A 144179-nucleotide genomic window follows, 5' to 3' on the forward strand; every position below is an offset into this window, starting at 1 on the left:
GCTGCACTTTACTTTCTAAATGCTGCGATCCGATTTCAGCAATCGAATCGCTATAAAAATTGAATACATACTATTAAGTACTATATTGTGAACTAGTATTGAATGGCTCTGAAACTGAATGACCTTATAGGTTGAAAATACATAGTGAACATAGAAGACAATAGCGTACAGTATAGGAAATATGTAAAACAGAAAGAAATTAGTGAGTGGAAATTATTAATGGAACATAATTCATAAATTGCACACCTGTTGTGCTTTTTGTTAATCCAGTCGCCCTACATTCCCTCTACCTTTGTGCAGTCAACTATCCTCGGAGAAATATTAATGGTTCTGGAGTTTTTTATATGATGAATTTTTTTAATTCCAGATGTTTAACGTTCTATTGAATTTTTTTTAAAGGCGAGTGTAATGGTAAATTTTTGCTTTAAATTGCAAAATAAAATTCTAGATGATAGCCTTCAATTAACTGGTCATTTACTTTATAATACTCCTCAAATACTCGCTACAGGACCAGTAATCTAATTTAGATTACCACACTGAAATATTGTGCAGCCAATCTTGTTGAATTCTGTAAAACAGCAGCAATCTCTAAAAATCGTTATTTGGAGACCAAACAACTGCTATTAATACAGGACCAAAGTGTTTGTTTGCATCCTCACCCTTTCCTATCATTTTATACACGTTGCGTGTCAAAATTCTGCATAATAATCCAGATAATAAGCTACTCAATGTCGGGAGAACAGCAGCTTTTGTAAATCTTTCGAGTACACAAAATCCCCTTCTAACTGTAAGCAAACCAAACAAAGTTAAGATGCGACTGTAACAAGAACGTTGCTTAAAGATGCCATCATTTTATTCCTTGCAAGCCGTCGGGCGTTCATCTTCCACTTGGAAAAATTTTTCAAAACATCATTTGAGAGTCACCTCCCGAAAGCCTGTCTTCACCGTGAGCGGGTCTCAATTTACCAACTTCTGGAAGGCAACTAAATTGATATCTGTCACATTCGAACAACTAATCATTTCCCCCGAGCATCCAGACTGCCTGCCGCGTTTCTAGCAGCGCTGTCGAGTACCTGACCCTCTCCCTCGGCATTGCTGAAGGCTCAACGGTCGTGTCAAGTGACCTTACCGGCCATTACATTTCGTTCTCCACCGCTGCATTCAGAAATCGATGTTCATGTCAAGGGTGTGGATGCGGAGCTTCTGAGACTGAGCGGACTACTTCTCGTGGATATGTCACCGTCTTTTCTCCACCCACACCGGGCTCGAATCGGTAATTGATTCTTACAAAATATGCTACCTCTGCGATACTACTATTTTCTTTACTCATAGCCGGGCAGGTTTTTTTTTTTATATTATTTTTTTTTTTGGCTCGCGCAGTTAGTTTATCCAACATGTCTACTGACAAAATTTTATTAACTTCGATCATGACAGCGGCATTATTCCAACGATGAATGCGCTAAAGTATGACGGCTGGAGATAGATATTAACACTTTGGTAACCATGGAAACTGCTCCCCTTTGTTGCAACAGGAAATCGAAATAACAAGTTGTGCTGTGGGAGAGGGAAGCATGAAATACATTATGATGTCAATGTGAGATAAGAGTTAATCAGGGGAGTGCAGAGACCTGTTCAGACTCTACAAATAATTGCGATTCTTGACTACCGCAAAGTTTGCTTAGTAACAAGAAAATAAAAAAAACTTTCTCGAAATCGTGGTATGGAGGAAGGAAGACCTACACCTTTATTCTGTTGACGAAATTGATGAAGGTGTTTAGGGATTAGAAGTCCACAAATTTATGCTGCTGTCTGTGACTTTATTCAAATGTCTGTAGCAGTAAAATACCTCAGTCTGTAAATGAATAACTTTGACCTTTACCACCCATGACGTAACAGTTATTTTCAGTTCAACCAGAAAAATCAAATACAGTCCTAAATCTTAATAGATGAGCCGTAAAACGTGCTGAACTAGCCATGGAAATAAACAAAATAAGCCCATCTTTGGTAGTCAAAGCAGACCGCATTGTACAGTGTGGATTTGGTATCTATGTTCAATTCTGATCAATATATGGCATACTTTTTATGGTTCTTGCTTTAGGATATGTGGTATATGCAGTAAACATGAATCCACGCGAATCTTATTCTGTGGTATCAGTTTAAAAATCTAAAATATTAAAATTCCCCCGAAGATAATTAATAATCACCAATAAATAAAATCGTGTGTGGAATGGGCATCATCCTTGTATGCTTGCACGTGCCTCGGCAGTCTCACGAGCACTCTAGTTCATGGCGTAACAATGACCTAAGGAAAACCAACAGTACGTCCTGTAGTTGTTAGGCCTTGTCATTAACCACTTCCTGCCTTTGAATTAAATTGGGGTTAATGGTGGGGTGAAGGAAATACTACGATTGCTGGCTGTTGTACTTCAGCATGACACATTAGACCAGAAAAGTCTTCCCGTGTAGCAAGTCCGAACAGTTCTTCTATAGAAACAAAAAAAATGGCCTTTATATTGCTTATTGAACAGCATTTCTATCAGTTTGTTTCAACCACTTAATAAATGATTGAAGCTTTAAACCAAATTTTGGATAAATCGTTTCTTGGGCCTTTAAACAAGAACCTTATTCACTTTCTTCACTTATGCGCAGTTACATTTAATTAAGTACTTAATTTCATATATGAATATCTCGGACAGCTCAACTTCTCTAAAATCAAAAAAGAAAGAAAGAAACATAAAATGAGGAAAGCTTTATCCACTTTAGTATTCAGAAATCTGAGTATTCAGTTATTATTCCATTATCTACTTGACTAAAATAATTGAAATGATTATAATGCACTAAAATAATTTGTGCAATGGGATACAAAGCCAACTCCAAAGCACAACTGTTAGGTGAGGCAATCGCGTAAATCCTATTTCCTTCCTCCGCAGCAGAGAACAACGCCAAAGCTTTGTATTGATGATCAATAGCTTTTCATCTCTTCTTGGATCGTTTTTCTGAATCTCTGTTGATCTATAAACTTCGTTACGGGTCATTTTAAGTAAGCTTCGTTTACCCAGCATAAAGATAAACCAGTGCCACGATAATCGCCTTCTGTGGACAGATCGCTGAAATAATCCCAACCATCCGTTTTTCTAGATCACGTTGCGGTTGTTTGAATAGGTCCAGGGATACGCCTACGATGTCGATTTCAAAGATTGTAATCCTCTGGCGCTCCGATTTGATTATTTGACGAATTGATTATTTAACTACAGTTCATTTGGCGTCTAAAGAGACTAGTTCTTAATACACGATCATAGACAATTTCAGGGATTGATTTAATTACCAGTTTTCCAAGATTGCTGACCACACGTCTATCTCCTAAACCTAACTGTGTAAACATAAATAAACTCATTCTTTTGCATGTCCCCTAGTCGAGTGCGTTCTAACATTTATTTATTACTACGAGTATATTATCAAACTGCACAGAATCCATGCATTAAGATTTACTGACTATTATCAGTCTGTATTAATTTAAAACTATACATTACAATGTTATCGGAAATGACAAAACTCAAGAATTAGGAGAGGAAGAATTCAAACAAACCCAAGGTATCTGTGAGAGTGACCATTTCTAATGCATCACTACAATATCGCATCTGAAAGAAAGTCATATCAGTTTAATCTAACTCTCATATAGCATTTTTATAAATGTCTATACTACATCTGGTTTTTTAAGAACGAAACTAGACACCTGACTTTAGATTTCCCTTCTATATTTCACTGGCTCTTTCTGTAACATACGCACTGGAAGTGGAATATTAATTATCCACTGTACAGATTTTTTAGCGAAATAAATAAATGAGAAGTCCCGGTTTTCGGGAGAAAAATCCTAGAACAGCTTCTGAGACTGACTAACTGGGCCGCTATATAAAAATTTCCTAATAGAGGGTCCTGTCGTCTCAATGGAATATACTCTACTGCCATCTGGAGATGTAAGTCAGATCTGGACCATACCACATGTCTGATAAGTAGCCCATAGTCATGGTTAAAACCTATAGTCATGGGTCATAAGCAGCACAAAGTCATAGTAGCTTAAAACCACATGCAGGTCGTATCAGGAGGGTAAATATCACAACACAGATCTCTAGAAATAGGGAAGGGTTTACTACCGAAATAAGCACCCCATTTCTCAATAGGATCTACAATAAAATGGGCCCAAAATGTGCGATTTAAAATTCTTATTGGGAATTTTTGTTTGGGGGATGGAGGGAAGTCAAACTTTTACCTCAGATGAACTGTTATTGCGTATTTTAAAACATTCGCTGCATTAAAGAAATAAGATTGGATTCATTTTTTGTTTTCAAAAAAACTATAGTATAAAATGTATCAAATAATGCTATATAAGATGTAGAAAATTATGTTAACAGAAAATGCTACAAAGTTAATTAAAATGTCGGCGAATATTACGAGTAAAAATATTGCTATATAAACATTACTGATACCAGGAAAAAAAAAAAAAAACAGATAAAATTGTCGAAAGGGAGCATATGTAGATACTTTGCGCAATATTTTGCGATTTAGAAAGGATTATATAAAACTGTTTCGTTTTGAAAACTTCCCCAACTTTTCCTAACCTGTTCGAATATGTTTGAGAAATTTCACACAATCTACAACGGTAATCCGAAAGATCCTGCTGGTAATTTACACGTAAGATGGGTCTTAGGAGGGCTGAAAATCTCATACGAGATGAAAGAGAAAGGAAATGCACGCAAGTTTATGAGTGTCGATTTGAAGCACGTAATACACATGTACCATAATAATGTACTGGTAATATCGACACCACAGTTCCGTGTTAGAAGTGGACTCGGAGAAAAACTTCCTTCACATTTAAAGAAATATCTCTAGATTTACGTTACGAATTTGTTCTTTAAAACGCTACTTTTCTTCGACATTCAAATTTTGCAATAAAAATAATACGAATAAACCAGAAAACACTTTCGGGAACGAAAAAGTATGCGTCATCCCTTGTCCTGTAAACTGCGATGCTGCGGCAATTGAATTCAGACATTCTCTTCAATATTCTCGCTCATAATTCAAAACTAAAATAAAGTTGTGCTGTGACTCTAATAACACCACATCAAATGATAAATCCATAAAAGTTCTGGACTTTGATTTGTTCAACCTTTTCATGCAATTCTGGTGTATCTCAAAACGGTTTCTTCTGCTGTAACTAGGGCTATCATCATCAAACGACGATTGTTTTTTCAGTTATATGAGAGCATCTGAACTAGGAATGCTTACGACCCGAGGGGTTTATGGATTTGATGAAAGTTTATAAAGTACGCCTTTCTCTCAGATGAAAATGTCTTTTCTATTTAAGAGTATCCTGAATGAAATGGCAATGAAAGTAAGCGCAGGATCGGCAGAATGGTTGGAGTGCTACTGAACGCCCATTCTTCTTTTGTTTTATTATTACTTTTAATCTCTAGGGAAAGCGTGTAACAAATATCGTGGTGAGTATTCCAAGAGTTTACAATTAATTTCGATTAGGCGCATGTTACTACAGTAGGGCTTATATCTGGCACTTGAATTATCAACAAAAATACCAAACAACTTGTGCAATTGTAAGCTCAGACACTATTTTAAGAGTTGTACTATTTACAACAGAATTATAATATACGCGTAAGCTCCAAAGGGGTCGGCATAAATCGCTATCTTTGTAGTGAAATCAACACGTTTCGTAAGGCCTATAGAGGTCTTGTGGTAATTTGCATCTGGTCATGCAAGTCAAAGTGATAAAGTAGCGGTTATGTGGACGTAGTAAAGACATTGCCGAGTTTCAAAAGGGCATGATTGTGGGAGCCTCGTGCATCGGATGCTTCTTTATCGGAAACAGCACGTCTTGTCGGTTGCTCACAGCAACCTCTCTTTAAGGTGTACAAAGAATGGTTTCGAACCTCCTCACGCCGATAGAACTATAAAGGGTTACGCAAGCTGGATGTTCATAGTGAGCGAAGAGTGCAACGCGTTGTACGGACTGAATAGTAAGTCACTGTGCGACATCACAATACAATATGGGAAAATGCAAGAACAATATCCCAAATGACTATGCGCTGGACACAAAGACGTATGGGGGGTTCCATAGCAGACGACCCAAGAGACATCCTCTCCTCACCGCTGATCATCATCGACGGTGAATGCTGTGATGCCAACAATACGCTGGTTGCCAACTGGAGGACTACAATCGAGTCTGCTGGTCGAATGAGTCTAAATTCCAGGTGAAACACGGCGATGGATGCCTTCATGTGTGGCGCAAGCAAAAACAAGAGTCCATGGACACATCGTGAATGGTGTCCACTGTTCAGGCAGGATGCAGTTTCTAGGGCCATATTAAGTAACTACTCTCCAGTAGTTGCTTAATATGGGGCAAGTTTAGCTGGAAAATATTAGGACCCTTGGTGCGTATGGATAATCGTTTCAATGGTGAGGTCTACCGGCAGCTCTTAGGAAACCATGGGCACCCTGCCCCGTTGCATTTTTTTCGTATAGAAACGAGATCTTCGAGAACGATAATGTGTCGTGTCGTCGGGCCTGCACTGTGTACGAGTGGTTCGAGGAATACAGAAAAGTTATCACCCGTCTTGATTATCCTCCAAATTTGCCTGACCTCAGTCCAATTGAACATCTGTGGGGTGTTTTGGAACGAGAAGTGAGGAGTATGGACACGCAACGGTCATCTATTCTACACTGTGGAACAGATGACTGTTGCGTTGCCCATCGATCCCTACAGACGTCTTCAGACATCTAGTAGAGTCATTACCTTGGCGAATAGCGGCTGTCAACCATTCAAACGGTGGCCCAATGCATCTTCAGTAGGTGGTCGTAATTAAGAGTTCACTGAATGTATATGAGAAAGATGTAATCATATCTGAAGTATGGAGGATTGAGTATATGGAGTATATTGGTCATTTCATCCGTTTCAACGAAGCTTAGCGAGTTTAGTGTGCAAGTGGAAATTATGCTGGCGAAAATAAATTTACAGTCGAGATTAATGTCAAGGCGTTTGTTCTGTACTGGAGTGTTAAGAAACATAGGCCGTATAGAAGATAGATTCCTTTTCACAAAACATATCACAATGGTAGGATTTTGAGAGTTGACTAATGGAGATAGCATCTGAAGATAGTAAATTATTTGTACGATGTCACTGTTGAGATTGTGGGTAGTTTGTTGGAGGTTTTCGCCAAAGCTTGTCAGAGTATAGGTATTTATATCATCAGCATATGAGACGAAATTCGTTTTAATGGAAGAAGTGAGTGCTGCAATGAAAAGAAGCCCGAAAGATAAACCTCCTTGTGGGTCACCCATGTAGTATATTTTTGAAGGGATACTCCTACTGCTTGGATTTAGAATTTCCTTTCGGTCAGTAGAATATAAAGGAAAGAAGCGTGAACACAGCCACGTATGGAACAGTACTCATTGCATAAATTTAGAAAAGCCTGGGGATTAATAGCATTAAATGTTGCACTTATGTCTAGAAAGTTGGTGTTTACCTCACTTGTATCATTGAATAAGTTAAGGATTATCTGTAATAGTGGGAGGTGATTAATAACTGTAAATCTCCTACGCGAGGCAAATTAGGTTTTAATATCTGTAGGCGAACTTTTCAGCAACATTCAGTGGGAATAAGAATGAAGAGACCTTCATTAAATTATAGGATTTTGCAACAGATACCACTTTGTGATATTCCAAGCTGGGGAAAAGAAATTTTGATTTAATAGGTTATTAATTATGGCAGTTAATGCATCTTCACAATTAGGAAGAATTCATTCCTGAGAATAAAGAGTAGAATGCCGTCAAAACCTAAGAAACTGGAACGTGGAAGTGAATTAATTACTCTTATGATCGTAGATAGTTGAAATTAATGCTACAAAGGACAGAATAGTTATACTTACAGTTCTTAAACTTCAGTGGTGAAGATAGTTTCGGAGTGAATATTGGTCTCTCCGGAGTGAATTCGGAGTGATCCATCTACTCCTGAGAAACTAAAGTAGGAAATCGATGACTATGTTTAGAATGGGGGTGTTCTATCTTTTTCCAGAATCTTCTGGAGGCGGTATTTAACAGCAACGGATATAGCTATGTTAAACAGATCCCTTGGCATGAAAGAGGGCAATCCCGTATTCACACGGAGATTAGTTTCCTTCTATTTTTGTGGAAAATAAATTTGAGATGGAATGCATGATTCATCTGTGGGCTCCAGAACTGTTTAGAGCATGGTGACTGCATTCATAGCTATTGAACTTAGCCATAAGCAAACAGTATTATATCAAGCTCTATATCACAGTTGACCAAAGAATTCCATGGGAAGGGTGAGACTTCCCATAGAATTCATTGAGATTTTACACCAAATCTCTTCCGACGAAAGCATTTTGAGGAGTTGAGAAAGGAGAGAGAAAACAGATAGGCTTCTTTTTGTCGGAAGTCTGATTTTCTGATGATTGCTTGATGGATACTGGAATCGAAATCCATTTCGAAGGTGACAGAACTCTGATTAAATTCAAAGGATAAATCATCAACAAGTTTCCTCTGAATTTGAGTTGAACCGAGGATGAGATATGAGAACTTCTGTTCTGCTGAAAGTCGTTGCAAAGAGAACATATGTCCAAGTAGTACGAGTTTGCGAGGTTGGAGATGTATATATGCGTTATGTTTGTAGAGCCGTGTGTTCACAAATAACTTTTCCTCTCATCATGGATGAAAAACCCTAGATCTATCAGGATGGGAGAAATATGCACCTATGTCTGAGGTCGAATAACTACAGTCCTGAGTGAAAGGATCTTCAAGAAATTCTTTCAGTGGTCGATAGCCTTTAAACTCAAAATTTTCCAAACGAGTAACACACAGTGAAACCCTCATACTATCCCTGAGGACAAAATCAAGAGTACGTATACGGGGTCAGCAGCCTATGGTGCTGGAGCTAAAGTAGGCATCCAAGGCTTTCCCGAACAGAGCCATGAAACAATTTCGTTTACCATTCCAATAAAGCGCTTTCCACGAATGACGCCAAAAATAAAATTACGCAGTTGCCCGTTTTTAAATTTTAAACAATCTAAAGACATTTCAAAAACCTTATTCATTCTGTGCATAGACGTATGTTTTTTTTTTTTTTTTTTTTTTGTTAATCTCAAGCAGTTTCTTTACACAGGCGTAACCTTTGTAAGAGAGACCTGATTTCAAAAATTCAGCACGGGCATCTGATATTACCAGACCACTCCACTCACACACACACTAGTGTGAAAGCCTCAACTCCATTCCCGAAGTAGGTACTTATCCCCCCCCCCCTTTTTTTTGTACTTTCAAATGGAAGTAAGAAATAATAGAAATACAGTGTTCGTTAATTATAATTAAAAATATTTAGTTCGCTTTCTGAATGTATTTTGTATGTTTTTATCTGAAGAAGGAGCAGAGTTCTCTCTTTTCATCTTGCATTCTCAGCTATGGACGAAAGGTACCAAATTATAATACATAATAAACTGTCTATCAATGAAAATTTCCAAAGAAAATATGTTATTTTTGGCATCGTTGCGGATAACATTTCAGACGGAAAAAATAATGTAAATTTTTCCACATTGAGAAAGAAGTCCAAATTTCACTCGCCTGCCAAAGGAAAATTAAAATATGTTAGTAGATAATAAAGATGAAAAAGTTGGACACCAGTAAACTATTATTATTTAATAAATTATAAGAAAAAGTGAAATTTTCCTGATAAAAAAAAAAAAAAAAAAAAAAAAAATCTCTATCCAGATAAGAAAATGGTGCAGAAGAATTTGAAGTTTGTACTTCCACTGCAGCACATCGCTCATAGCACCAATAGAACATTTGCTACGTTAGTTACATCCCTTCTCTCCTTTTCTCTGAATATTAACAACCATCTCGCACAAACACCACTGAATCAAATATCGATGGTTTCACTCTTGCAATGAAATGTGCAACCATTGAGCGAAGAACTCGGTCTAGGGCCATAATCTGGCAATTGTTCATAATAATTGGCAATGGTTCAAGAGGAGGTTCATCATCTAATAACCGTGGATTTATTTTGTCTCAATGGAAAACCATCAACGCAGGGTATTATGTTGTTTACTGCACATAAACTGCTGTCACCGCCTTGTGTTGTTGTTGTAGGGTTTTAGGAGCATTAGAGACTAAAGCCATATTGCTCCGTATGTATTGTCTGTAAATTGCACGTGTTCTGTGGTTGATTTTCTATTTGCTGGAAGAAAAACCCGAGTTTCCGGGAAAAAAATCGCGCTACTCTCGCCTGAGATCTACTAACGGTCTCGGGAGAAGTCCATTAAAATTCCTCACGTCATCGACAGGACTCGAACTCAGGTCTTTTCCACACGGTGTAGGGCAATCGGATATTCAATCAACTGTGCTACCCACGCTGGTTCACCGTCTTACGCTGAATATCTAAGATTTAAACCACCTAGAGGCCATCATATCCGTTTTGCAATTGTAATCAGTTGTGTACATATATCTCAACTGTTTACTCTGAAATTAATTTTATTTGCATGATTATTACAGCTCAAAACACAGCAACAAGTCTCTCTTTCTTCTGCTGCTTTAGGGTACACTGTTGCATTCTCTCTTGTGTGTTTTCATCCATTTTGGAGAGATTTCACGATGGGCGAAATTTGGTCTCTTTTTCCTCATTTTTCATGCTCGCAGGAGAAATAAGGGAATCATTCAATATTACAGCAATGATTTAAGCATGTTTTGAAGTAGAAACAATGTAATTCGTGTTTTGAAGTGTATACATATCATTTGTGCTACTTGTTTTTATATGGCCGGTTTGTGTACATTTTCGGGGGAAAAATTCTGGCGAAACTGCTGGAAACAGGTAATTAAAAAATGTTTAGATGCGTTAATATTCTTACAAGTTAGAATTAGAAAGATACCATCATTAGACTTAAGACTATTGAAAATCTATCTGACAATCTATTTGAAAATGGGGTGCTGGAAAGGAATCACGAGGATTTTCACATGTAACCCTTGAGCAAACACCGTATCTGCACTGAATAGATTAATTAAATGTATTTTTAAATATACTTTTCGTCTAATGTACAAATTACTGCTTTGAATCGAGTTAGAACGCTAAGCTTGAATTAAAATTTCTTTTTTCTTTAAAATTTCACGCAATGTTCCTCGTTTCCTCTAAATATATATATATATATTGGGACTACAGTAGGCTTACTGTAAAAGTGCTACTCATCTACTGTAGCCATATAATAGGAGGAAATGGTTCCAGCAGTATCCCACAGCATTTCATAGCATCCATCGTGTAACCATCAGGATTTGCTAGATTACCAGGAATTAAGTGATAAAAAGAATAACGCAGTTGTTTCCTTCCCACCGAACTTGTTTGACGTCTGAAATCCGGATATGGTCTGGAAACTTTAGGAGGGGAAATGGAAAGAGCAATATTTCCGGTAGGCCGTCTTATATTAGTTGAGAAATGCAAGATAAGAAAGAACCAAAACGTTAATACTAAATAATTATCGTCTGTAATCCGCACAGATGTCACACTTTAGTATAACATATTTTAAAGATGTCACATTTTAGTATGAATGTATCATCATTTTACATACCATGGTCAGAAAATCACGAGCTATGCCATTCTGTATTACAATAATAAATTGCTCAACACGTGTACGCAATTATGAACTGCAGTTTTGTAATCTATGGTAAATACCTCGAAATAAAGTACAACATTCCTATCTCACTTTGATTTTAACAGTAAATATATGAACAAATTTCCATCTCTTTTTAAACAAAAATAGAATTTACTTATAAGTAGTGACTTTGTCCAGATTTTGAGGAAATTTTTGTTCTGGAAACCAATAGCAACTGTAAATCTTAGAGCAACTTATCCGATATATATTTTTTTATTTTTTAGAAAACTTTTAACACTTGTATTAATTAAACTTTAATTAACTAAAACGAATGCACTTTTCTGCTTTAAATTCTAATACTGCTGGTCTGGCCTGTTCTGAAACAACAAATCCGTTCCACATGAGTATCAAACAGAATTCCTTAGTAAAGGAGGTTAACAAGTTTACACGAATGATGGATACCATTCATGTGAAACGAGCCAATCATTTTTAAAAAGAGTATTTTTAAATGAGTAAATTATACATTTTTAATTTATACTAAGCGACTACTGAAATATGACCATCTACTTATACTTGTTGGACTTCTTCGGGTTGAATCCTCTGATTCCACGAGATACAATACGGTATGCTGTCTTCAAAGCAACTCAAAATTGCAAGCAGTAAGTGATTGTGGATCAATACGTCATATAACATTCAACCTCACCCCACATATAATTCAATGGAACTGAGATCTGAAAAGTTTGTGGCCATAGGGGAGAGGGGTGAAGTTTTCGCAATGTTCTGTAAACTATAAAGTCACATATCCGTCAACTTGAAACCTGTTGAAAGATGCCATCTCATTGGGCACGGAAACAAGGAGTGGCTGATCCAGAACAATGTTCACATGATCTTCAGCTGTCAGATGCCGCACTTGTGCCAGCGAACACAAACACTTCCAACAAAATATTCTCCAAATTCACATGACCGGAACCAGCCTACATTTGTTGTGGGCAATCTTTCATGTTCGGGTCTCTACCATGTTCATGATACAGAAGCATACAGATCATATTCGAAATGTGCATAACAGCATCCGCGAACGTTACACAAGGACCAACTGTAAGAAATCACAGCGGTTTACCAAGTAGTTTAATACAGTTCAAGTTATTTGAGAATGGTACATAAGTTAGCGACGCTAACTTATGTACAGGAAGTGATATTTCAACACACCTTGCGTTATGCTGGAACAGTTTGAGGAGGGGATGCGGGTGTTCCTATTTTAGTGACAGCTGAGTGTATCAGTACTACTCTAATGCATCGTGTGCAGTTAAATAATGGAAATTAGCAATTAACACTGAATATGAAGAATTGCACATTTTATTATTAAGAATATTAGTATGATTCCTTTCGTAATGTCTCATTTATTTATCCGCTAATTGGGATTGTTTATTAATGTACAGTTTAATTTTCAACTTCCGAACTTGCGGATGTTTATTATGAACGCAGATGACGTAAACTTTTTTTAGCGAGTTTATTCTGTTTCGCATTTCATATTCAACTATTTGGTATTCTTTTCCTGATATTATTTGAAGCAACCAAGCAGAAGCGCATTTTTCAAAGTAAAATTACTGACCTAAGATTAGTAGTGATGGTGAAGTCTTATTTCGAATCATTATTTTACTACCCTAAATATGGGTAGAGATAAACCAATAAACCCTTTAACTAATATATTAATAAGTCAAACAAGGAGCGATACTAGTGATATTGCAGTCATGTGTGCCATTACAAAAAAGCTACTAGCGTATAAAATAATTATCGAGACTATTTTGCACACTCCTAAATTATGTTGAACATTTAGGTAACATAAGCTAATTAAGGTCGGAACCAGTTTAGCTTGCATATTTCAGTTCCAGCCAGTCGTACAACTCCCAGAAAGATCCTCTTTCGAATAACGAAATGCAAAAGAAACTAAGGAGCATGTGTCAGCACGAGGAACTTAATATTCATGTATCCAGGAAAATGAATTTGTGTTGCTTTACCTCAATGACTGCTTTCCATTGTCTCTCCACTTCCATTTGTGCCGGACAGAAATCGCTTGGTACAAGCTTGCCGATTCTAAGCGCGATCGTTAATTCCTTTAGGATTAGTTTCACTGATCGTGACAAGAATACGCGAAAACCTTTCAATCCCCCATGGGAACGTTCTTAATAAACACCGAACAGGAGTAGATTTGGTCGACAAAACGAAATGCTAATGTATCTCGGGGACTCTTTCTTTCTGTCTTTATTTTGCTTTCGCTCCGAAACCATAACAGAGATTACCTATGATAAGCAAGCTTCTTTCAATGGGCATACGGAGAGTTTGCGTTACTTAAGAAACATAAAAATGCTCACATTTATACGCTAACGATTAATTTCTGTCATCCTCAGATCTGAGCCACTTTAATCTCCAACTGTCTTAGCTAGATAAGTCTGTTTCTGTACGTAAGAAACTCCGTCGCACAAGGAACGCTGTGTCTGTAATAACGGAAAAAGATCATTAAGGAAAGATACATTACCTACACGTGAGCTGTGAAGGATTGATAGTCCATACGTGGGGACTGTTCCAAAGAATATTTTTTCTCACGACAACTCCGAAGATTCTGCTTACACAAGGTAATCGGATTACAGTGTGCTACGCTAACAAGAGACCAGGGCAAAGTTTCTGTTTAGAAAACAAGACTCCAAACATACCTTCTCAAAATATGGAGGAAATAAAACTTCAGATTGTTTTTCGTAACAACAAAGAACTTCAAAACATCGTACAAGTTCTCTCGAGTTGTTTAGTTCCAGACATTCTAGATGCCGCTTTCGATCTGCCTAAATCTGCTCACTTCAGCAATGGATTGTCACTTCAATTCGTGTTATATGTCCAGTTATAATTCGTTCCTTGAACTATGCGTGTATACCAATGTTCATAATATTATTAACCCTTTTACAGACGTACTGGTGTTGAGTTATAAGGATCTACTTTTTCATAACTGAATAAGAACAGACTTCTGTCGAAAGACTGTTAATGGTCAGGCATCGTGGCGAATACGTTTGAAAACGTACCCCTAAAACTGAGAAAAACGATAATCGTGAAGCGTTCGGGAAATTCAGTTCAGACTAATCACTAAAGCTTCGTGATTATAGTTTTTCTGTAGTTATAGGTTGGTGATACATCCAAGCTTTCCGTCGCATTTGTACCATAATTGGTAATCTCAATTTTTCTTGAATGATTCTGATCAGGCGGGCCCAAATGGCGTCCCAAAGAAACTTTTTTTATTCTGAATGCTGAGATAGAAAAGAGACAATCTGTGATTTACAAATAAAAAGTTAGTTTTTACGTTATGGTACATCATTTTGATATGAGCTCCGTTTTTAGCTCGATATATATGCAACTTGTAATTCTACTGTTGTCATTAGTTTATCAGTAGATCTTAGGTAAAGTCTATTTCGGCTTCCAATATTCTTCCTTTTGAGGAGTATACTTTGATCTTTATATAACCCCTCTCCTCAACATAAAAGAAAATCCAATGGCTTGAGATCGGGTGAAAGGGAAGACCAAGAAATCGATTTTCTTCTACCCATCCACCTTTGTAGAATCTGGTCATTCAATAATTGCCATATAACGCTACTATAATGTGTGAACAAACCATCAAGATGAAACTGACATTAGGTCCATTCTAACCTCATAGCATTATAACATGGCCAAATGCATATTACTGTTTATTTTGCGAAGAAGCATGGTCCTACCCCCTTTTGCGCTTTTGAGCGAACACCACACATTCAAATTAGGAGTATATCCTAATTTGAATGTGTGGTGGAGTATATATCTCCTTCATGTTCCTGGTATTCATTAAACGAATTAGACCTCCAGATTCGATAGTTATGTCCGTTTAAATGAGAATTTGCGCTCGTCGTCATTTTCCAATATCTCTGTTGATGTCAACTCAGCAATTTTAAACACCGACTTGCCATCATTTAAAGTAATACGTTGTATTATTTTCAGCTAATAAGGTTTGTGTCGGAATTTTTTCAGAAGCACTTTGAAAACATTAGATCAAAGAATATAAAACTTAATAAACGTGTTCCACTTGTTCGTTTGATATTTTTTACAAATCTAAATATTCAAGAAGCTAAATATTAAAGAATGTGCAACCAATGCAACCTTACAAAATTAAAAACGGTTGTCAAACTTCGCTTAAACTTCTTCATGGCTGTTTCAATGCAGTAATGTTATTTATATTTGAATATATTCCTTGGTTATAGTCCGGCAAACCATCCATAATTGTCACCCGTCCTCTCAAATGGATGTGCATCTTTTTTTTTTTTTTTTTTTCAGTAAACTGTAATCGGCCACTCAAATTGTAAATTAGAGCAATGCCAAGTTTACATTCTACAGCAGCATCATTGAGTTACAATCTATAATAGTGCGTCCATATGGCCATGAATTTGTACCATTTATTACCATATAATTTATTTGAAACCCCCTTAAAGGAAATAATATTTTACTGTCTGATCTCTATCTTATAATACCGATCAAATAATAATAATAATATGTACTACAGTACATTAAAAAAATATATATTGCGGTCCACGTGTAACCCACGTGTTCAACTTCAAGGTATCATGCTTTGTATAGGATCATCCAGATCCCTGGGGAGAGCAATATGTTTCTCTGTAAATTTAAAGTTTTAAGGGTTTTTTTTTTTTTTTTTTTTTTTCTTTTCAGAACTAAACGCTAACGGCTATTTTCCTTACAAGTACCTTCTTAGGATGATTTATCGCAGGTTTAAGATTCGCAATGAATACAAGTTCGGTTTCCAATCTAGATTGACAAACTTGAAGGAAATGAAGTGCTTATTATTAAAATCTTGACATCGTGAATGATGTTAAATAACCCTTAAAAGACGTACCAGCTCGCAATCTCTTGCGAAGTTTATGTGGGAAGAAAGAAATAAGTAGCATTTACATTATTCAAAAATATATAAAACTTTGTCCTGTAATTTACAAGAAAGAAACAAACTGTTTTTTTTTTTTTTTAATTTGGAAGGAAGCTGGCTTGTGGTTAAAGAAAATTAAAAGTTAGCCTGTAAAGAATTTAGAAAATTTAAGACTAAAACAGAGTGATAAAGTGGAAAAGATAAATCAAGAGAAAATATATATCAATTTACGAATAAATGATTATATTAATTAACAAGCTTATTTTCCATAATTTGTTATAAAATTAAATCATTTCAGAACCAAACCCTGGAAGCAAGAGAGAAACTTGTCCCGTGGGTTTCAAAACCAAAGCATAAACATATGGTTTAAAAATAAAATCATATACTCATTTTTTTCCCTTCGCCACGAGTTGCCTCGGTATTACACTACTCTAAATAAAACGCAATATACATTATATTCCAAATTATCCTCGGTGGGTAAGTAGGCACTATGAAGACCTGAACAACCCAGTAACAAGATATATCCACAATGTCTGAGATGCAAGATGGCAGAGCACATTAAAAACTTAAGGAAATGTACGGCATATAGCCTTATGCTACGAGTTGTATGAGGTTTTATGCCCTAAATTTATTTGAATGTATTTATTATTATTGTAACTTTTAAATGCTGAAAACAGAACAGAGTGAGTGTGACACGCATTTTGCATAGATACTTCATTATTTATTTATTCATTGTTAAATTCGTGTTTATATACTTAGTACAGTATTAGCCATATGGTACTAGGAAACCAGAGGTTTTGCTTGTCCTTTAAAGCCAGAAAAAAAAATTTAAAACGAATAAATAAATAAAATAAAATAGTAAAATAAATAATATAAATTAAAAATAAAATAAACTACCTATTTGACTCCCTCCTCACGCACGTACCTATCCAGCTGACCTTTGAATCTCATTCTCCCCAAGCCATCTGTCTGAAACCACCCATAGAGGCAACCAACTTGTTCCAATAATTACCAACTCGCTGGCTAAATCAAAATTTCCTGCAATCCAGTTTACACCTCTCCCCGTAATTTGAATTTATGGCCCTAGTTCTGGAATCATTTATAACAGCGAAAATTTCACCCTTCATTTCACTTCTACTTTTCAGAGCCTTATACACCTCAATCAAATCTTCTCTACGTTTTCTAGCTTCCAAGCTCTACAGCCCACCTATTTGAAGTCTTTCTTCATATGGATGTCATTTTTCCAATCTCACCAGGCGCGTTGTCCGTCTTTGGACTGTTTCAAGAAGCTCGATGTATTTTTATAGGTACTGGTTCCATATCTGGATACAGTATTCCAAGTGGTGTCTGACAATTGCTAATACAGTGGGATCAAGACCTCCCTATCTCTATAAGAAAATATTCGATAAACCATTGATATAACACTATGGGCCTTCCCTACCACCTCTCTTCACCTCTCCATGTCCGACCGAATCGTAACTCCCAAATCTCTTTCTTCCTCTATTGTTTCAGTTCAGCCCCACGAAGAATATGAGTTATTTTGGGTTTGCTGGTGTCCAAGTGTTAGACTCTGCATTTTGCTTCATTAAAAGGTAGCTGCCACTTTACTAACCATCCGTGAAGTCTATCTAAGTATCGCTGCTTGACACTGAGAATTAAGTACTCTACAGATCTTCACATCATCTGCAAACTTTGGTATCACTCCCATTTTGATATCTTATTCGTTCGTCGATGCAATTTATAAAAAAAAAGCAATAGTACCAGTACCAATCCATGGGAACCCCATTTCTTAAGTTAGTGCAATTTGAAGAGTAACTTTTAAATCAACCCTACCTACCCCACAGCCTATTTAAAGATTTTCTCTGTGATTTCCACATGGTCCAGCTAATAATGCAACCTCTAAAGCGAGGCTTAGTCAAATGCTATGCTGAAATTATTTCCTATATCCTGCTCTTGAGTGACTATATCAAATAGCTAACCAGGTTGGTTAAACATGATTTTCCCTCTACAAAACTATGCTGTATTTCTTCAGAATTCTATTTATATATATAAATAATACTGTACTGCATTCTTGATCATTACGCCTACGATTTTCCCTATCATGAAATTCAGACTGACTGGTCATAGTTATCCACTTCGCTCTTATAACCACCTTGATCTATTGGCGATGAGATTTTCAGTGTCAGTCGAGGGCTGGGTTGCATGGTTTTTCTCTAGAAAACCTACCGAATAATAAACGCAATTACAGATACTCATAGCGTCAGTTCCACACGCAAAATACAGACAGTTCAATCAAATCTTGTGTTAATAGATGAAACCTGCCAAGAAAATCGGTATTACTATATATAATGATATAACAGTTCATTTTCTTCTTGGTCCTTTGAAGTTAAATTAGTAACTGTTAGTTAATTTGTAGGATTCTACCTCATATTCCAAACTAACTATAAACTTTGTTCTATCCTCCCTCGATATTCGTGAAGATCCTTGAACTTTTCTTGTACTGATTTTAAAATTTCGTTTCTCCGTGAAACCATCGATGCCTGATTTAGATTAAGAGGAAATGTTGAAAATACACAATCACTGTATATCAAAACCAATGAATATACGCACTTGTGTAAATATTGTAAATAATTGTATTCGTGCATTTTTGTACACTCTTCTTATATTGTATATACTGTAAATAATTGTAATTTTTGCTTCTGTACACCCTTCATATTGTATATAATTGCAATTCTTGCATTTTGTACACGCTTCTAGCCGGTCGGCTGTGTATAAGGGGTGAAAGCAAACACTTGCTATTTTTAATAAACGGATTTAATAATAATAATAATAATAATGCAATGAGCCTTCAGGTCTATTAAGTAAAAATAAATTTACAATAAATCTGGAAGATTTATTCAGTAAAACAGGTGATAAACACTGCACAAAGAAAGCTTAGAATACGAAAATGAATATTCTCAGATTTCACCTTAATGCTAATAATTGCCTACTGTTTATGTTCTAATGTTAATCCCAACGAGTTAGTTGACCTTTTATGAAAAATTTCGAAAGTCAAAGTTAAATCAATCTGTCGTTTCGGTTTATCCAAGTGACTACAAAATCACTTTGCCGAGTCAGAAAAACTGTTTGTAGTCTCTGTTTTTATATGTTTTCATGGAAGATTTGACAAAGTAAAAACATTAGACGGGAGGTTGTTTTCGCTTTAAAACTCTGATGTTCCCTTCAGCATCTTTAACAGTAGATGAAAACCATGGCAAAATGCATTATCTCTTTTTCCATTCGTATTTGCCAAAACAATAGGAAGGTAAGTTGAACATCTCAGCTTTTTTCTTGTATATGTTTTGTAGTGAAAGTGCTCTATGGCTACACCCTACTTAATCTATCTCCGAAGAAGTTATTTATTCTCGTAAATTCTCGTTTCTCCGTGCAGCTAGCGGTACACTTACAGAGCCACATATGGGAGCCAATAAGATCAGAGCGACGTATCGCAACCCTGATGGTGGAAGAGCATGAGCGAAAACGCGCCAAGTTACAGGGAGCAGCCCAACACCCACCAGTAGCAAGAGCCGGAGACCAAATAGACGCATCCATCACTGGAAGAATGTGACGCCTCCAAAACTTAAGTATGGCTCTTGTTGCTATTATGTTGTTTTCTTGACTTGTTGTTTTGTATTATTTTCGATCTTCTTCTTTATTAGTGTGGTCACCTGCAAATACCGAGTTACGCTCTGACGGTATTTTCGTGACTTTGCTTCTTCTGCACGGAACATCTTTCCCCCCTTTTCACGATACATCCCTGTGAGCCCCAACTGCTACGAGAACACCCACCGAGGGCAATTTATTTACATATTTATCACAAAGAAACAACGTTCGTCTGAGGAAATGTACACAGGCCTGTGGTAAACGTACGAGGCGGTTGAACAGTGACACCAGTCCCTGGAATTGCACTGGTGGGTGACAATGCAGAAAAAAATGTCCAGACAGAAGTTCAAAAGATATATTTGTTACTTCCACCTAACCCCACGTAATTTCCGCTCGTAACCCTGAGTGAAGTCTTCTTTATGGAAAGAAAGCAGCAGTTGTGAATGAAATATCGTTTTTAGACCTCGCTGTTTGTTCTGAGGACGGCAGTTGAACGTGTCCAGGGAAGAGAAATTCAAGGGAAAAAAGAACAAATTGTCTCGATGTGTTTTTTAAATTAAACTTTTTGTGGCGAACCATACGCGTGGATGAAAGTAATTCCACATAGCTGAGAAATATCACTTCTGTACTGCTGAATAATTATGCAATTCACTCTTCCTCCTTTTTTTTTTTTTAATAATGTGGTTCTTTGGTATTTTTAGCTATAATAAATTTATAAATCTTTTAAATTCTCTAATCGCTGATTGCAATAAGATGTTGACAAAAATCGTGAGAGGCTGAAAATGCGGCTCATCCTGGTAATATTTTTCTCATTTAATTTCTTGGAGTTATACAGATGTATAGTCGTCTCGTTCTAAAAAATGAACTGATTTTTGTGGTGAGCATTCAAAGCAATCTCCCCCTTTTAATTTTATCTGTAATGTTCCAACCATCATATACTTTTACCCTGAAGTCACGATTGTTTTAATTTTAAACTAGGTAGTTTTGCTTGGCGACATCGGGGGATTAAAAATAAAAACATTCCCAAACAGTTCTGATAACAGCTTTGTTGATCTCACTCTCTCTCAAATGAATGTGGTGTTTTGCCTCCTTAAAGATGAGAATTTGCGCATTTTTTCTCATGACATTGTCCCAGTAAAACAGAAATTATGTTAAGGAAACCTCTTGTACTACTGAATTAATATAATAATTGAAATAATAATTGCAATAATCACCACGAGCGAAAATACCGGTTTGTTTTTTTTTAACAAAATGTCCTTCTATAACTAGATCGAACTCTTCTAGGGCAGGAGGAGGTTTTGGGCTGAATTTAAATTAATGGTAATTAATTTCTGGTAATTACTTTCGGGGATCATACGATCAAATTATTTTTTAAGTCTTGTCTTAAACATGCAACTTAAACTTTACTGAATAACGAAACTCAAATTTTTCTTAATTTAAATAGGTTTGCATAATTTATTTTATTATTTATTTATTCGCTTTTTATATACTTTTTAAGTTTTTACCCATAGTCAACCCTTACTGTATTTGAATTTGGTCCTGAGGGAAACCACGCGGTCACAAGAATGCGTGTTGTTGCTAGTTTGAATCCATACCTACAGCACCACAAAAACTATACGGCCCGTTGTTAATGAACGCTGTTGTGTTGTCTGCGGGGACCAATTAAGTTGAACACTAAGTTTTCTCTGAATGGCTTCCCAAACTTTAAAAAAGAAACGTGTTTACCATTTCTGGGAATAAAACAAACGTCAACCAAACTGTTCTTCAATTTTGTGCGATTTTTTGAAAACAGCGAAGCAAAATGAAAGATTCACACTACGTGATAAAAAGCTGTTTTTGTCAAAAGAAATTTCCATATATATAGAAAGTGAGGCTTATAAATATTAGTTTACAATGGAAATATTACATTATTGAACACAGAATGAATTTAGTATAAAATTAGTTTTACTACAATTATAATTAAAATATTGAGAATATATGTTTATACATTTATTCGAAGAAGTCAAGCCGTGTGCAGTGCGCTTCCCACATCATGCGATTTAAGGCGACTCTATCGTCCATAATTAGTTCTCACTTGGACGAAACATGAGGAATCTCGGTTACCAGAATGAGAGGTGTTAAAATTGATTAATTCAAGAAGTGGTGGACAACCTAATTTGGAGTTAAAAAGTTTATAAAGAAAATATAAGTCGTTATATTTTATCCTGTTGTAACACGAATTAAGTTCAAAAATCTTGCATAAGTCAGCATAATCTCCGGAGTGGTATGTGTTCTTGTTCCTGTAACAGAATTATTTGATGGATCTTCTTCTTTGAGACTTTGGTAACTCAAATACTTCTGCGACTTTGGTAACTCAAAGACTTTGAGTTACCAATCTTTACTCAATCATCTTTGAGTAAATTTGGACCCATCGGTTTAATAAAACCTGGCATTCTGTATGCTAAGTTGGTGATGCTTCCGATATGTTTATGGAATGACTCATTAGATTCTAAGGACTTTCCTTTGAAGCTAATCACCCATTATATTCTAAGGTAATTCCAAGGCCTTTGACACTGTCAGTTCTGGAAATGGATGTCTTCAAGTTTGTATATCTGCCTTTTATGCCTGTCCGCATAGAAAATAACACAGCATTTTGAATATTTAAGTTAAGCAACCACTGATTGCCCCATTTACCAAGGTTATTTATGGTCATTTTTAGATTTATGCAGTATTCATTATTAGCTATTGTTGAAAAAGAGTTTTATTATCAGACCTTCTCATTCATACATACTGATGGGATGTCATTCACATAAACTGTGAAAAGTAAAAGTACCGATATTAGATCCCTGAGGGACTCCCGAATGCAACATGGATGTGATAGCGGATTTTTAACTGTCGCATACTGTGGTCTATCCGTCAGATAAATTTCAATCCAAGATATTAGAGATCTTCCAACACCATAGGATCATAATTTATATACAAGTAGATCGTGATTCGCAGAGTCAAGGGTTTTGGAAAAAACCGTTACAAAAGTGACCATGACTTTAGTCATAGTAAAGCGCCCACTAGTGAATCCATCTGCTCAATGTAAATGACTGGTTTAAGGCTGCTATATAATTTGTCATGTATTATTTTTTCAAATATTTTGGCATAAGCACTTAAAATAGAAATTAGTCTGTGGTTACGAGTGTCAATGTGCATAAATTACTATAAATTTCTAATAATAAAAAAATATTATTAACAGGTACTGCGAAGTGCCCATTTTCATCGTTCAAACTGTTCTTATTCTTTAAATTTCCGTGTTTTTATTAAAAACACTGAAATGAAGAAACTGAAGTTGAAAGTCTAGTTATTAAAATCACAGACACGATTCGCTTGCTTAAATAAATTTATCCCTCCATAATTCTATTCTAATTTAATCTAATTTTTCCTCCATGTAAACTTAAGTTTTAACATATATGAAGCACCAGCGATAACTATAATTTGAGGACGTCTTCGGATTTCTTAATTCCTTCGGTATAAGAAATATCTAACTGAAAGACGCACAAATTTCTGGCACGATTTTTTTTCTCCACACCTTCCCCCACCCCACCCTCCTTCTCTTAGCAGAAAACATTAAATATATCTTTATAATTGTATTTTCAATAAAAATTGTAACAGTGATTGCAAAAAATTAATGCGTATAAAGTTACCTTTAAATATTCATCTGAAAGCAAAAATATTCCAAATCTGTAATTATAAATTCAACTAATTTATGTAATTTAAGCGCCATTAGTTTTAATATTTTTTTGCGAATACTGTACTTTCATTTTCTTTGGCTACACTAACGCAAAAAATTAAGTTAACGCACCATTTCTAACAATGATATTTCTAATTATAACTGTTAATTCGAACGTGAAAATGAGTTATAAGTGACTTTCCATACATAATGCAATATCAAGTCATCATTCAAAATGCAAAATTCAAGTTAATAATGCCTATAAAAAGAAGAAGACTGTAAACGTCACTTCACATCAAGGCTCTCTCTTGCGAAAGGGGACCTATCCACGATTCGGCGTTTACAACTGATTTTCAAATTGTGGGAAGAGTTGCAAAGGCATTTCATGCGACGCGCAGTATGATGAGAATCGCCATTCTAATGGTACAGATCGCCATTAGTAGAAATATTTCGGTAGAGTGTAGCCATTACTAGTAATGTTTGAGTGGGAAAATGCGTTAAAATTGTTTAAGAAACTTGTTCAGAATGTTTCATACGACACAACGTTGTGTCGACTTAACGCAGAACAGTCAACTAAAGTGGTAAGGTAACAGAGTGTCTGGAAACCTGAGGAAGACATCATTGAAACAATTTCAAATAGTTTACTGTTGCCAATTAACTCGGACAAGGCCATCTGTGATTTTCTTTAAACCAAAACGAAGAGTGTCCTGCTCTAATGCTATGATGGAATAAAAAGATGACATCGTGCCAGCTTTCTTTCTTTCTAGCTCTCTGCTGCCTCCAAAACTCTGCTTTTCAAAAGAATTTCTGTCTCTTGGCAGAGTTTTTAAAGCAAAACTCTGCAAAAAGGCATACATTTTTCTTATATCCTGTCCCACTTAATTCCTTCAACAGAGAATTCTATCAGAATTCTTGCCATCAACATAATACTTGGAGTTCGAAGCGATGGATCATTGCATCCTTCCGTAATGACTCTCGATTCAATGACCGGAATCCATAAATTATTAACATGATGGAACTGGACAGTATTCCTCCAATATCCGAAAAAGGATCTTTCCGATGGCGTGATGTGTGGAGATGGTACCTGCACTGCAGTGGCACTCTTATTTATACATTCATTACAGGCTCCTTTATCGTTCAAGAAGTGAAAACAACAGATCCTCTGTGTGTTTTATGGGTGCTGTTGGCCCTAATTACCCATTTATGGAAAATGTTTCCAATAAACTCATCTGGATGGAATGAAGTGGCATAGCCATCAAGGTCGCCAGATATAAATTTAGTTAAAAATGTATGGGAGCCCTATGGCGGTATGGTGCGAATCTTGATGATTACATTCCACCTGTGAGTTTAGACTAGTTCTCATGGAGGGACTGGATTTTTTTTGTTTCGTGATATAACTACCATAATCCTTTTATAACCAGTCCAAAGTTTCTCCTTTTTTACCAGAGTTCCTTGGGCAGAGGAGTGAACATCTTCGATTTTTTTATGGCAACCGATGTAATACAAACAGTTGGCATCGAACTATTCATTTTTTGTGGTAGCATACAGATCAGCCTTCACAACATCCGGTTTAGTAGTTATATGAGCTGCTCCAAGATCACAGCCAATCCTAACATATCGTCAAATAGCTTTTCATTCATATACCTCATGGCATGAAAATATTATACAACTTTTTATGATTGGTAGCAAGAGGTTTTTTTGTTCCTAGAATCTTTATAAATACCGTAAAATTTAAATTCAAACTGCAACTGTAATAAGAGAAACTGATAAGTTCTTGCTTCGTTTTCTGTCAGACTCCCTCCTGTGTACACTTAAAAATATTAGGTGAGATCGTTATGCAGCAGTTATTGAAATAAGAATTATTTCTATAACATATTGCACATTACAAAACAAATATTTTTTCACAGTGACTTTTATTCTTAAATGCTGCCTGGATTGGCAGTTATTTATAGCATAAATTGTCGAATAACTCAGAATGAATGTAGAAGTGCAGATTATTTTGTATCACTATAAGAGTAAATTACAGAATTCTAGAAACGTAATACTGGTACTAATTTCACGATACTGGATTGCCACCAGATTAGTGCGAGCGAACTTTTCTATTACAGCTGTCGCGTTTGTCAGACATAATAACAAAAAACCTTAGCTATTTGGTCAAAAAAAAAAGATGTCAATTTTATAAAGAAACGGGGCATTATTTCATCGCAAGTATTGAAATAGTTTCAGAAAATAATGTCGCATTACATTACTTTTATGTCGTGACTGTCTAGAGACACTACGGTCGCTCCAGTGAGAGAACATGGGTTTAAACTTTCTAGAAACGACTACTTTTATCCATGAATCGACCTAAAGTAATTAATATCGTTTTTATCGAATAACATCGCCCAGTAGGTAAATCCGGAATTCATTATTCGAAGGTACTGCTGCGAGAGAGAGAAACATAAAAATATAAAACACTGCAGCGTTGTTTTCTGAAACTAAAAGATTTTAAAGCAGGACTGCACATTTTTATTCGCATACAATTCCTTTCCAAAAAGTATGTGTATTCCCCAATCGCACTCAATAGCTAGCTTGTATTGTGCATCGTTCCAGTTAGTATGTTAGTTTGTTCTCCTTTTTATGCAGTTGGCGATAACACGTAGAGAAGTATTTTCTCCATCCAACATCTATACAAATTTCGTCTAAGATTCGCTGTTGAAGTTTTCAAGGAATAAGAATTTGCAACCAATGGAGATGTTCGATGAGCAAAACAATTGTGGAAATAACATTCTTCACTCACAGCGTTTACGCCGGACCAAAAGCTCCCCATGTTAGGGACTACCATCTAGTTCCTTAAAATTGTACACCAAGCGCCGACCCCCTAAAATGCTTCACAGAATAATCCAATCAGACTGATATCATGAAGACACTCTCATCAATCCACAACACGAAAGCCCATTGATGAACACTTAGAATTGTTCTGCCTCTGCAAAATATCAAGCAAGAGTATATGTCAACTGAAGGGACTGAGGAATGGTTTGTGTTTTCCAGACATATTCCAGACGCCCCCCCTGCATGTAAAGCATAGATCTGAGGGAGAAATTAGGCAAGGTCTTATGAGGAGAAAGGATGTGGTTGCATTTCTTATTGCCCTGCAGCCATATAGTTCCGTGGGAAGTGGATTGCAGATAACCAGTTATGGTTCCAGTTTCACGATTCTGTCCACATTATACATATACTCTTCTTTAACAACATCCCTTAACCTAAATTAAAATTTTGTGGATAAGGCTTGCTTCTTCTAAAGAAAAAGATGGAGATCAATACCTTTAACGTTTCAACATAATAAAATTACTCATTACGATAAAGAAAGCAAATAGCTTCTTGGCCTATACGCAGTGCACTATGCTATTGATACTCAAATATTTCAAGAGAAATTTGTTCAGAGAGACATGTGAATCATTTATCACACATCTAATTCTTGAATGTGTTATTCTTCTGCAAGGAATTGTCCACTTTCTCTTTCCCTTTCAAAATACGTACAGTTTATTCAAGGAATCTTTTATTATGGTGCTGCTTCTCACTTCAAAACAAACGTCAATGCTTCGGATTAGAGTAACAATAATACATTTTTGTTCCAGAAAGAGCACAGTTCATTTCTTTATACGAGGATAAGCCAGTATTATTTATTTGTTTATTTTTGTTCACATACTGTCCAATTTCTGTAATGCAGCTCATCATTCCTGTCATTTCTTAAAATACTTCTTAAAGACATATCCCCGAATTCTTGCTCGTTCATGGAGAGTGTATCCCTCTATTTCTTGCTGAAATAATAAATGAATACGAATAATGCTTTAACTGGCACGTCCAGTGTTTTGAAAATTAGAAACAACCTTCATTTAAAGGTTTCGCGCGCACCTTTTCTGTACCGTTTTCTTGGTAGTGCATAGTCACACTGTCGCTATCTTCAAATCTAACTGCAGTAGTATCACTTTAAACATCACATTCCGCAAATAATATAAATTGAAATCATTTAGTTTTCCTCACGTGCATCTTTAACTGTTAATTTTGTTTAGACTTATCTTTCATTCTTAGAAACTCCATATTTTAGTGAAACAATATTTAAATACTAATAAATAAATTGTATATATATATTTGTTTATTTATTTAAAAGAATTGTGATTTAGGCCTCAGTCCCCCTCCGTATTAAAATTAATAGAGGGAGGGGCGCTGAGGGCACGCGAAAACGCTTTATCACATTTCTAACCTGATTTTATGGAAAAACATGTTTAAAGTGACAAATGAACATTTCTGTTGATTTTATTTTCAGTATTTGCTTATATTTTTAGATTTATTTAATCGCCTAAATGCAGGTGAATCCGTTTAAAATCTAGACTAGGCTAAACAAAGTGGTCTTCTTCATTCGAAATATAATTTTGATAATTACGTTTCTGAGCCAACTGTTTTTTTTTTTTTTTTATTATTTCTGTTTCCGTTTGGATGTCAACACATTTCGTACTTAATTCGCTAATTAAATTTAACTAAAATCCTGCAATGAACAGAGTGTTCTCATTACTGAGATTTGCAATAGAAGTGATGGTGCCTGTACTTCAGATGTACAGATCCTGACTGGAGTTAAGCGCACATTATCAATCCCAGGTGGATTCTCTAAAGTGGCCTCCCAAAAGAGAAGCTGATTTCCGTTGATAATTTTGTAGCACGAGTCATTAACTAATGTCTTATCTCATATGCATTACTAGGAGCTCACCTAAGAGAGGGGGCTTCCGGGCTTTAGTAATTCCCAAAGAGATTCAGTTTAAAAAAACAAAACTAAGTAACTTTCTCTGAGTCAAACCACTGGCTCTGATCCTAAGCCTGTCCCAAAGAAAAATCCTAGGTGCGCTATTGTACACACGAACGACAGCTCCCAATGCAGCGAACCGCGCGAACGAAATACAGTATATACAAATCAGGAACAGATTTAAGAGAATGCAGACCACATATATACCAAATAAACAGAAATTAATCGTGGCAAGGTGCTTAGTCAGTATCAAAGAGGTTTCGTGTTAGTAATTTGTTGTACAAACTTCAATCAGAAATGCCGATCCATGAGGAAAATGAACTGAGCGACGTCTCTGAAAATTACATTGAGGCTATAAATATCCACAGGGGTGTCCATCAGTGTGTTAATGGTTCACAGAAAGTTGAAAACGGCATGGGCTTTATGGCGAAGCTGCTGTTCGCAATTCCCACATTACACCTACGAATGCAGACGTGGTTTACACTGGTACCTCTCCCTTGGACCATGGAACAGCGGAAACAGGTCCTGTAGAGCAACAAGTATTAGAGTTTCCAGACTAAACGATCGCGTGTGGGAGTGAAGAATATTCAAGAAAGATAATTTTTTCTGCTTCTTCCAAAAAATAATAATAATAAACAGATAATTCTCAGTCATTCATAAGATACATTTTCTACCAAAAATGTCACTATTCTATTTCGCTTTGAATGTCACCAAACTGTCTGCCTCGGTTTTCTTGGCAAGTCATTTATTACCATGAACCAGGTGACGCTGGTCAAAATACACCTCAGCCAGGTACATCCCTTCTTTAAACTCAATATCTTTCTCCATTTAAGGTCTCCAAACCTGAATACGGTATTCTAAGTCAGAAGCATTATAGTTTAGTAGCCATTTTCCAGACCATAGTTGAAAAAGGTCCAAATCCTTTAGAAGTAACAAAGACTGGCTCTAACACCAATCCCAAGGTACTCCAATTGGTAGGCTAGTCCACTCTGAAGAATGTCCATCTATGAGCACCTCTTTCCTATCTTGATCTGCGCTCCTTATTCACCTGATTTTATCTCTCCTGAAATTCTAATTTCCTCCAGTTTATCCTAAAAACGGGACTAAAAATACTCAGAAACTGCAGTCGATGCGCGAACCCGACTCAGAACATTCACACATTGGAATTCGCCCCCCCCCCCGAATATTTCCACAAACTTCCGTATCGCAAATTTAATTATCCATACCACATCGAAACTGTCTACAAAATTGCGCTCAGTAGTTCTGAACAACTCCGCTTTGAGATGAACACAAAGTTCATTTACTTCTTGTACTGCGCGTGCGCGCACATGGTTTTACAGACTGTCGACAGATAGCGACACCATACGCATAATAATTAATATTACGTTTAAATTTCGTGTCTCTACCACCTTTTATTCGGCGTTAACCGCATTTTCGTGGGTTATCATCAAGAGAATCACCTAACGCCCCAGGTAGATCTTTTGAGTAACGCATATCAAATAAATTTGGTCCTCAACCACAGTTAACAACATAACTTACAAGTGTAATACTATCAAACAAGAAATGGGTAGGTTGCAGCTGGAGAATTCCTCTTCAAGAGTAAATTAAATAAACATAACTGTGTTTATACTCCGAGATGTTATATAGGGTCAGAGATTTCACTCACTAATTCTCAGTTTTTTCCCCTATAAACCCCTCTTGTGATCCTCCTCCCCTTCCTCTTACTGTGTGATAAAATAAATTTATTTCGCAGCGTGATTCCATTTTGTGGCACTAAACAAAAAGAGCTCATCATCCCCAGGCGAGTCCCGACCCAGAATATGAGAACTTCTGATTTAGCTGTTAAATAAATTCAGATTTCTGTAATAGTGTATTTTTTCCCCTTTTTTTACATGGGCTTCAAAGATAATGACGGAAACATTGCCGTCTTGTACAGGTAATCTGCTTATAAATCTTCTACTGTTTCCTCTCTCACCATCACCGCCACGCAGATGATTGATTAATGACAAATCAGAAGAAGGTTGCTCAGATGCTTCCGTACCATTTTCAGAAAGCGCTGCTTAATCTACAAGCAACTCTGTACTTGATGAATATAGAGCTAAATTCGATCCATAAACTACCCATTTCTTCGGGACTCCCTGCTATCCAATAATTATGAATCTCAGCTGGATATGTTCATTATCTGTAAGATGGTTCTGCATCTAAAGACTCTCGTGATATCTTCTCGGTCCTTTAACGGCAGGAGATCCCTTCCTTGACACTTCTCCATTCCGTAGATTGGAGTTCCTCCATTACCCTTAGTTCCTAATGAGGGATCCGCAACCGTTTAGTGTTAATTACAAACAGTAAAGCAGTCATTGAATCTGGTCTGGGCGGAAGGATGAAGGACAAATCCAAAGAATAAACCCTTAAGTCACTGCAACTAAGTGCCGCAGGAAAATATGAAGACATCATAAATATTGGAAGCCATACAACACAAATGTAAACATTTTTCTCGGTTAATCCAATTAGAGTGAATAGCTTTCCCTGCAATAAATGATATGGGAGATGGAAATTCATTTCCCGATTATTCTTGAGACAGAACTACGTCTTGGGGGGTATCATAATATCTGTGGCCAGCATGAGTCGTGGAACAATGACTGCTACGAGCTAAAATTATTATCAAGTTGCTGGAAGTTACCATCTTCATTCGTTTGATCGTAATCAGTGCCAGTTTTAAATTCCACCTTTCAGGCTTTTCCGCTCGCCAGCTTAACGTGACAAGTTCAAGAAGCCCTTCAAATCTTCTATTCATCCTCTCGATCAAAGAAGTGGGTCAAGTGCTCTCGTCCACTTAACACCGATAATTAATTTCGATTATAACATCAGCTAAATTTGTTGTGGCACTTGGCCTAATGATCGGCTGAAGTGACAATCTTAACACTGGTTGACTCATAAATACTAACTTTCTGACTGCTGATATTTCCAGCATACAAGGCTACTGGGTAGGGGGAGGCGCTTTCTTACGAGGAAATCTTTTCTAATTTAAAGTTGGTCGACTCTGTAGACCCATTTTAGAGTTCAAGTGTAGTTTATAGCTAGGTTGGAAAGTTAAAAAAATCTCTTCCAAAGAATACTTTGAAACTACTAATAGAATGTGGTACCAGTATTCTCACAGACTTTTCGTGACACTTTTTGATAGAAGCACTACGCAATAGTTGCGGACTAAAGCAACATAAGGCACGTATTGTATAATCTGGATTGATGTGCTTGTAGGGGAAGACCATCAATCAGAATTTGTGAAACGTTCACTTCAGGCAGATCTGTTTAAGTAACAGGACAATGTTGTCGTCATATTCGCTTTTAGTACTAAATATTTCTCGTACTAAAGGCGATTATTTCTCATACATTTCTTTTAATAGAATAGGAGCAAAGGAAATACATTAATGTGAGTTAATAACTGGTGGCGTGATAAAACTGTTCATCATGAAAGAAACCCACAACCAATCCTCAGAAGTCAGAATATGAATAATTGGTCCATTTCGTACGCAATCGACTCCAGGTTTCTCGTTGTATTTTTCCAATCTCGCTTTCATTAACTAGTTAATGAAAGCGGCTTTATCAAGCTGGATTCCAAAAAACAAACAAAAAAAAAAAAAAAAAAAAAAAAAAAACACAGCCGGATTCCAAAAAAAACATAAAACAGCCAAAAATGATTACACGTTTTATTCACTAAGTAATGTTGAAGTTACAATTTGATTAATTTTAGTTTGGGTTAATAACGTAAACTGAGTTCTCTTCATAAGCTTTCAAATGATAGATCTTTGGAGATGTAGACCTCGACGGTAAGGTCTTGGACAAAGATATATTTTAGAACATATATTCAAGAAAGAAATATTGAAGACCGATATTTTTAATAAATTATATAAAGCACCGTATAATGAAGTATAGCATCAGTCCAAATTAAGTAATCCGCTTAATTAAATATGTCTGTAGGATAACTGAATAGCTTTATTTCAATATTAAGTAGTATTTTCTTTTTAATAATTTAAGATGAAAATGTGGTCTCTAGATCGAGTAATACCGTACAAATTTTCAGCCCACTTGTGCTGGGTTGCCAAGTAACCCCCCCCCCCCTTCTATGTATAAAATAACGCGTTGATCAAAATATGGTAGGATCACCATTCAATTGATTTTTCCCTCCGGTGCTGAGATATGGGCTTCTGCTCCCCAGTAACCTTGAAGCGGAAAGATTTCAGACTTTGAGACGGATCACTTAGAGAAGAATAAGCTGTTCCTCGAGCAGAAAAAACTACCCTGCCATCGCTGGTAAAACCTAAATTGTCTGCACTAGAATCTGAGGTTCAACCTATCTACTGTAAGAATGCTCCAAAAAGAAGTTCCCAGTTCCTAGAGTCAGCATTCATTCCCAATTACGTTAAATTCTTCATTTCATCCGTGAAGGGAAAAGGAAAATATCGCAGTCTGCATTTATTTAAATGAAGACTACAGAAAGAGAAAGACTACTTTATACTCTACCGAAAATCTTAAAAACCGAAAACGGAGCATCGGATTGATTTCTGCTCAATCCAATGCTTTCAACTTCTGCGAGAAGTGATACTGCAAGTTATTAGCGAGCATCCAGATAAGCTAAACACGACACGCTCACTGGAGAACACGATATTTTCTTAGAGAACCAAGAGATTACAATATAATAACAGGCCGAACTGCAAACCTAAAAACAATAAACATTCCGGCTTCCATCTCCACCTTCCTTCTAATTACGGGCAGCACCCGATTATTTGTTGCCCTATTGCGCCGTGTTGCCGTCGCGATTCTAATAACACTTCTTTGCTTCATAATCCACTTCCAAACTGAACTCAGTAGCCCCGAGGCAAGGTTAGCGAGCACGCTTAGTTTTACTCGACAATAAGCTGATTAAACAAAGCTCTTCTCGTATAACAAGGGCGCGACATCGTTCACTCTTGTCCTGTGGAATGACAGATGGAATTAGAGGATAAAATGATTATATAGATTTCACGTTTCAGATTCACGCCTCCCATTGCATGTGAACACGCCTAACTAGTGAAAGCTGTCGTTAATAGAAGGGCCGGTTAAGAATATTTCTTTTTGTTGAACCTACCGCTTGCTTTTTCTCTCCTCCACCATTTACGTTTTTCATTCTGGCCGGTCAATATTCGCGTTTCATTTGCTTTTTGCTGTTTACTCCCTAAGAGTGCAGCTGAAGTGGCACTGGCCTTTGACCAAGACGTCAGAAATTAGATGCTCGAAAGAATCTGTTAAGAAAACAATGCGACAATCATGAAAATAGATTTTGAGCAAATCCGGAATAAATTTATCGAATAAAATATGAACCGAACAAATTTCTTTAGTGGAATAGATTCCTAAAAAAAGAAAATGAACAGAACCATTTGGGTGAAGTTCGTAATTTCTTTATTTCCTCAAAGTTCGTGTTGCTAATTTAATGAGAAGATTGTTAAACGCATCAAAAAATAACTGGAACTGATGCTAATAACTCTGTTGTTCTGTTCTGTTTTTAAAAGTCAAATTCATTAACGACCGAATTGTTCAGAATTATTGCTATGATGAACTGCAATAATTACATTATTTAATTCAGCAAAGATTATAAAGTACATTGAGAGAAAATGCTAGTTCAAATAACTTAATATAATTAACGTTCAGTAGAAAAACTATAGACTGAAATGAGATTTGCTATTCGTTCATTGATTTTGTCGATATTCCTGAACTTTGTCCTTATTAGCTTAAGTATTTGAAATTAAGTGTTGCTTATTGTCAAATAAAAAGAATGAACGATGCACACACGAGTTGTGACAGGAGAAATTAGCAAAAGGACAGCGTCCTCGTCCTGCCGCGAGAATTGAGGCTAATCGAACAAACCACAAGCAACCAATTCCAGTGGCGTTAAGAAAAGCCAGAGATAACTTAACAAGGCCGTGTTCGGCAGTAACTCTATCGATCGGTAATCGCCTATTGGATTCTGTACTACTGGCCCCAGACGCTCATTTCAAGACAGACAAGCGGGAATTTGCTTATAGGGAAGCGAGCTCCTGCTGTTGGTGGCCGATAACAGACAGCGCCAAACAGTCAGCTTTTCAGTGTACACAACTTGAGCCCTGTTAAACAATCCGGACGTAAGGCCGCCAGCCGGAAGTAGCAAGATTTTCCATTTCCGGACAGATGGTTGTTGTAGTAGCTGTGAACTACGATGGCTAAGGGCATCTAGAAGAAGCTATTATTGTCGCTGCAAGTAGTCAGTACATATTAGGTCTAGCAATGCGACACATTTTAGTACTATGAGTGTTACAGACATTTACGTCTTGTTAGCCCATTCGGAGGACATAAAAATCTCACGGGGATCTCTCCAGGAAAGATTAATTGATCATAAAATCTTTTCTGTCGCACAGCAATAGACTGGCCATAGTGAGGATAGCTACACAGGTTTTATTTATGGTTTCAAGAGGTTTCCGTACCGAGTGAAGGTGTAGAGGGAGCTATATGCTAACCACAGACTCCCCTAATGAAACCCGATCCCCAGCTGTAGTTATAAGACACGAATACACACGATTATAAAATTATGTCGAAAAGGAATATTTTTGTGCTGATTTTACGTGAAATAGTATTTTGGATTCGCTTCTTTCGCTTTGAAGCCAAATATGGAGTTCGTGCGGTGGAATGGAAGAAAATTAAAAATAAATATCCCAATTATTCCATTAAAATCTAATCAATTGAAAATTTGATTGATAATATTTTGATTTTCCGTTCATCATCAGCCATTTTCAATCCACTGCAGGATAACGGCCTCTCCAGCAACTTTCCAGTTCCTTCTGATTTGTGCAATGGCCATCCAGTTACTGCCCACGAACTCTTGAATTCCATTAGTTCATCTCCGTTGCTGTTTTCCAGGTTTTCTTTTAGCTCCTCTTGAATACCATTCTGTTATTTTCTTAGCCCATCCGTCATCGAGCTGATTTTCCATTGAATAGGCTCAAATATTTTGAAGTTGGGTGAGATATATCTGTGGGGACTAAACTATGAAAAAAATTTTTATATCATGATTTTAAAATAATCATGTTTTATATAAAATGTAATTCGTCACATTTCTTTCTAAAAATGTTTCAATGAATGATTAATTTGTTAAAGTGTACAGAAATTATTTATGCATTTTCTTTCTCTTCCGGACACATCTCCTTTCTAGGTGGCTACATCGAAGGTTTCTGAATCTTACTCAAGAATTTATGCTTTCTAACAGAAAGTGGGATACTTCTGACGAACACGGAATTTTTTAATGTCGCTTTAGAAGTAATGGGTTAATGTTTTACCCAGGAACTCGCAGTTCGTGAACCGGGAAATATCAGGAATGTGTATAGGGTGCAGAACATCAATTTTTGTAGGTATTCGATGCACTCCAAAATATCCTGCGCACTCCACTGTTCAGAGAGAAGAAGAAGAAGAGAGAAGCATACTACATTAACGACTTGCCTGTATAGGTCACATATACGTTAAGATGTCCCTTACTGCATTTTGTCACGTTGTATAGAGTTGCCTTTCCTAGCGACTAACACCTCATTTATTCAGTATTAAAATATTTCACATTACGCAACCAGCCCCGAACTATATGTTAGTGTGTGTGTCTTTAGCATGCAGTCATTTGAAATCCGCATACGAGCGCTGAAATGTAGAAGATAGTGATAAAGGCATCAATACTGCTACGATGCTGAACCCTTGACTGATGTCCCCAGTCGGCACTTTTTTTTCCTTTATTATAAATATTGGTAGAGAAGGCAATAAGTCTCGTGCCCGTAGCGAATGCATCAAGGATATTATGCCTCTAAGCACTGTTTTCTGTGTGCCAAGTGTTGGGCCTTATTGATTTATCGATGGAAGCAAATATTTTTCGCCACCCTAAAGACAACGCTGTACGTTACATTCTTATGCATTGTCTGCCTTGATCTCTTTCTCTCTCTCTCTCTCACACACACACATACATACATACACACGCGTCTGCGCAGTATCTGGAACATCAATTAAGTTAATGGGACTGATTGAGGAAATCCGCAAAAAAAAAAAAAAAAGACCATCCTGATCTAAGGCCTGTCTTTGATTTCTGTGTAATTTGTCTAAAACAATCAGATCGAGGGATGTAGGGGAAAGCCTTTATTTCTACCGATAAATAGTCATGATTATGTCGCTTTGCTTTATATTATACACTTCATGTAACCTTTGTGAATGTTATGTAGCAATAAAACCATTCGTCACAAAAACAGGAAGCCGATTATCATATAAACAGAAAATTTATTTGAAGGCCGCCGTAGCCTAGTGGTCAGGCGCGCGGGTGCATAAGTACACATGCCTTGAGTGACCGGGGTTCAAGCCCGTGACTACTGAATACGGTGCTGTTTCTTGTATTCTGTGTATCTTGTAAACTCCTCTGACCGTTTGGTCGTCCCGGAGTATAAACAGAAAATTTATTTATTTATTTATTTATAATATGAAGTTATCGTACCAAAAGAGGTTATATAAAAGCAATGACGTTGGTTTTGGGTGATCACTGCATCTAAGGCTAATACAGGGACTGAATAATGCGGGAGCCAGGTTGGCAAGGAGGACAGAAATCCGACATGGCACCTTGGCTACTTAATATCTTATTTAAGTTTGATCTTTCAATGACTTAAATTATTTGCACGTTGGAAAAAAACAGTGTGAAACCAGCAAGTGTAGCAGGTGGGTTTTTGGTGTAACTTTCAGGCTAATCGAAGATTAAGTTCACATTTTTAATTAGAATCCATGAGCTTTTGCATTAAAGTGGAAGATCACTGTAGGTACACTTTCATGTTAAGAGTATATCAGTATTTCTAGAATAACTAGACAATATTTTAATTAATGTACTGCAGCAGTCACAAACCATGCAATAGCAAGACAGTTGGCAAATACCAGGTACAGTGGGGAAATCACTATTGAAACCTTATCCGTCCAGTCCTTTATTTTCCTCTTGCTTGTTGACTCTGGCTTAAGTGAACTAAGTGGCCAAATCTTTTCGCCCACTTGCTGTTTGACACTGATGAACCACTTGGCTGAAGTTGCTGTTTCTTTCGTGTCCGCAGCCATTACTGCTGTCACCTGGTTTGACTAAACGATTCAGTTCAGGAGGAATCTTATAGTAATTGCCAAAAGATATATTTTAGTCTAACTTATGGAAAAAGGTTACCAGCGAAAATTCATCTGAAAAATTTTATATTTAATTTAATAAACTTGAGTATTAAATTAGGACAGACAATTTTTATTTTTTATTTAATTTATTTATTATTGTTTAATTATTGTTATTGATAACAGTTTATAATTATTATTTTATTGAATGAGTGCCCATCGGTTTCTAATTTAAACCGAGTGAACTGTTCATTAAATTTCTGCAAATATATGCGGAGTGTTTAATTAAAAATTTCCAGCAGACAATTTTTTTCTGGACCTTTTTTTATTGTCTGAAACTTTGGGCTGAAACTTTTAAATTTGATGTTGAAATTGGACCGAGTATTACGTTTACATTTTACGATTTGCTCTTTTACAGTTAAACGAGTATATCGAAGAGCAAAAACATCACAAAATCTTTGGAGTATTTTTTTATTATTATTTTTTTAAACTGTATCGGTTCATGTTTGTTTCAGAATAAGACTGATGGTGTTTTCTGAATAAAGCGAGGACGGGGAATGATTTTCCCATTAATAAAACAGCAGTTGAATAGTTAAAATTTATATTTAGAAATTTTAAAAAGTAAATGATAATACTGAGCCCAATTTTAACATTAAATTCGGTCATTTCAGCCAGAATATAACAGATAAGGTCCAGACGACAGAAAGCTTAAAATTAAAAGCAGATTAGACCTGGGTGTCTTTTAAATGAAACGCCCTGTATATGCCACTGCAACGTTATCTAATTATGAATGGGGATTTTTGGATGCTAATAAACTGTACTAAGTTTTGAAAATGAACTGTGGGGCATTGGAAGTAATGAACACAGGATGCCTTTGTACTAGTCCTAATCATGAAACGAATTCTGCGTAAAAGGAAATTAAAAAACTCTATTTGTCCAGATACTGGGAAAGAAAAGAGATAGTATTCAGTGCTCTACCTACAAGAGCACTGAAGAAGCGAAAACAAATTCCTCGAGTGCTCTGTGAATGTAATTATTTTCTACAATTTTAAGTTTGGTGTACGTTCAAGTTGTCCTCCATAATCACCACGATTTCTAACCACAAAAGGCCTCTTTGCGGAATATTAAAAATTCTAATGAAATGTCCGCTGAATCTTAATGACAATCCCAATGAGAAGTGTCTCCACAAATATATAATAGCAGGCATCCGAACGAACAGTGCGCTGAACTGAGCATATGATTCATCACACCACCTAATTCCATGGACACTCTATGGGAGACTCGGTTTTTTTCCGAGAGCCAGTGGAAATTTTCAACCCTCTTATTCTCAAACCAGCTGTCTATAAATATTATCTTACTGATATAATACCAATATATAACATATTGAAATTATATTAGTAATTCCAATTCAAACCATGCGAAGCATATCCCTCCACCTTAATGAAATGAATTCAAAATTAGAGTGGGCATGCCTCGACGATAATTGAACTGTAGAAATGTAGTGAAAGTGTTCTTTGATGCGACGTCTCGCTTCACTGTCATACGATCCCAAGTCGTGTGCAAAATGGGTCGTGGAATTTAACCTTCCCTCTAGAATTTCCCACGAGATGCAGGGAAAAGCGAATAATCCTGAATGTACTTCTCATCGAGAGTTGACATCGAAACATCGTTGACATCGAAACTTGAACCAGTATATCGTCGACCATGTGGAAATTAATTACCTCTATTGTATATTATTTTCGGAATCTTTCGATTTTCCTCTTTATGAAGTCAGATCTTTGTAGGCAGCTATTGGTTTTAACTGCTACTTTCATCTGCCCTTCCAGTAAAATAGATATCAGGTTGAAAAAGAAAAAACGCTTGGAAAAGGGATGTTAAATTTTTCTAATTTTTAAATTGTTTTGAAGTATTACAAGCATTTCTTAAATTTGTTGTTTATGAAGTCCTCCATGGTTTATGAAGTCCTCCACAAATTTTCATGGTTTATGAAATCCTCCACTGCAAGAATTTCTTAAGTCCTCTTCAATCGAGACTGTAGTTAGCTGATCTCAGGCAGAGAGAGTAGGGTTCCCATAAATTATTCCGCTTTTTTTTAGCTCACACAACATACAATCGTCCCATGACCACACATTTCTACAGACGTACACTTAGGGTTATACCTGGGTTATGAGCGCATGCCTGGGATCCATTAACACTGGTACTACTACAACTATTCACTATTTATTAACGGATGTTTTATATTTTACAGTGTGAACACTAGTGGAAAGAGGGACATTATTAAAACTATTACTCCGGCCTAGCAAAATTATTACTGTTAGGCCTCCCACTCCCACCAAAAAAAAAGAAGCCAGCATATTCAATTTCGGAATTGATGATGTCTAAGAGCTCGAAGCAGCGCAGGCAATTTCTGAATTGCTAATTAAATGCACCTCATTTTAATGGACATTGAGGGTTGTTGTTGTTATTTGGTTTTTAGGAGCATTAGCAACTAAGGCCATATTGCTCCGGGATATGCGGTGGTCATTCCCTGAATGACCTTTCCGCATCCTCCGTATTTGGTGGTGACGGGCTCGAACCCCGGTCTAATCAAGAAGCGTGTGCTACGCACTGCTGCTCCTTCCCACCTGGCTACGGAGGCGCCGACATTGAGGGGAGTGCTGCCCTAAAGAAAATGCTGCCCATTTTGCAGCAAAAAAAAAATCTCTTCATCAAACCACTGCAGTCAACAGAAAGTGCTGCCGCAAACCTGCCATTTTACGAACAGTACTGAATAAACATTTTGCGGAACCAAGCGTCTTTATTCTATGAAATGCTTATTCAGTACCGCTGAGGTATTTGTTAGTATCAATTATATTTCTTTGTCTCTATTATAAGACTTTCATTCCGTTTTATTTATTGTTTTTTAATGCTGCATTAAATACAGTGAAACGGGCCTGTCCTTATTTTTATCACGATTTCATCAATTTTCAATACTCTTGTTTTGCCACACAAGAACTCTCTTCATCAAGCCACAGTTCCGAATATTTATCTGAGACTATAAACTAAACCGTTGTAAAATGAGCTTAATAACTTAACCTTTACAGCCCTATTAGCTATTCTTAGATGCTTTTTAAACTTAAACAAAATAACAATAAAAACTACTCTTCTTGTTCTTAAAAGAACAGATGGGGCAGTAATCGGAACGAATTCATTGAAATGGTGTCAGCTGATAAAATTTATTCCATATTACTGGAGAAACCATATATATCGTATTCGTAAAGCTATAACACATAAAATTATATATGTGGAACTTACTGGTAGTGAAGAAGCAACGAAATTAGTGTTTTTTACTTTTAAAATGATTAGAGTAGAAAGAATTTATCGTGAAAATCATTTCTGTTTTTAATTCCAATATGTCAGACACCAAGAATCTATATAGCCTTTCACGCTTCCCATAATGCAGTGAAATAAATTTGTGCCTCTGTGCCCTCCATTTCTGGAGGCATCTTCCCAATTGGATGGTCTCGGTGAATGATCCTGGCTATAATATACTTGTAACGGACCGAGACTCAAGATGTATAGCCTTCAGGTCTAGGTCGAACGCGACTCTGTAGTAGTTGCTGAAACCTTGCAGCCCACAGAACGCATTCATCACCATTTACAAAGGCCTTTCAAATGTATTAGCATTCACCCGAACAGCCGTCGCTACCTGCTACCGCAAGTCCTTACGGCAGCCTAGAGATTTTGCATCTGGGCCCTCTCCCTTACGAATGAAGTAGTAATGGATGTTCTGGCGGCTCTGGACGACTCGCCGTGGCGTAATTCCACCCACTTACCGCTGACTCTTTCGAGCTTCTTTCTACGTCCTTTTCTACTAGTTCGCTTAAAGGAGAAGGACATCGTGTGCTGGAAAAAAGGATATATCGAAGTGACAACGGGCATCAGACCAAATAATTCCAAGTACAAGCGATAAAGGAAGTTTTAGAATTGCCCATCCTCTCCAATTCGCTAACTACAGATTGTGTTTTTGCATATATGAACACGCTTAGATATAAATGCCATATATATCGGAAATATTTTAGACAAGTGTTTGACCTCCTAAACCTTCGGAGTTTTAGGAGGTCAGAAATGACTAATTCTGTTCATGGAAAAAGATAAATAAAATCAAGAATTCACCGCAAGCTGTCAGGATATTTTTGCTATTTCAGTTAAGGCGCAGAAAAAGGGTTAATCAAACAGTTTCCTCAATTGAGAAAAATTTAATGCCAAAAACGAATCAGGGAATTAGTTCGCATTGAACTAATTTCTTTTTGAATAACGGAAATGAAACACAGAATAAAATAATGAAGTCGTAATCAAGTTGCACTGCGTGTTATGACTGTTACATCAAAAGAATTTAAAAAATAACAAAAATGCTTTGTAAAGAACTCAGGGATGTGAAGACCCTTTTATATTTTTAAACAAATGGAAAATTTTTATACTTAAAGCATTCTGACTGCGTATTTTTTTTTCATAGATTGCCAGCATTGCTTTATTTTCAGCTTTTCTCAAGAATAGTAATCTTCTAATATCCCTTAATGAACCATTTCTTTTCATAAAGAATTACTCCAATTTTTTTTTTTAAGAACCATTCCTTTTCATAAAGGATTACTCCAACTATCCGAAAAATGGTTGACCTTTCAAGATTTAGTGAAGAAAATAATATTTTCAACCTCCCACGTATCAGAATTTTATATCCTGTGATTTGCAAATAAAAAACAAAGAATGAATAAAAGTTCTAATTGACAGTCGACTTTTTAATTCATTTCAGAAAACGAAGTTGTTCCAGCTACAAATAGAATTCCACATCCACTAAACAACCAAAAGTTATTTCCAGTGTTGTGTTTTAATACTAAAATTTCGATCAGAACGGCGAAATCTATTTGCAAAGCACACGATATAGCATAATGGGTGCGATTGATTACGACATATAGTGAAATTATGGAAATTGGCTTCGCATGTAATTGCTTGCAATATTACATAGGGCTGCTTTAAATATGTTGCGTACTAATAGTTAGAAATTGGCACACTTCCAGATTCACTAAATATGTGGATGTCTGAAAGCAAGACAATTAGCCCAACATGTTATGTGCTTTGGTGCAAAGAGGCGAAGTAGTGGTGGTAACAAATGTTTAATAGAATTGATAAGGAGAGAAACAAATACCTTAAGTTCATCTACCAACGGCGAACGGTTCTCAAAACAACCCACGATATCTGGAAATGTATTTTACGTTCCACAGTTCTCAATCATTTGTAAGTGATGAAGATAATTTATTTTGTTTTTTATGGAACTTTGATATTAGCAGAGAGAGAGAGATGAAACATACTTCGGAATCAGTTTTTAACGACTTTTTTTCACGCCTTATCCAAATAGTCCAAGTAGGGTTGCGTGGCGGCGCCAGTCCCCTGTCCCAGGATTTTAAGGTGTTTTCATCCAGTAAAACAAGCAATCCTGCCATAGCATGCATGCATGCAAATTATAGATCCAACACGCTGTCGCTTCATATCCTTCGATGCTTTGGTACAAAAACAACAATTCTTTCCAATATATTCTCCAACTTTCTTTGTACTTTTGGAAGGCACCGCCCACTTAGGATAGGGGATATGTTTATACCGCTGAAAAACCCAAATAATTTGTTCCATGAGAACGAATTCCCACCAGTTGTTCATTGAGATCTCCGAACAGTTTAACTCCCTAAAGAAAACAAGCTCTGATGGGCAGGGAGTACAATAGAAGAATTTAAGCGATTCGGGTTGAAAAATCTCGCAGCCATGTGTGATGGTTGACAAGTTGTATTGTCGATATAACAGTGGCGTAATCCTGATCGTATGAAGCATCCATTGAGCTTTCAGAAGCGGCGTTGGTGAAAATGCCATAGAAAATTCTGCAAAACTTTTGTTTTAGAGAATGTTTTGTTTATGTGAGACTTACAATTCGAGCACATGAGCCCACTAATTGGTCTTCGCTTGAAAAGGCCTCAGTTATTTGTTACTCTCGTCATTGATGCCATCCGAACTTGGATTTTCCGATATCGAATACAGAAAACTGATCGAATTCTGAAAAGATTATGCAAATTCTGAAAGGGATTGTACAGATAACGATGATATTAGAAGGAGGGGTAAGTTCCCCCAGCCTCAGATACTACCGAGAAAGCTATGTTACTTTCTTTGCCGATACTAATATCTTCCATTGCTGTTCTACAGAAAATATGAGATGTTTCTGATAACCAAATATAAAACCCAGAAATATATATTTTTTAGAACTTGTCTACTGGAAAGAATAGGGCCGGAGCTGAAGGATCTTGCAAAACCTTAATGCAAATTGTCATTGTATGCTATTTGTACACTAGTAGAATGTCTATTAATGCTCACTCATTAATAGATTTTAAAATGGTGATACAAAACTGGTGACAAATTTTAAGGGATGGGGCGTGTTTGTTTGAGAAGGGTTAAAGAGGGAAACTGCTGCTAAAATATTCTTCTAAATGGGGGAAAATTTTTGGTCGAATTCGATACCGTATGCTTTATATTTTCCAAAAAAAAGTAAGTGTATTGTGATTCTCCAACACGATATTACTTAGAAAAATCCAAGTGGTTTTACAAAACAGATACAAAGGATTTCAATCTGATTACATTTCACAAAAAAAAATCCCCCCACAAAAACTTTACCATACTTAGATGGCACTAAGAGAACCGCAGTCCCTCTTCGATCTCGGGGCATACTCAAAACATTCTCTAAAGCTGAAAGTACTTCGCATGGCTACATCCACTCTGTTCGTCAACTGCGCAAAAATCGAATGCAGTAACCCCAAGTCCTTTCAGGTGATTAAAATTTTCTCAACAACTCTCTCTTCGTTCTCTTAGTATTTCTGCTTGGCTTAATAATGAAACAGGTTTCCGCTGTTTACCGGGATCCCCGAGGAATAATCCTGACTCATCTATCTGATGAGTGCCTACTTTCTAATTCTCTTTATAGGGTTTTAGCCTGCTTTTTAATCTTCTTTTTATAGTCGTGCGGAGAAGTGGGACTTCCACTTACAGCCCTCTGAGAGTATCGCTCTGCGTAGTAAATAATAATCAATCGGCGTAATAATTACCATAAACCTCCGTTGACGCTGCTTGACAGATTAAGAAACAAACTGCAATTATCACTGATTATACTGTCTGCATGCAACTTACTTTTGCTTCATAAACACTGTTTTTTTTTAGATTATCTAACAGAAGTCAGCACTTGAGTAGCCTTACGTCCTGTGGTAGTAGTCTATCTAAAAATTAATAAGGGAAAGAATCAACAAAGTCTATCTTTCATTGCCTTTGAAGTTGTTTTTCTAGTTTTCCTGGTGAAGCCTACTTCGGGAAACTCCAAAATTATTAACAGGAGATATTCTAGAGGCTAAAAAGGGGAACGTTGAATCGATTTACAAGAAAGACTGAAGTTTATTTTGGATTCTAAAACATTTGTAAATGATTTCAAAGCATTTTATCATTAACTGTTATATCGCGAACTTATTTTTAAAAAAACAAAATTGTCCTTGCATTTGCAAAGCAAGAACAATTTTGCAAATCATTCCGGTCTTTACAAGCAAGAACTTCTTAAGAAAATAACAAACTTCTAACTTCAACGAAGGTGGAAATTTCTCCTGTGGACAAACGGGTAGAATTTCATGGTAAAGTAAATTGATTAATTCGAAGTATGACATTCCGACCTCTAGAACAAGCGATTCTGTCCTCAAAATTTCAGCATCTTTTACAAAACTCGTAAAGAATGAAAAGTTAAAAGTATTCCAGTTATCTTAAATATATATTCAGGTTTTGTTGGTTTCTTTCATCTGCAGTCTTCTAAAGAGAACAGCACTGATAAGAACCGAGATCACACATTGGTTGGAACAAAAGAAAAAAAAGAAGAACAAACGTTTGCGATAAGATGTTTCTTTACTTGAAAAACTGGAAGGTTTCTTGTCGTATAGTGATAGTTAAAAGGCTTTTTTGCAAAAGTTTTTCTCTACTTGTTTTTCTTCAACGGCCACCATTAAATAACATATCACGAAATAACACTTGCCCAACATCAGTGCGCTTATTCTTTAATTTATAACCGGAGAGAATTTTACAAACAGATGCGTGACAGTAGACACACTTCAGAGACAAGAAGGCCCGGAGGTTAACAGGAATCTTCCTGCTCGCTCTCACTGACTAACACGAGCAAGTCACCGATTTCTGAACATCGCTACTTATCTGTCGTTGACAGTTGTGCGGGGAGAGTAAATGCCTGATTTGACATGCAATACGTCCAAGTTGTACAGCGGGTGGAGTATATGCAAATATCGATCGCGACATTTGCCGAGATGCGTGTGTGTTCCTTTATTCATTTAATAGGCAGGCAAACTGTAGTTAAAAACAAAGAAAAATATATTAGTTCCCCGCACGCTGGCCTACTGGGAAAGGGAGAAAGAGAAAAACGGCAATTTGCATATTTAAAACTTTCTTTTAGAATTTTTCGTAGGTTTCGGGGGTGTGCTTCACATCTTATTTGAATAAAGAAATACCCCCTTCTCCATGCAGCCAGCATTAAGCGTTATCAGAAGAACCTGTGGCCATTAGAGCCATGTTCGCTAATCGAATTGCCAACAAGAAAAAAAAAATGTTGAATATAGTCCACATGTTTGAATTTTAAACTGGCATTTTGTGGTAAAAGAAAATAAGAACATCGCATTTATTGTGGAGGGATAGAAGTGTGCATTTTCCCAAGACGGACATTGGTCCATTTCGTCATAAAAGATCAAATAGACTGAGACACAGCATCTGCCCGAGGAGATGGCTCCTGCAAGCAGTCCTCTACAGTGGCGGCATAAGGTGATGAGGAATAATTTGCTATGTATCTAAATGGCCTTCGCTCTATAGGAACCGCTCTGTCTTAGGTAATGTATGGAGCGCCTCTGTTCTTTCAAATTTTCAAAGAGCCACAAATTCCTTATGGGAAAAACGTTACTTTACCTCTCTAGAAATTGTCTATGGACCCAGCAACCCCCTTATATTTTATGAAACGTATCGCATCAAGTTATTCTAGAAACTGGTGTTTTTTTACAGAAAGAAATGGCCCGGGTAATGCATGGGAAATATCAACTGTTGGTAATATTTTAGGGTAAGAGCAAACAGTGGACATAATGAACGCCAGAAAAAGTAATGGCTTGGGTTTGGAAGAGAGGTGGGATCGTTCGGCACGGGTAATAGCAACGCACTAACTATGCATACTTGAGCAGCTAGCAATATATTCGATCGCTCCCGAAAAGCAACCAGAAACGATTTAGTTTGTAATTAGCCAACCGTGTATGCACTATTTATAAGCTTAAGCTTAAGAATGATAGAAAAACCGCATTCGTATTGCTTCGCTTGTTCAGATGCTTACATGGCTGTGGATTTTTATTGCTGTAATTGCAAATACGGCTCACAGATCGATATCATAAAACCTCAGAACAAAATCTTGCATCTCAATACTCTTCTCTTTTAATATTGGTAGCTGAAGTGTCAAGAACGGTGAAATAATGTTTATTGGATCCACACCAAGTTCTGCGTTTTTAACAGCATTCAAAAAGGAGCCAAACTGTTCCAAATTTCATGCAAAGTGCGTATTACCATTTCAGTTTCGAAGAGGCGATTAGAGTGTACATTTTTCTCTTCAATTATACGCAAGCTAGATTATATAAAATTAGAACTTTTAACTTAATTCTCAAACAAAAATCCAAGTCTATGCCTACACCCAAATAGGTTTTAATTTGCAGTCATAAAATACACAGCTCTAAAAATCTTTGAACAATTCTGAAAGTAATTATAATTCGTATACAGTTTCTCTTCAACCTATAACAATTCCTCATAAAATTAACTGTGTCTAGTGGCAAATAGAACCCGGTAAATTATCTTAACACTGGTATATGAATAATGACTTATCTGAATATCTTTTAGTTAATTTTCACGCGAGTTTTAAATCTGTTTTAATCATCAACGCACGCGCAATCTGTTGTAGCGGGCCACAATTTTTGGAATGAAAAAAAAAAAAAAAAAAAAAAAATGGTGCTGTATAAAAATAACCATTGTTAAAACAAAATTTCATTAAATTTTACACCTAAGACTCTTAATCTGATCCTTAATGATAAAGAATTAAGCATCACTGAATTGGATCATGAGATTAATATGGTACCGAAGCATTTCGTGCCTGTAATTCTTAGCAAAAATTAAACATTAGCGATTATATTTGCTAAATATAGGCGGTTTAAGCGGACTTCATAAACAAGGATGCACCTATCAGAGTTAGTCTGCCCATATAAGTAATTGATGCATAAACATATTTCGATACAATTAAGCATCGTGTAGATTTTGAGTCCTATAATCTAGTTAAGACTTAAATCTTTATATGAATACCCTACTACGTATTTTATATTATAATTGGAACAGCATTAAATAAAAATGTACCAAATTAAGAGACTTGTACATCTAGCATATACTTTTTTTAAATTTAATTTTGTAGTATATAAATGCTGAAAATATACTGAGTGCAGTAATAAAGCCTTGAGTAATGCGATTTCTATATCGACAAAAATAAACCGAGAAAGGTCAAGCCGATTCAGTTGAAATTCGATTTATGATAGAGTTATTTATTGAATAACCATTCTAAACCCAATCTAGTTTGCATCTCTCGCTTCATCTTTTCGTTTTATAAATACCAATGTGCATTCTTCTAGTTTTCCCGGGGTGACTACTATCTAGTAAATAAATTGACAAATAAAATAAATATATTCGTAGTAAAATATGTTTAAATACATATTAAAATGAAACGGCCTTGTATTCCACAATAAGTAAAAAAGGAAGTCGTTGACTGCCTTTCGCAGCAAATCTAAAGACAAGTGCAATGGAACCGGAATGACAAAAATGGTATAAAAACAATTGGAGGAGTTTTATTGATCATCAATGAGATTAAACAAGCGCTTTTCTCCAGGGAGAACTGCCTTTAAGCATATTTTTTCGCTTTTTCACGCAGAACTGAAATGCTATATTTTTATAGCCATTTTTTTGTATTTCAATTGTGTTTGTTTGGCTTTTAAAGAGTGCGCTTCTGTTTCAATCTATTCCAGGCGAGTTCAGAGCGTTGAGGAAAAACTGCATTTTTTATCAATGGCAATCCGTGCAGTAGATACACTCATCCTGTATCCTATTTTCTTTCGATATTGGTCCTCCTCTTCTTCTTCTTCTTCTCAAGAGTTTCTTTTTTTTCTGTCTTTTGCTTTTTATGCATTCTTTTGCTCTGCCATGGTTTGGCTTAACTTCTCCATTCGCCCTTATCTGTTCTTTTTTTCCCTTGCATAAGTATTAGAATATCAAAATAATTTAAAAATATATTTAATCAGCATTATCCTATAGTGCTCAATATGCCTGTTAATAGAGGTGTTGCGGAACACTTCTAGCCTGCTCGCGCGCATCATGATGGAAAAAGTTCTTGTATTCTTTTAAAGAGCCATATTGAATATTTTATCATTTTCTATCCGATACACTTTTCTTCTTTAATTAATTTGTCAAGTACATCCTTGGAAGAGGATTTCTTGAGCAGGGGGTTCCTGCCCTGTTAGAAACACTTACCACATAATTGATGGATGCAGTACGTTTGTGCGCATAACTCTCATCCCTAGAATTGACAGGGGAAAAAAAGGCTTCCATAAGACAATTAGTCAGCGTTGCGACAGGCGGGCTCTTGTTCGAGTTGCAATTAGTAATGTGGTTACCTAATGGAATTCTGACAGTGGTCTTCCATGATAGTGACACGCGCACCTACACACACACACACACACGCGCGCTCGGAGAGAGCAGGCACTATCTGCAATATGGACTGGCCTTTTGGCAATCTACTGTTCCTTTTAATACAGTTGTGTTTGGCTGAATTGCATTGGTCAATAAACCTTTCATTGGACTAGAAATCCTGAGATAATTTAATTATTTACTAAGCGCGCCATCTGACCGGCAGAAATTAAGTCCGCTTATGGCGGTATTGCACCGATTTTCCCGAAGCTGTCGCTTCTGCTCCTACCAAATGCTTTCGATTATTTGTGAACGCCAGCGCTAATAACGGAATACAATCGGCAGCACCGCTATAGACTGCCATTTAGGGAACGATTGCAAAGCTCCAGTCCTAGGATTTCTTGCTAGCCTAAGTAAAATTATCGCCAGATGCAAATTAATAACTCACAGTTTTGACACGAATTAAACGGGTCGGCATGAGCACGCAGCGCGTATAAATTAGACAAACAAAGAAACTCATTAAAAAAGTAGAAATGAGAGAACACGAGATCGATCCTTCTTTAGTATGATCACCGTCTTTCTACACAGGATGGAAAATACCCAAATTCTAATCCGGTCAATGACAGAGGAAATTTTATGGGTCTTTTTCACAACATGGCTCAGTTAATTGGTCTCAGGCGAGAGTAGCATGGTTTTTTTTCTCCCTACAACTCTGTTTTTCGTACAGCAAACCGAAAATCGACCACAGAATAGACGCAATTTAAATAACTTTTAATTCGGTGGGCAATACCTCTCTGTGTGCACATATATATATATATGCATACAGTGGCAAGAAAACTCAAAACAATAAAGTAGAAAGAAGAAAACTAGAACATACTTTTTATGTCATTTTCAGTGAATTCAATGAATCCATAGTTGACAGAGAAGCAAGTGAAAGTTTGCACAGAAAAAGACAAGTGTTGTCGCACACGTCATGGATTTCTCATGTTGCAAAGAAATCGGTACAAATTTCCTTAGAAATAAAACCATAGATAAACAGCTCTCCTCTTAATAAAAGTACAATCCTCTATTTTTAATACAAGGACGACTTCAGACGACTGTTTAGGTGATTACTGTAACAGTAGGAGGTAACAGTATGGATCCAAAATTTTCAATTAGATCGGGCACATCAGATATTACATTTTTCTTTTTATATGGATATTATATAGCAATCCATCCGAGTACTTTTGAGTGCGACTCCAAGGTCACATTGTTGACATTCATATTGTGAAAAACAAAGAATGACTGACATTAAGCTAATTTTTCACATTGACTAGCTTTAAGATCCTATGAGAGTGGGAGCTCGAACACAGCAACTCCTTGCAGTAAGATATGAAGAAGAGCTGAAATATTTCCATGGGAAAGAATAGAGGTCGTGTAGAGCAAGCTATTGAACTGTCATCCTGGAAAAAATTGAAGAGAAATACCTATAAAGTGGGATGATTTGTGGTTATCTCTATTTAACAACGAATATTCTTGTTCAACCTTTACTTAATTCTCCATCCTACAGCTTTGATGTCTACTTTTGGATCTACTTTTAATGTCTTACAGCATATAGAGCGTAGAGACAAAAAATGCAATTCGATAAAGCGAACGCAACAACAAAAAGGGAAAGGAGGAGACAGATAGAAACGATTTCCATCCAATTTCTCCTCATTAAGAAAGTTCAGATAAAAAATAAATCAAGATCCTCTATCAGTACTCTGTACTTTCCCTTTACAATGATTAGGCTTCTTCAAGTTACAAAGGGCAGTTGCGTCGTCAAGGAGATATGTGCTCAAGTCAGCTTCACTAATAATCTCACTGTTCTAGTTAGGAGGAAGAAAAAAGTGCACGGACGAGAAATGATATTTGGTTTCAAAAGTGGGCGACGAACGTTTTGAAGCTTTTCTATTAATATCTCCATTAAAAGCTAAATTTTTTCTTGAATCTTCTGCTCTTTAAAGCAAATTCTGGCGTCTGTCTAGCCTCGAGCAACTAGTTTTTCATTTTTTTTTTCGTTACACCCTTGGATTATTTAGAGTTGAATCTTCCCTTTCTATTCATACGTAGACCATCAATGAACGAATTAAAATAGCTGACTTCTCTTTAAATTAAATCCGATTCTGAATTTGGCTACAACTGACTAATTGTCTTTTATTGAAATCTAATGGACTCCACTAAAATACTGATAATGTTGAGTCAAACTGAAATATCGAACAGAGCAGATTGGTTAGGAAATAGTAAGAACTGTTGTGAGTTATTTGGATGAAAACCGATAAATAATAGTTATTATTGTACAGAGTTTAAATCAAAGCTTCTCATTTATCCTATTTATTTATTAAGATTCGACAATGCAAGCGAACAGGAAGTCAGGATGTCTTGAAATTCAATGAACCGCCTTTGTTCATGGCGAGTGATACATGCACTCCTTATCACTGTTGATTTATGTTTTTCTCTTTTTATGCAGCTCTAGTTATAACAACTAGAACAAGACTCGTACTTGTACATAATTTTAAGCCCAAATCTTGTATAACTTACAATTGAACCAGTGCATCGCTAAGAAAGTTAAATTTCTGTTTTGATATTTTAACATAACAAGCAAGGCTTTTGACAATTTCCATTCTCATCTGTTTCTCAGGTGAAATCTGTTCCTTCAATGAATTTATTTTCCTTACTTATGCTGTTGATTGCGGAGAACATTTTAATATCCCTGTCCACATCACGCCTTCCACTTCATTAGAAAACCACTCTGTTCATTATTGAGTAACTCAGTGCTCTGCAAAGTAATCTATATCATAATTTCTCAAATCTAAGAAGACTATTGAGCAGAACAAAAACGCATGCAAAGTTGGTAGTATCTCGTAATTTCAAGCAGACACCAAAAAGGGTAAAATTAAAAAGATTAACGTACTGAAATGCAAACAACTTCTCCAGATCCTTGTCTTAAGCAATCGATTATGTCGAGGAACAGTTCTGAACAATGGAATTAAGAAATTTAACTCCCAACTACTTACTGTCAATAAATTTTAGTTCTGTACTTACTGGTGAAGTGTGCTGAGGACGCTCTTATAAAAACAGTTTGAAGAGAAATAAAAATAACGTAATACAGTTTTACTGAAAGAATAAAACAGTACTACATAAGAGACTTGAGGTGCATTTATTTGTTTTGACAGCCACTGCAAGCCTTTAAATGAGATTGATTATAAATAACTAATTTACATTCTTGGTAGATAATATTGGTTGCTCTATGAGTATGTGGTACTTAATAACCTTATTTTTTTATAATTTCTAAGACAGATTCAAATGCAACAGAGTGTCATCTCTAGAACGTCAGTAACCATGATCCCGATTTTCAAGGGAATTTTCAACCTCTGTATGGTCAACAGAGGTTGACCATACATATACAACGGGTTATATGTAGAGCTGGGGTGGGCAACCTTTGTAAATGGCGGGCCAAATAAAATGTCTGTGAAATACACGTTGCCAATTTTTTTTTTAGCTTTCCACGATTTTTAATTATTTTTTTTTTGATTATTAAAATGGTGTATAATGAAAAAAAAATAGTTTTCTATTATTTATTGTAATATTTATACACATAATTAATTTTATTAATAAGAAAGCAAAAATACAATTTCAAGATAAAATTACAATTATAGTAACAATATACAAATATAATTCCAGTCACAAAACCTGCAATATTTTATTTTTATAATATTTAATGAGAGATTTGGTACTATTTATTTTTATCAGTGAATCGATATTTGTCGTAACAATGTGCACAGTATTTTTCTAAATTTACATCAAAAATATATATAATAACGGCTGGCCATGAGTTAATAATAAATTAACTCATGATAAGCTTCTTATTAACGCATAATCATATATATGATCATCGTTAGATCGCTATGAATTGCCAAAATGACTTTGTCGATTTAACTATTATATATCCAAAATTTAAGATGGCGCCTCGGATCACAGAATTAGTCAAATCCACCACACCATGTGACAATAGAAATTCGTGATTACTTCGTTCAGTTTGTAGTTGAACTGCAAATTGATTCCTGACATTTTCGAACTAATTTTGGAGAAAACAGCTAAAACAAATGTCGATGTTCCCTGCGTAAATTATTTAGAACTATACTGCACATTTAAAATTATCTAGAAAGTAACAGACTCGCGAAAGTTTGACTTCAGTATGAACTACTGGTAGTAGAATTAGTTTTAGACAGCATCGAGGATTATGAAAGCTCCAGTTTAAGTATTAATGCCGTAATAAATATACTGGGGACTTTGGAAAGTAAACTATACTCTGAAATGACGTAAATAAAAATATCAATAAATCATAAAAAATCAAAAAGGACTTTTTGATTGTAATATTGTTATTGTTTGTATTATTTATACATCTCATTAACATCTAAAATCATATTGCGCTGTGCGTATTGTATCTGTACAAGTATGCGTACACTCGACGCTGAATTTTATTAATATATGTAATTTATTGTTTGTTCACCTTCAGAGGTTACAATTTATTTCTGCCAAGCATCTATTGCTGTGATATTGGACGCGTAGTTTTCTTTGTAATTAGAGGAAATTATGGTCGATTACCAAGGTGTGGTATGATGTAACCAAATTGGTATCCCTCGTTTGCACGCAGTGATTCAATTGCTGGACTTGTAAGACTTCTTTAAAAAGATAAAAACAGCATCGCTATTACACAAATAAGAATGAAGCCAAGAGTTGGTCTTCAACTGGCCACTGAAAACTGTTAAATCACTGTTTTACAACTTCTGACAGTTAAGCAGAAAACAATTATGCGGTGCTAATGGAGAATAAATGGATAAATTTACTTCGTTAGCCTCAACAAAACTGACGCTGTTAGGGAGGGAGCTAACACACAGGGTAAGAAGCGCCTATAAAATGTTAAAGTTCAAACTTCGAATAAAGTTTATAAGTTAAAAGACGCTGCGAGAGCGAGAAATAAAAATCAATTTGAGTGGCACACCACAAAAAGAAAAGATTTCAGCAGGAACTGAAGAACAGAGTTTAATTACTTAGGCAGCGGATATTTATCGATGAGACAGATGGACTGTGAATGTGCGAAGGAGTCGGTGCTGCGGGTAGTTCCCTGAAGGAAACACAAAGCGGGAAGCAGATTTTTTAAGTAAATTAATAAAAGGACCGAGTGAAAAGTCACACCAAGAAATGGGAAACATTAAAACGTTTGTAAAGCGAAGGAATGCAAAAATAGCGAAGGAAGAATGTGTAAAAATCAGAAGATAGGAGAAAAGGCCAATAGATGACAGGTCTACAAGTCTCAGAAAAGAATGGCTGTCTAAAGAAAACTATTCCCATTGAAATGAAAGATTTAAATCTCATATTCAGTGGTGTTCAGTAAACAATCATTGTAAAGAAAAGGGAATGATAACAGCGAGAAGTGAGCTTGTTGAAAATAAAACAATATTTGAGAAAATTAGTAAAAATATAAAAGAAAAACTGCCTAACTCTGACTACTCATTTACTTGGAAGGAAAGCTTTTATCTAAATCATCTTATCAGCACTTAAAGGAGAACCGTTCTTTTCCAAAAAGGGCAATGTCGACCCGACGCAGCCGAGTGGTCATACGCGAGAGTGCAGCAGTACACGCATTTCAGTTGACCGCGTTTCAGTTAACCCCATATTACTTCTAACATCGGTTAACTCCATTCATTGTCAAAACGATTAGTTGCAAGGTCGTCTAACCCTGTGGTCCTGCTGGAGTATAAACAACACATCCAAATTACGATTTATGGCAAGGATCGTAAATCTGGTAATAACAAATATCGGAGGAAATACCAAGAGTTGTTCACAGAAACAATATCGATTTCAGCTTGCTTTCCGCATTTTGCTAAAAAAATATCACGAATTCTAAAAACCATATACGAGTTGTTTTGTTAGCTTTGGTAATCCGTTGTTAATTTCGTAATCCGTTGTTTGGTAATTCAGTTGTCCGCTTTGGTAATTATCTGTATTTATCATTCTGTCGTTGTAGGATGTTTAATTCACTTTAGGCTGCTGAATTCAAAAACAGAAGAAATTTCCTACATTTACTAGAGGCCACCTGGTAAGTCTTTCATTGTAGGTGGTCAAACAATTAATAATTTTATAATTCTGAAAATTGAACTTCAAGCCGGAATATATTTACAGCTTCTGCGCATCTCGATTTTTCTGAGTAAATCGTAATTTTCATAAGAGGCATCGCTGTCATTTTGTTACGTCATGATTTTTATGAAAAGGTTTGAATCCTATAAATTAAGCATAAGTTCACGTTCTTGATTTTCAACTGTGACAAAGTGAAGAATTACGCAGGTGCCTCTTTTGACACGCTATTGCATTTCAATGGCTGAAACGGAAATTTCTGAACACATGCCACATCCAGTCAAAACCCTTTTTCTGTCCCACTTCAAACTGAAAGAACCAACTTTTCTTCTTCCTCGTTTATTCATTCAACTTCCGTTTTCTGGAACAACCTTCCTTTATACTTATTTCCTAAAAATTACAATCTACAGAAATTCAAGCTTAATGTCAACAAATATCTTCTTTCATCTTCTCAACCTTCAACCCATGGAATGTAGTAAGTACTATAGGTTCTAATACCTCTCGCGTTTTGGGGTTAAAAAATAATAATAATAATCTTCTCAGCCAAAAACAAGATCATTACGTCCTTGTTTAATTAGCCACATCCTACTGAGCTTATTGTATACTTAGTATTTGCAATATCCCATCACAGCTTGCGATTTTATAAGTTATAAAGATGACGAACGTTTTATGATGAACATAACATTGACTATTATTATGGATACCTATTAATAGAATATAGTACAGATATATCTATTAAATGAAAAAGTATGGCGTTTAGGGATTTTGTACAATTACGGTGAATAAGAGAGACACGCTATTGCATGTGCAAAGGTTCAAATTAATTCATTGATTGGAGCGTCACTTCCGACAAAGCAGATTCCTTACTTGCAGTTGAAGCACCGTTTAGAACACAAACTCGCTCACTTTTAAATAAGGTTTGAACATGGCACAATTACGAAAAAAATCACAATCAAAATTTCTGCAGAGATAATCCTCTTATATTCCTCTCCTCCATATAGCTTTTAAGATCGGTATTCAGGCCTTGTGCTTCCTGAAATATTTGAGCAGGCAGGAATCCGTCTGAAATAGGGAAGGGGGATCCAAATTTGACCTAAGGAATGGCGAGGTCCTTAGGGTGTGAAAAGGAATTCTCCAATGCTATAAATCCCACATATTTGGGGATCTGGTTGACAGTGTCACTCGTGAGCTGGATTAATAGGTGGAAATAATTTCGACTTTGTTTATTTGGATTTCAGGAAAGCATTTGACTCAGTCCCACATGAGTGGTTACTTTATAAGCTGGAAGGCATTGGAATCATATAATGGGAAATCCTTAGGTGGATAGCAGGATGACTTCAAGGCAGGAGGCAGAGGGTTTGCGATAAACGGTTATTCCTCAGATTAGATTAATGTAAGAAATGAGGTTCCCCAAGGATCAGTATTGAGACCACTGGACATGTGTATATGTAATGGGCATCAGGCATCTAGAACGTCTGTTCAACTCAACCTCGTATCTCTGTGAAGAACAGTATCACTACAAATGGGCCAGATGTGTGTGTGTTCTGTTGTTGTGTCTTGCCGCTTGGCTACCCAGAAGCATCAGTCACCTAGACAGATGATTCTGGGTGCCACTGTTGTTTTTGATTTTTCATAAATGACACGTGTGATGTCTAAATTTGCAGATGATGTGAAGATTGGTAGCGTAGTTAATGGTCACCGCCATGCAGAGCTTCTTCAGATTGATCTAGATAGACTTCAGGGTTGGTCAGAAAAGTGGTAGCTATACTTTAATCCAGCAAAATACAGGGTCACCTGGGGAACAGTAATCCCAAAATAACTTATACACTTGGTGGAGTTGAACTAAAGTCGGTAGTGGAAGAAAGGGACTTGGGAGTTACGATACGCTCAGACATGAAATTCTCCTAGCATATATGGGCTTTCCTTGCAACCTATCCAAGTAGATAGGTTGCAAGGAAAGCCCATGGTGTCCTTTCGATGATTTATCAAACATTTGCTAGTAGAGATAAGGATGTCATAATCATATTATACAAGACTAGCATTAGACCACACTTGGAATACTGTGTTTAAGTATGGAGACATTGTGATTCTTGAAAGGGTCCAAAGAGACGTCCATATGAGAAAAGACTTCGAATATGTGGGTTGCACAGCTTGGAAACTAGGCACCTTAGAAGCAACTTGATTGAGGTGTTTAAGGCTCTGAGAGGCAATAGTAAAATTAATGTGGATGAAATTTAAGGTTGTAAACGATTCTAGAACTAGGGGCCATAAATTCAAGTTACGTGAAGAGATGGTTAGACTGGAATGTAGGAAGTTTTATTTTAGCTAGCGAGTTATAAATTACTGGAATACCCATGGGTCGTACAGGCTGACAGTTTAGGAAATTCAAAGGTCAGCTGGATAGTTACCTACGTAAGAGGGAAATGCATAGATTGTCTATTTCCTTTTCTCTCATTATCATTTATTTATTTTAATTTTATTTATTTTTGATTTTAATCATTTATTTTATTATTTTTTGGCTAGTTTAGCATAAGCCTTAGACTTCCATATGGCTATTAATAATACAAACTATTACAGCTTACCATCATCGTTAGTATAGTGCACAATCTTTTCGCGTGGATTTTGTTAAAAAATATCGCGAATTCTACCATACACAAGTTGTTAAAAACAGCTGTCCGCTGAGTTAATTACCTGTATGTATCATCTGCCGTCGTACAGATGACACAAAAGAATCTATCATGTTTGGAATGCTTAATTGAAATATAGACGAAGTTTCCCAGATTTACTAGCGGCCTCATCCTTAAAAAAAAAAATTTTTCGTCTTATCAGAATTTACAATGGCATCGTTCGTTTTGAAAAGAGCTTCAGTGATCACATACAGTATCAACGCCTCATAAGGCCAAACATGACGCACAAACAACTAGAAAATATCTGTTTCACTACTTTAGTCGCGAAATTACTTAAGCCGAAATCTGGAGAAGTAATTTCACGACTGAAGAACGTAAGTTCAAACACGGCGAAGTCCGTAATCTTGAACTTACTCCACAGAAACATCGGTCCCTAATGTTCACTGAATAACTATGGGGGTCTAGAATACTGGCTTCTAAAGTGAGTCATTAGCTGTTACTACTCCCATATTTTAAATACCAGCTTTGCAGCAAACTACAGTACACTCCGTTAGAGAATAGTGCCTCTGCTAAACCCCAAGGTCTGTCTCAATTTCTGTTCTTCTAAACGCAACCACATAGATATTTAGGACCTCATACCTTGAGACATAATCCTGTATTCTCAAGAAAACGTCCATCACCAATATGTAATTTCTCAATGACGCCCTTAATTCTATTGTCCTGTGGATCAATGATTTCCGATGTAGGACTAAACATCTGATCCCTGATAAATGCCGTGAACGGTCGGACATTGGCTGCAATTATAGAATCCTTTAGTTGTTGCTTTCTTTCGATCACTGCACGGTAACCGCAATCTGTATTTTATTAAAAATTTCAGTAATCAAAGAATTTTAAGAAAAATATATTGTGGGAGATGGAAGCAGGCCGAATTCCAATAGGTTCCTCATTTTTTCCGTATTAATTCCTACTTCGTTTTGAAATATGACTGTGTACTGAAGTACTTCCATTTTATTAAATGAAACAGGATACATACTGAAAGGTAATTGCACATAGGTCAACAGAACCCATTGTTAAAAACAGATAAACGTTTTGGATTTCCTCTGTGGTAAGGGAACATGATAGTTTTCTGAAACTATTTTCTTTCAGTACTTCGCATAATTAATTCATATACTTGAAAATGCTCTTTAAGGTTTATCTTGATAGCGTTTCCGTTAAGGAAGGCCAATGCTAACAAGTAATAAAAGGATCAGCTAAATTTTCTTAAACTTTGTTTTCCAACTGGCTGGAAAACAAGGTTTAAGAAAATCTTAAATTGAAGAACTGAAGGAAGCATTAAACAAGGTTTTGAAATCTTAAACCTTATTTAATGTTTCTTCCTTAACGTTTGATCTCTAATGACTAACCTCTCTCGTGGATATAATGAAAGAAGTTATTTTTTCCTCCTATCTTATATTAGATTTTTCTTTCAGCGTTCTCAACGTTCCTATCAGTTAGCCTCGATGCTTATTTCTTATATCAGCCTATATAAGCAGAAGAAGGACATTATATGAAACTAAAAGATACGAATGTTTTGGTATTATGGACGGATACATGAAGATATACAAATATAATCAAGTTCAAGGATTTATCAGATGCATTTAGCGCGATGCCTCAGTCTTCCTCACGAATAGGTGACCACTATAAAATGAATGTTATTGTCAGATTATTACCATATTAACTGTCATTTTATAATATTGACAAAAGAGGAATGGAAGATTACAATCTAGATGGGGAAAGGCATCAGTTTGACTTAGAACTATTTGTTTAGGATAGCTTTTCTTTAATAAAATGACTTGCATAAGGATTTCAAGTGGACTAATTTTTAATGGTTGATTGTGCATAAGTTTTAAGACCTTTAAAATCCTTCACTATGCTGAAAATTTCATTTGCAATGTCCTAATTCCAAGCACCGTGACCACCAAATGCGGAGGATGCGGAAAGGTCAGGGAATGACCACTGAATATCCACGGAGCAATATGGCCTTAGTTGCTAATGCTCCTAAAAACCAAATAACAACAACCAAGCATCGTATTAATCCAGTTAGCTTAGGACCTCTCAACTGTGCCTGCCGTTTAGTTGCTCATCTTATTAGAAAAAGGAGACTGATCATCGACGTCCTTTATTAGTTGAACAAGACTCAAGAGAATGTTTATTGCTCTGAACAGTTTCTTAAAATTTCTCAGCTATTGCACAGGATTGTATACTTCCATACCGCTGGAAGAGGATTGAACCATCTCTATCACAAGACGTGGCTCCATAATACATTTACAGAAACTGTTTTCGTAAGGGTATGCTTATCACTACTTAAAAATTAATATTTCAACAGCGATTTTCTTGTTAAAAAATTCATATTTCAAATGTGTTTATCTGATTAATTAATAGGAAGCCAACCATTATCGATATGAGGATGAAGCACTGCTTAAATCAGGAATGCATATTATTATGATCACAGTATCCACAACTCATGCAAATTATGGGGGGTCCTGGACAGATCTGCTCCAGGTCTTCTATCCACTTTAGAAATCGACGGGGCAAGGTATGCAAATTATTTTAACTGTACAGTTATATAACGGTTTAGTATTGTAATGTTTAATGGGTTTTTTGTATAGTTTTTAAAACTGATTATCTTTATTGCGTAAAATAAAAGCTCGTTTATTTTTGGAAAACAATTTACATTAGCCACTTCAATTTCGATATGTTGTTTTTTAACCTTCGAGCTGGAGAAAGAAGGGGTACTCTGGTAACTTGAAGTTCGTAGAAAAATGTCGTTAAAAGTCAGTCACTGAAAATTTATTCTGAATAGAGATTGTACGATTAAAGGTGATCTTTCCCCTAAAATTGAAATCTCATCTCAAAATGCTGCATTTCCTTTGAGTATTTGCATTTCTAGAGGGAAAAGTAGTCGCCAACATTATGGCGAAAAATAAATCTTTATGCTGCTCACTTTCATTGACGAATTGTGATTTTTTCCTAATCTTCGAGCTGGATAAATTATTAAGGTTTCTGTATTAAAACCGATTTCCGAGAGGGTGCGATAGAGGAAGAGTGTTTCTTTTGGAAAATCGATATGGTAATATTTAGATATTTACCAATACGATGCAGCCATCATATCAGTAATAGAGTGATGGATTGCACTTCTGCTTCTTCCCCGCCGATAGAAAGTCGGAGATTATTACCCTTATGTAGCCACCACTTCCGTACTTGCACGCGCATTCATCAACGTGAACTTTTTTCAGAGGTGTGGAAAAGGATGCAAATAGAGGCCGAGAAATTTACCTCCTTTCGTAAACTATGGAAAACAAAAACAACAAAAATGTATTTTACCTCTGTTTTTGCTTTAACTTCCCCCGTCTGTTCTACAATCGATTATGACTCAGATTTGCTGTTATTGTTTGTTTTTCTTTGTTTTTTTTTTCTATCTAACATTTTGAATAAATTTACTGGCATCTGAAGATTCTGTTAGATAATACTGTTGAATGTTTTCACGGAAAGGATCAGCCTGTGGAAAATCAATTAGAATCGGTATTTCGAAGCTAATGGGGAGGGAAGAGATGAAACGGAGAAAAGAAGAAGAAAAACAGGTTGGGAATAATTTAATAAAAAAGACGCAGAAGCATAATTCTGAGTTGAAAAATTGAAACTCATACGGACAGAAAAAAAGCTAACGACAGCTCTACAGATGGCGAATAAAATACAGATAAGTATAAAGAAAGGGAGGACACAGAGGCTGTAGAAAAATAAAACCAGACATTTCCTAAGACTGTGACACAGTAAAAGTATTCGATTATGTCCTTTACGATTAAGCGATCTGAAAAGTTATCACAGGATTTTAAAAACAAAGCTATTTTCGGCATCCCAGAAGTCATTGCTATCTATTGGCAAACTTAACTGGTGAACAAAATCCCAGTAATTATATTGTATAAATGAATACTTGTATTTTAAAAACTGGTGTCAATTTTCAGATATTTCTTGCTGCCAGCCTCGATAAATCCTTTGGATAGTGCTGCTACTGTTTGAAGAATTTCTGGAGCAGATGCTTTTTTAATCCCCTTCGGTACATGTGTGGCAATTCTTTTATGGATTTTGAGAAGAGGAATTATATCCGAAGAAGGTGGTGAATAAAAGACCACAGCCACGTTACTCTTCACTAGAAATTATCTTAGGTCCGAGCTAGCATGAGCAGGACCGCTTGAATATCAAGAGCAAGTTGATCGTGAAATTGATGTTCCTGAAATTAATGGGATCGTGAATAATTTGTTCCTCTGAGCCATATGTACATTAGCATTTCTACAAATAAGTTCTACAACAGCTCTTAGCAGCTATGCTGCTAAGTCGCCTAAAATTTTGGTTCAAGAGGCAATTTCTGACTAAGAACAACACTTATTATATCCCATCTCTACATTCCAAAGCTAGCTACATGCCATTTCCTCTTGTTAATTTTTTTCCAAACTAAATTTCTTGCCACTTCTGAGATGCAGGAAAATTGTAAGATGTTCCGAAGCAGATCCTATATCTTCCGACACCTTTTCATCATAATAGATCTGAAAACTGAGCTTCTCTGTTCTTTGGAGTGAAAAAAAAAAGATCTTGAACTGTTTGAATAAAATTTTAAGCCACTGATATTATTCAATTTCATTTGCCTTTGATGCTATAAGTCAAACAAGCTTTCCGGATATTAAAAGAAAACAACAGACGTGACTACCGACTGGTGTTTCATCGTTTGAGGTCACCGAATATCAACAATTTATCTCTTTCCAGACAAATACATCGACAGTCGTTAAGTATACTATCGCAAAATGTCTAAACCTTAAAGAAGCTAATATCGCGCAGAATATCCATTTTGCTTTTGTTTTTTTAAGTTTGTCCTTTTAAGAGGCGAAGTCATTACAGGTTAATTATTTACACAAATTTCCAGACAAAAAGGCATGAGGCTGCTGTCCCTCTCGCGAGATAGACAGCAGCAGCACTAGTTTTTAAATTACTGAAACTTTAAAAATTTAAATTTAACACTACTGTGCAGATAGAGGGGAGACTGTGAAAAGGTACGGAAGTTCTAAGAAATATTGTCCATTATTAAAGATTCTGGTAGAACAGTTCAATAACAGAATACACATGACCAGAAACGCCAGCCTGTGTTTATATCCGATGCTCATTCAAATTAATCATTAGAATTCTCTCTCTCTCTCCTGAGAATTTGAAATCGGCAGTTATACTAATTCCTCCACCATTATCACGATATAATTCACTTTCTTTACTGACAGTTTCAAGAAGTCAAAATTATCGAGCTACTTATGCGCAACATTCTCATAACCACCTAAAATTCCAGTATGAGACCTTACCTGGTGCACTCGGAAAATATCTGACACGAGATCCTCGCTCTTACCCTTCTGCTCCTCCCTGTCAGGATTAATAGTGCGATCTCTCACACACCGATACCCACACACATGCATGCATGCAAACCCCAACTGTTCTGATCCGGAGTCGCATCGCAATATATTTAAGGCGTCAGAATGTTAATTACAATTTGCTAACACCCGGCTGCTTTCCTCTCTCAAGTTTCATCATTAGTGAATACGCTGTAAGGGTTACGGCCTATTTATTTGAGCAGAGGAGACAAACTTAGGCGCAAATTGCAATGAATTTGAACTTTAATTTCAAGGAAAATACGAAGATGACGACAGGTTTGGAAAATATAAGAAAATATTGATCATAGATATAGAGTATTTTTTTATCTTTTCTGCTTCTCCTGTCAATCAGCTGCTCCTGCCAACGATCACAAATGCAAATTGTAATGTGATATGAAATAGCCGGTCATGATACTTAAAATGACAAGATGGATACCCAGTCACGATAATCTCCGATGAAATCTGAAGGGATTTCTTTGCAGGATAACTGAAGAGAACTGATGGATGAATAACATCTTTCTTAAATTAAAATTTTAAGAAAGTCGATAAAAGCGCAACTGAAAGCTTTCAGAATGACTGGAATTCCAATCATATTTTGTAACCTTTGACCTCTATACTTGTATATCTTTGTTTGTCTGTATCAGCTGCTTTCTCCTCGCTTTAAGTTCGTAATAAAAGTTTCACTGATAGCTCTTGATATATTAGATGTGTCTCTATTAAATTATGTGTAACTGAATTTATCGAACTCGGAAATCACACGCCTCTCCTTTTCTGTCACTAATCCCTACTGACGAGCCTTGAGAAGAGACAGATACTCCGAAATAATCTACTTTTCTCTTATGATACTGGAAATAAACTTGGGTAGGAGAATAAGAGAGAGAGAGAGAGAGAGAGAAAAAATTGTAGATACACTCGTGAAGGATTGCAAACGGACCACTTTAGCTGTCGGTTGGAGTTGTTTATATTAAGTACTAAACTAATAAAGGAGCCAGTAAACAAGAGGAACTAGTATGTCCTGACTGTGAACTGGGTGTATTCTATGATCGGTTTCCTATTCTCCAATATAAAAAAGTTCATTTCTGGTTAGGAAAAAGTCGTGTAACTCATACATAACTCGCTAATGGAGATGAGAAAGCCGAATTTCTTTCAGAGACGAGAATGGTGTGAAAAAGAAAGAACCAAGACGTTTTCCATACAAAAAAGGGCACTTTACTTCAATATTTAACGGATAAATTCTGCCTGGTTCTTAGTAAATGAACTGTAAAACAAAATTCAAAGTTTCATGAATTCTCATCACACGCCGAGAGGAAAAGCTGTTTTAGTTTCTCATTTCTGCGCATTTTTATAAACCAAACAGAAATGATATCGCAAATTTATGATCATTGTGTCAGTGATCCCCTTTATCTCAGCCATGCACTCGATGATCGACTAGATAACAATTTATCGTTTTGTCTCTTCTTTAAATTCTTCCACACGATCGAAGTTTAATTAAAGTGAGCGAAAGGTCTAACTCTGCATGAAATTTAAAACTTTATAAACGTAGAATCAATTTTTTTTTTGCTCGCTTAACTTCTCTTTTTAGGTGAGAGGGGAAAGCTATTTTCTTAAAGTTCTCTCTTCCCCCTTTCTTTTTAATAAAGTAATTCATTCATGGAATGAAAACAAATGAATTAATGACAAAAGTATACAATATTTTAACTTTCTTCTCTCAGTCGTTGGAATCAGAAGAATACTACATAATGACCATTAGAAATTGCATACGTTCATGTCATCAAATGAAAGGAGAGGGACAGAAACCTTGACCAGAGAGAGAGGGGTCTCCCCGATCGATAAGGAAATTATTTTTATATGACTACTCTCTCTCAGAGAGAAAGAGCGCAGTCATATAAAAATCTCTTTATCAACTTCTATGACATAAACTCTCAATACATGGAGATTGGGGTGGAGATGGGTGGGAGAGAGAGAACCTAAGCAACTAATATATAAATCTCCTTATTTCTTCAACCTTTGCTTTCCTCTTGTTTTCGTGCTACTTCAGTTCGAAGGCATTTTCATCAAGACGGATACTTGTTTCCAAACAAACTATATTGAAAATCTCCCATCGTAATTGAATTACAAAAATATATTCTCTACTACATTGCACAGTGTTAATCAACGCTAAATCTATTACGCGTACTCTATGCGAAGCGTTTCCCTAGCAACCTTTCAGAAAGGCCAGAGGAACGGTGCATGATCCAACTTGGGTGTTTTAATATTTAAAGTTATTTAGAACATGCGCGTTTTGACGGAGCTTAGCGAAGCTGCGAATGCACAAGGGTCAAATGTGGGGCCAGGCTATCTCCAATGGTATAAATATGGTAAAAGACAAACTTGAAGGCCTGAGAGTAGACTTGAAACACATGCTAATCTTCTCAAAGGGAAAGATAATCATTCATTTGTTACATTTAAAGAGCAGTAGAATAGCTAACATATTAACGAACCATGACATTTAGGAATACCGTGGTGTGGGAGACTGACAACTTGGGATCAAAGGTTAAAAACCCAAGAAGTGTGGCGGAGCATAGAAGACGAAAGAGAAAGGGTAGAAGAGACACTAAGTAGTGGTCTTGTTGGCTAAGAAAGAATATAAAAAATAAACAGTATACTTGTAATGAAATGACAATCACACAGACTTCATGCACTTGTTTGAAGCGAATTAACTATGAAATAGAGATTCTGTCGCCATGAGTCATGCTGCGAATAAAAGACGTTTTCTCTTTAGGAAATTATGTTGCTTTTCGTTATTAAATTCTTGGAAATTTGTACAAACTGTTCGTTTAAAGCAATGCTCGTCGGTGGTCGTTTTGTTCGTTCAACTAAAATATCTAATTATGTACGGTTATATCCCAATGCCCTTTTGCAATCTGTAGGGACAAAATGATGGTATCACAGACTGGTTCTATTTCCATAACCAATGTCTATGATGGGGACAAGTACTGCTGACGCTACCTGCATCAAAAAAGACAACACCTGAAATGATCCCGAAATAACAAGCAATTCAGGTGTTAGTTTAAACTTTCTCTAAACACAGTTCCACATTTAATCAAATAAGCTGTACTGATTTTTACAAATCATGCCTTTTGAAGAATGATTATCAGGAATTTTCAAATCATTCCAATTATTGCGTCGCAAAATCGCCAGCCCCATTGCAGTTTGCTTACTCGTCAATGAACGTTAAGGTTACTGAAATATCAAATGGATTAATGATGCGCTCCTCGGTCTTAAAATAACTAACAAAATGGTAGCTGTTTGCCAACCTGTCCGAATTAAATCTAAAGACTGCGATTTTGCACATTTACAAGGTGTATCCGCCAATTCCCAAAGAACACATGGTTGATATGAAAGAGTTATATGAAAATATGAGCTTTCTTCAACGCTTTATACAGCATAAATATAACTGGTTTATCTGTTGAAAGTGGAAAGTCAAAATCAGAAGACCTGATATGCAGTTTGAATTACGAAATATTGCTGTATATTTTATGAACTGCATTGTCATGCTAAAAATTCTCTGTATAGCGTTAAAATCTAAACAATCTGATTGCTGTTGTTCTTCTTCTTCTTGGGTTTTAAGAGCAACAGCGACTAAGGCCATATTGCTCAGTGTATATTGTCTGTAAATTGATTGTGTTGTCTGATCGATTTTCTCTTTGCTGGACGAAAAACCAGAGTTTCCAGAGGAAAAGCCATGCTACCCTCTCCTGAGACCAACTACCTAAGCCACATTGCGAAAAATGCTTATAAAGATTCTTCCCATCAACGACGGAATTCGAACTCAGGTCGTTTCGATTCGGTGTGGAGGAGGAGGACGGCAATCCTACTAACTGTGCTACCCACGAGGGCAATCTGATTGCTTTTCCGAAGAATGCCAATCATCGCATATTCATTAGTTAATCCAGAGAACATCTATTTGATATCACTCTGCATTCTTAGTGAAAAACTTAGTAAAAGACACGAACGCGGTACATTAAGAATTTTGATCTGAAAGAAAAATTTTCCACGAATAAATGATATGAGAATAAAACAAGCCATTTTAGTGGATTATAAGCGAAATACTTTCGTAAAAATCATATTGGTACTTGCTGAACAGATATATCTTTAAAGTTGTTGTAATAAAACTTTAGGACACAATATGGTTCCATAACATGAACATCTAGTCTGTATTTTGGAATATTTAAACCTTGCAAAACCTTTATGCAGCATGCCATTCAAGATCCACTATGTTCATTCTCACTTTCGTTTTTCCCATTAAATCTGGTGGTATTTATGGCGAACAGAGCGAAAGATCACCTTCTCCTTGCTGTAGCCTAGTGGTCAGGCGCGCGGGTGCATAAGTACACGTGCCTTGAGTGACCGGGGTTCAAGCCCGTGACTGCTGAATACGGTGCTGTTTCCTGTATTCTGTGTATCTTGTAAACTCCTCTGATCGTTTGGTCGTCCCGGAGTATAAACAGAAAATTTATTTATTTTATTTCCTTAGACAAACACAACTTAAGCTTGTGAAACAAAAAATCTACTTTATGCTATTTTGCGTTCTTTGTACATTGAGTGGCTACTTTAGTAAGTACTTCTAGTGTTTTAATTAAATGGGCGCTCCTTCAATAACAGCATCACGTGTTCGTACCGTACAATATAAAGCAGGTGGGTTTTACATAAGAATGCTGTATTTATGCAACTTACTGCGAGGGCAAGACGAAAGATTTAAGTGACCTTGAACGTGAAATTGTCGTCTACGTCGGACGCTGATGTACGAGTATGTCTCGGATGTATTCAGATTGGTCCAATAACTAAATAACGTGCAGCGAATGGCGATTCTGTGGTAGTCAAATGCCCGTTGATTGGAGAGGCCAACGGAAGTTCTCTTGAATAACTCTTGAAAAGAGTAACAAAAAAATCTAAGGTTGGTCAAATAATAATCAGTACAAGAGTGGTAAGTAAACAAGCATTTCAGATCGCTGAACACGTGGTCCGTTCCTATCAGCAAAAAAAAAAAACACTTACAGCGAACTGTAACCGTAGCTGGAATGAATCCCGGTTCCAGCTTTATCGCGTTGATGGGAAGACTAGAGTATAGCGAAAACAGCACGAGTTCGAGGACTCGTCCTGCCAAGTCATTAATGCAGGATCGTAGAAATGTAATGGTGTGGGAAGTGTTTTCATGGTGCCCCCTGGGCCTTGTTTTGATACAACAGTTTATTTTATTATCTCTTTCTTCTCCTAATGGGTTTTTCTCATCTCGCGACAGGTGCTGGTACCAGATGCACGGAGTGTTCTTATGTCCGGTTACTATTATTGGTCGAGCAACTCTGACTATTCTACAAATGTTCAGGATCTCAGCTTCCTGAAGTTCCATATAAGTGTTCTTTGGGAGGCGTGTTGCTGCTTGTTTCTTATGTAACCTCTTTTACATGTCTGTGATTGACACGGTGATCGGGATGGTCATTATTTGTTCCATATAGTGGGAGAAGGGTATATGTTCTTCCTCCCTTCTTTTGGAATATATCTGAACTTGCTGTTGTTGAGCAGGTGAACAGTTAATAATAATTATTATTGATTTAACGGTCCTCGGACGTCACCTATATCTGAATGTCTGTCTTGTGTCTGTGAATTCACGTGCCAATTTCCACATAGTGCTGGCTGAAAAACCCTGAATAATGGGGTAACCGTACTTCCCTCGCCTGAGATCGGATAAATTACAGACTCGACGGAAGAGGATCCTAAAATCCCTTCAGTTCGAAATGACTCGAATCCAGACATCTTAAACTGAGGAGCAAGTGATAAAACCACTAATCATGTTGCGGAGGACATAACACAGGCTATCTGTAAATTGTTTTCGACCAGGCGTAGTCCCAAATGGATGCAGTGTATCCATCTGAGAATGGATGTTCTTTCAACAGGATAATGAGGCATGTCATAAAGCTGGAATTGTACAAAACTGGTTCCAGGAACACGAGCCTATTGCTGTGGTCTCCCCAGTCACGAGACACGCTTTCGAATACCTCGGCCAATGGACAAATGATTTTCGGGACAAACTTCCATCAATTGTCGTGGCAGCGGATAGTTTGAGTAAATTTAAGGAAGAACTAAACATTATTAAGGGGTTGGACAGGTGATTTGGGAAGTGTTTTTTTCCTTTCTTTTTTTTTTTTTTTTTTTGCAAATGCTGTATAAGCTTGCTTTCTTGCATTATTTGCCACAACTAATACAATCTATACCACGACGGATCCAGACTAGTCTGTGAGCTAATGGCGATTTACTTGCTATTAGGTAGGTGTACCTAATAAAATTATCACTCGATATGTATGTTGTGTATTACTTCTCGCAATAGTTGAAAAACCAATAGCCATGAGAAAAATCTCTTGGCTAATTTCCCAAAAACCACATAGTAGTAGTAGTTGTAATGGAAGCATCCGATGCAAGAAGAAAGCAAGGGTATGGAGCTTATGTAGCATCAGCTAAAAAAAATAATAAAATGAATAATAATAATAATTTCGCACATCCATTCCCTCTAAAAGTTTGTCCAGTTCCTCCTTGAATTTATTTAAGCCATCAACTTCCACAACGACAGATGGAAGTTTGCCCCAGCAATTAACCATCCGCTGGCTAAAGGCAAAATTCTTCACATCTATTCTACAACTGTCTTTCCTCAATTTGAATTTATGCCCCCCGCAGGGTCATAATATGAGCAAGCAGACGAATCCCATCAGAATTCAGCGTGCTCAACCCATTCAAGGCCTTATTCACCTTAATCAGATCACCTCACAGGTGCCTAGTCTCCAGCCGCTGCAATTTGCAGAACTTAGGCCTTTCTTGGTAAGAGGACCCCTTCGTTCCCCTCACCAATCTTGATCAGGAAAGGTAAAGGCAGACTTTCACGGTTAGTTTTATAATGAAAATACATCAACGTGCATTTGAATAAAAAAAAGTTAGTTTATTTTATATTATTATTATGCAGTTGTTATAACGACTTGGCCCAAAAAAAAAAGTGCTATCCAAAGAGTGTGAAATTTTAAATCACAGTTTGTACCCTTGAACTGCATTCTATTTTGATCATGGAGAGAACGCAGAGCCTTCTGCTCTCACTGAAGAACGAAAGCTAAGTATTCGAACATGTGGCTTGGGCTTATATTCAATTTAGACTTGCAGAACTCAGTTGGGTACTTCTAAGTATTAAACAGTTATGTTTTATGAGTTAAATAGATTTTATCGGGACGATTTTCTTTCATACATCGCTTCGCTCTCATTTTGATAAAATACATTCGCAGTTTCTAGGCCTATGTTCTTCAGAAAAGAAACAGTAAACTTAAAAATTACTATACTCGTGGTGCCTTAAGATTTTTAAATGTACAGGTAATACTATATATACAATTATATTATAAATAAATGTAAATAACTAACTAGAAATTAAAAGTAATGAATAAAAAGAATGCTTGTATATTTATTGTACTCATAATTTACAGTACACCATTTGCTTTACTTTGATTTCTTTGTCGTTCCCTGCCCGATAATGAACTGACTACATTTCATATAGTTTTGTGCGCTATACTTAAATATGAATAAATATTATATGCGTTTGCAGAGGTGCAGCTGAGATAAAAGAGAAAACTTTTAAATAATTTAAATTAAATCAAGCCGCTGAAAACTGATTATTTGTTAATAGCTTTAGTGGATGACCGAGGAAGAAAAACTCGATTTTTCAGAAGAGAAACAGTACATTAATAAAAAGAAAAAAAAGCTAATTTAAAAACATTTTCTTCGACTTCCTGAAAACTTCCGATGTTCTTAGCTTCAAGAATTATTTTCCTCCACTCCATTCTTTTTGGACCCACATCTCTTCCTTTTGGATTTTATCCTCCCTTCTTCTTCGTTGTATACCTACTGGTTTCTCCTCCCCAGCTCTTCTCATCTAAATATGTGCAAGCCATCACAGTCGGCATGCTTTCATCTCGTCGATTATATCCTCGCCTCCAATCTCTCGTATTTTGGGCTCAAACTACTCCATAAATCTCTTTAGTCTGTTTAAGAAGTGCTGATCACTCGTTTGCTTTCTCCGGTCGTACTCCAGGTTTATTCCCCCAAAATTCACGAGCGTTCTCTATAATCTTGACAATTCTAATAATCAGTTTTTAAATATCTGTCTTAACGTATGTTAACAAAATTCTTCAGAAGATTATTGTAGCTTGCAGTGCCTAGTATTTAAAACTTAGGCTTTTCTGAAATCCACATCATCATCAGTAGTGAAATTTGATTGTGGAGGTAGATATTTAGAATTTCAGAGCTCAAGTATTTCCTGTTTTTTTTTGGTAGACATTCAGGTCCATCTTTTGCGTTGCCTTTCTAGTTTTCCTAAAAGTGTTCTGATTTTGTCTTCATTATCTCCCACTCAACCTCACAGATCAAGTGTACGAACTCATTTTGAGTTTGCTAGTGGAATTTCACTTCTTTTAAAAACTGTTTGTCTAGCAAGTCGAAAAACAATGGTCAGCTCAAGGTCATCGGCTACACTCATCCACACCATACTCCCACTGTGGATGAGTAACGGGACAGAGGGCTAGTGAGTGACTTTGACTGACTATATTATTTTCCAATTAAGGGATAATTCTCGTTATTGTTATTTTTGTCAGAGACTTGGCAATTTGGAATTTCCGCTCTTTGATCTTCTCTGGCTTAAAATCTGTCTACCTCATTGTGTCAAATTCATCTGTTGTCTCTACCGTTCTCCCAACTCCACTAATCACTTGGAGCTCTTTGACTTCCTCTCTTTGCAACATGACTTTCTCCAGTCCAACTTTCCTAACAGTGAGGTAATTTTAATTTTCCTTGGTGATTTTAATGTTCACAACTCCAGCTGGCTTCCGTTTTCTAGTCACACCGACCCAGCTGGTCGAGATGCTGAGGCTTTTGCACTTACTAATGATCTTGCACAGATTGTTCATTTACCTACAAGAATACCTGACAATCCTAATTATACAGCCAAGACGCTTGATATTTTTTTTACAAACAACCCTTCTAAGTAGACGGTCGAAGTGAGAGGTCCTTTAGGCACTTCAGATCACAACTTGGTGATTGTCTCTTCTCCGATGGAACCTTTATCGCATGCCTATTCCCAACCTCGTGTTGTCTGGCATTACAAGAATGCAAAATGGGATGACCTGCGAGACTTCTTTTGTGCTTTTCCTTGGTCGGATTACTGTTTCAAAAGTTCTGATGTCAACGTTTACTCAGATCGTGTCAGTGAAATTATTCTTGCAGGAATGAAATCCTTTATCCCACACTCCACTTTAAAATCTCGTCCTTTATCTAAACCTTGGTTTTCCAATAAATGTGCTAAGGCTGTTCAAGAGAAGAATGTTGCATATCGTAATTGGCTTGTTTCTAATTCTTCAGTTTCATTTTCTGCCTACACCAAAGCTCGCAACAATTGTAAGGCAGTTATTAACCAGTCCAAACTAGAGTTTGAACAGACTAAGAGTAAAAAACTTGCTTCTTGCCCTAATGGTAGCCGAGCATTCTGGTCTCTTGGCAAAGCTATTGGCCGCAACTTTTGCCCATATCTGCTCCCACCTCTGTCCAAACCAGATGGTTCTCTTGTCACTTCAGCCAAGGATAAAGCTGACCTGCTAGTATCCCATTTTTCTTTCAACTCATGCATTAACGATCTTGGTAAAACACCTCCCACTATTTCCAACACGATATTTCAACTCCATTCAATGCCTCCTGTGGTCTTCCGTCAAAAGGATGTCAGAAGGATTTTGACGAATCTTGATGCTAAGAAAGCTCCAGGTCCCGGCGGTGTTTCTCCACTTGTTCTCAAAACTTGTGCTCCTGAACTTACTCCTATTTTTTGCCGCCTTTTTTCACTTTCTTATTCCAAAGGTGTTTTTCCTTCTGCTTGGAAATTTGCTCATATCCAGCCAGTTCCTAAAAAAGGGTGACAAATCCCTCCCATCCAATTATCGTCCCATTGCAATTACTTCTACTCTTTCTAAAGTAATGGAGAAATCAATTAACCGCCAAATTTTAAACTACCTAGAAACCTTCCGTCTGATCAACGATCGCCAGGTGTGGATTCCATCAGTGTCGATCCACTGGTGATATTCTGGCTTATGTTACCCATTTATGGACTAATTCAATGGAAAGGTTCGGTGAAACACAAGTAGTTGCTCTTGACATCTCAAAGGCTTTCGATCGTGTTTGGCATAAAGGTGTTCTAAACAAGCTTACATCTTATGGTTTGCCAAATGCTTTTAGTAATTGGTTATCTAGTTTTCTCTCTGATCGCTCACTGAGGGTGATGGTAGATGGCTCTCTGTCTTCTAACTTCTCCACTGATGCCGGTGTCCCCCAAGGTTCAGTTCTTTCCCCCACTCTTTTCCTCTTGTATATTAATGACCTTCTTCCATTGACTGGAAATTCTATCCGTAGCTTTTCCGATGATAGCACATTGCATTCCACTTTCCATTTTGAGAAACCTTGTCCTGCTCAATCAGCTTCAACTTCCCGAAAATCTGCTACCAATTCCTTAAATGCCTATCTTCAGGTAATTCTCCAGTGGGGCAAAGACAACTTAGTTGATTTCAACCCTTCTAAAACTCAGTCTTGTCTTATATCTCGCAAAAAGGATTCTTCTGCTCCTATGCTTATCTTTAGTGACACTCCGATTTCTAGGCAAAATGATATATCTCTTTTGGGGATTACCCTGACTTCTAATCTCTCTTGGAACAAGCACATTACAAATATTGCTTCCTCCACATCTAAAAAACTTGGTTTTCTCTTTCGCTCTCGGCGTTACTTTTCTTCCAAACAGCTGCTCACTCTGTATAAATCGCAAATCCGCCCTGCCATGGAATATTGTTCCCACATCTGGGATGGTGTCCCTAAAACCTCTCTCAGGCTTTTTGATTCCATTCAGAAGAGGGCAGTTAGGTTAATTAATGATTCATCTCTAACAGAGCCTCTCCACTCGCTTTCTCATAGACGTACTGTTTCTGCTGCATGCCTCTTCTGCAGATACTTCCATGGGCACTGTTCTTCTGAATTGGCTTCTATAATTCCTGCTCGCTCATTCAAAACAGTCCGAACACGTTCCACCACCAGCCAACATCCATTTACTGTCCATCTTCAAACTCACAGAACCAACTTTTCATCTTCCTCGTTTATTCATTCAACTGCCCTTTTCTGGAACAACCTTCCTTCATACGTATTTCCTGAAACTTACAATCTACAGAAGTTCAAGTCCAATGTCAACAAATATCTTCTTTCGTCTTCTCCACCTCCAGCCCAAGCACGGTACTAAGTACTATAGGTTCTAACACCTCTCGTGTTTGGGGTTTACATAAAAAAAAAAAAAAAAAAATTTTGAGAGAATCGTATAGCAACCTGAAACACCTAAATATACTATCTGTACATAAGTATAAATATTATTCTGACTATTTTCAACCTATAATCCAAATATGAATGCATTATGTACATCCTCCCAGGGATTCGTGCATGCTGAATTGTGCTTTGCCCTTCGCAAGACAAGACCTGGTCGAATAATCAAAGACTACTACTAATAATAATCTAATCTTTTGCACCTCGTTTTATCTCTGTTGTTTTATAAACTTCCTATATGAATCATATTTCAGTTTCAAATCTCTTTCAAAATATTTTTCTCCTGTTTTGGCTTTGAGTCGCTCCAATGAGGTAACTCTCAGTACTACATTCTGAATCGCAGTATTTTGACCTTTTTTACGCTACTTTTATGTATTCTTCCAATCAGAACGGGATCTATCTGATCAAGAGTTGAATCGTTGAATAATTTTCAGGCTATTGCGTGTCTTTTCCCAAACGGGTGATACTACTAAAATAAAATATGTATATATTTTATTTTATTATGAGTACGCGTAGAAAAACACTAAAACCAAAAATATCTAGAGTTAAATTGTATACAAAAAATCGCATATTTGTTAATTATTACAAGAAGAGATCACTTAGATATCTATATTTCAGTGATAACGTAGATATTACATATTTATATTTAAGTGAGCACGTAATATATTAAATATTGGAGGCCACTGAAAAGTTTTGTAATTAAAGAAAGTATTTATGAAAGCTAGAAATGTTTTCTATCCTCTTATTTTCGCTTCTAGCGTGTTCATTTGCATATATCATCGCAATGTACTGCCATGCAAACTTTCAGATGGTTCTATTAATTCTTTTAAGCGGGTCATAATATTTTTGACACTGAGCTCTGAAACACCCATTCAAAACTCGGAATCAAAAAATCTGGTCTGTACAGGTTTAATCTCTCTTTATATGGTCGATTTACATTTAAAAAATTCCGGGTTTCGATTATTCTGTTTTGTTCTATGAGTAGTATCTGCTTTACAATATGAGTCCGTTAGTTCTCTTGCCGATACCTTAATTTGGATGGGAAGTGTATACTCCTTCGAGGATATACTCATTCGATCTGTCTCGTGCCCATGCTAGCCCTATCGTTAGCTACACTTCCACTAGCTTAGCCCTCAGGGTTCTTGAGATACTTATGGTACCAGTCGCTACTGCAACATGGTGGGGGAAGGAGAGTGTGTCAAAACGCTAAAAGAAAATTTCTGAATGCCATGAAAGCGCACAAGATATAAGGGATAGGTATAAAGAGGAATACGTGTAAAATTCAATATTCATTTAATTTACCTAAATTAATGATGTCTCCTTCAAATAACTCCTATTTGCTTTGTACTCCATTCTTAACGATTCTATCTTCGTTAGAAGCATGTCTGAAAAAATTGTTTTTAACTTTACTGTATTTCCTGTAATTTTTGTTGAACCTTGGAGCATCAATATATCACTTTCCTTTTGACTTCAATTTTGTTTCTGGAAAGATGAGAAAGTCGTAGGATGCAAAGGCCGAAGGATAAGCGGATTGGAGATCCACGGCCATTTGCTTCTCAACCAGAATTTTGAATCTTGAAAAGCTGAGCGTTTTCTCTTTTTGATAAAGCCTCTTTTAAAAAGAATGTTCTCAACAAGTTGTTTCTGGATAGCTGATACTTTTTTGAAAAACTATGTTTCCAATATACGTGTTTTTGTGCTACACAAATAAAATATAAAAGGCATTTCAAGAATGAAAATCATTACATAAATCCTTAACTCAACCAAATATGGAAAGGCATAGTAATTATTTTATTTTAGTGCATTACTTAGATTGGTTTCAATGCTGTCATTCATAAAGACAACTTTACGACTGAACTTATTACGATTGATTTAATAGTTCCGTTGAAATATAACCATAAGATCGCAACTGAAATAATCCCGTTTGCGCAACTGAAGAAATATTATAAAAAATATGCAGAGATAGTTTGTAGGGACCCGACACCTCTGAATTTCGATTTTAACCAAGGCCAGCAGAAAGCGGCAGAATTCTGTAAAAAAGAATCAGTTATGAGACAAAAATAAAATTAAATCGTTCCCCGTAAAATTTTGAGAACGTTCGCCTGCACAGGTGATATCAATCGCGAACACGGCGCCTGAAAAGACAAGTGGCTCATCCGTCATCTATATCAAGATTCACAACATATCACAGAGGATCAGGGGTGTCTGGCATGGTGGCAAGCCTGCCAAGATAGCTGCACGAGAGAAGAGGTAGCGCGAGAAAGGAATGTAATTACCTTTGTCTGCAAGACTGTCATTTTTCACACCACCATGCCTGACACGCTGTAGCTACTCCACACTTTAACCTCCCAATTTGCATCATAATAGAGGGAAAAAACTGCACCGAGGGATTGATATGTTCTCTTTTTTTCCTCTTTTGTTCTTAATGTACAATAAAAACGTAAGCCTTAATTTTTATATCGTAGTAATTGCAACCGAATCACTAACGTAACCAATAAACGCAACGTCACTGTTTTTTTCTTAAATAATCACAAACTTTAATATTTTTTTAGCTCCGCTAATAATCAATAAGTGCATATTTCAAATATCTCCTACTATTCTCTAACCGAGCTCGTATCCGGATCGAAACAGTTTCGATATAGCGTGCATTCTACTGTGGCACTTTATAAGGTACAAAGAATTAGTGTTGGGCTGTTCCTTAATGGAGGGACTTCCATATCCAACTCAGACTTTAAACCGAATATTCATAGCTATTAAAAGCAAAGAAATTTTTCGTTAGCAGTTCTTCCTTGTAAAAGGACGGAAAGTGAAATCCTTAGAATGTTAATCTGAATTGTGTTCTTTTCATTTCTTTTATTTTTAAGTTATTGTGGCTCAAAGATTCAAAATGTAAATGGACAATGAAGTTAATAAAAAACTACGTTTCTCCATAGTGGAAGAAAGGTGGGATCCTATCCCTATTGCCATAATGATCAGATCTGAGGTAATACAGTAAAACTGAAAATAAATTCTGGGGGCAATGTTTTTTGGATCTATCCTCATATATCCCTTAATGACAGAACCCACTGTAAGAAGAAACAGCTGCGCCAGAATCCACCAACATCTTCTCTCGGTCATTACAAAAAAAAAGAGGATCAAATCTTGGAAAGCACTTTCATCCTGAACTATGAGAAACACGACCTCTGCAAGTCGGAATCATAATAAAAAGGAATGTTAATCCTGCACACCTGATGGCTGTTGACGCCATCGTGCGTGACGTCCTTCGAGTATATTTCCTACAGCTATTGCCTCGAGAGTATATCCTTCATGAAATGTGAAAGTGGCTGACTCGAGGGTATGGTTCTAGCTATGATACCATTGAAAGTAGAAGTAAATAATAAATTTTGAGTATATGTCCCCGGACGGCCATTTAGGCTTAGTCCTTAATTGCAGTGATTAATGTTATAAACGAAACCCACGTTATCGTGGTATCCTTTACAAGTAAACACACTTTGAGAAAATTTTCCTACCGTACATTGACGAATTATCCTGATAAGGAAAGATACAATGAAAACCCGTTAAAAGACAATTTCCTTGATCTGCTGGGGCAAATAATCGATAGTGATCACTACCATGACAATTCACAAGTCACGGAGCTGATCATCTGTTCTCAAGCACTACTAACTGAATCCGTTGTCTGATTCACCAATCAGACAACGGTTTCATCTGATGAAATTCATGTCTGATTCATCTGATTCTGTTGGTATGGCACAGTATTCTCAAGAGAAGTGATTTATAGAACTCTTGGTAATTGGTTTAAGATGATAATTATAGCTAATTATTCTGAAATAATTAGCTATATCAGAGTTTGGTTAGAACCATACAAAAGATTTCTCTTCCAGCGAATTTATCTTTGAATATAGTGGAATCGGATTTGAAAAAAAAAATTACTGCTGAAATCATTATATTAATTTATTTCATAAAAAGCAGGATTAAAACATAATTCAACAAAATTTGGTCTCGGGTTTTTCGGTGAGCGCTCTAATTTGCAAAAATTTTTAGAGAATTTATGAAATCACCGAAGGGGAAGGTGTGCATAACAAACTCTGAGTTTACAGTTCGATTACAGATTTATAGTGGAGGATGTCGTCAGAGGATATCTTGTCGCAGTGGGCGATTATTTTGATCCGCCATTCTGAAACAAGATTGCGATAGGTTCGTTAGTGATAATCATAGTGATAAGTTGAATTCGTCCTTTTTTTTGCTGGATTTTATCATCCAAAGAACAATGCCTGATTTGAATTAGACGTTGCTCTTTTCCATTTTTTGGCCGATTTTTTTTTTTCTTTTCTTTCTTTCTTATGATGGAATAATGAGAGGAATGATTGTGCAAAAAATGGTGTAATTCCAATAATTAGGCAGCAGCCAGCCCAGATTTTACGATATTAACTACCTGAATGTGTGTGCAGTGATCTTAGATTCATTTATTGGTATCACTGATTGATTATTGTGGAGAGAGGGATCCTTAAATGCTAATATAGGATTTTGTAATTTTCCAGAATAGCCATACTCTCCTCTCTTCCCTAGAATGCTTTTAATTATCATTACTATTGGATGTAAAATACTCTTAAAGCAAGATAAATTAAATTTAAACTTCCCGTTACAGATAAGATACAAATTGTTTTACAGTTTGTAGTTCGGCATACTAAGTTGCAAACATTTGTTTGCTGAACTATAAATATTGAAAAATTAAGTAGTACAGAAGCGTTTCGTTAGATTGCTATTAGTATAATCATCCATTTTTCACACGCAAAAATCTCACCCGTACATCCAAACAAAAAAATATAGCTTTATTCAATTTAGTTTTAACCAATCAACTATCGAGCGTATGTGAAATACTAAACTTCGAACATGTCTAACGTGGTGACATCTAAGTAGGTTAAAGATGATAAAATCGAAGGATTCGCTGAGCTAAAAAAAATTTTAAAAATTTAAAAAATAATAATAATATCAGCGTTTCTTTTCGATCATGATAAGATACAAAAACAAATAAATCGGAAAAAAATCCAAAATATCAATCAAAAGACTATTTTCAAACGAAGGATGGATTATATTCAAACATCAACATTTCTCTGCCATTCTATTCTCCTCTAACGGAAATAATCGAGTATGAAAAAGTGTCCCAATTTCTCTACGACATACCGGCCTTCCTTTTGAGAACAAAAGCAATGGAACACAGCAAATACCTATAATTTCATTTTACATCATAAACTATTGCTTTCCGTTTCCTTTGGGATGAAATCCTTATGTATATGAATAGACGAGTGTTCAAGCGCGAGGATATATACAGAAGTACGCGCTTTTGAATGACCGCAGCTCAAGCACACCTGAGTACTAAATACGGCGATGTCCTCGTATTATTTCCATCTTGTAAACTCCTCTAAACTAATGTGGTGGCCCCAGAATATAAACAAAGAATGCATTCATGTTAAATGCGTGATTTCTAGGCATCTGTTATAACAATTCCAGCTAGACCTCACTTCGTCCTGTTGATGAGTTCAAAAGAACCAAATAACATTTCGTATTGACAGGCACATATGCCCTTTCGGAAAATCGGCAGCTCTGTATTTATAGCCGATCTTAAAAGTACTTATTATCGCCATTTTACTGAAAATTACTAGTGGAATAGATAAATATAAAGTGGAGCCTTGAATTTTGATTTTGGAAATCGAAATCAGCAGATTGTGATTTTATTAAAGCCGTTGATCCCAAGCCGAAGACTTTTATATCCACTCTGCATATTAAGATAATTAATAATCAACAGAAATCCTATTCCCAGTAATGTCAAAACTACATTTTATCCCCAATAACAGGTTAAGTGCAAATAACAAGGAATTAAGTTCCAAAGCAACAGGAACTAATCATCTTAAAATAGGATAGATGCTAGCCTTAGACTGCTTAACTAATTAGGAAAGACAAGATACCTGGAATCTGGGAACTTGTAATAATGCTCCGATGTTGTTATCGTCTAAACTACCCAGGGATTACACACGAAGCCCTGATTCGAGGATAAATGTTATCTTAATTTAACTCTAGTAAATTAATTAATCTCTCGGAAAGGAGAGAGGCAGTCTCTGAAATACTGAAAAGTGGTTTATGACAAGCCAAACTGATGAGCGAAATAAATATCAATGAAACAAGACAAGAAAATAAATATTTCTAAAAATACCTTTGGCTTTGTCTCTGGTTTAATTCATGTTTCAGAATGAATCGCAGATCCATTCAGTTATTTACTGTTTGTTCATAATATCACTTTGAAATATGTAAATTAACGGGGGACCGGGATTTGCTGTCCACTCGGATATATACACAAACCTGTTTTTTGGGCGTGCGCATTACAATAAAGATATTAATTATTCTATATTGAAATTTTACAGTCATAAAAGTCATACGAGATTGAATTAACCCCGCATCTCAGAAGAAGAAATCTTTATTGCTTACCAAAGGCACAAGCCGTGCACAATACCCTTCACGGCTACAAGCCAGGGGTTTACAAGAGAGGCTAATACAATGTAATAGACAAGGATGGGATAGGAGAAAAAAAACAATATTATCACTATAACATTGTTTTGTGAAAGTCGAAAGTGAATATTATTACTAATTATACAAGTGTAATATTCAACATTGGACGGGAAAATGGCAAATTTACATATGAAAATATATACACAACAGCATGTTATCAAGTTGAATTATTCTCCAGGAAGCAGTCCTTTAACAGTGCTGGAGTTATCTGAGCAGACGCAGAAAGTTGGAACACTGTAGTGATGGATTCATGGCAGTGATGGACAGGTCCTCGGGAGCAGGTTCTATTGTCCTGTAATGTAGTTCTGAGAAGAAAGTCGATGGAGTAATTTCTACTTATATTTTTTATCGACTGCGAACTTGTAGTGGTCATCCTCCAAGGACTGTATGAACTGCAGCACTTGCACGGGTAAGAACCGATTGGATAACTTTAACAGGTTTGGGGTGGCCCGAAGGACTGGATTGGACCTAAGGATTGGCACAGGGATCTTCCATTCGCAGTTAGCCCAGAAGTCTGGTTCAGAAATAATGCCAACCATCATTTTGACAGCAAATACGAGTCTTCTGTCATGGATAATGGCAGGAAGACATCTGACGTCAGTAGCCAAAATTCGCCCGCGAAAATCCGTCTAAGATGGTTTGTGGCAGTTGAAGTCCAGAATTCTGCGCTTTAAAGTATGACCGGATATACACGTCTTAATAAATCTGCACCAAACAGCCTGGTCATGGACATACATAAGTTGTTGCTTAAGCATCCGCCGGAGTCGACAGAACTTTATTTGCAGGTGGCCTACGTGTGGTAGAAAGGAGAGCTTCTGGTCAAAAATAACGCCCAGATCGGTGTGTTGCTGAACAGCATAAATCGTGGATCCTCTTAGATTGGGTTGCACCATCGTTGGGTTCCGTTTGAGCGAGAAAGTCAACTGTTTCGACTTCTCAGGATTGATGTGAAGGCCAAAACCGGATAGGAAGGCCTCGAGGTTCTGGATTTTCTGTAAGATTAAGGCATTTGTGTAGTCAGCAGTGTCTCCAGAATTAATAGCAGTGAACAAACAGCTTAATACCATCAGCGAATGTGATAATAATAGTTCGGCCCGTCACGAAAGGCACAAGAACAGCTGAGAACAAGTTACCAGAGAGGACCCCACCTTGTGTGACTCCAGCTGTAATAGTTCTGGTGTAGCGCCGAATGGCGTCCCACGAACAAAGCGTTCGCGATGTTCAACAAAACGTTGGCGAACCTCACGAAGAAGTAAGTTATTAGTAGTAAACGTCATGAATATTTTTACATTTTAAAAACTGTAAATTATTACTGTTGTAAAGCCGGTGATGCAAACATTAAAAAAAGACCTTGAATACACGTTTATACACGAACTTACCCTAATTTTTTTTAGACATACCCTAATCATCAGAGTAGTCTTAACTAGGATTCGAGTTAAGATATTAAATAAAATTCAATTAATTATTTAAAAAAATCGCTTTTCTCATCAAGTTGCGCTATTTGGCCGCTTCAGTATCACGGCGCAACAGTAGATTTTTTTCAAAAATGGTATCATGAGCAGTTTAGTAATGGGTAGTGTAATCTTGTATGGTGTGTAGTAATAAGAATGACTTTGGAAATCTTGTTCAAATGATATTTCACGTTCTGAACAAGATGGCAGGCACGAGGATTGTTTAGAATTATTTTTAAATAAACTCTGGCGTCATGGAATAAAATTGTAGATGTCAGTGAAATGATGAACTGATATAAACCTGATACAATTCATGAACTGATATAAATATCACACCACAGTTGCGTTTATGGTTAAGTATAAAACTCATTTCGTTACAGTCTGTTTAATTGAGCAAATAGGTTGAATAAGTTGAATTGCCTTCGTTTGATTATTTTTCTAACTGTTTTGCTTTTCATTTCCCATTTTATTTCTTTCTCTCCATAACAAACTCCACTTGTTGCAGAATGAATACGTAACGTATGGAAAATTCCTGAAGGAAAGAAATATTCTCTTTCTCTGTTGTTCTGCGCAATTCCCGGATATGGCTGCAGCTTTATTCAACGCTTCAAATTTCATCATCTCATTCGCTCTTATGATCTCTCGCAAATTCGGTCCATTTCGCCTCCTGCGATCGTCTCTTTGTCTGTCTTCAGCGCGAAGTCCGTAGGAATGTACAAACAATTCACGAGCGCTGCACTATTGAAGCGCACGGGCTTTTGATTTGTGTATGGAACGCATGTTAAATAAGGTTTCTTTTCACTCTGACAGGAAGGAGACGAGAGAGAGGATTCCCCGCCTGCATTACAACAGTTGTTTTTCTTCAAGACGTTATACTAAAAGTGCAATGCCGTGCGATAACAAAATCACAGAGAGAAATTCGCCACTAATCTCGACAACGGAAGTTAACCTCTTTATTATCTCGCGCTTGCACAATTATCTGGTGCCGTATTCCAAGGACTTCATTTCAAAATCTTATAATAAATCTAGCACTTCACTGCGAACCCCCTCCTGTTTATTTCTTTAAAGCTATTTGTCCATTTCAGCGGCTCACTGTGCTCCTCTTAATTCCATTGTCTGCGCCTGAAAGCGAGCTGGCGTGATCATGTAATCTTGGCGTTTCAGACAATCCGTCCACAGACATGCTTACAAAACTTCCTTTGCAGTTAAGACCTTCGGTTGTGAGAGTTATCAACTGATGTCTCAATCTCTTCTTGGATGTATTCTCGAGCCTTACCCCTTTCCCTTCCTCAGATAATCTCGATTTTATTCTGTAAAACGGAACCGGCGAATTTTACTAGTTATTCACACGCTTCATTTTATTTTTCTGTCATTTAAATGCACTCAGACCAACCCCCCAGTAAGCATGTTACAAATTTTGTGATCTCTAATGTACCTTCTTATCTTAACATATTCCACTACGTGAAACTAATTAATTAAAAACCCCTTCTAACATCAACTTATCTTAGACATTGATATTCGCTTTTAATTTAATTTGCACATTTTTCTTCATATATTAGTTGCACGAGCTTATACGGTATACTGATATTATGAAATTGAACAGCTGCGTAACTTCCACCTGATTTAGCGAGAAAGGCAACAACATACAGTATTTTATCACCAATAAAAATACTTGGTGGTTTTAACCGTACAGAGCACAATGAAGAAAATTAATCCCACGATATAGGGGAATTAAGATTCAGCAAGAGACCCAAGGAATTTAAAAAGTAAATAAGCAATTTTGTTGCTAAAAGTAGGTTACGGAGTAGATATGAAACAAACCATTAATACAGCGAAAGGGGAGGAGATTAATACTTTGGGAGGGCACACTGGAGAGAGAAGAAATATAGGAAGAGCAACTAAATCTATCATTCGTTCCATCAGTTCTAATAATTGATTTATGATTGAGTATGGTGCAGAATATTTGTCCAGAATTCTTGCTACACGTTTAAGTCATTATCAGTCCTAACCTTGAAGGCTTTATTCAAGGTTGAGACCGATAATCAAGTCTTTATTTTAATCTGAAAACGCTAATTCCAACAAGATAATGCCGTTATCAGCAGAGATTTATTTTGTTTATACTTTGTCTTCTATGATAAATCACTGATAATCTAAAACAGTGAAATTTATTGTGTAGCGATATTTAGATAAATGACGTAGTGCATCTTTTGGGTAATACACTGAGTAAAACACCCTCAACTCATCCATCCCCCCACCTCACAGCTACCTTCCGATTATTACGAAAATCTATTCCGTTGCTCGTAACTTCACGACTAAATATATGACCTGGAATATATTTTCCAGGTCATGTAGTTAATCTCGTCGCATTCACTGGAATGCACTCAATAGCCATTAACATATGTCAACTGATCCCTGAAAGCGGATAACAGCTTAAACACACTATAGCACAGAAGGCAAGAAATTATGAATTACATTCGGAGAATGTCTTATCATGTTGTTTTTGAGAGAGTTCTATAGTTGGACAATAGTAGCCAATTCATACAATGTAGAGAGAATTCGACCTCATCTCCCAGAAGCTTAGAGACGTTGTGATGTGGAAAGTTGGCAGACCATGGGAAGAGAATGGTATGCAGGTAAAGTTCTTGTACTCTTATCAGAGACACTGACCTCCCAAAATGTTTGTGCCTTGTTTCTCAGAAATAGTCATCGGTCCACTGCTTTGCGTTTTCACCACACACGGTATCTACCATTACATGATGTAGATGAAAACGTGATTCGTTAAAGAACACACTCATTTCCAGCACTGTTTCATTCCAACTTTTCCATTTTACACGACATCCATTGTGGTGGTTGGATGGCTTAACCTCGTCTTATCAGCCGGTGTATGAGCTCAAAACAGCAGCTCTGGAACATCCCACTAGATGCATTTTTTCAAAGAGAGAGAGAAGCGCCTAACGTCCCTTTCACTAATTGTCATTCCTATTTCAAACTCCGATAATTGACCGCATTTTTCCATGCCTGATCCAATTTACTAGTTCACAAATTCTGGAATGGTTAGTGTGTAATTAAAATTGCCAACGTTGGCTCAGTTTGCCTTCTACTACGTTTAAAGAGTTACTTCTTTCGCTGCTGTGTGTGTGTTGGGAGGATGGATCATATTTTTTTGGCCCCTCAGTGAAGAATTTGTTCTAATCCGATAATTAATTAGCAAAGAAGGAACTCAAAGTGCCCGGGTATGATTCTACTCAAAATCGAATCCGTCACTTTAACGTATTTGACTTAAACGAATGTTCATAAGCCCACCTAATATTTTTGAATGTTTTGTATTTGAAACGATCATCAAGGACCTCGTGAAAATTCCAAAAGACAAAAAATCCACGAAACAGCGGGTTCTATTTGTCTTCCTTAATCATGAAGATCTTCCAGTCTCATGACATGCACCCTTCCTGATGTATATATTCTTTCCACTTTAATTTCGGCAGACACGGCGATCGTTAGGAAGAATTATCATTTCGTTGTACATCGCATTGTGAGCCAGACACGAGGAGGAGCTGCTGCAAAGCAAAAACAACTAATGCCGCTTTAATGGCTTATCAATACTAACAATAGTAGAGGAAATGTAGCGAAGCAACGTCAACTATTGCCTGCGGGGGAACAAAAACTAGAAAAAACCATTCGGCAGTAATAGATTAATGAAATTGCAAATAAACCTCTCCAGACTTCAGGCACTCTGCATTCCCACACCCTTTAAGCGGTCTTTATTGGATTAATCTATTCTTATATGGAAATACCAGCTGAATATAGTCAAGAAATCGTAAATTACTTTCTTGGGCAGCTTTCCTTCATGAATCTAACGGGGAGAAATTCCCAAATAAGCAGTTCACAAATTTGCGCACTGCACAAATTAATTATCACAGAATTAAGTAAACTTCGGGCAGATCTATTTAAAATACATATCTATTTCCTATATATTAGCTCTTGATAAAAACTTAACAACAATCCTACGTCACACTTAAGTTAAATTACGTTGCTAAGCAACACTGTGCCATCGTTTCAATCAAACTCAAAGGTTTTAAAACAGAATCGGGGATGACTGTTCCAGTGTATGAACTGTTGATCGACGCAAAATAAAACTTCAGCCATCTTCGATCTAGATGCTCATGACCTTTCGGCTATGGCCAGATTCTAGAATATGCTCGTGAAGACTTTCAAAACCACTTTAATCTGCAACCACTTACTAAATTAAGCGACATACAAGTTTGCACCTTTTCGCTATTTCTGATTTGCCGGCATATCCATCATAATTTGCATTTCAGGGCGCTCATTCGCTTCTTCCATATATCTTAACACGCGTATTGTGACAAATGCCAGCACTCCATTCCAATTCTTACGAGTATACCCACTTTATCATTTTCTAGGTTTGCAACAACAAATAAATGGCATCCGTAAGAAAAGAAAGGAATAGGCCGTTTGAAGTCATCCTGGATTTCTTCTGCTCTCTTTTGTTTTTCTTCCATCGGAAGATTAAACGCCTAGTTAAACATAAATGAAGTAAATAAACTCAAAGTTTTTCTTTATCTTATTTTTAATTACTTAAAGTTTGTACCCTTTTGAATGGGGCTCAATAAGGACTTGCCAGGAAACCTTTATTATTAACCCGTGGCATTCATCAACAACTTCTCGATAACAAGGTAAGAAATACAAATACACAAAATTCACCAAAATAAATGGAAATATTAGACAAATAATTAAAAGAAGCTTAATTCTGTCTGTACGCTACTTGTTCACAAGCAAATTATCCTTTATGGACTTCTGTGTCCACAATATAATTTTTGACCACACAATTTTCATGGTTTGTATCACTATGACTTTAGAATAAATTATATAGCTTTCTCCCTAGAGAAATCCGAAGTAGATACTTCGGATAAGAATTCTCTTCAAAGGTACTGCGAAATCAGTTAGAGAATTGTGTTGTAGAATTATTTTTTGATTGTGTTTCTCTCTATTCCAGTTCTGTTATGTCTTCATAAACAACTCTTTCGATTCTCAGTACAGGAATAATAAATAGTTATGGGCAGTAGAAGGGGGATATTTTGAGCTCCATTAATCCTGTTATTAAAAACGTTAAGAAATAAATAACAAAGGGAAATGCGAAACCTCGGACGATCAATGATCCTGGAAGAGTGCCAGGAAAGAAACGAAGCGATATTAGAAACCAAAATGAGAATAAAGTATTATTTGTATGAAATTAGAGTAAGTTAGCAGAAACTTGCCGACTTTGGGAGGACAAAAAAATAATAATAATAAAAATCGAAATCGGCGCAGTGTTTGCAGCAGCAATAGCAGCATGGATGTTCATGAAAACAGTTTTCTACAATCGTGGATGCTGGACAGTAATTGTTCTGGTGGTTGTAATGGGTGCCTTCGCGATTAGTGAGCAGCGCATATAGAAAAGCTAGACAGCCACTTTCTGCTTAAAAATTGACTTTCTGAATACTACCAGGTGCTGCTCAAGTAAAATCAGAAACATAACTCTGCCCCCCAGCACGCAGCAACCTCCTCTTAAAATTACTCGTAGTTGAAACCGCACACTAGAATCTGCATGTCGATCCGAAGATTGCACTGCACGCAGATAAACAGGCAAAGCCCGTGTTACCGGTAGTGGTCTCATGGGAGGCCCTCGATGCTTACGCTAACCTGGGAACGGTAGCAGTCGCCACGCTTCTTGCTCTCCTGTCTCGTCATCAGCGTTGAGAATGTGTCTCCTAGTTCGGCTGTCGAGCACGCCGGGCTGCGATGTCGAAATCCTCTTAGTTGCCATGGCGACAGGTATTGTGGGACCAGTAGAAACTCATCACCGTCCCGTATCACTTGTCTGTCGGCTTCCGCACCAGTTCACACATCGCCGGAGTCGGAAGGTTAGGTGAAGAGTGAAGAAAATTAACACCCGATTGTTTTACCACTTGGGGAAACTTTAAGCTACCAGGGCACTCAAGATGCACGCGACCTGGGCTGCTCCTGAGAATTGAGACCCCCTCAAGTGAACGAGAAACACAATCAGCGCAATGATTTCCTGTAATTTCTACCCCCCACTCCCTTGTTTCTTGCTGATGACTCGACAAATTTTCAAAGTTTCTCTACCCTGTTCTTCGTCTAAGAGGTTTCGTTTGAGAAATGTACTTTGTGTGAATTAAATAATTCCATCTTGGCTTCGGTTTCACGGTGAAAGTGCTTTCAAAACTGGCTGCCAAACAAGTGCTGAAGCTGCCCATCGATGTGTGCGACTCTTCGACCACTTGGGGTTGGCGGAAGAGTAGTTATGGGTATTGCAGAGTCACTTCAAAGTGGAAGAAATATAAACTCTTTTCTGCAAATACCCTGGAAAGTCGGATACAAAGAGGCACTTGGAAGTAACCGAGAAATAGTGGGTGGTGATAAAACACTTCTAAATGATCGGTTGGTGCAGTGCCTCTTGCTAAAGTGCACCATCCATTCTTTTGTGCTTAAAAGTGGTGGCTGCAGACCTTTGTTCTAGCGTTATAGATGTGAAAATATCGTTGAGGGACTTCGCCCCCTAACAGAAACGAACAGCTATTGAAGGTTTATCACTCTCACTTACCTCCAAACATAAATAAAATTCTTCTCGCGTGTCAAGTGTCACACTTCGGGGAAGTTTTCCGACAAATCGTTTACCGAACAGTGCCATCATATCAGTGCCGTGTCGAGATTCGAATGACATTCTCTATATAAGACTTCACGTCAGCCAACCAGGTCTCGATTCCACCAAGGTACAGCCATAAATTAACCACGCAGTCCCACGCTGCTAATACAAGGAACACGAGTGGGTAAATACAGTAAATAAATAAATAAAAAAGCAATTTGCAGCAAGCTATGGAGCCATCAATATATACAATATTAGTTAAGTTAGAAATCAAATTGCATAGTTTATTGACACAGTATCAGATAATCCCCAAATGCCCTCTCATAGATCAAATTTAAATCTGAAACCTTCAGCTTAGCAACATTCAGGGCAACAAGTATTCTGCATACAAGAATATGTTAATATATATACAGCTATATTCTCTCTAAAATGCCTTTAAATCAGAAAATTACGCTGCAGGCGAAGTTTTAATTGGGATTTTAATTTACGCCTTGTAAAACAGAAAGCAACTTATCAGATACGGAACGCCCTGAATCTTATTTCATATTTAATTATGCTAGCACTCTCTCTCTTTGATTGTCGATCTTCCAAATTATGTAAATAGATGGCAATTGTTCCAAAAGTCACCTTAATACAAAACTGCCAATTTCGCTGTGTGTTGTAGTTCAGCTGTACTCCACAAATATCAAAAATTTCGAATTCTGATGCAGATGGTTGTACTCCTCTGGTCAGCGAAAGGAAAACAAATTCAATTTCCAACTCTTAATTTAAAAGTTTGCTGAAACATGTCCAATTTTTGAGGTTCTTTCAAGAGTGCTGGAGTCTTAAGAGAATTTTCGAGTTTTCCATACGTCGACGCTGTATAGTGTCAAAATGTCCGAAATAAATCATCGCATTAAATAGCAAAATTAACACAGCACTTTTCTATCCGAATCTGTGGCTCTCATTCGTGATTGTAAAGCAGAAATGATTTCTTACGATCTGAAGTGGAGGCAGCAAAACTAAGAGCTCAGATGTGCTGGTTTTCGGAGTAATGTTGCTGCTGTATTCTTTTCGGCAAAATGCACATACTTGATTTCCAAAACAAAAAAAAAAAAAAAAAAAAACTTGCTAGTGGGGGGGAGGACAACTTGTTGACCACACAAGTCGCATACCTTTTTATTATTCCAGAAACAAGAAATCAATAAAATTTAAGGTGTGCGCGCTCTCGGTTTATCTGCATGTACACAAATAAAGCACGAGCTGCTGCCACTACAAAAAAATAAAATAAAAATCTCCCTCTCCATTTAATTAGGTAAACAATTAATATTTTAATAACACTGCAAAGCTTGCAAATGTTTTTTATGGAAAAAAAAAGAGCAACATCTGATACAGTCAAGAAGATAAACATTTCAACTCTTATACTGATCTTGGGCTTTTATTTCTATTTCTTTTTATAAAAATACCACGTATTCGAAAGTCTGTTTTTTAGTCTTTATATAGGTATTTATATTCCAGTTTAATTAACAGTGAAATCCAATTTTTTTTGCTCTGAAAAAAATGTGACTACATAAATGACAAAACTTTTTCGAAACTGCTGTATCTAGCGATCTTTGCTTCCTCTGATTTTAATTAACGTGCTTTGATTTAATTCAGTTTACTGATTGGTCTGACATTTTAACAATGATTAGTAGGTAACCATTTGCCTAATTAACTATAAGTGCCGCTTTTTGGCACTTTCATAAAGCCATTTTCGATATATAAGAAGCCGAAGACTATACTTTAATAAGCCGAATAAAGCGCATCTCACACAAGAAAGAATAAGTTTAATACAATATTTCAATTTAACAAGCGTCCTTTTTAGGCTCCTTTAGAAACATGGATATATGTTTCTCTGCAGCTATTCCAAACTGTGAACTGGGAAATAATCTCTAAATAAGAGACAAATTTACGATGTACTTAGTGTATGTTGCGATTGACCTTTAAATCGGGTAAACTGAGCGTTAATCTTTGGTTAGACAGTTGCTTCAGCCTGGATCGTAATTAATTGCCAGTTTAACAGCGCCCTCCTGCATCGTGCTTGTTTGTCAATGACGATGGAGTGAATTGTTCAAATAAAGATTTCATTCAGCTGGACACACTTTCCGCGTGAATTGCTTTTTGAAGTGCACGTTATGATAACACTTAGACCGAAGATGTTCACTGAAGACGGAGAAGTATTGATATTTATTCATTGTCAGCCATACGTGTTAACTTGTTCAAGATACATGGCGTAAATTAGAAATAATACCAGATAAACTTCTAGATATACTGTATATTTATAAATAAATACTCAAATATTGATAAAAAGTACTGTAGAATGAAAATATCGGTAAATAATGAAACTGTGTCACAACGAGGTCCCATTTTGACCTATTTGTCCGGATTACGCAATTCCTTAGTGATATCACGTAGGGTCTGTTTATGTTAGTACTGAATGAAGACACGATATTCGTCTAAATCTATTCATCCTATTAATGTTAAGTTTTTCTTGCATGAAGCAAGTTTTGCGTTACGTGGCTTCATTCAGGAATTAAGGAGCAAACTAGACAGCACTTTATATTTGTGGCAAATGTGTAGGTGCGTGTTTGCAAGCGTCTTAATAAAGTGGATGAAAAGGAAAATAATATCGTGACATTCGACTTTCGGCAAAGCTTTTCCCTAGTCACTTGCATCCCAGAATAAGCGCTACGGGAGAGAATACGTAAGGGCTCTTTCGTCAGACTGGTTCCCTAAACCCATTCCATCGACAAGTTGCAAAGAGTAAATCTATGTCGTCTACTCTAAGAGTCCTCACCTTCAGAGTTAACCCTTCACTTAATCAGCTTTATCCCTTTAATTTTAAAGCAACCTATACTAATTTTTCCTAATGTTTAAGTTGGTTAGGCAATCTTAAATTAAATTAAGGAGACTACAAGGGGCAGTGATCTCATATTTATTCTAGCCAATTTCGATTAATTAATGTTAACTGAACAGATTTCAGTTTTCAGATCGCTTTCTACCAGACCCTGATCACTACTAAAAGGTGTCGGCGCCAAATTGTGTAACAGGCCAGTCATACCTCTGCAGTGCCTTCTGGTCGACTTCTCCTCAATCTAGGCATGTAGTTTGTGTGTATCAATTCCCAAAGAAAAGTACCATCATCCATTTGCTTCTCTCATTTGAAAATGCACGTGGTTGCCAGGGGGTTCAAGTTCCCGTTTGTTTTCTTCGGTCTGGCTAATGTCCGATATTTGGACGTGGGCGTTGTCAATCGGTTGTTTTCTGCCATCTTCAAGTCCTTTCCTTTTTTTCTCAATACCCAATTTAGTTTAATTGTAATATATTTCATTTCACAAACAGGCAGCTTGAATTCGTTCTATATTCTGCTTCGTTTATTTTTTATGCTTATTAAATTCACCTTTTGTTTGAATTCTATTTGTTAAACGCCTAGCTACAGGTTCCAGAGCAGAAATTTTGACCAACTTTAAACAACTTCGTAAATTCACTTGACAAAAACTGTGCTTAAGCTTATTTTCAAACGAAGACCCGGTCTCATCATATAACGCATTCGTGCTTTGTATTCGTACTGCGTGATAGTGAAAATACCGCATGATAAAGAATCGCCAAGCTCGAATATCTTATGTAGAGATTTTTTTTTCAAACTCATGCTCTTCTCCGTTATTTGCTTAAAAAGAGATTAAATTTCAAAGCATTCTGTACATTGTATCCTGAGGATAAAGGATCACAAAGTGTGGCAATGGCATAATAAATGAATTCGAATTGCCTCTAGCGTTGACATTTTCTCTATAGATTCGAATTTTCTTGTGTACTTTGCAACTCTTTCCCTCGAGAGAACGATAATACGAACACAACTGATGAAAGGCTTCTTGTTATTCATATTTTCATTCTTTACGAGAAATATTTCTCTCGGTAAGCTAAGTTGGATTCGTCTTCCTATGGAATGCATATTTCTGGAAATTACTTATATCGAAAGCCATAACAACTTTGCATTTTAAAAAGAAAGCGATATGTTCGAATTAAAATAAGAATAGCATATTCTAAAACATTTAGTCATTGAATATATACAGCGTATTGCGCTAAAAATATTTTAAACTTTTTTTTTTTTTTATCTTGTAGCTGCGTTCGAGCTAGAACAACTATTTCAACAAGGAAGAAGTGACTTGCATGGACTGTGAAAGAAAATTTGCAAGTTAAAGGTATATTTTCTCCATGCTGATTATAAAATACAATTAGTTTTCCTATTTTATTTCCCTATTAAAATATAATAGGTTTTTCCTATTTGATTAACTTTCAAAAATGGGTAATAACTTTCAGATCAGTTTGAAAAGTATTTCCGGTTAACCATCAGTTTGATGGCAACATCTTCAGAACAGGAAATACAGTTTTTGTCTAATCTGTCGATAGATAGATTAAATATAATGATCTATCGACAGTGACCGAATGAGACTGTCTAAATGATACTAAGTAAGCACCAACTTTAGTATTATCAAATAACTTTAGTATTATCAAATAACTTATAGGAAATGTGGGCTTTTAGAGAATTTCAGATATTTAAAAAAATGTTTTTAAGAAATTACACGCATTTGCAGAAGGCAATGTCAAATTCTCCATCCTTTGCAAAAGAAGGACAGATGAGATACTGCGCAAAGCGAAAACAAAACGATTGCCTTAAATTTAGCTCTCATAAATTAACTGAAGTGTGTTCACTGGATCGATTACCTTGGCTATCCACTTAGACGTCCTTTACAAACAGTTGTCTTGGAACAGGAGAATGTCTCAGTGCCGTACCGTGAATGAGGAAGTGCCTGTGGGAAGTGAAAGTTGAGAGGTCTGAACAGGTCTCCACTTATGTTTCTATAAAAGAATATTACTCATGCATAGCAAAATTACTACAAGTACTTGATTTGTGTATGTGATGAAATCCCATTTTCAGGTCAATAGCGAATTAGTCTTATTGGCTTTTAGAAATCTCTGATTTGTGGATAGTTACTGGCAACTGTAAGGCGATAAACATCTGTGGTTTAACGATTACGGAATATTTACAATTCGTTGTCTTCCTTTATTCGTGAATGCTGTGCAACACTATTTGCATGGCCCTATCGATTGGTTATTCATTTACCTTTTGCACAACTGATTATGCTCCATAACGGATTGATTCTCACTTCAGTAAGCTCTTCTTCAGATACGAGAATGACGAAGACAGATCCTGCGCAAGGCTATTTGATGAGCTATGCAGAAGTAAACAGTATATACCGCCATTGACAGGAGGTAACTTTTGTCTTTCCCTTTTCATCAAATTCAGATTTATCTAAATACTATTGCACATTCACATTTCATCCACTATTGTTATGCAGAGTTTTTACAGGCGTTGTAACCACAACGTCTGTAAAACTGTCGGAAACTTTCATCTGATTCGGGCAACGGAGCCCATAGCATAATTCTAAGAAACAAATGCCGCTTACAAAAAAGGTGTAAAACGTTATCCATCCAGCATCACGTGAATGTAAGAAAATCAATCCATTGTGGAAGTAACAGGAGAAAGCATTATCTGATCAAACTTATATTAGTCTCGATCAACCAACGTGAGTAATACTTCCTCTATCCTTAGAGTGCTTTCACAGTTCATTTGCCAATAGATATTCAGCAAATGACCTGGTGAAACCGCTTAAAAGTATCAGTTATCGATCTTTCGTAATAGTTATGAAATATCACATATGGTTTTGATGAAACAGCCCAGAGGTGGAAAGAGGGTTTTATTTTTCCGAAGCTTCTAGGTGAAACAGCTGACTGGCAGTTCTCCAAAACATTCATTAAAACAATTCAGTCTTAATTCAACTATTTCACTTTATATAAAATTGTGCATGGCGTTTATATTTCTCATCAGGCTCTCCGTATCGACGCAAAGGCAAACTCAGGCAATCAGAAGTCAGAATACAGCTCATCTGGAGTTCATACATTCAGAGGTCTGTTCTAGACCTAGACCTTCTCTGACGATTTCGTTTCTCGACCAAAAAAGATAAGCATTATGAGGATCCGTACCACGAAATGCATTTGAAATATCTGAGCACTACAGAAGCCCTTCGCCAACAGTTGTTCCGACTGGCATAATTGAAATTGCAATAGCTTCTTCACCTTTTTGGTATTTCTTCTGTGAAGCACAATTTGTGAGTAATTCGAGAGAACTCTGATGGACAAAACTTATTTTACTAGCTAACAAAGGCCCAGTTTTTGCTTCAGCCATTCAGGCTAAAGATTTTGGTAGACCTGATGCCTACAAAAACATGTTTTTCCTATTATCGCAGGGTCCCCCGGCACTGGAGAGGAAAAGTGTTAATTGCTGTATACACCATCAACTGAAGTAATGAGGTAATCACAGGGCATTCGAGTAGAGTACTCCAGAAAAACGAAGTGTCTCCAGATTCATTGCTTTGCCAGTGACTTCTGCACACAGGCGTAACGTGACTTGATCATGACGAGCGTGTTTTTGTTGTTTGTTCTATTTTGCATTATAAAACAGATCGCACTGAAGAATTATCACTTTTCTTTTAACCGACAAGATCATTCGTGTTTCGCTAATAACCATAGCCACGGTTCCAATTATTCCTGGCAAACACCTTCAATACCCTTGACGTTTATCGGGGGGAGAAAGGGGCCTAACAACCAACAGCGATCGCTTTAATGTTTCCTGTTCAACTCTCTCGGGAGACTGCAAAGTAAACAGCAAGCCTGTATTCAATGCACGGAATATCCGCGTGCACTTATTAAACAGTGAACACAGAGACTGCAGAATTTTCATAACAAGCCGTTTATTTGCCTCCTGACTGCTTCTGTGGGAGTTCTAGCATTATTCTTGATCAAGCTGACACATTTACAGAAAACCACACCGCATCTAGCTGCGATACCGAATTTTCTCGAGTCATGAAAAGGAAGAATTATTCCAACAGTCATAAAAATGAAAAGGTATTCAGATCAACCGCCATTACAGTAATTCATTAAGGTACGCGAAAGGAAACATTAATTGAAGCGAGGATATGCATTTTGCTAAATGAATCGTTATGTGAACTTCTCGAGCGTAAATAATGTTGTCACTTCGCATTGAACGGATGCAAAAAGCTCAATGTGCATCACAGATGGAACAATAAACAACCGTTATTTTTTAATGTTGTGCATAAGATCATATCGCGGGAACCACAGAACTTGAGGCCTCAGCATTTTTCCCTTTTTTTTCCGCTCTTATTTCTTCAGATTGGCAAACTAAGCGTGGTGTACTTTTGTGCACCCGCCATGTTTGCCAATCCAATTCTGTGCGTGGACACACAAAATAAAAGTAAATAAACCTAGAAAACTTCCTTGTTTACTTTTGCTTATCTAAATTTTTAATGCCTATCAGACAGTTTATTCAGAATTTGTAACCTTAAAAGTAAATTAAAAAAATATAACAAGGATTGGATCTATTATAGAACATCGTGCATATCTTGCCACTGTTTCCAGATCGAACATCGAATTCAATTATTTCGGTTCAAACCAAAATGGAATCGAGGAGAAGAAAACACTGCATTGGGTGTAAAACCCCCGACATTTTCCTAGATTCAAATTCACGCTCTCCCTCTCGGTTCGTTACTGCTTAACGCATAGAGAAAACAGCGTACAGTGGTCACTTAAAGAATACAGTGATATAGGGAAATCTATATACAAGAAAAATAAACTACATGATCAGATTCAAATTAAATCACTGATTTCTGAGCCATATCCGAAAAGGCTCTTGTCTTCAATAGGTTAGTTCCTCGGAGATGTTCTAAAGCAGGGATGTGATGTCGAGTGTCTGGCCACAAGCGACACATCTGGTAACATTAGATTTACAAATGAAGCACTGATTAGAACTCTACATCACTCAGCTTTAACATCGAACTGAACATAGCTAACAGGGGACAAAAACACGTCATCATTTCTGTAAGAACAGCCCTCGGTATTTGCTACCCTCCAAAAATTCCGCATCCAGGCGTTGTACTGCTTGAAGCATATTAGCAGGCAGGAATCTGGAATACGATGGTGATTCGGTTTTGATCTGAGGGATGTCAAGGCTCTGATGGTGTGAAGAGGGATCTTCCAATGGCATAAATCCCATATGTTTTGGGATCTAATATAGCACTTCATCATCTTCACCGTGTTGCACAGTCTTTTCTCATAGATTTTGGTTTGAAGCCTGGCATACTGCTGGTTATGTTCAAAGTTCGCGATTCTTACCTGAGGTGGCAGTTGGTGTTTTTCGCTTATGCAGAGCAGTGATGCGCGAAATGGAGGTTGTGATCCTTTTGCGGGTCGCAAAATAATTTTTAGGGATTATGGAAAGAAAATTAAGCTAGCACAGCTGTAAATAACAAGTCAACGAAAGTGGTCTGACGTACTAAATAGTTAAAAAATATCATTTGAAAATAAAAAGAACTAGGAATTTAAATGCGCATATAAAATGAATAGTTTTATATTAATCTACATACAGTAATTTAAATTGTATTAAGTTTAGAAGTTTACCTTTATTACTTTACAAAAAATGATCCCTATTTCTGTATCCCTATCATTAAATAAAGAAATATTATACACCTTGAAGCAAAAATGGGAATGAAACAAAACACGACTGCATTTAATTAATCAATTATTAATTAAGTTCAATTAATATTGCAGTTTCGACACAAATATATTTAACATATAATGTTAAATATATTTGTGTTGAAAAATATTTAACATATTGAGTTCCTTCGATTATGGAACCGAATAACTATTTTCATTTATATTAATATGGTTTAGTTACTGATATTTTCATTTTATAAACTCAAATATCACTTTAGTTTTGTAAGTGATTTCTGCGATTATAAATTTCTTGATGTGGGAGGGAACCAGTAAAATTTCCGGCGAGAATTCCTTTTCCCGAATAATCCCTCACGATGACATAATTCTTCGCTGTCTTAGATAGCCACTAACACCACTTTAAATGTAATTCATTCTCTAAATATATTTGCTAGTTAGCACCTCCGATTATCACACAGAACTGATTGTTTCAATTAAATGGCTCCAAGCGAATGAGGTTGTCCTTTAGCATTAAATCTCGCAGTTGATATTCACATTTCTGGCAGTATAAGTGTAATACCGATTCGTGAGGAAGGCATGGATTAAAAAGTCAGATCCAAACTATACACGGATTACGATCAATAGACATAAATAAAACATTCCAAAAATTTAGTATACGGCTTCAATTAATTACTGGTTTCCTGTCCTGCTCCTTGAGGGTTTACAGTGTATGGTTTACATAAAAATTAGAGTGGGAATCCTATTTAGACCAGAGATAATTTTACTCGTAAGTTGTCATTCTCCAATGCAGTGTTACAGGCTGTAGATGAACAACCACAGTTCACTGCACTGGACTATTAACTTACTCACGCGACTGTTCGATAGCAGAGAAAGTATGTTTGCCCTTTTTATGTTCATTCCTGCGATTATTTAATTTCCATTAATTGTTCAGCAATGTTGGACCTGGAAAATCTTTCCACACACCTGTGTGGTTCTTGATTACACGAAGGGAAATTTTCTAATCTGTTGATTGCCAAAGTGAACAACGGATTCTCAATACTACAGCTCCAGTTTTCCATCACAGCAGGGTTTTGTCTTTCTTTCTTTGCAATGGGTACAAAAATTAGATGAATAATAAAAAATCGCTTAGCTAGAAACCGGATAAACTTTAAAGAGATAGTTACCGGAAATCAGTTGCATGACCCACGTGTTGCTTATCAAGGTTTGTAAGACCGTAAGAAATTGAATAATCTTTATTATAATCGAGTTGCTTAAGAATTGTTGATAGCAAGTTGTTGCTTAAGAATTGTTGATAGAACAGCAGTGCCTTGGACTGCATTTCATTAAAAGAAAGATCAAGTAGCCATTACTTACATCAACAACCAAAAAGCGGCCTCTTTGTTAATACGTCGAATCTAAATGGAATATGAATAACACAAAGTCTTTCCGAAATGCAGCACTGGAACTTCAATGGATTATTTAAATAGTGTGGCTGGGCGGAGCAGGGATGGACATGGAAAGAGAGAGAGAACGCAGCATTTGGTGGCACATTTTTGAGCATTTTTTTGATTTACAGCATGGCATTAAATATTATTTCCCTTGAAAGGGAAAAAGAATCATCTTGTAGAGCCTTGTGATAATGAAATTTGACCCTGCACAAAGAGAAAAACAAAAAACCTAATTCTTAACGACATACTTTTGAAAGAAAGCAAACTTCCAAAGAGCATACCATTCAGAATCAATTGTTATTAGGATTTCTGACAATCTGTGAAATCATTGCTACGTATCGCAATACTCCATCCTCGGGAAATATTTTATCTTTACGCAGCCTTCACGAAAAATGTGCAACATATTAACCAGCTCCTTGTGTTCCTTCGGTAAGCCTACTGTTAATGAGCTTGTCCGTGATTTGTTATCAGTTGTCACCTATTCGAAACGATAGCAGCGCTGTCCGAACATCCCAAATAGTAAATCAAGCACCATTGCCGTTTCTTTATGCGCATTTGTCCGCATGTGTTTACAAAAGTATATTTTAATACAACAAAGTACGGCGCCATCGGATGCCCCTCTGTACAGAGGAATTTAAAGAATGACATCTTATATTACTCCTCTCATCCGTTCTCCCATCCTCCGTTCATCTTCCTCTCGCTGTATATGAATTTTAATAAACAACGCATAGCAACCCGTTTGATTATCTCCGTTCCATTTAGCTTTGTTTTTACAGGAATTTAAAGAATGGGATATTATTAGAATACATTCTTCTCCTAGGCTGTTTAAATGAAAGGACTATAATTACAATCTAATCATATTTTCGCATCAGTTGGCTTTTGAAAGGAATGTGAAGAATGAAAGGTTATATAATTCTTACTGCTCTCTGCAGGCGACTTAAGGAAATTATAATTTTATTTATTTTCTCATTTCCTTTCGACGGAATTTACGAGTACTTCGGTAATATAAAATGCAATCTGTGTAAAATGCTCACCCGCGCGTAGACAACACGCAAAATTCATACACAGGAAAATTTCCGCATCCACTTTCTCAGTTGGCAAGAAACGCATTCTAAGAGCACCCTTGGGTATTCTTAAAAAGTTACGAAAAAAAAAAAACTTAAGCGCTTACTATTCTATTTGAGCTATATACCGTTTGTTAGTAGCAGCCCTCGCTGAGGTTCCAGCCTGTGCAGAGAGCCATCCGAATCAGGGTTTGATCACTGAATTGTTTTCAATATGGACTGGAAGCTGTACAGAAATTTCAATAAATTTCTGTACAGCTAAAGGCGGTTACTTCATTGTAACTGTTTTATGGCAGCCGATATTCCAGAGTTACAGTTCACAACGAGAATTTTGTTTTCTTTTGTTTCAGCGTAAGGGTTCGATCTCGCCATGTGTTTATTAATGTCCACGCAAGTTACCCCTGGACTCCTTCCCTCACATTTCAAATTAAAAAGGAAGAGCAAGTTCTGGAAAATCAGAGTTACTATGCAAAATAGTTCCAAAGCATTAAAATTCCAGCCCAGATTTAGATGTTTGCATCTAGGTTTGGCAACCTCTGACAGCACAGACAAAGTACATTTTGCTATGGCGGATACAACATATATTTTGTATTCTTTAAGTCTTATGAATATTCTTTGCTTAATAATTTGAAATAATTTTTCGCAGCTTTGTGAGGAGAAGTTGGACCTTATCCAACAAGCTTATGGACTGCATTAAGGGTCCGATATTTGATGGAGGCATCTTAAAGAAAGAAAGTTGATGACCAGGAATGAATTTTATATTGCTTTTCCGAGGAAATGGTCGCACTGAATTTCTTTTGTCGCTAAAGGAGCCTTTCTGCAACAATCAGTGCCTCCATAACCAAACGCTGATTGGTGATTATTATTCGCGCGCGTTACAGTATCACCTGTGGGGTTAAATTGAGAGACAGACGCAAAAGATGTTGCAGTAGGATAACGCTAGACTTGATCCCACACATGTGTCACAAGAGTCACCAACGATAATTGAAGTACGTCACTAAACATGTAGCCTGTAGTTCCAATCTAGCTATACCAAATTTTTGGACGTTTCCGCTGTTAAATCGTTAGCTTAAGAGGACACAAATTAACTGTGACAGATACAAGCAACTGCACAAAGTAGTCTTAACGGGCTACACAAAACTAGTCTTCGAACCTTGTGAGGCCGCCGTCCGTGATTTAAACTCCTGTTGTAGATGACACACTCTCACAGGAAAAATGAAAACCCTCCTTATGACAGTCTATTTTAGTGATATAATCTTACAGATTTTCAGACCAAGTTTAAAAACGAAACTGATAGCTGCGTCCTTAAATATTATTAATTAATGTTTTCTGGGTTTTAACAATCCAGTACTTTCACCTATTTGTAAAACTGTCTCAAAGGACAAACTAGACAATCTTCACCACTCTAAATCTTAATGATTCAACAAATTATTCCCCTTCCTCAATTACTAGATCGATGCTTCTATCTTGCAGATCGGTTAAGGGTAGTGTTTATGCACAGTTTTTCTTAAGAACATATGTATGTTTAGTAAACAGTATGGTTTGACGAGTAGATATGTTTAGTAAATAACTTTTTTTTGTTTTAATTTTGGAATGTTCTGCTCGTTTAAGACTTATGACATCTCGATATCTCATTTGGAATTTCGATATTTCGTTTGATTCGCCTCTCTGATGTCATCTTAGCTTGAGAATTGGTTGCTCAATTTAGTTTCTTCAAATGGCCGTGTTTGTTTACCAGGTTATTTAGCGTGGTGGGAATAGAAAAATGCAACGCTCCGAATAAGAAGCCTAACGATGCAATTTCATTTTCCCTTTAAAATACGCTTTTCTCTAATAAAGAACCGTTTTATTTAATGAACAAGTCCAGCAATTAAAATTATGATACAGAATAATGTTTTTTAAATAAAATTTATGATTATGTCTAGCGGTTTCTGCGTCATTTGAACATTCTGTACATGACTTCTCATATGCTCACGATTATGCGCATTTCTCTCCAATATTTCAAATATAATCAACACACAAATATAAACACAAATTTTAGATAAAATGTGAGATAGGACAATCAGGATTCGTGAACTAACCGGTTGCTTAAATTACGAAATATTCACCCGAAATCAACCAATATATCTGTGTATGTGGAAACGAAATCGCTAATTTGGTTATTGAGAAAAGAAGTGAAATCACTGTGATAGCATGAATATCCAACAACTCGTTAACTATTTGAACACTTTGCACGTACAATTTCACGATGGACTGGAGGAACCAAATTCCCGAACATATAACAGAAAGCACCGCACGAGCTAGTTGAAGCTTAATTAATTCTTTATGCAGAAAAAAGAAAAATACCATAGAGCAGTCTCTGATATTTAGTGTTAACGAGGAAACCGTCTGCATATTTGATGAAATCGCAGGGAGGAAGAACGATGGACTTTTCCATAGGTAGTCATCTTATTTCTGTTGTGTACTTAGCATTTATCAGTAGAGCAGTGAGCGAGCTACTGGAGAGCAGGCCACGAAGAAATGATGATAAACATGTACAGCTTGCAGGTAATTGAGTTTAGAGAGGACCCTGTTCGCCTAACCGACTTCCGCCTCAGTGTCGTTCTGCACTTCGATCTATATGTAAACAACATTAATCATGTTTGGTCTTCCGTCTTGGCCAGGTAATTCGTCCTAAGAAGAGACGCCTCGATATCTCTAAGCAAGCATGGAACGACGCTCGGTAAACTGCGGGCTGAAGTGAACAAATCACATAATACCTTCATCTCTTTTTTCTCTTCTACTACTCACAGTTAACAATACGCAGAGGGTTTTTATCGTCATTCCTGTAGCCGTTATCAAGTTTCTGCATTAGCCTACGCTTCAAGGCAAGCATCATGATGGCATTATAAAAAGTACTTGCTGCGAACGAAATTGTGATGTTTACTTTTCTGGCATTCTACTGGGTAAAATTTCATTTCAACGCTAACCCTTCAATGCATTTCACTGCCCACCCCCACTTTTAATTTTTAGTGAATTAATAAAAAAGTGTAAAAATGCATAAACTGTCAGAGGTCTGTTTCGAACAGATCTACATTATTTTATAATTTACGTTCAACCCTATGAACATAAACTGGCCTGTGCACAAAATTTTCTTAATCATTAATAATGCTAGAATTGTACCACCTGTCCATAATCATAAAAAGATTGTTTCAGAAAAATGTAAAAAGAATCAAAAGAATCTTATTAACTCGCTCCTAGAGCGATCACAAGACTGCCTTTGAAGTAAAATAATAAACAGAATATAAAAATTACCGCAAGTCGCATTAATAAAGCCCGTGTTATAACGAATGAATACAATGTAAGCCAATTGAAGGATACGCGAGTAAAATAGTCCTTTTCATAGCAGCTAAAATAACATCTGCCATCTATAAGTTTAAATATTTAAAATATGTAGTTGGCCAGTTACTGTGCAATTTGAAAGAAATACAAATAAATAATTTCTTAGTAACTGAACGTTAATCGCGGAGGACGTTGTACCTCTACAAATCCAAACCGATGTGCTGCGGGCTGAAAAATCTGAAAAAAAAAAAAAAAAAAAACTCACTGGGGCACCTTAGACCAGCCTGAGATCAGCTAATTACAGTCCTAATTGAAAATACCTATAAGAATCCGTCAAATCTCTAATGAGAATCGAATCCAAACTCGTAATCAGATGGTAACGTGTTAAAAAGGGCTTGAGGACAGTCGAAAGTCAAATTTGACATATATTTTGCGTCTAATAATTAGTTAGTTTGTTTTTTTTTTCTTCTATACCATGGCGCAATTAGTCAGCCTTTGGGGCGAGAAAGAGAAAGAATTGAATTACGTTTAATGTGGGAACCGCAGGTTTTCGATTCGGCATAATAGACCCTCAAGTATACGCAATTTACAGACACGATATGCGCAGACTCTAGCATTAGCGACTTCCGGATACCGTAAAAAACTCAATTCAACCCTTCCATAGTTGAAGGTTTGGGCTGGGTTTCTTTGAGTTCGAGTCCTGCCTCACATCATAAAACAACCTTTAGAAATCGAAATACAAACGAATTATAGTAGCCTACTGACTTTAACTAATCGAAGCCAATGAAGTGAGGCCTTCTTTGGTTAACGAGTATTATTTTGATTTCCTAGTCATGTGCTTCAAAAAAAATATATCATTAAGAAGGGCTAAGACTTCTTGATTATTTGAGATGTTCATTAAGGTTATGAGGTATTATTGTGTTTGTTTGTAAATCGTACCTTTTATGGTCGGTCTGCCTACTATACTGGACGAAAAACAAGTTTCCAGTGAAGGTGGAAGGAAAGACAGTGCAACCTTTTCCCAAGAATGAGGTCGGACATGACAAAGCTCAAAAATTCCTGCGGTCTTCATGGGATTCGAACCAAGTCTATTCATACATTTGTCTGTTATGACAGCGATCATAAGTATTGTGCTACTGTGAGCAATGGAAATCAACTTGAAGAGTGAAAATACCTATAATAACCAAATCTTTTGATAATTTAGTATCTGTATTGTCTTGTACATTTTCTTTAACCTTTTTTCGGCCAATTTTAACGTTTTCACCATGGCTTTGATACTTTCACCCTCCCCTTATAGACAGAAAGTTTCCATTAATATAGTCTTTCAATTTTCCAAATGTGACGAGCCTTGCTTTCGAAATGTGAAGGCAAGAATGAACTGCATCCTTATTCATACGTTTCATCGAATGTAATAACAACATTACTAATAATTTTAAGAAGAAAATTTCCTATTTTCCACTCATTTCTTTGCTTTCTGTTACAAGCTGTAGTTTCAAGTTATAACGACAACCTCAGTTGAACTAGAGAAATCTCAGCGCCATCTAGTGTGCAAGCCACATTGTGCTCTTTGTCGCTCTAGGCTATAATTACTACAATGTCTTGTTTATTGGGTTCAATTAGCACGATGGTCTAATATGCTGCAATGGGATATGTTTATTAGATTTATAGCAAATGATGCTGAACATATCTTTAGTGAGACTAATTGCACAAAGTCCTTCCTGGTATTTTCTCTTGCAACAGCCTGGCAAGTTGATTAAAGGTTTTATAAGCAAACAGTAGATGACATTTGCATAAACTATTAAGTCTTTTCGGCAATTTTCTCTTCCTCCTGAATTCACGAACTTCTATTTTTCTATTATAATAATTTTTAAAAAAATTGATGACTTCTAATTGACTAGAAAAGTGGTTATGATAAGTTCTTAAACCATATGGAAAGACCTGAGTACGAGTTCAGTCTAGCTTCACAATCCGAAAGAATTCGAACGATAGCCGAATTAACCGATCTCGTGCGTGTATTCGAAACTCGAGTTTTCCAATTGCAAGCAAAATGAAACAGAATCCTCAGACACCTCATCGTCTTCGTTCTTTCCGCGCAAGATTCAGAACAATGAACCAATAACAGAAAAGATAAGTAACGCCATCGAGCCAAAAACCCCCACCACTGCTAATTGAGCGGTGTTATATGGCTACTGCAAAAACAATATTGTTGTAAACTCCTCTTGCAACTTGCTTTTATTTTATACACTGACCACACCCTCACCTTTATTTTATCAAAAGGTGGCACCTTTAATTACATTTCACAAAATATAATGACAGATGACCACAGATAACAAATCTTAATGGAAAATATATTCAACAGAAGTGATAAAACGTATCTAGTGAGAGAGCTGTGTGGATGTTTATGTGCCTACTAACACTTTTAATGTCGATACTTAATTAACTTGAAGTAAATTTGTCCTTAAAATCTCTAAATAATTGAATCTCAATGCTAAAGAACAGATTCATTTTCTGCAAAGATTTCGCTAGGGTTAAAATGACGTTGAGGATAAAATTTTCAGATTTCACGAGCCCTTTCTTGAACTTTTTCAAAGTATCCAATTTTTTTTAATGTACTGAGAAGTAGAAAGTTATTTATCGAACAACCAACAGGCAGCTTATACAGTCTTTAGAAGAGTGACAGTAGGTTTTTAGTTTCACAGATTGTGAAGTGAAACAAAACTAAAACATTTTCCGAGTTGTTCTTTGGTCCAGAACATGCAAATAGGTGTATACCGTGTTTTTGGATGACTTTGTTTATGTTTGCAGTGTAGAAAGATATCCAGTGGTTATTCAGCCTCAGGATTAAACAGAATTTCGAAACAAGAAACAGCCAAACTAGATGCCATTAAGAATTTGAAATTGCTGAGCAGAATATTTCAAAACATGGAAGTTTGTCGAAAAGCATAACAGCAGCTTTGGCTTAGGCCTCCCCCTCTCCGAAACCGAAGAATGAAATCCTTCTGCCTCACTCTAATCTTTTAGATTTTTAGTACTTTCTCTGCTATTGCCACACGTGACGCACGTTTCTACTAACATCTAATACCCGAATCTCGAGAGCTGATCTACGATTTTTGCTGGTGAACGCCATACAAAACCTGACGGAGAAGCCAATGTCATGAGCTTCTTGCTCTGGGAGATGATTCTGCCAGCTACTTATGTGAGGTGTAGTCATTTCACGGCGCTCGTGAGCGCTGAAATTCTCCTCAGCAGAAAGTTTTCGTAGCGTATATACAGATGTAAGTGTTTTGAATTACCTCACTGCCGGTTATCATTCTTTCCCCCATTACAAGGGTCCATACCTCCTTGGACGAATGCAAGAGGGACAGCGGAAAAAAAACTACAACAAATTCTCACGCATAAGGAAGAGTATCAAAATGAAACGTGAACTTTTTTAGTGCTGCCTACCGAAGGAACTGCAATTCGATGTTAGCAAAACACATACATATATAACTCCTTTAGAAAATCACATTTCTTTTTATTTCTGAGAGCATTGCCGATTGTCGTGTTGGCTACATCGGAGAGTTTATGGACTTGTGTGTGTACACACAAATTTTCCCGTGTGTGTGTGTTCAAACAACTTTTTCAAACTTTCGCATAATAGGATGGCGGTTTATTTATAGAAGCCGTGAGGCTATACAGCTCGAAAGTAGCACATCCAGTGTGCCAGAATCCAGTCTGGTATTCTTGCAAGTAGATGGGTGTCTGTCAGTCTGTATTAAAAATAGATAGAAGCACCCACAACGAAAAAATGCACTTGTAATATGACATCTATTTGAGTGATGCTAATCGAAACGAAGTGCAGTACGTGTATATGATGACATCATGGCTATCGCAAATTTTTTAAATGACGTGCACATTGGATTGTGGTAAGCCATTGCAAAATAATTCGATACGTAACAAAATGTTCCTTCTCAAAATAGTAACCAACTGAAAATTCATATTTTTCAAGTTCCAAAGCTGATTTTCACAGACCCACTACACTTCTTCCAAAGGTTAGGGAATTAAGACTGAAAACTTGAAAAGAAGTATTAAGCGGATCGCCTTGCACAACTGTGTACAACTATTTACAAAGGGCACAATAATTGCGCAATAATTTATGAATAATAATTGCATTTATTTATTAAATAAATATCTGTTTTGGTCGGCAACACCTACATCCAATAACTGTTGATGCCCAATCGCAGGGACTCTGTGTAATAATTTCTTTGATGAAACTATGAAAAAGGGGGAAGGACATTGTCCTGGAGGTGAGCGACTAGCCTTTGCAGCAATAACATGGAATCGTGGAATATAAAGTTGTTCTACAGAAAGGAACTTCAAAGATAGCCTGATGATGAGCAGAGATGTGAGTATCGCGGAAGTGAAGTTTTGCCAGAAGACATGGTGGATCGATTTGAGAGTATAGGAAGTTAAAGAAGACTTGGTGGATCGATTTGAGAGTATAGGAAGTCAAAGAAGACTTAGTGATCACGATTTTCATGGTCATAGAAATGTATTCTATGGTTCTTATAATTATCTCAGAGAGAAGATAAACATCTCCAATGAAAACAGGAGTTAAATGGACATCTGAAATGTCAAGAATGAAAGTTTCAAACACCTATATACTAAAATTAATGGACAAAGTTGAGCCGTAGATCATTTCATAAGTTTGCTGTAAGCAGATATAGTCCACACAAGAAACTATAGTTTGTAAATTTTATGCCGTTGAAAATAGCTGGAATTAGCTAGTGCGATCAGAAAGAAAGCAATTAAATAAAAGTCATTGACGAGAAATGAAAAAAATGTGGACCAGGCTTAAGAATTAAAGATCCAGTTATACATTTTGGTGCAGAGTGAATTTCATTTGAATTTTAAACAAAATTTTTCTGAAGTATAGACAGGAGTGGAAGGGCGAGATTCAGAGTTTGTGGTGTGAGGTAATAGGATGGAAAAAGAAAATGACGGTAAAGTAAACTACAGAGCAGGTATCAACAAAATAATGAGTCTCCACATGCAGATGGAATGGCGATTAAATGCGAGTGTTTTGTTATAAAACTTTTCAATCCAGTGGAGCAGTACTATCTTCCCGCTGTCACTGTTGCCAACATTTGTGCACTGTGGTTTCGCCACAAGCAATTCTTCAAAATTGACTAAGGTTAAAAGTATGGTCCCTCGGGAATCGGATTTGGGACCGCTGCTGTTTATGATTTTCTTAAATGACACTGATCAAGTGGGCACACGAAGTGATGTCAAAATTTGCAAATGATGTGGTGTTCGAGAGAATGATTAATCAAGAGCAATGCCAAGCAGCGCTCCTTTAGAAGACTTCACGGATGAGCAGATAAGTGGCAACTATTTTTTTTTAATGCTACAGTGTATTTTTCTAGCTTTAGCACTATGTAAAATGCAAGGATTTACACTGGGAAAATAACCCAAAAATAACTTATACACTGGAGGAAGGGAAGTTGGGGCGTTATTATTCTGGAACACATTCAATACAGACAGGTGGCAAGGAGGACCCATGATGTCCCATCGATGATTTACCGAAATTTTCTTGTAGAGATCTGAAAGTCAAAATCCCACTATATATAAGGTGACTGCTAGACACAACTAGAATACTGAATTCGGGTATGTAAACTATACCTAAAAAAGGGACATGGAGCTTCTTGAGAGCGTCCAAACTGTGTTGCACACTTGGTGAGATCGGCAAAAGGCGCTGGCTTTTGCCGATGCGAAGAGGGACTTCAAATATGTGAGCTACACAGCTTAGTAACTAGATGCCCTAGAGAAGGATTTAATTGAGGTTTATATGAATCATAAATGAGAGCAAAATGAATGAAGGTGAAATTTTCACTAATAAAAAATCTGGCTTCCTAGCACGATATGTCTAATACTAATAATTTGCCGCTTTTATCAATTAAATTGTTATATAATTATATAAACCTTCAGTATATAGCATACATGAATATGCAGTATGCGTATTTCTCAAACGTGTACATCTTTTCTTTTAATTCGTTTTTGCTCTCTATAATTTGGAATAGTTCATATTGGACTGAATAATGAGATGGGTGTCCTACAGTTACATCTTTTCATTTATGATTAGCTTCTGTAGTTTAGGCTGTAAATCAGTTTATTTCAAAATAAAAATTTAATACCATATACGAGTTTGCGTTACAACATTAATAATAACTTCAACCATATATTTTAATAAATGAGGGGAAAACTGTGTATAATGAATACGAGTTCGTTAGGAAATCTCTCACTCTCAAGAACTAGATGTGTAACTCTTAACCCTTAAACTGTTCAATTCATCTCGATGAAAATCCCACTGTGGCACGTTTCTAATCCTCTAACATGCGAGTTCTGTAACGAGGAGACTTTGAAACAGTCTTTTCGAGAAATGTTAAAGCAGGTACACTTATGTGTGAGTTGAACGGATGAATAGCGCCTATTTAGAAAATCCCAAACTCCAAAATGGCAGTCTTAATAATCATTCCTAAAACGCACGGGAAATTCATTTAGTCCCAACATGAAAGACAGTACTTTTGGAAAGCCAGTGTTATTTAGCAACTAATCATGCCTATTCTGGGTATTCTAATACCCTAGCCAGCATTATAATAAATGTCAATTAATACTAATTATTGTATAATAAACTCATCCTGCGTAATAATAAATATTCTGTTCGCACTCAGAGGCAGCCATATAGAGTCAGAGTTTGAGAGAGAGAGAGAAAGAGAGAGAAAACTGAACATCACCATATTTAGCAATGCCGTGGGCTAGGATCACGGTGAAATCAAACGCTTGCACTACTGAACCGTTCAGTTTCGCCATATGGTGAGGCTAAGGAAACAGGCTGTAAATGTTTCAAATATATGTTATCTTTATGATAATCCAAAGATTTAAAAATCTTTGGATTATCTTTCCTGCTCATTGGCCGAAGTGACTCTCAACGTCTTGAACCTTCTGCAATGGTAAATTCAAAGACTCCCACTTGGTCTTTTCAATTATCTAAGATATTGAGCCTGCCTTCATATTGAAGTACGAAGTACTTCATACTTCAGTTATGTATTCCAAAATTAGCAGATCTGATTATTGATTCCTTAACATTTCTGTGAAGTTGACCACTCGTTTTGACCTTTATCATGTGACCTGGCAACAAAAGAATTTTGTTCAGAATTCTATTAATTTATACTCACTCATTTTAAACTTATAACTTCATCCGAGCTGTTCTCTTCAGTTACAACTTTTTCTTTTACATATAATTCTTTTTGCGGTAGCTTCGTATATAACGTTATTGTGCTCTTGATAAGGCACTCTTGTTTTAAATAACTGTTTTTTTCTTTTATTGATTAACAATAATTACTCATATATTTCATTCTGTAATAAAATATTTTTGAAAAATTGACTTTATTGAATGATATTTGAGAACGTGTGCTGTTAAATATTAGGAGTTAATTGTCAACTAACTATGAGGACAGAGTTGCAGAAGTTCGGGAAGGATTGTTGTAAGCGATCGTCGTTTGACTCTCAGAATGATGGCTGATGAGTTTTATATGAATAAGGAGACGATTCACCAAATAGTGCATGAATATTTAAGGAAAACAAAGGTCTGTTCAAAATTTGTAAAGCACAACTTGACGGATGAGCTGTTGTTGTTGTTGATTAAGGGTTTAAAGACACAAGGGCATCAATGGCCAAGATGTGTCTTAGGGATGAGCATAAATAATAATGACATCATTACTTGGGTCAGTACGACCTACATAAGGTCGTACTGACCCAATCTTGATATTGAAATCTACCGCGGTCAGAGCACGCGGTAGATTTCAATATCATCACCAAAGGCCAAAACGTTTTGTTTTCAGAAGTCCTGGATCATGATGATGCTGATCATGTTTTTTTTTTGGAAAACAGGATGTGATTGCAAGGCATTTATACCTGAAGGCAAAGAGAGTCAATGCTGTGTTCTACGTGCAAGTGTTTCAAAGACTATTGAAACGCATTTCTCGGATGAGACCGCAATTTCAAGAGAAGAGCAATGGATTTTTGTTGCACGACAAGACATCCGCCCATTCCGCACTTGTTGTGAAGATATTTCTAACGAAACATGACACTGCACAGATTAACCCTCCACCCTACTCTCTGATCTAGCAACCCTAAAGGACAGAGATTTCGGGACGTTGAGGACATAAATAAAAAGGTAACCGCCGAATTGAACATCATCATTTGGGCGCCTTCGCTGACTCTTTTCAGAAACGTTTATACCACGTTAATAAGTGCATTCAATCAGGTGGCAATTGCTTTGAATAAAAATAAAAACATTTTGAGCTCTTTCACGTTGTGTTCTTTCTCTTTTTTTTTCACCAGTCCTGGAACTTGATTGCCACACCTCGCGTGTATTATATTTCTTTTACCGGAAACGATAATTGTTAAAATCTAGAAATAACAGTACTCTGTCATCATATCGTTTGCTTGGGAGAGAAAAATAAGTGCATTTTATAAAGTTATTTGTATGTTTGAGGACGTTAGCTGTTTTGTAATTATTTAAACTTCCATGTGGTGTTAATTCCTTATGTTTATTTTATACGGCAGAAGTTTCATATACCGACCGATCACAAACGAATTATTGAGTTAGAAATCAAATTAATCGTCCACAGCAAATCGTGGTTCATCTCGTACACCTCATAACACTAAAAATCTGAGTATATCTATAGAAATAATCTCGTTACGTTACTTAATAAGGTCATTAGAGACTGAATGGACAGTCTTCTCCTGATCCAAACAACTCTGTGTCAATCAAGTAATCTGTAACACGCACACAACGCGGTAAACTTTTTTCCACTCCCCCATTTTCACTCTGTCTTTCTTTAAAGGAAGATGCATTTCGTTACTAAATACGACGTTAATGCGAAAATAGTATCCACTGGCTTACGAAATCAGCACTAATATTTGTGTGCTGCTGTGTGGCATCCTGCGCAAGCGAAATGGAGAGACAGAGAGAAATATAAGGTTTGACAGTAATGGCAATACTATTGTCACTAGTCGCTTATCAGTGCATCAATGGGACTCTGCCTTCCACCCATCAACTGTCTTATTCCTTTCCCACCAGTCCGCAGTTTTTTTCCCTGCTCCTGCGCCACCGACGGTGGCGTCATTACATCGGGTTAATAGGCCCAGCACTCATCAATAAGAGATAAGATAATACAGAGTTCCGCCACGGCAATGCAACCATTCATCAAACATGCGTACGCGGGCAGCGCTTGCAGGAGATGCGATCCCCTGAAGTTGTATCCTGGCAACGAACAGAACAGCGGGGATGCTGCTGCCTATTGCGCCTACCCGACGGATAATGAAGGCCTGGGAATGCGACCAGACCTGTCTGCTTTTCTTGCACGTGGCTCGATCTCGCAGCGTTCGCACCGTTGATGGTCCATTTGGCCATTTCGGAACGTATCCTCCGTCTGTCTGCGGTCAGCCAAGTCCGTCAGGGCGCAGATATTTTGGGGAAGTATTCGCTTCTTCTTTTTTATAACCGCTTTTACATTTATTTATTCATTTACTTTGGTTATAATAATAATAAAAAGAGGGGTGGAAAGAAAAGTAAGTTACTTGGTAGCTTGCAGAGCTTTTTTACTTATTTTTCAAGAATTAATGCAAGGCCAGTAACTATTTTCAATCTTAATTCATCTGTAGATTAGATTAGATTCCACCACTATTTCCATGAATTACCTTAACGCTAGCAGGGATTTGTAACAACATAAAGACTAAATTGAATCCGTACGCTAAAAAACAAGCGCTAAGCTAGTTCCGAGAACTCGCTTACCATAAAGGAAATAACTTTCCTAATCTCTAATTGCGTACATTAACAAAAGCTGGAAAAATATATTAGTGATCTAATATTTATAAGCAAAACTCATGCTGGGTTATTTTTAATTATTAAACATGTGTTGAAGAAGGCTAATGAGATACATTTCAGTTATGTGCGATGAATTTCGAAAGACAGTAGATTTTGAACAATGATTGTTAACCTGCATTAGATAAGTTAATGGAATGTTTATTAAATGAAATAGTCACTCGATTTTTCCAAAACTAAGCTTCAAAACATGCGTTGCCATGGAAACTGTGACGTATATTTTAAGCCAAATCGCAAACGATTTGGTTTAAAATGTAGCAAACAAAAAGTCTTTCGTATATGCCAGAGAAAGAAGTTAGCACTAGTCATAGGAATGAATATCCATTGAAACAAAACTATAATGCGAGTTGCTGCTATAAACAAAGCCAATTTTCTGAGTAACAAAAAGTATTTTAACAGTAACTGCCTTAAATTTTCTGCAGCATATGCTCGCAAAATTTCGATAGTTCTCCATTGGCGAAATAACACAGTTCTGCTCGCTCAGTACTTCATGTATTTTTCAAGGTTCGCTAGGGCAGTTATATTCAGAATGCACTATGCCTGTCCCTGGGGCTCAGTAAGCTTCTTTCAAGTTGAGCACAAAAATATTAAAATGGTTACTGCGGATACAGTTTTGCTGTTATTTCTACAATCAATGCTGTTAATATTTTCACATAAATAATCGTTCAAAAGATAAGTAAAAATAAATAGGTACGAGTATAAATGCTTCAGTTTAAAAAAAATATCAGGATACAACGACTACCTCTTATTTAATATTATCAGAATTTCATTGCCCCATTTTTAGAAAATTTCTCCACATCTCCTATGATTAGATATGAATTAAATAGGAATTAACTAGTACACTGCTCGACAAAATTAACAGAACACGTAGAAAATGTAGTGTAACTCGTACAGTTTGCGATGAAGCAGGACAAAACCTTTATAGAATTGTTTGTAGGCTAAAACGGGCCTCATCAATAAGCAGAATTCTACCTCATTTGGCAGAGCTCGAAGTCACACGTTCATGGCACCAATTTCGACGAGCTCTGCGGTTGTTCTGGGATTAATGAGATAGAAAAGAGTGGTTTCCTTGCGCAGAGTCCACTTGAATTGAACTTTCTTAACACAGTCCGGTTGGAAATATTTTCACCTGTAGCGCAGTAACCTCAAGAGACAGTTGATGACAGGACAACATTAGGTTCTGTCTTGCTGTTAGAGCTAGATAGTAGTCTGTTCTGGTTGACGTGTCCTCGGGCGACTTTGACAAGCTCCTCTTGTAATGGTTCCTGTATCCTGAAACTGCTTCCATAGTATCGAGACGACTGTGTGACACATGAAGCCAAACTGCCACCTCCGCCTGCCCGGCTTCAAGTCGTCCAACGGACCGCCACCTCAAAGAATCATCTAAACAACCATGACTTGCCATCCTGAGTACTGGATATGTGACTACCCCACTGATCAACCAAAAAACGGAAATGCAGTGATGTGGTCGCAACCTGCGTTTTTATAGGCATGAATAATTTACATAATCTGCGGCTCTGTAAGGTGGTAGATCGATTTCTATTGGATACTCAGATTTGCATGCCAAGATGCCAATTATATCAAATATTCGCCTTAGGCGACACCGCTCAGAATAAAATATTCATGAAATTCATTTGTTCTGTTAAATTTTGTCGAGCAGTGTAGTATATGTGTAAAAAAATCTGCTTCTTACACGTTTACCATTACAATTTCATTTTATTATTCAGTTATTAATGAAAAGATGCAAATACAGTTTTTTGTTCTTTGCATTTCATTTAGAATTAACATACATAGAATTTTTATATTATTTTAACGTAGCGCTGTCGTGAATGCAAAAAAAAAATAGAACTTTCGTTGCAATGATATTTTAATTTAGGATATATTTATATTTACGAGAATAGGAAAGGAAAAGGAACTGCTATTATTCGTTTTATAGTCTTAAATTTCCAATACTGGAGCAGAAAGAATAACAAATTTTGCCAAAATCTATATTGAAATGCTGCCACAGTTCTGAGAATTATGTATACTATTCGCGTATATGACTTTATTTTTAATCCAACAACTAAAAATTACAGATGTTTACTAGATTATGCACATAAATCTCTCTTAGATCACTGGAGTCAGCGCCGCTATCAAGAACCGTAAAAATGATTCCTTTGTAAGCTTTAAGAAAGATAAAGGAAGAACCATTTTTATTGTTTTAAGTGCTGTAAAAAATGTATACATGCATATACAAGATCATATGCATTTATACAATTTTTGACAATTCTTTAATACTCCAAAGTTACAAATCGTTGGTCAGTTTGACACAGGTATTTCGGTAATAAGAATGGTACGAAAAGCAGTTCCATTTACAATATATTTTCTGTTTATACTCCGGGACGACCACACGTCAGTGGAGTTCACGAGATACAGAGAATACGAGAAACAACACTGCGTTTAGCAGTCACAGACTTGAACCCTGGTCACTCAAAGCACGTGTACTTATGCACTCTCGCGCCTGACCATTCGACTACGGCACCAAGTGATTATATAGAAAATAATGAGTGCGAAACATTCTCTTGTTAGACATCTGAATAGAGGTAATACATCCTGCTTGATATGTTGAATCAATCCCATCAAATATCTACTACTAACAAAAAGGAATCGCACAACTTAACTTCATAAAAATTTCATATCAAAGCGTCAGAGAATCCATGCACCGTCAACATGATGCAGGGGCGTATTCAGGGGTGGGCAGAGGGGGCATACGCCCCCCTTAACCAAAAATTTGAAATTAAAGAAAAAGAACGCAGGAGGCGTTCTAAAAAAAAAAAAACTCAGAAGCCTGGTCGCCATGCCCCCCCTTACGATGATACTTGGATACGCCACTGACATGATGCATTTGATAAAGGGGTTTCAAGAAAGACACGATTCTGCAGATCGTTCATGAGATGCAAGGGCAAACATTGTCATCCAATATTGGAAGCATTATCCCAGTATATACAACGGCAGACTACAGCATCCTTCATAGTATTAGACAAATATGCATCTCGATAACAGTTTTCATGGCATACAGAAAGGAAAAGTGCAAAGTGACATGCTCAACACTCTCCTTACAGGATTAGCCAGAATGACACTTCAGTGCAGTCTGACTTTCTAAAGCATATTGGTTACATACTCCAAATCTTTCTTCCCAATCTTCCAAAAGAAGGGAAAAATCGTTTTTCGCATGGTGGAAAAAAGTGCCTAGGTAGTTCTTTGAATTTTGCCAAATTTGATAAGATTTAGTTTGGAAAATTAAATGCACTAGGCATAATCCTTATGGGTTTTGATAATTAACTATATAATATCGGTGTAAATACACCATAGTTACAATCGTAGCTCAAATCTATGGGTTAACAATGGTGTATTTACACCGATATTATATAGTTAATTATCAAAACCCATAAGGATTATGCCTAGTACATTTAATTTTCCAAATACATTACCACCAAACACCCTTTTGGCATCTCTCATAATGTGGATATAACTTCGCAACTGAGATGGCTTGTTGTATTACCTGGGTGCCTGCCAGCCCACTGATGATGAAGCCGCACAGCTTCGAAACGATCGTCTGGGTGGTGGTACCGCTGAAAATAAAATAACAGTAGTCTTCTCTACTAGAGAAGCGTTATTTATTTGAAGTAATTCAATAGTAGCTATCTTGTTGTGAAGGCAACCACATTATGAGATACAATTAAAACGATGCCTTCTACGCTACAATCGTAGCTCAAATCTATGGGTTAACTATGGTGTATTTACACCGATATTATATAAGATTTAGTATACTGTTACTCCGGAGAATATATTGTTCTGCCCGCTTGTTCTTTGCACACCTGCCACTGAGAATATTCCCCCTTCTTTCATTTTACTATTCTCACCTAGGGTCTTAATCACTTCATTCAAATCCACTCCCCCTAAGGTGTCTAATTCATAAGCTCTGGAAACCACACCTTCTAAACCGCTCCTCATGGAGATAATGACTAGTCCTTTCACCCATATAGTCGCCCTATTTTGAAACTTCTCTGGAAGCTATTTCATTCTTTAGACGAGACCTTCAGACCTGGATACAATATTCCAAGTGCGGTTGCATCATTATCTTACAAAGAATGGACGATAAATTCCGATAAATCATTGCTTGAACAATGCATATTGAGCTTCATGTCTTTCTCTAAATCCCCGTGTCTCTCTCATCATGATCATCCTTTAATTACTCTCCGCCAAAGCTCTTAAATACTCCTGGGTTTCTGGTCTCCAAATGAAATACTCTGCATTTGGTAGCATTAAACTTTAGCTGCATTTTTTCAGACTGCATTTGCAGTTTGTTCAATTCAAATCCATTTTGAAGCAGATTAGTCTGGTTCTAACCGTTAAAGATCTTCCGTACCTTTAAGCCAAAACAGTTTCCCTTATATTCACGCATCAACATCATTCAGGAAAATAAGAAACAAACAGGTCCGAGCAATGATCCATGAGGGACTCCACCTACTTCTTCAGTCCACTCATAAAACCCATTCATGGCCACTCTGTTTCCTATCCTTCGGCCGAACCCCAATACACTGACGGATCTTCCTGGTTATCCCGACCTACTTTATTTATACAACAATTTATAATAAGGAACTGTATCGAAAACCTTACTAAATTCCAGATAAAGTCAAATTTGTTTCTTGCAATCAACTGCTTTATAAACTTCATCATAATAATTTGCCAGAAAAATTCGCCTTTTACGAATTCTTCCCCTCACTCATATATTTCATAATCTTACCAGCTACAGAAGTCAAATTCACTGGTTAATAATTGCTCATTACCCCTCCCCCCCTTTGCTTCGAAGTGTCATATCTCCCCGGACTGGGGAGGACTAACACTTTTCTAGTCCAAGGGAATAATCACTGAATTTAATGATGATGATCTTATTAACATTACTAATGGTTGAATGCAATCACTTGCCACCTTTTTCAGTATAACTGGATGTATTCCATCCACCTCGGCATAACAGCCAGAAATGTGTGTAATGTCGTTTCTGCAGTGTGTTGTTGTGTGGTTTTGAAACCCAGACGGGACTGTCACACTCTTCCAAGGCAGAATTTAGCTTAGAAAAATAAATCAATTGTCTACTGCCCATAATTTGATTTGATCGATTTGATTTTTGGTTTTTATGGCGCAAAACCCATAATTTGAAAGGGCCACTGACAAGTCCTTGCATTATATTGCTAACACTATTACTAAGTTCCGGGCAGACTTATTTTGCATTAAGATTATCTTTCGAAATTAGGCGCATATAAACAGTAACTTTAGACCACTACGTTCTATATCATTATATAATTTAAATACAAAATAGCATTAAATCAAATAAATTGAAATCTTCCTCGCGCCGCGTCTTCGGTAGAAGCTCGAATGCAAATATTCTGTCTAGGTTGCCCGTAAATGTGTTCCTGTTTTCATTGCAAAAAGGATAACTTCTGAAATTAAAGAAATGGTGGAAAGTGGTGTTGGCTTAATTACAAATTTCACCATCAAGGTTTAATTTTGTTTTCTTTCTATCCACAAGATGAATATAAACAGAACACATGTATAATAATGTCTAGAGTATTCCTTACGCCTTCATAAAATTACGTCCAAATCTATCAAGAATTCTGGCTCTGCAATGGCATGAACAGCACAGTCATACAGGAGGGCACCATTCGTCTCCAGTATATGCATATTTCAAGTCCATATTTGGAGGGTACTCTCTTCTCCATTCTGCCTTGCCTTACAGATCTGTCTCCTAACGATTTCTGGATTTCAAATTAACAAGTGCAATTCGTTTTGAGTTTAAAATTTGATATTCGGAAGTTAATATTACACCCTTCCCAAAATGACGTCGGCATCTGTTTATCCCTCAAGTGAAGTTGCTGCACCTATCGGCAATATATAACAGTTTTCAGTTGCAATAAAATTATTTTAGAAATGTTTGTTTATTTATCTACTTATTTTTGATCAACATTAATACGTCTGGCGGTAGTTTTAATTTTCACAAAACAAACCATATCGATTGGACGCATTCCTGAATTTCCTGTCTCAGTAGCCAACAGATTTGATGTAATGTGAGGTTTTATCATCATTCCACTTGTTTTCTGAATAAAGAAATGGATTTTTCAATCTATGGACAAAATATCCACATTCCCTACCCCTTCTTCTTTCATCCTGTCCTTAAAAATTCCTGAATAGTTCTAAACAGAATCGATGGAGCTTAATTTCCCTTAATTCAACATGTGGAACAATGGAGCATTATTTTAATATTGTTTCAGAGCGTTTGAAAAGGACAGAACCACAAAAGTTTTGGGGATAGGGATATCAACCACAGGAGCTATCTCATAAGTGCAGGTAGAGAAAGTCACATGTGCGAAGAAAATTCCCATACTTAATTGTCATTTTCTTTTATCGGAAATAATAAAGGAACAATATGCCTATGAAGACTATTTTATTCAATATTAACAACTCTATAATTTAGCAACCTTGAAATTGCAATTTAGTATTAATGCAATGCAATCATTTTCATCGCGTTATAGGGAATTTTTCTTTTCTTTCTTCTCTTTTTTACTTTTATTTTCCTCAGTGCGGTCTGATATAGCGGGGAGAAGGAGTATCTGCTCTACAACAATATTTCATTCCAAAGTCAAGTAACACTCAAATTGCTGTCCAAAAAAAAAAAAAAAAACAACTCCATCCCTTAAACCGGCTTCGTGTGATTTCACTAATGATTTGAATATCAAAATTTAATCTTCTTTTAATATCCAACCTTAATATAGTTAACTCTCCAATTTATGAACACAGACCCATAAGCCCCACAATACGTCCGGGAAAACTGGTTTGTAAACAGAAAGTTCGTTATTCGGGAGGGATTTTCTCAGAAATGTACTATTATGTTTCCAAAAATTAAAATTTTTTTTCCCAAAAAAGCATGATAGTTTCTATAACCATAAGATAGATGCAAAATATGTCCTAATAATAAAATTTAAAACGTTAAATAAAACGATAAGATTCTAAAATAATAATTTCTTTATTGAAATATACAATAGAGGTTTGACATAGCCTAGTGGTCAAGTTAGAGAATGCAGTAACACACGCTCTTTGAGAGGACCGTGGTTCAAGCTGGCGTGACTACTAAATACGATTAACGATTGTATTCATTATTTCTTGTATACTGCTCTGACCTGGTGGTCGTGCCAGCGTATAGACAAAGTTGGTCGCATTTGAGATGCAATATTTATGAGTAAAGCTGGCCAAACACGCTCAAGCAATCACGAAAAATTTGCTCAAGTTCAAGCAGGTTTGTCGCAATTGCTTGGGCGTGCTAAAGAAGTACTGTACATGAATATATAAGAATGTTTTGCTTAAAAATGCTTTAGAAATGTAGTTTAGCACAACCGCTTTGGAGTTAGTTACAGAGATTAGTTATTAGTATTTGATTTAAACAGAAATAGACAATCGCAGAAGTAACATTTTCAACTGGTTCCAGTTCCCTTCTGAAAGTCAGATTACGCTGTAGCTTACTTAATTGAAGCTTTTTTCACTTTATGCAACTGCAATAAAAAAAAAACTGCATATTTACCTACTGGAAGAATATTTACCTTCAGAAAGAACATCAAGCACTTTCCATGGACAATGAATTAATTAAATTCTTCTTCTTCAAGAAGAGTGTTTCCATTTCTAATGGGTTTCCTCAACCTACAAGTTATTTTTTGGTAGGAATTTTTTTCCCGTCATAAAGTGCGGCTCAAGGTATCTTGTTCAGTTAAACCTCGGGCTGCCATATACTCCCGTACTCCATCCATCCATGTCCTCCTAGGTCTTCCTCTTCTCCTAGGAGATATCCATTCCAGGATAGCCTTTGGATATCTGATTTCTTGCATCCATTTTACATGTTCATACGCTTTTCTTTGATAGCGTCAGTAATATTCTTTTTCACTTTCATGTCTTCATTCCGTTTTCAGTCCAGTTTAGAATAAAATTATTCTAAACGGTTATAACTTTTATTTAACAAGAGATGGTGTTAATAATTTTCATCCCGGACGAGGAATGGAAGCCAGAAAGCTGTTTCTGTTCATACTGCTCATTATCCGTTTCGTACAATTTTCCATTTCGAGTCCTGCTTTCATCACTTTGCTTGTTAGTGCAATTCTCCAAAAATGCAGGTTAAATAGCGTGCTATATTTGACTGCATGTAAACTGTTCGCGTTAAACTGTTCAATAAAATTAAATACAGCGCACAACAACAAAGCATTTCATTCTTGGCCATTCTACTCTTAAAAAGAAATGCTTAGAATTTTGTGAAAACCTTTGTAAGTTGAGATATAAGTTTTTAAATCTAAACCGGTGTTAAAATTTTTGTTCATAAATCGGACAGTTAGCTGTGATTGATGAGAAGTAAATGCATTGAATTAAGGAAGTAGATTTGATATTAGATCAGAACTAAATTTATGCCTAGACAAGTTAGACAATCTAGAACCCATAACAACTCCCACCTTAAGTCCTGTTGCATTACTTGCCTTACCTTTTGATAATTAAAATAAGGAGAATAAACAGCAGGTGGCTCAGGTTCATTTGGATTCTCATTCCTTACTAATGCTAAAAAAAGGGAAAAAAACCCACATTATTATAGGCTTGAATGAGCTGTTGCTTTAGAATATAGTACGTTCTGCAATCTTTAGACAATGTTTAAATGAAAAATAGTCTAGAATTAGTGTTTCAAAAATCTTTATTTGAAGATTTTAAACGTGCTCTTTGGTTCAGTTTATGTAAAAAAAAAAATCAAAGCTCAAACCTCTCTGAATTTGAAATTTTTATTTCACTAGGTCTATGCTGTATGACACAATTTATCTCTATTTTAAATATAAGATCAAAATAGCTACAAGCAGGTTTTTTTCTGAAATCTTGCAATAGACAGACTACTGATAATTTTCACCACTCCGAGACTTACCCAATGTTACCTTTCAAATGTAATCATTCTTAAGTATTTCATCAGGGCTGATTTAAGTTATTTTTATTAAGTTTTATTAAACCGTTATTAAAATAATATTATTAAAATCCATCGAGTACCTGGGTAACTTGCTATTCCTATAATATGTTCTTGGGCACACTGAATAACTGTAATATAAAGGGCAGATCAGTTTAATTTTTGACGAAAATCGATAGAAAGTGTGCACAGATAAATATAATAAAACGAATAAGAAAATTATGCAGTTATTTTTAAGATGTATCTGCTTCAGCTGATCTCATTCAGGCCTCCCACACTATTAAAATCTGACGGTAGTGTTTCTGAATGCGAGAATGGCCAATGGAAATTAAAAGAAAAGATGGGCTAAAGTAATCCAGTGTAATTTTTCACACTGGATTATTTTATTTAAATAATCCAGTGTGAAACTGGATTATTTAAATAAAAATTCAAAACGTTTTCGACTCGCACTGGATTATTTTATTTAAATAATCCAGTGCGAGTCGAAAACGTTTTGAATTTTTATCCTTTTTCCTTTCTTATAAATTCGTTGACATTAACTAGCATCTCGGTTATCTGAATCACAACGAATTTGTCTCATAATTCAGTTACATTATTTTGGAGCTTACGCCCAGCTGTATTCAATTTGGTTATCCAGTGTGCCTCTTCTTCTTATTCGTTTTTGTTTGAAAAACCAAGTTTATGCGGATAAAAAACTTGGTGGTTCAAACAGAGAGAGCTTTATAAAAGTCGTTAGGGCAATATATTTTAGATGAGTCGCAATTCCAACTCGCTTAGAGGACACCCTTAACAGTATCCTGATGTTAGCAGCGTCACCTGCTTTCTTACATTCGTAAATTTTATGAAGCGATGTTCTTAGGCCCACACAACGGGGGTGATGACCATACATAAGGATAGGAACTTACCTACAATCGAATCTAAATGGATTTGATGATAAAATCCATGATCGGATCTGAACAAAAGCTCGCATATTCAAACGTAAAATTAGGCAAGGAACTGAGCAGCTATGCACTAAAGATCACATTAGCGTGTGTGGATGATTTTGCACTCAATAAATACAGTATAATGGCTGCAGTTATATCATGACGGCTATTTATGATCCAGTGCTGTTTTCTACATAGATCCAGGATTCCCAATCTGTCTTTGTTTATGTTATTTTATATAACAGGATGAACGCTACTTGCATTTCTCTCCCTTGAGGCGCTATAGAGTGCGTGTCATCAATAGTACGCATACCATAGGTTGAGAATGATTAATCTAAATAATTTCGAAATGTGGCTAGGAAATAATGATCCACTGTAATGATAAATGAATCCTACACAAAAGGTGTAAATTAAACGGATCCTAGAAAACGAGTAAAGTACGCAGATCTATACTCGTATAGGCCTATATTAAATCGTATTTCTTTTTAAGCTAGCTCCATAGTAAGTCTCATTCTGTAAAAAAATCATGGGGCATGTTTGGCACAGTTCAGCATACCAATATCATAATTTATTCAAGATTCAAAAGTCCTATATTAGCCCAAAAAGATGTCGGGTGTTTCTATAAATTTTAAACAGAGGACTCAGGCCAGGTTTGGCGAAACTTTTTCTGCATATTTCAAGACAAAGTTTTCGTATCCAGAAAATTTTTTGGAACCCGCTTTAAATGTTCTCGGCCTAGTTTTTATTACAACGTGTACGCAATCAACAGGATATTTATGCATCGACCAATGTAGTGTGATTACATAAATCGCAATTTAGGTTATTTTTATTATTAAATATATTTGAATTATATTTTCTTGACATTCTTAATTTACACAAGATTAGGAGCGATGAAAGGTTTTATATTTAAATTCTGTTTAAACATTCCTTGTTGATTATCCCGCTTTATTTCTTCCCAAAAACTGTTCGCATTTATCAATTTATTTTTATCCATGATTTCTTTGATTTCCAGGACGATATCCCTAATTTTTGGCTTGACTGGAATGATTTAGTATCATTCTGATATATTTTGACTCTTATTGGTTGTACTGTGTGCATTGTTGATATTTGAACACATTTCACAAACCGTTTTTATACATGTATTTTAAAACTCTTGTTTCAAAGTTGTTGACAAAGTCAGTTCAGGAAATATTTCACGTAGGATTTATCCAGTTTGTTTTGTGCACAACAATTTCTCCTTTCGCCATCTGTTAATTCTGTAGGTTTACGCCAATTTACAGCAGATGCAGCTAGTTTTTCGTGATTACTTTTGCCAACGTCATTATACAAATTTCTCTACTTTTTGACCGTGTGGCTTAAGGTTAATTCTTCTCTTGTAAATGGTTATTTATAATAACAATAATAACTTACAGATACTATCCATAATATAAAGTATAATGAATTACTGGTGTAGTATGCGTTTGATTTCTTCCTTACTGAAGTTAAAATTAAACTGCACTAAAATCTCTCACAAGTTCTGAAAATTGTAATGCACAGTACTTAAACAAATTCTAATTTTATACCTCAAGTGATTTGTACGGGCATAATACTCCCTTCAGGGATTCAAAAATTATCTACAAAGGTATCAGTGTTTTCACGCACGACTTTACAGATAATTCAGTAAAACGCATGAGGTCATCGGTAAATTCAGGAATCTCATCGATTTATCTGTAGAAAACTCTCCATTCATCAGACAAAACCTCCACAGTAATCCCATTAAACGCAAGCTCTTGATATGCAGTAGTTTTAATTACGGTTTATCCAGACATTAAGATTATTCCAGACATTAGTCTAAAATAACTGATCACGTCTCATGCTATAAGATGTCCCATATACGAATAATATATAACGTGCGTATTATTTCAGGTTTCTAAGTTAACCAAATTATAAAAATGAGAAGAGCCAATAAACAATCTGCATCTGTGGCTTGAACTGAATAACTTAGGCCTTGTTCGTAAAAGCCTCAATGAGTCCTCGCATTATCGGTGGGATTCGAACCTGAATATTTTTAAACCGGTGGCGGATGATATAACTACTATCCTGCTGCAGACAGCTCGCGTTAATTTGCAATTCACACGCACAGTAAAATGAACCTACAGCAATTAGCGATCATCGCAAATATCTTAGATAGTTAAGAAATTAAGAGTCTCACCGAGGTAATTTAGATTGGCTAATTCGTGTCGTAATTAACCAGACTGGACTTTCGCTTGAAGAAAGTAGTTGAGGCTAATCTTCGTCGCTTGCTCTGGCGGTATACATTACAGAGAAAGAAACAAAAATAGGAAAACTTGCTAACTTTATCACATTCATCACAAAATGCCAACGGAATTTTTTATAACTGTACTCCATTTCGCAGCTAATTATGATGGTAAAATATTTAAGAAATCAACAGTGAAACAAATGCTTATGACACTGTCCATCCTATTGTTTTACTTGACTCATAATAATACCATATCTCACTGATTTATCTATCGAAGTCTGTGTGCTTGTTATAGATTTGTGATATTTGATTTATTCCTGGAAATACTTTTCTTAAATTCTTCAAACTCTAAAGGGTAATCACAATTAAAGTCGACTTATTGTGGATGTTATATCAAAATTAAATTATTATTTTCACAGCATATATGTAAGGATCTGGTTATATAATATCCATAGATACGTATATTTCCGTGGAAGCGTGTCTGTTCATGGTCCCATTTGCCCTCGCACGTAGCACGACGTAAGTAACCACCGTTCTCCTCAAACCAATCGGAAAATGCCTGAGTTCGAATCCCTCCTTAATGCGAGAAATTTTTTCATGGTTTTCCCTCTCTCGAATTTCGGATTTTTCGTCCAGCAAGCAAGCAAATCAACCGCAGAATGCACGCAGTTTACAGACAATATAATGAATGATACCTCATAGCTTTAGTTGCTTTGGCGCACGGGCCGATTTGAATGTTGCGCATGTTGAAAAACTGGAATACCTTACTAGGAACCCTACTAACTGCTTCGATTAAAGAGTATCTCAGAAATTCTTCGAATCATCGACAAGAAACGAATCCAGACCTCTTAAAAATGATAGCAAGCGGCAAAGTGTCGCTCCGGCTAAGATGCCACGGACTACCATCTGGATAGCATACAAAACAATCTCATTGTTATATAAGCATAGCATTACTCATATTCACAATGTCAATATTATAGATAACTAGGAAGATTAGCCAGTCAAAAAAAATAGTTTGACATATCAGAGGCAAATAAAATATCGCAGTGTAAGATGTAAAATTTTACAAATATAATATTTTGCGGAGGAGGGAGATTTATTTAAAGTAAAACTTATAATATATGGGGGAGCGGAACATTACAAGTTAAGAATATTACTAAGATCACTGGCAAGAATTAAATTAGACAACGTTTATGAAGGTCAGCGTTAAGCTTGACAAAGGCTAATGGCAAGGAAGGGGTGTACTTCGGTTCCCAGCGCACAGGAGCATCCAAAACAATGGAAACTGGTTGCAACTGTTATGAGTAAAAGGTGTCAACTCTGGTAAACAATAGCGCGGTGGACCATGTGCTGTCGGGACATTTCTTTAATCGGTTACACCTGGACAGTAAAATACGGAACAATGCTGGGAATTAGATGGAAGTCTGGCTCTGGCTGTCGGTGATGGCAAGTTTTTAGATCGTGAGAAATTAGTCTGCTACAGTATAACTATTAGCGGCTGACTTCCTGAGAAATTTTACAAATTTCTTAAAATAAGAAGTTAGATCGAGCAACAAGGAATCAGCGTGAGAAAGATAAAAATTAGCGAATAAGAAGAGAGAGAAAGTTGATAAAATGAGTAAGATTGGATAAACTGAAAACTAGGCTGATTTGACATATGTAGGCGGTACAGAAATTGAGATGAACAAAAAGTGAGTGAACGGAGAGAGACGAGAGACACAGTTGAGATTTGGTCGGAGTTTGTGGAAATGGGTTAGTAAAAACACAGAGTTTAGTTTTTTTGAGTGTGTTAGAAAATGTGAGCAGTCAGATCCCCGAGTTGAGCTATGTGTGTGTTTAGGAAATTGAGTTAGTGGGATTCTAAGTTGAGTTTTTTTGTTGGTGCTAAGGAAAATGAAATAGTCAGTGGACACAGCAGTCGAGATTTTCGTCGAGATAGGTAAAATGAGTTAGTAACATGGACAGTTGAGGGTTCTGTTGTGGTAGGAAATATGTTTCAGTTAACAGTCGAGTGTATGGACGTGGTGGGAAAAGAGAAGGGTAGCGCCCTGGGGAAGTTTTCTTCTTGAAAGAGTTCTTAATAGGTGGAGTGGTAAAACGAGGGTAGCACCCTATGAGTTTTTCCTTGTGATGAGTTTTAAATAAAGTGGAGTGGAGAAGGAGATATGTGAGATGCCCTATGAGTTTTCCTTGTGATAGGTTTAATAAGGTGGAGAAAGAACGCCAGTCCCAGTGCAGCAAAGAGTTCCTAAAAATCATCTGTAGAAAATTCAAGTGTAGCTGATGAAAGAGATCCCCAGAAGGTAGCCTGAGAGCCAGGAAAGCTTGGAACCGCCCCGGAAAGCAAAGGAAAGAAAAAGGATAATAGTAAGTACTGTAAGTGAAACAGTATAGTGATTAATTAATGAAAAAAGGATAGCACTAGAAGTAATTTGATTGATAAATTATCTCTTAAGTAAATTATATATACTAACAGAGTTTAATTAATTCAAAAAGGTTATTGTAAAATACAAGAGAAACGAAAGATAAGTAATAGATTAAATTGTTGTTCAAATGATTGTAATATGTTAGAAGGATAATAAAGTTTATAGTGAGAATCTTGGAATGTTCTAAAGATAGATAATTGAATATAGTGTTTGTATTAATGGAGAATTGTTGATCTAACTGAAAGACTAATAACAAATAGAGACTTTAGGAAAGTTAAGATTAGTCTTCAGTGTATTGTAACAGAATAGCGAGAACACAGATTATAATGATGAAAATAGCATATTGATGGTTAATATAAGAATAATATATGCAAGGTATCCTTGACTTAACCTTGTATGCATATTACATGTTTTTTTTTTTCAATTGTATATTATGTTGTATATATAAATGTAAATAAACTTTGTTGTTTGTTAATTTGTGAGTTGTTATTGCTGAACACTCAGCCTTTCCGAAGGGAATTATAATTAATTGAGAAGTTCCCTCGAATCTGGAATTCTCCTAGGAAGTAAAGTCAGATGCGTAAGTGGGGGAAATAAGAATAAAAAGGACAAACATATAAAAGGAAACAAACGAAATAAAAATAAGAATAACAAAATATATAAATAATCATCCATTTGTTTTCCACCCCCACACAGCAGCATCACAAGCATTGTATTTCTTACCATTAGCAGTATCCAGTTACTGTAATTCCTTAATTAACATCCAGTTGCTGCTAACATTATGCAGAAATGACTAAATATCTATTGCTACTACAGAATTAATAAGAGATGCGGGAGTGCAGTAGCACACGCTCTTTGAGTACACCGGGGTTCAAGACCCTGACTGCTAAATACGGTCGATCTGCCAATCCGCACTGGACCAGCGTGGCAGATTATGGTCCATTTCCCTCAACATGAATCGTTGAGGAGGCATCCATCCTGCAGTGGATTGATAATGGCTGCAGTTTACCTTTTACCTTATCCACAAAATAATTCTTATCCGTAGCGTGAGCATAAAATTTATGTCGATGTTCATATCCGTCTTGATATGGATACTAACAAAGAATGCAGCTATGACATAACTATGAAACCAATGTTACTTCAAACCTGAAAATGTTTTCTCCTTGCAGGGTACACTAAGTGCCGAATGATGATATGAAGCAAGTTCTACGTTCTGGCATTTCAGTTTATTTTCTGGTTAGAAGAACGGCTTAGTATAAATTACAGATACGTGGTGCTCTCACATGTTTAAACAAAGGACAACTGCTATCAGGTTCTGCAAGTGCCTTTCCATTCAGTGGTGGTAGTTTATACAGTTTCTGTGGCCTTATGATTATGGCCCAATTTTCTTGGAGGAGTGTGAATGAAATTGAATTCAAAATATGTTCTTTAATTGTTGACCGACATCGGTAACCACATGGAGATCACAGGGCAAAGAATTGACAACCAAGGGCCACATTGATATTGTTGTTGTTATTTTGGTTTTCAGGAGCATTAGCAACTAATGCCATATTGCTCCGGGGATATGCAGTGGTCATTCCCTGACCTTTCCGCATCCTCCATATTTGGTGGGCACGCGCTCGAACCCCGGTCTAATCAAGAAGCGTGTGCTATGCACTGCTGCTCCTTCCCACCTGGCTACGGAGGCACCTCTACCCTCCCACATTGATAACAGCATTATATATCTACAATAAAGGTACTCTCCACAATGCTAAATCTAAGGGCTACTGTCAAAAATTGTCATTCCGCATGCCACCTCACCTCCCTGATGCCACACTATGCTCTCTTTTTTTATATCGGAGTCTTTACTGCAGTACTAATCCACCAATGGAATTTAATAAGTGAATATCAATGATATTGCCACCACTCTTATTGACATTATTATTATTAGCCACATAGTGCAAGAAAGCCTGAGGCTTATGCTGCACCAGCCAAAAAAAAAAAAAAAAAATTCGAGTTACCCTGAGAGAGAAGCAGAAAGAAATCACCAAAAAAAAAGAGAAGAATGATGATATCCAGCTCATGATCCTGGGTGTGCCAAAGCCCATACTCACTAGATGTGAGCCCCTATGGTGCATTATTATTTTGTTTTTTTATTATTATTTCATTTTGGCTAATCCTCTTCAGCTGTAATGCCCATATTTTAAATCATGAGTACGTATTGACATACTCATGAATTTGAGTATGCATGCGTTCTGTTAATGCCATGTATATACACTGAAAGGAAAGAGTTCATGGGATACCTGGTTAACGCGACGCTGTCACCCGTCTCGTTAGTAGACGAACCTATCTCTTGGCAGGTATATAGGTACACTGGATTCACGTAGATGGTAATTCAATATCATTATGGATAAACATTGTGAGTTAACCGACTTTGAAAGAGGGATGATAGTGGGTACCCGACGCATGGGCACCCACTATGCAGATGCTTTGCATAGGAATTATGCAAACCATCTACATGCCTTTATGGTTATCGTGCACCCACAGGGCAATGGATTCTTCCAGCGGGACAATGCGCCTCCCCATAGAGCCGTGGTGACTAGAACACGGTTCGAAGAGTATTCTGTAGAGTTTATCGCCATGGAATGGCCTCCCTGTTCACCGGACATGACCCTTGTGGAGCCGCTTTGGAATGCTGTGGAAAAGTCCGTTCGAGCTTTGGATCCTCCGCCCAGGAATCGGACGGAATTATGGAAATCAGTGCAGTAAGCCCGGATGGAAATCCTGTAGATCGGTTTCGTAAACTAATGGACTCAATGCCTCGCCATATGACTGCCGTTATCCCGGTGAAAGGTGGGCCTACCCGTTACTAGGACTACTACTATAGAGCAAACTACCGCATTTTATCATGTAGCACGTGCAGTATTTTAATTCTATTACAACATATAATCAGCAAGAAAGCACGGTACAGATACTGTGCGTGTGCCTGTAAATGTATACAGCGAAGAAATTTCCAAACGAATGCAGTTGAAGTAAACCTAACAAAGCAAAACTGCGCATTACAGTAGGGTCGAAGGTTACTATTTATATTTCAGTATTTTTTAATATCAAGAGAGTTCTTCTTTAATTGATTATAATTTCTTTATGAATTTGACAAGAGCAACATGGGACATCGTTTTACGCTAACACTTTACCTCTTGTATAAGAGAAAATGCTTTCGATATTCTTTGGATGTGTAAACAAACAGGAAGTCGCATCTGTTGAGTTCTCTGAAATAGAGACATTGTCTTCTTCTCGTGGCTCGTCTCTCTACATGTTCTTGATTCCTTAAATCTTGGTAGGAATTCAGCAAATTCACACGTTGTCATCCACATCTTTAAATCCGGCTTCTTTTGACAAAGTGACAATTTCATTTCTCAAAATGAAAACATCGTTCACCTGATGTTCTGCGTAGCATGCAACACAATTTTTTTTTTTTTTACAGATACTGTTCATGTACTTATGATTACCTGTCTCGAGCCCAGTCTCGCCGATAATCAATCGAGTCTTAAATGTTAAATTTAAACCAGAATTATTTTTTGATGGTTAACTGTCGCTGTCTTTTAATGAATTTTTAAAAATCTTCTGGGGTTTGAGCGTTACTACAGCCCCTCGATCCATATGTTAAATAATGAAAATTCTGATCAGAGCTAAAAACACAACTTTAATACACTCTGTGACATTAAAATTGAAGCTCCCAGAAGCAATGATCGGAAATAAATGCCAATCAGTAGGCAGATGAGCTGCGCACAGATATACAAATGATTACAATACGGGGGCAACCGGACAGTAGTTCAACTGATATAAAAATGAACGTAGAGATCGTGTAGTGCAAAGAAATGCGTGTGCAGCGACTTCGACAAAGGGAGGATTATTGGCCGTCAAAGGCTGGATGGTTGCTTCGTCGTTCTGCGGAACGTGTGGGCCGTGACAATATCACAATGCACAAATGTTGTCAACAGTGACTGCGGATAGGTACGACTGCCCGTCGAATGGATAGTGGAACGCGACGGAGGATTGGAACGGGAGGATCATCTTATCCGTCGACAGGGTTACACCGTACCTACAAGCCATGCCAGCTACAATCCAATGAGCTGAGATATCAGCTAGCTGTCACCCCATCGTTAACATCTGGAATGGCTCCACGCACGGGCCTCCTGGAATACAAAATGATGTCAAGTGGTCTTCAGCGAATGTATCTTGCTTTTGCTTGGGACCCAATGATCGCCACATACATGTGTGGCAACGACGTGGTGAATGCAACGATCCTAGAGCCATTGTTAAACGTCATACTGGAAGTCTTGCTGGTTATGGTGTGTGGAGCGATGTGTTTTGATAATTGGTCGTCGTTGGAGTCCGTTAAAAGCCAGCAGTCAGATGGCCTTTGACGGAAATGAGTACTCTCCCATTTCCTACTGGGCAGCCTGACGCCATTTTTGAGCAGGACGACGCCGAAACACATACCGTAGAAGATTCCTCTCAGTGTCTTCGTGGTGTGGACGTACTGTCTTGGCCAACGAGGTCCTCGAACATCCCCCACACCAGCACATGCTGGCCATGATTCGGCAATATCAAGAGAGCCACCTGCAGCCAGCACAGACCACGGAAGTTCTGAGGGACGGTGCAAGAGGCATGGTGGGAAATAACGCAGGAGGCTAGTCAACACTTGTAGGACTCAATACCGAGACGCTTAGCTCGATATATCCGCAACCGTGGTGGATTTACATCATATTGATAATTTTGTGTCATTAAATGTTTCATACACATTAGCGTCTGCAACTTTTATCATATGTTTCTTAACTTCTTGGCTATCATTACTCTAAGTATCCTCCCTGTATTCCTGTTACTTCAAGGTGCCGCAATTTCAATGCCAGAGTGTACAGTGTTCTGCAGCATTAATTCTGAAGTCGAGGTTCACAGTATTCCTTTGCTTCTTAATGGAGATACCCATTACATACTCCAAGAAAATGGCAAAAATATTACTCAAGCTTTTCTACTCGATTGCCAAATCACGGGAAACGTTCTTTGTAGTGCCCATTTTTACTTTTCTAGTGATTTCAGAATGGTAAACCATTTAAAACTTCTTTCAACCTTTCTTTCAAGTAGAATGGTGCAGTGATCTGTGACTTCTTTAAATCAAGAAGTGTTTTTACTTCGAGATATATAAGTTTTAATTTTCTTCCAGTATAATACTGTTTCATCAATGATTATGAATTGTTTTAGACTATAGCTACTTTCTTCAATTATTTTCCCACGCGTAAACTTTACAATTACTTACTGCTTTAACATTTGCAGTTTCTCCAATTATTTCAATATACATGCACATTAACTCCGCTTTTGAAAGCGATCGAACCAACCGATACTAAACGGTTGAACATCTCATTCACATCGCTTACGTCTTTATATAATCCTAAAGCCTTTTCTGGTTAAATCAACAGACTACTGGCATGTTTTTTGGTACGATGTTCGATCCACAATGACAAAAATGTTTTCATATTTTCTAGACACAACCTGGGCGGTGTACTCTTGTAGCACTTACTAGTATTACCCTTTCAAAACTATTCTTGGTTTTTTCCATGCAAGAATAATATGCACAGTTGCTTGATGAGGATTTGTTTCAGGCACAATAAATAAATGAATATTTTTTTATTAATTCTCGTGACAGCAGAGGCCAGATGAACTTCCATATTTATTGTGACAGTATATCGCTTCCGCAATGTTATTCACAACAGAATTTATCGTCGGCTCACCTAATTTAAACAACCCCATCTAGTCTCCAATTCTGTTTAGATTTTTCTAATCACCTTTGCCAAAACTTAAATATTTAGGAAGATATGTAAATTGATGTGAAACAAACATACACTGGTGTTCAAAGAAAGTGCATCATCTACGAATTTTACATTTCTCACCCTTTTTCGCGATGGTATGCTACATTAATTAATGACCAGCATCACAAATAGAATATAAACAAAAGATATTTATTAATAGTTAAGGCAAAGCTAAGTAATATTTGACAGGTGCTCTCAAAATATTCCCAAATGATCATTTGCAACCTTTATAGAACAGTTTTGGTAAACACGACAATCATGGCTGAAATGTTATCAGAAGCACTCAATTTGCTTCACTTTATCATTTTAAATGGAAAACAAAATGAAAAGTAGTTCACCAGGTGAAAACTAATATTTAGTTGAACCCTGATGACAGTAGCACACTGTCGAGGCATTGACAAGATCAATTTCCGAAGATAATCAACTGATAGTTCGTGGTTCCAAACGCGAATTATGGCTTCTTGAAGTTCACGAACGGTCTTTTGTTTCTTTCTGGCAACTGCAGATTCCACACGATGTCAACAGTTCTCTATAGGTTTCAGGTCGGCGCTGTTTCCTGGCTAGCTAACAGTTGTAATGGACTGTTGTTCTTTCATTTTTCACCTGTAACAAATGTAAACATCACTGTCGAACTTCTAATGCAGAAATGAAGCTAAAGTAACTACAGACTTACACTTTTCGCCCGATGACAAGGAGCAGAGTCGTCCTGAAAGATGCAGTTACTTGGCAGGTTGAAATGGTCTGTAATGTTTGATAGCAATTTGCCTTCCAATATAGCCAGGTACCCATTGGCATTCACGGAACCTTTTATAAACTGCAGGTGACCTACTCCGCGATACGAAATGCAACCCCATATCATTTGACTGGTAGGGAATTTCACTGTAGGCACCATACAGACTGGATGGTTTCTTCACCACGTCTACGGAGGATCGTTTGTCTCCCATCAGAGCCATGCAGGTTTAATTTCTTCTCATCCGAGAAAATAACTGACTTACACTGCTCAGGGGTCCATTTGACATGCTCCTTACACCAAATTAATCGGGCCTTTTTCATTTTTTGTGTGAGGAGAGAGAGTGTTCTTCTTAGGACGACGGGCTACAAGTCCATTTTTGAAGAGGCGTCTTCTGACTCTGTTATTGTATTTGCTACCACTCCTGCATGTTCTCCCCATTCTCTTTTCAGCTCAGACGAAGAAGCGTTACAGTTTTTAAGGCATAAGCGCTTCAAAACACTGTCCTGTTTTGGCGTAGAGACTCGTTTGCGTCCGGTTCCTCTTTTTCCTATGAGCAGAACTTGAGTTTGGAAAGAAATCTACTCACTGTCGACAGATTACGAGACACACTATAAGCAATATGATGGGAAGAACATTCTTCCTCACGTAAAACAACAATAGCACTCTTTCTTAGTGGCGTCAACTGCACGTAACTCGCTATCCTGACACAAGCAAGGAATGACTGCAACTCTTGCAGAGCGTGCTTATATAGCCGAAAGTAACAACTGATGTAATATTACGCCATCACCTACGCGCGGCAATCTTATCTAATGCAACATGTAAGAAATATTGCCATATACTTACGTTATTAGGACGACAATTACAATTTAACGGGTGATGCACTTTTTTTGAACACCACTGTACATACATTTGAAAATATATTAGTTGAGTGTGTTTTCTTTGCTTGTTCAATAGCGCTTCACAAGAGCTATGAACTAGTGAAATATATGCGTCATGCTGTATATACATACTGAGTTTAGGGGTGAATTCCGAGTCCTAAACAAACGATCAAAGGCGTATGTTGCGCAATCTTTACCCTATCTCTCTTAAACATTAAACTCTTTAGTATTAACATCATAAATATGATAATACGTTCTAGACTATATTAACTAAACTTTTGTATACTAAGCATTACACATGACTGCCCTTTAGCGAACGGAAGTCGGCTGCCCTAGAGAAAAGAAAGTGCATGAATAAGTTTTGGTCTGGTAACTTTTAATATTATATAACTTGCATTTCACTATTCGCAGGTAAAGGTAGGTTTCCCAGCCTGTAGTTGGTCTAGCTTATGACACTTGATAATCTAATTAAACAAGCCTTCTTTTTTGTAGTAGTAGACAACGATTTCATTAATGTTGATATGAAATACAGGCTTGCATACAGCAATCTAACCTATAGGTAGTGTGTTAAGTACGCCAACATATCACTGCATTTAAAAAATAGTTATTAATATGCCTGCATATGTGTTTAATATTGTTTTGTGGTCTGTGGCTTCTGCTTCAAATATAAAAGTCATTTGCATTCAGCAAAAAAAAGTTAAGAAACGCTAGATTAAGGAATGCGCACTTTTTTTTTTTGAAAATATAAAAAAAATTCTTCAATACAGAAACCGGCAGTGAGACGGCTAATAAGACGTCTCACAGCCGGTTATTATTGAAAAAAGTGTTGCTTTAACGTGGCACTGTATCTATAAGAAAAGCAAATTGGAAGTGGGTATAATACATAATTTGCGTTATACAATAATATATAGTAACACGATATATATTCGAGTACGATTAATGATAAAAATATCTTGTCACAAATAGTTGGTAGTTGAAAAATATATTAAATGCTGATATCTTTATAATTAACTTTTCTAATTCAAAGTTATTGCTTTCAGTTTTATTTAAATCAAAGTGAGAGTACACTTTAATCTATTTCGTAAGTAAATATTTATTAGCCAATCTCGTACATCCGATGAGCAAGAAACATTTCACATGATTTATTCTATGGTATGAATGATTAAACCTTCTAAAATCTCTTTTATGGAATGGACACGATTAATAAACGAATTTTGTAATCATATATGGGGTTTATGGCCTCCGTAGCCGAGTGGGAGTGTAGTAGCACACGCTCTTTGAGTAGACCGGGGTTCAAGCTCCTGACTGCTAAATACGGTCGATCTGCCAACCCGCACTGGACCAGCGTGGCAGACTATGGTCCATTTCTCTCAGCAATGAATTGTTAAGGAGGCTTCTGCCCTGAAGTGGGTTGATAATGGCTGCAATTTACCTTTTTTCTTTTATTCGTTTAGAGACTGAACTGGAGACCACATTGCGCTTGTATTATGTGGTCTCCAGTTCCAAATGTTTGCCTTCAACTCTTAAACGTTAGACCTATTTTGCCAACTTACAAAATTGTACCTTTAGTAATAATGAGCAGTCAATAAATGATTCCATTCAATGAGCTTGAAATTATCCTTGTCCCAGTTTAGAGACAACGCAGGAATTGGCAAACTAATGCATGTGTTGTCTGTAATTGACACAAATTACGAAGAATTAATATAAATAAGCAAAAAGTAAGGCTTCTATTAAAAATCTCCCTAAACGTAGTAAATCCACATGCGTAATTATATAGGCTACTTAACTAAATGTATTGTAACTTTTTTTCTTATTCAAATATCTTTGGCTGGCTGTTTTTTATAATCTACACCGAGGCCATGGGGCCTTTATCATGTCTATAAACTGCGAGTATTATACTGTCGATTTTCTGTTTTCTCGATGAAAAACCAAATTGGTGGAAGAAAAAACATCAGATACTCTTTGTCTAAGGCTCACTGACCATTTACAGTGTGACAAAAATCCATAAAACTTCCCCCGTCAAGAAGGAAATCGACCCCAGGCCTTTTTCACAGGGAATGGGAGGACAGAGGACAGTGGTTATAACCACTGTTCTAGTTGAGGGGGCTCTTTGAGATTCAGGGTGAATGAAAACTCAAATCAAACACTATAAGATGTCATTCTAAAGTTAGTTGACAAACTTAGAGGCTTTTGAAGGCTACGTTGCTGAATAACGATTTTCACTACGAACTTCATTCTGCAATCAAGTGTTCACTGGTTACTGGCTTCACTGTTGCCAAAAAATCTGATCGTAAAGGATTTTAGTTGTGTGCAGAACAGTTAGTATTGGTTTATCGATAATGGCGAACTTTCAGCAGCTGTTGTAGTGCCACTGGATTAGTGGTTAAAACCAATTTTTCAATATACATTGGTGGCTGATTAAGTCGTGCAATCTGATAAGGCTGGCTAGCCATGTCCGAAACTTGCTACTGTCAAAAGGGAATACTTTACGGATGAAAAAGTATCTTACTTATTTAAATTTTCCTACATGGTACCTTAAGAAACAGAAAAGAAACCCTACACCACTATTTATCAGTGCAACACAGACTGAAGGGATTATAACATTATAATATGTCAATCCATGTGTGTGTTCGTGTGCCGATTTAAATCTAACTGTTATCTGTGCAGATTAAAAAAGTGAATAACTCACAAGAAAAGCGTGCTCTCTGTCTGAGATCAGTTAATTACAAAACCGATTGCAAAACTCTAAAATTTTCTACATCTTTAATGGGATTCCAACCAAGACCTCCCCAATCGAGTGACAAGTGACTTAGCAAGTGGCAGACTACAATGTCACAGAGAATTTTGTAGTTGATACACAATTATAAACTCCTCTGGTTATTTTAGTAAAATCCATATCACATCAATGAGTTCTACAGACGTACTCTTATTCTTACATTTTAACCACTATCCTCAAGGGACCATGGTATTTCATCATCTATACTTCTGCTGGAAATAATGTTTTACTTTTAAAAATATATCAGTTCTTATTTTTTAATTTCATTCTTTTCGATTTCTTTCTCGAATATTTAGTCATTAAGACTTCTTCTTTCGGTTTGTGGATGCTTATGCCCAATTACCATTGTTTTGAGAGCATTCCGGTTGCAGTCAATTGTCCTCTATTATCTATCCGACATTTCCTGGTGGAAGTAGACAAATATCCATACCATAGACTCAGCATTTTCCTTTAAAGTTCACTTTCTTTTCGCTTTCTTGAGTATAAATGGCAGTACCTTGGTATTGTCCTGATTTCTTTTAAACTAATTCCCCACTGGAGAATTTGGCATTAAATCCAGCTATTGACCTACTTCACACTCTTCATACAGCAAGGACAAATAAGACGAACTGAAAAGAACTATTACTACAGGAATCAGAAAGAATGTGATACCACAAAACCCAGAGGGGGGGATTGGAAGGAAGGCATGAAATAAGCTCTGCATTTAGCAAAATTATTACAGATAATCAGTAGCTGGCACTGGAACAATGGAGAATTTAAGTGAAAAAGAAAAAAATGTTAGCCTGTCGCACAGAAGTAAATATACGCCAAAAATAAATGGAAATGTTTGTGTTACTAATCCAATGTTTATTAAACTCATTAACTATTCTGAAGAGTTACTCGATGTTGAAGAAAAGAAGGAAAAGCAGAAATGCAGGTAAGATTTGGAGTTGAAATTTGACTTTGATAATGCAATGAAGAATTTGAAATTACCACATACATTCAGCATGCACTTCACTTACGAAACAAAAAGCAGAAAAATGATAGCTGTAACAAATTAAAAAGAGGAATCAATATTATAATGGGAAGCTTATGCAAACTAAAGGCACGAGACTCAATAAAATACATTCCAAACTACTGAATACTGAAAATAAATATGAACAGCGGCATAAAATCAAGATGAAAATATATATATAGATATGATCTTGAGTATTTAAATACATTGAAGTGATTTCAATGAAATTGATAATCAAGAATATCAATAATAAATGTTTAACAGAAATACAGAAGGCAAATAAAATTACATTTTAATTTACGTCCGTGAACACCTTGATGGCGAATACGTCAAAATCCTACTAGCGATATGAAAAATGAAAAAGGAATTTATTGGAGACATTCAATGCCATAAAAAAGAACTGTTTAAGATCAATTCAAATAATCCAAAGAAGGGTACCTTGAATTAATAATATTCCCACATGGTTTCTTGATAAAGTTTTCATGGTAATGTATTGCATCAGCCCAAGTTTTCGGAATAGCAGTGGATACAGTCTTTCTGCCCAGATGGGCAGGAAGAACTGTTATGATCTTTCCTTTATTTTTTCTTTGTTTTACACCACACGAAGTTAGTCGATCTCGTGGGAATGTTGGGTGGCTTTTCCTCCCGGAAAAAACGGCAAACTGACAATAGAATCCGTCATTTTCAGACATGATATACTGACCCTCATAAGCCGCTTTAATTTTGTCTTTGTGAAAACTGTAAATAACCTAACCCAGGTGTCTTTCCAGATAATCAAAGAGATGCGATATTCTTAAGGAAAAATATCTGTAATACGTACGCCAATAAGATGTAAATTTTAACAACTTAAGTAGCATTATAAATATATTTAAAATTCTGAAAAAAATGCATAAAATGTTTAACAATAAAAATGATCTGCCGAATAAGCAAACATCACAATACATATCTAAAAGGCAATAGAATTTTAGATTATTGAAATTATAAATCCGTATGCTTATGAGACAATGGGTATTATTAAATCAATCAAGAGAGAAACAAAGGAGGAAGTGAATAAAACTTTCGAATAAACTACAAACGGATTGGATGAGGTGTTAAAAAATTATATGTTGCACTCAAAGAGTGAAAACAGTGGTCAGAAAGAGAAGAAATGGAATAAAAGAGGAATGAATTGAGGAATGAATACGTAAATGAGAATTAGCGGATGGCCACAAATTAAAGGAGTCGATTGAAAGACGAAGACACCCATGGAGAGAAATGAATCAAGTCTTGTTATAAAGATGCAACAAACCAGAATGTTGGTGCATAAAAGCGAAGGGTTTTCTGGGTAATTTTGTTCCTGATGGGGAACTCCATCACTCAGTGATGCTTCTTGTTCCCCAATTAAACTTATCCTTCTGTTTTTGCAGTGCGCAAAGTTAACTGGAACTTTTTTGCCGTTTAAAAAAGTGCTCGCGTATATCCAATGGGATGCTACACTGCAATGTCTTTTCTTTGTGTACTTTAAGTCCTTAGTTCAATACGAGATACTTTCCACTTTCACAATGACTCTAGTAATGCCACTTAATTGTTAAGATCATTCCACTGATCTACTTATAATTGGACTTAATAGTGTCGGGGATGCAATCCAGGTGCCAAGGAAGCAGACGGAAACTGAGTGATAGAGTTATCTCCACTGTGAAAATCGTCCAGCTTACTATATGTGAGACGAATGAAATCTAAATTGATTTTTACTCTTTCCTGTACCAGGCGTGGTCTAGAGTGCGTGCAAGGGCGACACCCCCCTTTCTATTCACGTCCTTTTCGTGCGTCCTAGTGGGTGGGGAGGGGGCGGAGAGCGGTCTTCACGGCCGTAAAACAAGAGAACCATTCCCTACCGATGAATCAAACGTTCACCGATACTCCCGTTGATCCCGAAAGGCGTCTGAGCATCTGCGCGCCTGCGCGACATCAGAAAGTATTAGCATAATAGAACGGTTGCCACGGTAACCATTATCTAACGAGGTATTCACGTAAGCGAAAAGGCGATCGAATCCCGACGCTGGCACTGTGCCAGCTGCTAAGCCACGCCAGTTTGCGTCAGATTCACATTGAACCCCGCCGGGTTTCCTCACACTCCACAAGATACTACCGCACTCTCAGACAAAGCTTTCTGTCTAGGGGGAAAAGAATTGGCCCGGATGTTTTTCCAGGTGTGTCGAAGCTTCTTTCGTCGAGAGCAGTGGAGTCAACGGAAGCACCGCTGGTTCCACTAGAGCTGCCGAATGCTCTCGATACCTGGATGGCCGAGTCACGGCCGGAAATGTGAAGAGGCAGAGATGTTCCTCGATGCTGCCGTCGTCGTTTGCGTTTCTGTAATCCAGAGCGGTCTGGCGAAGGTAAGTTCTATTCCTCGAAATTCTTGTTCGTCTTGTGATGTCCTATTGATCGGCAGGAAACGGTCGTGGATGCGTTTCAGGCGCAGGTATTAAGACGTAGCTTCCGAGAACTTGAATGTAAAATTAGAACCGAAATATCTGATTGTTGCACAGGTACGTGGGTTCTCTACGAGGTCTCGTCTCTGGCCAATTATTTCCTACCTCATGCCGAAAGAACTGCCGGCGTAGCTCAAAATAAGATATTGCGCCTCGGTGTTAATTCGTGTAGAATCGCTTGTGGAAAGACTTTAGTAGCATTTCCTATCCCCGCCGCAGCATCGTAGCTTAATTCTATCGCTCGCTTCACTCGCAACCAACCCTCATCCATCCTCTAATTCAAGTTGCCCGTTCCGCTCTCTTGGTAGTGCTCAAGATGACTATGGCTAGTCGTCTTTCCTTTGCATCTCGTTCAGCTGGAAGCAAGTGGAAGGTAATGGGCAACAAAAAGGAAGCAGTCGCTATGTCTAATGAGTCCAGGAACTTCCAACCACCAAGGACTGTTGCCAAGGCTACTAATAGTCTCCCAGTGTCACGTCTGCGGGCAGACGGCTAACAACGGCACGAGCTGCCACTACTCAATACGAACAACGTCGCAATAGAAGAAGGGGAGGGTACGGGGGTGGGAAGAGGAAAGAGAGGCTGCGTATCGATCGCTCACCGATGATTCCAGGCGCGAAAAGCCTGCGTCATATCGCCTAGATACTGCAGAGGCAACATCTTAAGCGCATGCGCCATGCTAAAATGCGGCAACCATATTAGTTGACGGACGCAGGAAGAAGGTCTTCTCTCGATCGGAGAATCCCAGGCTGGTTTGAGTAAATCTAGGCGCGAGCAACAATACCGCCCTGTTGCCGTTCGCTGACTTCCCAGCCGATAGTAGGGTGATATCCGAAGGTTGAACAACCGGGAGAGCGAGTGGCTATTAAACACCTGTCCGCTAGGGGGGGCGGAGGCCACACCGAAGGATATAGCAGGACGCCATACGGGCCCTGACCGGAGATATCTCTTCCGCCAGACATGGCCAGACACTCTGGAAGCAGCAAATGACGAGATCTCCCCATGGTCAGTCTCCGGTTCACGCAACCACTCCATGAGTCACGAAGCCCATGAGGTAAGAGAGTAGTTCTTTTCCTTTAGCAAATTTAGATTCCTCTTGTTTAATTCAGACTGCCTTCAAATTTGTCGGTTCCAGCCACTTTCACTGTTAGTAGATTTTGGTTGGGTTCTCAACAGTCGCTCAGTGCCGAACACGGAGAGCGACCAACTTAGAAGCAGATGCTTTGCTCTTACTTCCTTCAGCGAAGGACACCGTTACCGGAGGGTTAGTATGCCGCTCTAGTATATTTAAGTGTTATCAAATTCTATGCATTAACTATTTCTGTTAAGTATTTTTGTGGAATAATCTTAAAATGCATATCCAGAGAAGAGTTCACTTTACGCTTTGTGCTTTAAGCCATTCTTAGATATAAGTGCAGACCGTTACTTTGCAAATATCATCGTGCAGTTTAAACAGTTCCTTCTTTTTTAGAGAACCTCCTTCGTAGTTTGTTACTGATGTTCGTTATCTGCCATCAGATTTCTTATTTTATTTACGGAATTGCGAAA

The sequence above is a fragment of the Mastigoproctus giganteus genome, chromosome 3 (genome assembly GCF_048544385.1).
Source record: "Mastigoproctus giganteus isolate SK-2022 chromosome 3, ASM4854438v1, whole genome shotgun sequence".
Lineage (NCBI taxonomy): Eukaryota > Metazoa > Arthropoda > Arachnida > Uropygi > Thelyphonidae > Mastigoproctus > Mastigoproctus giganteus.